This window comes from Vidua chalybeata, chromosome 14 (assembly GCF_026979565.1).
Source record: "Vidua chalybeata isolate OUT-0048 chromosome 14, bVidCha1 merged haplotype, whole genome shotgun sequence".
NCBI lineage: Eukaryota > Metazoa > Chordata > Aves > Passeriformes > Viduidae > Vidua > Vidua chalybeata.
Genome location: NC_071543.1, coordinates 14,311,185 through 14,450,508, shown reverse-complemented (window position 1 = coordinate 14,450,508; position 139,324 = coordinate 14,311,185). Strand labels below are relative to the sequence as shown.

Here is a 139,324-nt window from a genome sequence, read left to right as displayed (position 1 = left end):
CAGGGACAGGACAAGAGGAAATAGCCACAAGTTGCACCAGTGGAGGTTTAGGTGGGATATTAGGAAAAATTTATTCACTGGAAACATAGACATTGAAACAGACACCAAGGGAAGCCGTGAAGTCACCGTCCCTGGCAGTGATCAAAATCATGGGGATGTGGCACTTGGGAATATGGATTAATGATGGCCTTGGCGGTGCTGGGGGTGATGGTTGGACTCAGCGTTCTCTGAGAGCCACTCCAACTTAAATAATTCCATAATTTTATGGACATGAAACCCCAGTGTACACGGAACAGAGGGCAGAGCCTGCTTGGAGGCTCCTCCATCCACAAAGCCATCCGCAGCCTCGGGCACTACCCTGGCCATGGGAATTGGTTCAGGTGTTCTTATTCCTGGGATTTTCCTCAATCTCTGTCCCAAAGTGAACCAGTTCCTTCGAGGCCATGGGGTGCTGGAGCTGGTCACCCGAGCTCCCTCAGGAGAGTGGGATCCTGCAGGCACAAGGAGACACCAGAGGCTTTGTCCTTCTCCTGCTTATCATCCTAACCTGTGAGGAGAGCAAGCCCCATGGCAAAGGGGCTCTCGTGGAGGGGCTGTCACCTCAGCTAGTGCCATTAGTCACAAAGGCCATGGTGTGTGAGCTGCTCACGCTCCAGCAGCTCAGCCCTGGCTGAGGCACTGAGGGAGGGAAATACCTGGTGCAGAGCCAGGAGAGGTTTTACAGCCGGAACGAACAAATGTTGAACATCACCGGGAGTGATGTAAGGATCTGCAACTCAGGCTGGAGGCTCAGCTCCTCTGAGCCATGGCACAGACACCTGTGACTCCCTCAGGGGCTGCTTCCCTCTGGCTCTTCCACCCCATCCCTTCCTGCTCCTCCAGCATGCCCACGGCCCTGCTGGGAGGAGATGCTGGAATAGCTGAGAGCGCTGTTCCTGCAGGTCTGGGGTTCCTGGCGTGGGTTTCTTTCCCAGGACTGCCTGTGCCTGCTCTGTGCACGCAGGATCAGACCGGCATTTGAGGAATCACTGGATGGTTTGGGTTGGAAGGCACTTTTAAACATCACCTTGCCCATGCCCCTGCCATGGACAGCCACACCTTCCACTGTCCCAGGTTGCTCCAAGTCCTGTCCAACCTGGCCTTGGACACTTCCAGGGATCCAGAGGCAGCCCCAATTTCTCTGAGCAACCTGTGCCACCTCAGGGCCTCCCCACCTCACCACCCTCACAGGGAATAATTTCTTCCCAATATCCCATCTAAATTTCCCTTCTCTCTAGTATAAAGCCATTCCCCCTTGTCCCATCACTCCATGTCTCAGGGGGAGTGGTGCAGACAGGAGATCAGCACTGTCCTGTCCTGTCCAGGAAGAGCTGAGACAGTAAGAGAACCTCTCCAAGCCTTGTGCACCCCATGAGTTATGGGACACTGAGCCCAGCTGTCCTTTCTTTCTTATTTCCTTTCTGTCCCCACAAAGCCCCACTTGTTCCCATCCTTTTTCAGCTTTCTCCCCAGCCTGAGGACTCAGTTTTCTCCCTGCCCCACCACTCCTGGTCCTTTTGTGTACCTGGAGCTGAATGAAACCAGGAGGATGTCCCAGGGAGCCACTGTGCAGGAACACTCTGCCCATCCCCGACCTCAGCTCCCCTGTGCTCCCACAGGGCCGTGACGGGAGCTCATCACTCCCATTCCCATCAGGAGAGGTTCATCCACCACAGAGCCTGTGCCCAGCTCAGCATGACCTGCTGAGATGAGGCTGCACCAGCCCTGTTTGCTGACGGCTCCGTTTCCAGGGCACAGTGCTATTTCCACCCTGGAGTTTCCTCTGCCTGGGAAAACATTATCCGCTCCTCCCACTCCCTGCCAAACCAGCGGCTCACACATGACCCTTCAGGAGAGAACAGCTTTGCTCAGCCCTCCTCTGGCTTCTCTCCCTCTACTGCTGCTGCTGGTGTGCTGAGGGCAATGTAGTATGGATGTTTTACTGCCAGTATTCCAAGCGAAATGTGATTTATGGATGTTTTTCTTACTCCAAGCAGATATGGACAGGTTGGCACTCAAGTCCTGGTTCCTCAGGTGGGAAAGGCAGCTCCGCCAGCCTCTGCCTTGGTGCTCGGGAAGATTCTGTGATTACCTGTGAGGCAGATCCTTGGTGGGGATAACTAGGAAGGAAGTCACCATCAGCACAAGGTGTTTTCTCACTGCCCAGCCAAAGCTTGGCCTGGCCTTGGCAGAGGGCTTCAATGATGTGTTTTTATGGAATTGTGATTGCACCCCTTGTTTGCAGTGGGGTGACAGTCCTGGCAAGCCCTGCTGCCCCCCAGCTCCCAGGCAGGAGTTGAGGGACATCCCCAGCTGAGGACGGCACTGGGGTTTTGGGAACTCTCCCCAGGGATGTCCCCAGGGTGGGATGTTTTGCTGCAGCCAGAATGCAGCTGAGATTGCTTTGTAGAGAGGGAGAGGCCCTGAGAGCTCCCCAGAGAGTGAGTAAATCAAGGATAATCAGATCTAACGGCCAAAATGTGGGGAAGGAGTGGACATACTGGACATTCTTGGAATGAAGCTTGGAAAGGAGGGGAAGCGCTTGGTGCCCAGTGTCAGACATCAGTAGTGCCCTGCCAGTGCTGCCCGTGGGACTCCCTTGTCCCCTCCTGGCACCAGGCAGTGAGGGGATGGCTGCCTCCAAGTGGGGTTCCAGGGACCCCCTCTCCAGGGGTACCACATGGTTTCATCCCGTCAGCACTGCCCGTCCCGCTCCCATTCACAAATCCCATTCCCGGCTGGCTCCGTGCCCTCCCGACCTCGGTGGCCTCGTGTGGCGCCGCTTGGCCGCGTTTGGAGGCATCCGCGGAATGATGACAGCAGCGTCCAGCCCTGCTGCTATACGGCCCTCCCGGGACAGCCCGGCCCGGCCCGCCAGGCTCCTCGGGAAAGGGCTCCGATTGCTTCAGCTCCCGAACAATGGGTGCTGGCCGGGGCTCTCAGCCAGCCTCCAGGGCATGGGCTGGTTTTCATAGAATCATGGGATCATTGAGGTTGGAAAAGACTTCCAAGGTCATCAAGTCCAACCTTTGACCGATCTCCATCTGGTCAACAAACCCAGAGGACTGAGTGCCACATCCAGTCCTTCCTTAGACACTTCCAGGGATGAGGAATCCACCACCTCTCTGGGCAGCTCCTTCCAATGCCTGACCGCCCTTTCCATGGAGAAATTCCTGCTGCTGTCCAACCTGAGCCTCCCCTGGCACAGCTTGAGGCTGTTTCCTCTCATCCTGTCCCTATTCCCTGGAAGCAGAGCCCAACCCCTCCAGCTGCTCCCTCCTGTCAAGGAGTTGTGGAGAAGGTCCCCTCTGAGCCTCCTTTTCTCCAGGCTGAGCACTCCCAGCCACTCCAGGTTCTCCAGACCCTTCCCTCTGTTTGGTGCCTGACCACCCTCTAGGGGAAGGACCTTTTCCTAATATCCAACCTAACCCTCCCTGACACAGCTCCAGCCATTCCCTGGTTACCAGAGAGAAGAGCTCACTCCTTGTCCCTCACACTCAGCTGCCATCAGGCTGTGGATCTAAGGGGTCTGGAGAGTGTTGGCAGAGGTGGCACAGTGGCAGAGGTGGCACAGCAAGCTATGACAGCTGTGAGCCAGGGGCACAGCTCCCCTGGCCGGGCTGGCTGCAGCCCCATGCTGCTCCCAGCTGTGAGCGCTCGGAGCAAGGGAGGGGAGCAGCAAGAGGGTTTTACAGCCCACAAGAGCAGATGTTGCTAATTGAGCCTTTGAGTTCCATGCCAAGCCATGGCATGGAGGCTCTGCCCGGCTTTCAGAACCACTGCCAGGTCCCTGGCTTTGAAGATGGTGGGGGTGGGAGAGGGGGTTGGTGAGGGGGGTCATGAGTGGATATTGGATTGGGCACAGAGCCCAAGGCCAGGCTGATAGACCCCAGTCTGCACCAGCAACTGCTGGGAAGCTCATCCTGTTGGAACAAAGGAACCCTGGAGTGATGATCCTCAAAGCTGCTCCTCAGCCAGGGCTGGGCCAGGACAGATTAATGACTCAGAGTAGAGGGGAAGGCAGCACCCAGAGACACAGGTGGCTCCTCAGTTCCCTGTTATTTGGTGGTTGGAGATGAAGAAACCCTTGTGAGCAATGCCAGGTGCTGGAGCTGCCTGAGTAGGAGAGAGGAGCCGACACCTGGCTCGATCAGAGCCTCCATGGAGACCTGGCACAGGGTGCCCAGAGAAAGTGTGGCTGCCCCGGGGTCCCTGGAAGTGTCCAAGGCCAGGTTGGACGGCGCTGGGAACAAGCTGGTCTGGCGGCAGGTGTCGCTGCCCAGGGCAGGGGCGGGTGGGGCGGTGTTTGGGGTCCCTGTCCCCGATCGCTCGGGCTGTGCCCCGCCGAGGGTCCCGGTCCCGCTCGGGGTCGCGCCCGGCGCGGCTCCCGCCGCCCGTGCCTGGCGCTCTGCTGCCCTCGCGCGGCCACCGCCGGCACCGCAGCACCGGGACAGCGCGGGAACAGCGCGGGGATAGAGCCGGGACAGCGCGGGGATAGAGCCGGGACAGCGCGAGGATAGAGCCGGGACAGCGCGGGGATAGAGCCGGGACAACGCGGGGATAGAGCCGGGACAGCGCGAGGATAGAGCCGGGACAGCGCGGGGATAGAGCTGGGACAACGCGGGGACAGCGGGGGGACAGCGCGGGGATAGAGCCGGGACAACGCGGGGACAGAGCTGGGACAGCGCGGGGATAGAGCCGGGACAACGCGGGGACAGAGCCGGGACAGCGCGGGGATAGAGCCGGGACAGAGCCGGGACAGCGCGGGGATAGAGCCGGGACAGCGCGGGGACAGAGCTGGGACAGCGCGGGAACAGAGCTGGGGCAACGCGGGGACAGAGCGGGGATAGAGCCAGGACAGAGCCGGGACAGAGCGGGAACAGCGCGGGGATAGAGCCGGGACAACGCGGGGATAGAGCCGGGACAGCGCGGGGACAGAGTCGGCACAGAGCCGGGACAGCGCGGGAACAGCACGGGGATAGAGCCGGGACAGTGCCGGGACAGAGCCGGAACAGCGCGGGAACAGCACCGGGACAACGCGGGGATAGAGCGGGGACAGAGCAGGGATAGCGCGGGGACAGTGCGGGGACAGTGCCAGGACAGCGCCGGGACAGCGCGACCCGGTGTCCCCAAAGGACCTCAAAAGAGCCCCAAAGCACCCAGCCCATGGAGGGAAGAGGGGCTGCCACCCACCCCCGTGGCTTAAGGACAGGTGTCCCTCTGTGTAGCGCTGGCAGAAGTCAGGGAGCCTCTGTCTCTGTGCCCACAGCCCCGGCGGGGACAGGGCAGGGGTCACCTCGATGGGCTGTGGGAGGCAGGGCCAGAGCTGGGCACACTGACAGCGAGGTGAGGAAGGAGCTGAGGCTGAGCTTGAATAGAGCCACGGGCAGGTGTGTGGGGAGCCCAGGTGAGGCTGCTCAGGCTGTGACAGCCCCGAGTGCTCAGGGACCTGCACTCCATCCCTCTTCCCTCTTCCCCTCCTTTCCCCGTGCCTGTGGTGGCTCCCCTGTGTTGAAATGGGATGGGAGTCCAAAGAGGCGTGGGAGGATTGAGGGCAAGTAGAGACCAGGAAAAACTGGGGGCTGAAAAAGAAGGGGAGTCCTCCCACCTCCTTCCACCAAAGAGAGGTGGGAGGACGTTAAAAATGTAGTAGGAAATGGAGACTGAGAGGTTGATGAAGAGTGGAGGCTGCTGAAAAACAGGAGACTTAGAAGGAGCAGGAGCCTAAGGAATGGAGACTTAATAAAAACTGTGGCCTAAAAGGGGTGGAAGGCCAAGGGGGATTGGGACGTTGTGAGAAAAATGAGGGACAAAGGGATGGTGAATAAATAGCGGAGCCCCTAAAAATGCGGAGGTTGGAAGGGAGTGGGAGGTGGGGCTTGGTGGTGCTCCCTGCCTGCTCCGCCTGCTTTTCCCTGCCTTCCCCAGCCCTTCCCTGCCCTTCCCAGCCCCACGGCTCCATGTCATGGAGCCGGGCATGCACTAGAGGACAGCCGAGCTCCATGCGAGCGGCCCGGGAGGAGCCCCCGCAGCCCCTGCCCTGCCCGCCGGCACCTCCAGCCCCGGATGCCCGTCCATGGTCACCCCCCAGCTCCGAGCATCCACATCCCGGCTCATCCCCGCAGCTCGGAGCATAGCCCGGAGCATTCCCCAACCCGGAGCATCCCCACAGCCTGGAGCATCCCTGCCGGTCCTGAGTCCCCTGGCAATCCCGAATATCCCTGCCAGCCTCAAGCACTCTTCCAGCCCCGAGCACACCTGCAGTCCAGAGAGCCTCTGGCAGCCCCGGGAGTCCCTGGCAGCATCCCTGCAGTCCCCAACACCTCTGGCAACATCCCTGCATCCTTGGAAACATCCCTGCAGCCCCGGGCATCCCTGACAGCATTCCTGCAAACTGCCTGGATCATCCCCCGGCCTGGAGCACAGCCCAACCTCACTCAGGACTCTCAGGCCTCCTGGACCCGGAGACTGAAAGGTTTTGGGCTGCCAAAGGTGAAACTGGGGGGTATTTGGTACTTCTGCTTGTCCACGGGATTTATAGATTCTTGTACTTTATTTAAATCCAGAACAGGGAGCAGCTGCCTGTGCAGGAGCTGTTGTGGTTCACAGTAAATCTGGGAAATGTTCCCTTTTTCCCCAGGTTCAGGTCAGATGGGGTGGGGGCCCTGCACACTGTGGGGCTGCAGCAGGCCCTGCTGCTGGCACTAAAATTCAGGAGGAATGAAGGGATGCAGGACATCCCAGCTGTGGCAGTGTGACAGACACACAGCCCTCACTGGGGGTCCCCTCCAGCCCTCCTCCCATCCCCGCAGAGGGGGCTCCCAGCTGGGAGCTGGCTCTGCCTCCCAGATCCCATCTAGAGCCAGAAAGTGTTTCCTGATGTGTAACCTCCACTTCACCCCGTGCTCCACGTGGATGGGGGCAGCCGTGGCCTCACAGCCTGTCCTGTCCCCACACACACACACACGGTGTCCCCGCGGTGTCCCTGCTGCTCCAGCTGGGTGGGGGATGGTCCCTTCCCTCACTCCCATCCCCTCAGGGGGTTCTCATTCCAAAGGATCATCTCACCCACCCCAGAGAGAGCAGAGGCTGCGCTGGCAGGACTGGCACCACCTTGGGATGGCTCCTTGGGGTGGGCAATCCCTTTTCTCATGGCCTGCTCTGGGCTGGCAGTGCCACCTCAGCTCCCACACCCTTCATGCAACACCAGAGCCAAGCTGTCACCCCCCTGGATGTCCAGGATTCCTGTGGGATCAATCCCATGGGCATTTGGCTGCCTGGACAGCGTGTCCTGGGCACGGGGACCAGCGGGGGCCAGGGTGTGCGGCCACTGCTCAGGGCAGAGGAGCAGCTGTGTTTATTTTCCATCTGCTGCAGAGAACAACAGGGGGAATTTTTTTTTTTTTGGTTATTCGTTTTATTTTTTCGAGGCTTTGTGTGTTCTTCACCAGCCAGAATCCATCATGTAAACATCCTGCTGTGTCTTTAGGAGGGGGGAGGTGTCCGGCCTCCCACTCTGCAGGGCTGTCCCTCTTGCCCACCCCCCAACATCATAGGGGGCACAGGAGAGTGCCAACATCCCTCCAGCTCAGCATGGTTCCTGTGACCTGGCTGGGCACCCCAAGGATCCTCAGGAGTCCAAAGGAATGCCAGAGACTGCTGCCAGTGCCAGCCCCGAGTACAGCATCCAACAAATACCTGCCAAAAATGGCTCATTCTGTCCCCTCAGAGAGAGACGAGGTGGTGCCTGCTGGGGGAGGAGAGAAGGGCATGTCCTGGGGTCAGGGGGTTGGGATACCCCAGGAAAGCTCCCAACCTGCATCCCATGGGCAGTGGAATCTCAGCCAGAGAGTGCACAGGAGGCAGAGAGGATGGGAGGCTGAAAGGAGGAGGCAGGAGAAACACTAGGATTTGGGACCACAATGAACCTGAGGACTTGCTCCGAGCATCCCACAAGGCTTTCCTGTCCCCTGCTCCAGGCAGGAGCACAGGCATCTCCTGCTGGGGTGTGTGGAGTGTCCCAGGCAGTGTCCGGAGTGCTGTGGTTGGAATCCCAACGAGCAGGGACTCCCTGACCCCTTCATCCCCCTCTGCAGCCATGGCCCCACATCCCCTGCCTGCCCAGCTCCTGTCACCCCAGGTGTGACTCCTGGGGGACACGGGCGACACAGGGACGTGGAGCAGGAGGCACCGTGCTGGTGGCGGAGGGCTCTGGAAGAATGTGGTCAATCAGTCCATTAAGATTCCCAGTCCCTGGTGCTGTGTGGGAGCAGGAGGGGAGGGACAGCCCTCGCACACGCTGCTGCTGCCAAGGCTTCATCAGCAGGTTTGCTCCGAGTCGTGGCCAGCCTGATTAATCCAGGCTGCCTCTGCTGGGCTGCTGATTCCTGAGCCTGCCAGAGAGCACATTTGGGACTATTATGCACAGAAAATTGTGCAGGTTCTGGCTGAATTACCGGTGTCCAGGGAAACGGAGCATTCCCTCGGTGGCACCGATGCTAATGGTGCTGCAGCAGGGCCGGTGCCTCTCTGTGGGTGTCAGACACACGCAGGGGACAAACCCCGAGGCTCCAAGGGACATCAGTCCTGCTCTGAACTCTGAACGGGAGAGGGAAGACCAGCTGCTGGCTCAGAGCATCATCATCTCTTGTGGCGGGGAGAGGAAGCATCTGCCTTTGGAGGAATCAGCACCCTCAGGCTGAGGGGCAGCTCCGTGGCTGGGGGCTGGAGTGAGGGCTGTGGGGACATCCAGCCTTGGGTGGGGACATCCAGCCTCCAATAGGGCCATCCAGCCTCCCTTGGGACCAGAATCACAGCCCCAGCACCCAGGAGAATTTGGTGACTGCAGCTTGGCTTTGTTTACCCTGCAACTCTGGCTGTGGCTGGAGTTTGTTAAGGGGTCAGGGGGTTTGGGTTGTTTTCCTGTACTTTACAATTTCCTATGTGGGACTTTATGAGACGAGAGGGCGCCTCCAGCCACAGAGACACTTTGGTTTGGGTTAGAAATGGAAGGAAGGGAAGGAATAAATACACCCAGGCATCACCTCCCCCTCCCTGCCGCCTCTCTCTCCCTCGCTATCTCTCCTCAGTCCCTCACCAGCTTCCTCTGGCTTGGGGGAACCTTGTTTAAAGCAAACACAATATATTTTTAATGAGGCCTGTTAATTAGCCCTGGCCCCAGCCCGCTGCACATGGCTTCCTTGGAGCTGGGCTGGGGCTCTCCGGAGCTGCCGGCGGCTCTTGCAGAGAACCACGGAATTGCTGAGGCTGGAAAAGCCCTCTGAGATCACTGAGTGCCACTGTCCCCCATGACTAACCATGTCCCCAGGTACCACATCCACACGGCTTTTAAACCCCTCCGGGGATGGGGATTCCACTGGACAGCCCTTCCCATGAAGAAATGTTCCCTAATATCCAAGCTAAAGCTCTCCTGGGGCATCATCTCCCGTTTCCTCTTGTCCTGTCCCTTGTTCCTTGGGAGCAGAGCCAGACCTGCTTCTTCTGCCCCATGTGCAGGCTGAGGGCAGGTCCCCATCGTGCCAAGGTGACATTCCCCCTTGTCACAGCAGGTTCCTGCTGGCATCCTGCTCCAGGCAGGGGCAGCTGCTGCCCCAGGACCTGCCCCTGGCACTTATTTTTGCACAAACACGGGGGCTGCTGCATTGATAAGGTGCCAGCAGTGCCTTTCCCTGCTCTCCCAGGCCCTGAGGGCAAACATTCCTGGCATATTTGTCATGTTCAGCTCAATACAGCATCCTTCAGAAAAGAAAAAAAAAAAAAAATCAAATAAAAGAAAATCCGGTTTTTCCACTGCTCCCTTCAGTGTTCTTTTACACTTTTTCCTTGTTCCAGCCCTGAAGAACCATCTGGATGGGGAGGCCTGGAGAGCTGCAGCCCTCACCCAACTCGAGGAGGGCTGGGGGGAGCTCACCTGGTAGTGGGGACACTGGAGGAGCCCCCACTGTGTCCCTGACACCCACAGGGACCTGGGGAGAAGGGAGCTGGAGGTGCAGAGGTGCAGGTGCCCATGAGGCTGCTGGGTGGCAGGGACAGGGGGAGGGTGGCACGGGATGGCCTCAAATGAGACCTCAAAAGCAGGGAAGGGGTTTCTCATTGTGTATTTTTATTAAGTTGAACAGAGCTCAAGGATTCCCTGGCACCCTGGAGTCCAGGGGCTCCATCCACTGTGGTGGCACCGGACCTGTCACCCCATGGCTGGCCCAGCAGCACCACCTCACCTCATCCCATTCCTCTCCCTCCTCACCAACCACCCTCCTTTGTGCCCTTTGTTCTTCCACCAAAGCTCTCAACCCACCCTCCTGCAGCTTTATAAATACTTGTTTTGAGGCGAGCAGGTGACTTCCACCCCAAAACTCGGTCGGGAATGGCCCTTCCTGGCCGTGCCACTCCCGGTGCCGCCCATGCCGGGGCTTGCCGGGAGCTGCTCCCGTTCAAAGGCCACCTGGCTCCGGGGGCGAGCAGCTTCAGAGAGCTCTCCCAGCTTGGGAAAGAGCCTCCCAGGCTCTTCTTTCCCAGCTGGTTTTGCCTCCTGAGCCCCGTGGATGAGGCTGTGCTGCTGGCACGCTGCTCCCCAGCCATGATCCTGCCACCTCTGCCAGGAACACAGCCCCAGGGGTGGGATGGGATAGGATGGGATGGGATGGGATGGGATGGATGGGATGGGATGGGATGGGGGCCATGGCTGCCCCCAGGATGCAGGTTTGGGGGAGTCCAAGGAGCTGGGGGAATGGGGAAGCAGCAGGAAGGGGTTTGTGCAAATCCCTGCTCCTGTGGGCAGCTGCCCATCCTGCCCTGCCGGGACCCAGCAATGCTCAGCACTCCCATCCCCAAATCCACCCCCAGGAAAGTGATGTTTTTGGAGGAGAATGAAAGGAAAGCCAGGGAACGCTTGCTGTGCTAATTCTGTCAGGGAGCCAAGGAATATGAAGCACCCCTTTGTTTTTTGGAGCAATTATCCTCCATGATTTGGCTTTTCGTATCTCCATGTGTGAGAAATGAGGAATTATATCCCCCTTATCCATGGGGGGATCACTTCCTCCTCTCCTCACTGCCCTGTTCTTCCACCTTCTCCTCTCCCCCATTCCTAGGCTGTGCCACACTGGGTGCCCATTCCAGCTCCCCCTGCCCTGCTCAAAGAGTCCGAAAGATGCATCCAAAAAAAACCAGAGAATCCCAGAATCACCGGGGTTGGAAAAGCTCCAAGACTGAGTCCAGCCTGTGACCGATCCCAGCCCAGAGCACCGAGTGCCATGTCCAGTTGTGCCTTGGGCACTGCCAGGGATGGGAACTCCAAACCTCCCTGGGCAGCCCCTTCCAAGGCCTGACCCCTTCCATGAAAAAATTGGTCCTGATAATGAATTCTGGTCATGGATGTTTGCCACAACAGAGCGCTGTGGCTGTTTCCCCAAGCCATCACCTGCAGCACGCCAACATCCCCCTCATCCCAGTTCCCACCCAAACAGACCCATGGCTCCCACTCCTGGATCCAGCACTGAAGCAGCTGCTGTACCACTCCAGGGAGTCTCTGATGCTCTGGAACTCCAGGATCTTCCATGGCCACAGCCCCACCCTGAGCTGTGTGATAGGGAGGCAGGAGCTTTGTGCTCCCTGTGCTGGCCTAGATCCCACCATGCAGATTTCCAAGCTCCAGGGATGGGACTGGGGCTGGCAAATGCTCTGCAGTGGCCCCAGAGCCTCCCCCTGCTCCAGCCGCCCCCACGCTTGGCTCTCCATCACAGCAGCTCCTTCCATATCCCATTCCCGAGCCAAAGGCTCCCTGAGACCCCCCTTATCTCTCCTCAGGGCTGCCAGGTTTTACAAGGGGCTTTACTTTAAAGCACAGAGCAAATCTGAGGAGTGTAAAAGCAGAGCCTGGAATGCTGCAGGGCCAGTGGATGCTGCAGGGCCGGCCCTGCCTGGGGACACAGCTCTGGGGTCTCCTCCGTGATGCTGCCAGCCTCAAACGTGACACTGGGAACAGCTGCCAGAGAAAACATTCCTGGGTTTGCTGGATGAAGGATTTGAGCAAAGTTCCTGCCTTTCCTCTCCTCTAAAGGGAGCTTATGGAAAAGATGGAGAGTGGTTTTTTACATGGACACTCAGTGACAAGAAAAGGGGAAATTTTAAATTAAAATATGGGAGATTTAAGTTGGCTATTAGGGGAAATGCTGCCCTGTAAAGGTGGTGAGGCCCTGGCACAGTTTGCCCAGAGAAGCTGTGGCTGCCCCTGGATCCTTGGAAGTGTCCAAGGCCAGGTTGGATGGGGCTTGGAGCAGCCTGGGCCAGTGGAAGGCGTTCCTGCCCGTGGCAGGGGGTGGCACTGGATGAGCTTTAAGGTCTCTTCCAACCCAAACCATTCCACGATTCTGTGATTTATTGGCCCTCCCATCTGTCCTTCTCCCGTGGAAGGGACCTTAGACCTCACATGCGCAGAGGATGTGGCAGGGAGAAAGCTGGAACGCTCTGCGTGTCCCCGTAGGAGCACACGTATGTTCCCTGTAGGGAAACCACAGCAGGATAAACAAGGCTTCAGCTCTGGGGAGCAACTCAGACCCCCCTCTCTCATCCCTCCTGCAGCTGCAGCTGCCTCCGGTTTGCAGAGGGTCCAGGGGGCCAGGAAACCTGGAAACAGCCTGGGCTAAACAGGACGTGAGCAGGAGCATCTGTCCAGCAGTGCTGGGGCATGGACACGGCGCTCCTGGGGGGCCAGGGCAGCGGGCTGGGAGCCAGCCGTGCTGGGAATGGTGGGGAATTGCATCAGGAACATCCTGATCCTGCAATTCCGAGTGGCCCCTGCACAGTGTGACAGCAAGACAGGATGGGAGAGCTGGGGGTGTTCATCTGGAGAAGAGAAGGCTCCAGGCAGAGCTTAGAGCACTTCCAGGGCCTCAAGGGACTCCAGGAGAGCTGCAGAGGGGCTTGGGACAAGGGATGGAGGGACAGGACACATGGAACGGCTTCTCATTGCCAGAGGGCAGGGTTAGGTGGGATACTGGGGAGGAATTCTTTCCTGGGAGGGTGGGGAGACCCTGGCACAGGGTGCCAAAAAGCTGTGGCTGCCCCTGGATCCCTGGAAGTGTCCAAGGCCAGGTTTGATGGAGCTTGGAGCAACCTGGGCTGGTGGAAGGTGCCCCTGCTGATGGAAGGGGTGGAAGGACGCCCTGGTCTGCACAGCCCTTTCCAACCCACAGCAGTCTGTGATTCCATGCTTCCCTGGGCAGAGGCTCCGTGTTCACTCCCCATGCAGCTGGGGTGCTTTGCCTCCCTTTCCTCACAATTGGAAAACAAGGTTTGGAAGCAGCAGCTGCAAAAGTGAGGGTGAAAAACAAGAACCTGTGACTTAAATTTGGGAGTTTTTATCTGTGTGAAGGTTCTTTGTGCAGTCTTGGAGCTGGTGATCCTGATGGGAGCTGCTGTGATTGCAGGAGGATTCAATGGCAGTTCTACAGGAGGTTTAGTCCCAGCAAAAGAGAGGAAGAACAAAACCACCTGGAGGAAGCAGTGGAACCCATTTCCTATTGGAATGGCTGGGAAGAGCAGGAATCTCTGCCCAAAGCAACGCTGGGCTCATGCAAAGTCTGGCCAAAAATTAGCCTGATTGTTTAATGAGCTTCCCACAGGACGAGGACCTGAGCAGAGGAATTCCAACCCATGGAAGAGGACACAGCAGCACTGGTGGGTGCGGGGGGTGCGGGTGCTCCCCAACACCTCACATCCCCACCAAACAATGGATTTTCTTATCAGAAGCACCTGGCAGAGACCCAACTGCTCCAGCTCCAATAAAGGAGCTGTCAGCTCCATGGGATGGGGGTCTCCTGGCACAGGAAGGCGAGGGACAAGCCAGCCCCTCTGCTCCTGGCCGTTTCTCGGGAACATCTCTGCCTGGAAGCTTTAATGACAAAGCCAAATGTGTGTGAGGAGGTGTAAGCCAAGGAGCCCGTGCCAGGTCCTGCTACCTACTTAATACCTGGGGCCTGTGCCGTGCTGACGATTCCCACCTGGATAATGAATATTTTTAGCACTCTGCTAGAGTGCTTTTAGTGCCCGGAGAGGCCGTTCCTGGCCGGCTCCAAAGGCGGTGCTGGGGCTGCTGATGTTATTCCAAGGATGTCTTCCCCTATACAGATCCCGAAGGACTTGCAGAATATCCTGATCTCTTTCTCTTTTATGATGATTTTTTTCAATTTTCTCTGATGTAAGCGGAAATAAATCCTCTGCTTTGGAAACAGGGAAAACTGCCGGGCTCTTCCCTGCTCCAGCACCGGGCACGGAGCTGGGACAAAGGGCAGATCTGTCCCTCCTCACCCCCCCTGGAGCCTGGGGCTGAAGGAAAGGTCCGTGCTGGGAGCAGAAAGGGAGGTTGGCCCCTACCCTTTGGTGGGAGCGAGGGGCTCCATCTGGAAGCACTAAGGATGGGGGGGAAAGCCGAGTTTCCAGTATTGTGTTTGGCTGGGATCTTGTTGTAGCGACTGCTGTTAATGCAAATCCCGGGGTGATTTGCTCCAGCTCACTTAGCGCGGGCGCGAGGCAGAAAGGCAGGATTTCTCCAGCTGGAGCCAGCAGCCAGGGCAGAAGAGGAGGAGGTGGAGGAGAAAGAGAAGGAGGAGGAGGAAGAGGGCAATGGGATGCCCAGCGCCATGAGTTGCCCTGGGCACTTCAGGGAGGAGCCCACTGGGGTCTCTTCATGACCCCTGGACATCCCTCTGGGGTGTTTTGGGGCTTTTGGGATTATATTCTCGAAATTTTTGGCAGCTGCTGTGGCTGCTGTTTATACCCATGACACCAGGAGATGAATACCCTGATCCCTGAGAAAGAGACCTCAGTGCCTGAGCTCTGGGGGCTTTGTGTCCCACCCAGGGACACCCACTGCCTGCACTCCACTGCTCTGTTCATCCCTCTCAGAAGAGCGTTCTTCCTTGCAGCTTTAAGTAGGAATATGGGATGGTTGGTGATTCCTGAAGGGAAGTGCTCGGGCTTGGCATGGGCAGCTCATCACAAGCACCCGCAGTCACTGGAGGCAGGGTCTGCTTTTCCAAACAGATTCATTCCTCAGCCCTGAAGCATCCCCACCACTGTCTCCTCGGGTTACTCCACTAATCCCAGCAGGAGAGACATTGCTGATAACTGGGAGATACTTTTGGATCCTCCATCCTGTGCTGGAGAACACACGTGGCAGCCCCAGGGTCACTTCTCGCCTTGGGCAGAGCTCTGGAGAGTTTCACCCAGGAATGAGAAAATTCCCTGTGACATGGGGAGTGAGTCCTGACACCTCTCTGTGGCCGGGGGCTGGAGCTGTGGATTGCTGGAGAGGGTGTTCCTGCCCTCCCAGGGATCCGTGTCCTGGCCCTTCCCACACCCAGGGCACGGGCAGGGCAGCAGGTGACAATTTGAGCAAAAACTGATCCCATTCCAGGTTCCTGAAGTCACTGTGCCTTTGCAATGTGCTAATTCCTGGGCCCGCACAATAATTGATTCCAGATCCCAGAGCAGTTTTGTAGGAGGGCGATGGATCTTGGCAGCCCTTCCCACCTCCAGCACAGGGAACCTGCAGCTGCAGTGGGATCGGGGCACAGCCCCTGCTGAGGGAGGGATGGTGGGAAGGGCATCAACTTCCCGGGATGCTGCAGGGCTCAGATCCAAGCTGGAATGGCCGTGGGTGGCCATTCCATGCATCCCACCTCCTGATCCAGCTCATCCTCCCCGGCTGCTGCACGTGTCCCCCACCGCAGGGACATCTGCTCCTGCTCTTCCCTCCCCCCTGCAATCTAGGCCGGAGGTGCAGCTTCAATCTTTCCAAGGGTTCAGGAAGGTCAAAGGCTTTTTCCGATGGTTCTCACCGGGCTGTGCCTTCCCCGGATTGCATCAGGGCAGGAGAGTCCTCGTTATCCTCCACATCCGACCCCACGGTGAGCTCATTCCTTGGCTGGGCTCTTCCCATCCCAGATGGATTTATTCACCCCTCTGCCGGTCCCACAGCACGTGGATCCTGGGGGATTTTTCCTATGGATCTGCCCTCCAGGACACTTCTTGCTGGAACATCCACAGTGTGTGGGTGGGGGGTGAAGCCTCCTCAACCCCCCTGCCCATGCTCCAGAGCAGGGGGGTTCCAACAGCTCCCAAATCCCGGCTCTTCCCGGCCATCCAGGGCAGTGCTTGGAGTCCAGACAGAGCCGCTGCGCCTGGGGAAGGTTGTGCTGGGGCAGAGGCGGCTCTCGCTTGTTTTTCCCTCTAATAAAAAACTAATAAAGGAGAAAATGAAAAAATAATTTTCTGGAATTTGGCTGCGTCTGCCTGATTTCCTCTGTCCGATCCGCAGGGACGCGGATGTGCTGGCATGTGAGACGTGGGATGCTGCGGCATGGATGTCGCAGGGCAGGGATCTGCTTCCCTCTTTCCCTTTTTCCTGTTACCTTTTCCCCTTTCACCTTTTCCTTTTCCTTTTCCTTTTCCTTTTCCTTTTCCTTTCCCTTTTCCTTTTCCTTTCCCTTTCCCTTTCCCTTTCTCTTTTCCCTTCCCCATTTGTCTTCCCCTACTCTTTTCCCTTTCCCTTTCACTTTTCCCCTTTTCCCTTTTTCCTGCTCCTTCCTTTTGCTCTTCTCTTTCCTCTTCCCCTTCCACTTTCACATTTCCCTCCCCCTATTCCCTTCCCCTTCTCCTCTCCCTTTTCCTTTCCTCTTCCCCTTTTCCCCTCCTTCCTGCCACAGGATCCCACATCACACCACGCCTGTTCCACAGGCTCCCATCCCTCCTGCATCCCATCTTTTCCCTGCTTCCCACTCAGTGCCTCCTGCCCTTTCCACCCTCCCCACAGCCACCCTCACCCCTTGGCAGGGCCCAAACCCCTGATCCCCCCTTGTTGTTGTGTTGGGCTCGGAGCATTCCCGGGTGTAAATCCCTGCCCAGGGCCCATCCCGCGTTATTTATGCTCCCGCCGGGACCCCGCGCTCTTTTATCCTCCTCTTTAATCCGAACCAGAGAGGGGTTTGGCTTAACCCAGTCTGCAGCATTCCCACTCCGGCCCCTGCCAGCCCTGCTCCTTGGAAATTCAGATAAGGGGAAGATTTATTCCGGCGAGGGGAGGGTTAAGGGAGAGTCACTTTTGGGGGTTCTTTGAAGATAAATTTAACTTGTTCTTATCTGCTGCACTTAACCAAAAGTTAACACTGGGGGGGCTGTTGAGGGGGGTGGTTTTAATCTTTGGCCTCTTCCATTTTGGGTTCATTCCAGGGACATCCATCTCTCTGGCCAGGTAAAGAATTCCGGTCCCTGCCAGCACTGGGAGAACTGGAGATGCTGTGGATAACTGTGGGATCCTGCCCCCCTTGCAGCACTGACTCATCCCCTCGTTGGGATGGGGATGGCAAGGGAGGGTCCCAGCCCTGTGGGGCTCTAATCCCCCCCAAATCCATAGACAGCCCTGCCCCCATGCCTGGGCTAATGAGCACAGGGCTAATTAGTGCCTCACGTGCTCAGGGCTGGATCTTGGCGCCAGGGGTTATTAAGGCGCTGCCAGCCGGGGTGACACGGAGGGTGTGGGGGGGTCCCAATGCTGGGGGGTTTCACAGACCCTCTCCAGGAGCTGTGCCCTTGCATTGTCCCGATCCATGAGGATCCCTTTGCCAGATGTGTCTCTGCCTGGATCTGAGGGCAGAAGTGCCCCAATCCCTTCAGGCAAGCATCATTTTTGGGGTGACCTGAGCAGCTGCAGGTGACATCCCTGGGGTACCTGTGCTCGTGTCTGGGCAGAGCACATAAATACTTTTTTATTGGGAATTTTTTTTTTGTTGTTGTTTTTTTTTCCCACAGTTTCTTGTGGTAGGAAATTTTGGGCAGAACGTTAAAGGTTTTCCTTGTGTGAGCAAGGAGAGGATGAGGAAAAGAGAGTGTGGAGGAAATCTTTGCCTCCTGCCCACTCTCTATGCAAAGCCAGCCATGGGGTTGCTGTTCCCTGTTCCCACATCCCTTTGCTGAAGCCTGCCTGGCACCCAGGGCCCCCCAAGCCCCAGAGTGCCGGGGCCCCATCCCGGGAATGGTGACGATGCCTGGAGCAGCCACGTGTCACTGCAAAGGCCACTTCCCGTGGCTCACTGGGATGGTTGTCCCTGACCTGTGACCTCCAGGTCAGCAGGTATTAACAGCCCCCCCATTCCCGGGGGGAAACGAGCCCCCAGCCCATCCAGGAATTCACGGCCTTTGTGGAGTCAGAGCATCCCGGGATGGGCACTGCAGCTCCAGATCCCTCTGCTCCAGGCCCCTCCGCACCAAGGGCTGCCTCCTATCACTGATTCCCATCACTAATTTATGTCCCAGGGCTTGGGCTGCCTTAATTCACCAGAGGAGGGAGGGCAGGTCCTGGCAGCAGCCGTATTTCTGCCAGAGGTTATCTGGGAATTCCGCCTGGCTCTGCCGGGGGTTATCTGGGAATCCTGCCTGGCTGTCATGACCCTGCGAAGGACTGAGCTGTGCCCTCCCCTGCCAGGGTCCCACTCATCACCACAGAGCACTCCAGGACTGTCACCTTCCCCCTCAGGGTCACTGGATGTTGACCTGGCACAGATTGTGGGACAGCTTTGGGGCAGGAGTATGTGGGAAAGTAGGGAGGGAAAGAGTTCTGGATGTGGATCCCGGTGGTTCTGCTTCCCAGCTGGGATTTCCTACAGCATCTCATTGCCCCTATAATAGGCACAGGGGCTATTTAAGATGCTCCAACCAGCAGGAAATAGTTAAAAGCAGCCACAAGTGTCCAAAACCTAAATAGAAAGGACAAATGGTGGAGAGAAGAGCTGAGGAAGGGATGAAATCCACGACTTTTCTCAGACTGCACCAGCAGCTCCAGAGGGTGAATCAGTTCCCTTCCACGGAGCAATGATGTTTTCCATGTGCTTTGTGCTCTCTCCATGCACTGGGGAAGTGCACAGGAACCATTTCCTCTCCTTCCCACTGCCCCTGGAAGGTGGATGCCGGTGGAGCAGCAGCGATCCATCAGGCTGAGGACATTATTTGGGTTTCAATCAACTGGAAACGAGGGAGTACCTGCGGAACAGGAGCGGGAGGGGGCTGCATGTGGCTGCTGAAAGGTCGGGGGCCCTGGGGATCTTTTGCCTTCTCCTGATAAATTGAGGCTGTGTGTTCCAATCCCACCCGGTGTCAGCCCCTCTCCACCAGGCAATGGGATGGGGGCACCTTCCTGGATCTCACTGGGGCATCCTCCAGGACTGGTTAAGGGAAAATAAAGGTGTCCCCCTGCTCTAGCTCCTCGTGCCCCCCTCATTAGGCACAGTGTGTCCTTAGGGAGTGAATTCCCAGCAGGCAGGAAAAGCTCCATGTCCCCACATCTGATGTGCTCAGCAGTGACCTCATTTTCCAAATCCTTTGCTGGAGGAGCTGCCCTTCCTGAGCCCCTGGAGATGGGATGTGGTGCCAGCGAGCCCCGTGGGGGGTTGTGGGTCCTGTCCCTGCAGTGCTGAAGGACAGGATCCTCCTGGGAGCCCTTTTCCACTCGCCAGCATCCTGCAGGCATGGCCTGGATGAGCTGGGAGCATCCCAGTGAGCAGGAGTGTCCCAGGCAGGACCGCGGGAGTGGCTTTTGGTGGTGGCAGTGCCAGGGCAAGGAGCAGGCAGGGAACAGGCAGGGAACAGGCAGGGATCAGGCAGGGAACAGGCAGGGAACAGGCAGGGATCAGGCAGGGATCAAGCAGGGATCAGGCAAGGAACAGGCAAGGAACAGGCAGGGATCAGGCAGGGAACAGGCAGGGAACAGGCAAGGAACAGGCAGGGAAGCCATGAGCCACAACATTTTGGGAAAGCCAGAGTCCTTCCTTTGGGGAGGACATGGGAAGCCCAAGCCCTGCCAGAAAGCAGTGGGCACAGCCCTGGAACTTTTCCAGAAGAGAAGGGAAAGGAGAAAGGAGAGGCTGAGGGCAGGAGCCTGCGGAATGGGAGCTGCAAAGTTTTTTTCAGCCCTGAGGAGCCAGACTTGCCTGGAGGCAGGAGAAAGGACAGGAAATAGAGTAGGCTGAGGCAAGGGCAGGGAACAAAGTCCTCCAGCACTTCAGAGGGAGAAGCTCTGCCAGGGAATTTGTGCCTCCACGAGAAAGCCACAGGCAAGAAAAGGGAAGTGAAGGTGGGAAGGACACTGCGGAGGAGAGGGAGGATTTTCTGTGACACTTTCCTTCCGAGCCAATGTCCCTGTGACGGCAATGCCGGGGGTGAGGGGCTGCCACTGCCGAGGAGAATCCCAAAACCACCAGCCCCAAGGAACACCAGCCTCTCCAGGAGCACAGGAGGATGGAGCAGCTCTGCTGCCAGAGCAAAGAGATTGGGCTGGGAAGTGGCCAAGGAAAAACACCATTGTTAAAAATGCCGATTCATCAACTTTGTCAGGAGCAGATCAGCACTATTTGCCTTTTTCACTGCAAAAAAAGAGAGAGAAAACCTCCCCAAATTGTTGAACACGTTTTTTTCTGTTTCTAAAATCCTGAAATTAAACTTAATGACAGGAAAACATATTAAAAATAAATGACCATCGTGACTGAAACAAAAGCTTGGGAAAATTCGGGGGGAGCGCATTTGGGTTGTCCTGAGCTCCTCTCTGCAGATATTTTCCCTTCCCCCACATCATCTTGTAGCTGCTTTTTTTGAGATGTGACATCCCCAATGCCCAGTGTTGCAGCTGGGGATGGATTTGGATGGAGAGGAGCCCATCCAAGAGGGTGATGAGGACAAGATGGGGTGGCAGGAGTCCACAAAGGACCCTGGAATGTTGGGAGGAGTGGATGGAGCTGTGAGCTGGGAATTTTACCTGCACCTCTTGACTCACTTCAAGCCAACATTGAACCCATTATGTATTCTGCTCCCAGGCTTCCCAGAGAGGGACTGAAAAGTTCTTGAGGTGCAACGAGGTGCTAAAGTTATAATGAATAAGGTTTTAATTAAGCTTGTGGTTCCCAAAAAAAGACCTTGGTGAAAGATGGGAGCAAATCCTGCCGAGGGAATCTCAGCCCTACAAAGAGCGAGGCTGTGTGAGACCTGTAATGGCTCTACCAGAAGGGCTCTCCCTTGGACAGAGAGTGAGAAAAGATGCCTTAATTGCTAATCCAGAGGAATTCAGAGCCATAGGCACAATGTCCCCTCCCCAGTGCTGGGAGGATCTGCAGGGAATTCCTGGAATGATTAATCATGGGACAAACTCATTGTAAACAGAGAGAGGTGAACCCGAAAAGTGGAGGCTCCTCTTAAAAAGGGATTTTAGCAGGGGAGAGGAAGGGGTTGGAGCAGCTCCCAACAGTGGCTGCTCTGGCTGACCATGGTGGCTCCAAAGAAGGGGAGAGGTGGCATTTCCTGGCTGCTGTGGGGAAGTGCTGCTCCTAAGGGAAGTTCCCTACTAGAACTCACCATCCTGGGCGCTGGAGCAGTGAGTTCAGGATTTGGGGAGCTGGTGGATGCTCCATTGGCTGTGCAGGGTGACCACAGGGCTGTGGGACATCCCTGACAGCGGGACGTGAGTCCTTCATCCTTCTGTCCCATGCAAGGGAGGGCACATCCCTGCAGGACCTCAGGGAAGGGATGTGCTGGGGGAATGAGGACAGGGAGAGGGGCAGGAAACTCCAGTGGGAACCTGCTGGGAAATCCTAGAATCGTTCAGGTTGGAAAGGATCTCCAGGACCATCGAGTACAACTGTTAACTCAGCACTGCCAAATCAGCCTCTTCGGGGAGCTGAGGGTGCCTGGAGAGCTGGGGGGCAGAATGGGGACCCCTAAATGCCACGGGCCTGCAGCTGGGAAGTGGCAGGGCTGGAAAGGATGGCAGGAATGGCAGGAATGGCAGGAATAGCAGGAATGGCAGGAATGGCAGGAATGGCAGGACAGGTAGGGCTGGCAGGGCTGGCAGAGCTGGCAGGACAGGCAAGGCTGGCAGGACAGTGGGCAGCATTCTGCCTCCCCCAACCCGCTTGCTCAGCAGCCCCAGGTCATGTTTTCCCATCTCCACAGCACAGCCGGGGGCCCAGGGAAGCTCCCAAAGCCCCGGCCCGTGTCTGGAAGCACTTGCTCAGCCGGAGCCCGGAGTGCGGGGAGGGACGGGCGATGAGTGGAGCCGTTTGTGTGCTGGGGACGCACGATTTAGTGCGGCCGCTCTTCCTGACAGGAGCCGCCCGCCGGGGAGATCCCGGTGTCCCGAAGATTCCTACGGCTGCAAAACCGATCAAAGATTCCTCACACCTCCGGGGGAGGTGGCGAGGTGGCCATGCCCTGGCCCCAGGCACCGTGCAGGGCTCGCGTGGCTCTGGGGTTGTTTTGGTGCACAGCTGGGGGATGTTCCTGTGACTGGATTTTGCTCCTGAGCTGGTGGAAGCAGCTGGTGAAGGTGTGGCCGCCCCTGTCCGGCTGCTCCTGGGCCTCCAGCGTCCTGGCAAAGCCCCGTGGGGTGTTTTAGGAGAGGAGACCTGAGGGAAGGAGGGGTGGGATGCCCTGCATTAACTTAGGGGTGGGATGTCCCGAAGTTGGGATGGATTTGGGGATGGGATGTCCCCACATCGAGGTGGCTTTGGGAGGCTGGCATTTCCACGCATTTTTCTGGATAAGGACAGTTGTGCCAAGCGCTGCCTCGTGCACTGACCCGGGGAGGCCGCGAGTGAGGCTGGGAGGGGCAGCAAAGGTCTTGATCAAAGACGGGTCACTCCTGCGGACACCCCGAGCCCCCAGCGCTCCCTTCCCGCCGGCATCTGCCGGGTAATGGCTTTCAGGTGTCCCACAGGGAATCGGCGGAGGGAGGTTCAAAGGGAGAGGTTCAAAGGGAGAGCGGGGGCTCCTGAGCGAGCCCAGGGGTGCGGCAGGGCCGGGGGGCTGCGGGGGGACAGAGAAAAAGGGGATGTGACACGAGTCCGTCCCCCCTCCTTGTGGCAGCCAGAGGCTGATGTTGAAACCTCCTTTTTGCCACGGAAGAGCTTGAATGGAGAAAAATTGAAACACGAACATTTTGGAGGTTTTGTTTTCTCCAGTTTCACTGCAAATACAATGTCCTATTCCCTGCCCTCCCAATTTTAATGAAAGGCTTTGAAAACACGATTTCCCCCATCTTTTTTATGTGTAGGGGAAGTGTTGGTTTTCTGACCAGTCTCACTCCCTGCTTTCCCTCCTCCCGTTTTTCCTGAGTCATGGTGCCACCACCTTATCACGGCTGAGCCTGTTCCCCACGCCCCAGGGCTGTGACACTGTCCCGAGGTGGCAGAACCCACAGCGCGAGTGAGAAAAAGGGGGACATGAAAGTAGTTTTATCTCCCGGGATGGATGTTAACACGCTTCACCCCACCCAAGGATGCTGTGGAGAAGGAAAGAGCCCAGGAAAGGGGGATCCAGAGCTGCCGGGGGAGGATGGGGTTAACCAGCAGGGATTTGGGGTGCTGCTGGATGGCGCTGGTCCCACTTGCCTGGCGGAGACTTCGACATCCAGGGGCGATGGGGCTGCTTTGGCAGCGAACACCTGCGGGGCTGGGCCAGGGAAAACAAAGGTGAGGTGTGAGATGGAGGGCGAGGGGTTCGCCGGGTCGGCCGGCTCCTTATCTCCCGCACTGTTTACTCCAAGATTAACCCGAGCCTGCAAGATGCGAAAGTCCAAGGAAAACCAAGGCTGGGTTGGGATGAGCGGGGGCCTCTCCCCCTTCCCCCGGCGGGATGGCCGCACACTCCAGGAGGGCTGGAGTTTAAAGTCCAGGCGATTGCAGGGTGATTTACGACTCATTATTCTCTGGTGCAAGAGCTGGTTAATGAGCAATCAGGGGCTGGGCAGGCGCGGGGGAAGGGGGGAATTGCGGGGCATTCCCCTGGGGAAGGGGCTTCTCTCCCAGCTCACCCCGGGAGGGGAGCAGCGAACCGCGCTGGGAAGGCAGGGGAACACCATTCCCAGCCCCCTCAGCTCAGAGACAGGGCAAAGAATTCCTGGATCTTTTCATGTTTTGCACACTCCCTGCCACCACGTTTAGCTGTTTCCCCATTACTTTCCAATCATGCCAGTTATCAGGAGCCCATTTATCTGATAATCTGGGACTTGGAATTATTCCATGTTTTCGTAGTACGTGATAACACTTCCCATCCTGCTGACTCCATCAATTTGTCTGGAAGCACTCGTCTCCCAAACCGGGCCAGAACCAGCTGGATTATGGTAAAACCTGGAGGAGAGGGAGGCAGCTCCGCTTCACTCCTTGCTCACAGCCAGCCGCCATTCCCGCCCGGCGAGGGGATCTCACTCTCAGCGGGGTCTTGGAAGAGTTAGGATGGAACAAGAGGATTCCCTGCACCCCGTGCCCTCGAGGCTTTGCCTGCCCTTCCCCACAGAGTGCGGCACAAACATCAGCAGATAAAAAAACACCATAACTGAACCCCAGGGCAGGGAGGGAAGGGAATTGGAAGATGAGCCAGACCGGCAATGCCTTGGGAAGGCGCCGCAGGGAACGGCTGTGCCTGGAGCATCCCAAATCCCTGCCAAATCCGGGGCAGGAGCGGGGCAAGGCAGCCCCTGGCTGACCCCAGCCCTCCTGCAGGATCCTGGGTCCCGCCTGACTGGAAGGGTCTGGAGCTCCCGTGCGCATTCCCAAAGCTTTGATTCCTGGCTGGAGCAGTCCCGCGGGCCAGCCTGTCCCAGCAGGGCAGGGGACAGCCGGTCTGTGGCTCCGGGGACAGGGACCGCCATCAATCACTGCCCCGGGAGGGCTCGGACAATGTGCTGCCCACGGGTCACCGCCTGCGGCCCAAGGGCACTGCCCGGGGCTCCAGCTTCGCTCTGGGAAGTGGCTCTGGAATAACAGCCCCTGCTCGGCTCCCTGCAGGGAGCGGGCAGCGTGTCCGTGGGGGTGGGACAGCCCCGGGTGTCCCAGCCCGGAGCGGGGGTCGCAGCAGCCGCGGTCATTCGTGCCAGAAGGGATTCCCAGCACTCCGTGTCACGGGAGCCACAGAGCAGCCAGGGGGAGATTCCCTGCCTGGGGTGCCTGCAGGGATGCTGAAGGTGTGGGATGCTCTCCTGTCAGGAGTTTTCCCCTGTTCATGTGGGATGTCAGGCAGAGCTGGCGGGCCACGAGCTGCTTTTGGAGATGCCGAGCAAGTGTTCCCGTCTTTCCCTTAGATCCATGACTCCATTAAAGCAGTTTTCAGCTCAAAGGTCAGCACAAAACCTCGGCTACACTCTGTGTCTGGGCTGCAGCGTCCCCAGCCCTGCAGCCGGGACCAAAGAGTCTGTCCCAGCCACCAGGGTGACATGACAGTGGTGACACCAGAGCTGCTGCCACCACAGGCAGCAAGTGGCTGGTCCAGGGAGAGGGGAGAGCCCAAATCCCGTGATCCAAGAGTGCTGGGAGAGACAGCCAGCTCCTCCCTCCAAATCCCTCCTGTTTTGTCTGCGCTGCAGCTGTGGGAAACGAGCAGAAAGTTGCGGAGCAGGGACAGAGGGCCCAAATCTAATTTAAGTCGATGCATTAGGCCAGGGATTATTTGGCTCAGGGACTGTTGGCTGCGAACAGGATCCCGGGGAAGCGCTTGGGTTGGGATGTCGGGAAGAGCTACCACTCCCCAGGCCTGGGTCGGATACACTGTAATTAATATCAGCGAGGAATTAGGAGGGATTTGGAGGCAGAATGGCCTGAGACTAAGTCGAACAGCAACGTGATCTCAGCTTTGTTAGAAATCCCCTTCCTAAAGGACCGGTGCTTCCTCACAGCAGCAGGGCTGGGAGGCCGCCAGGAACTCTCCCCCCCATCCCTGGTCACCCAGGCAGCACTGGGACCATGCACAGTCCTGGGATCCCCCCTCATCCTGCACCCACAGCCCGAGGCACTGCCCACAGTGTCAGGAAGGGCTCAGAGTCCTCACATGGTGCTTCAGGAGCTTTTCTTAGTGGCCTTTCTTAAGCCCCCTCTGACGAGAGAAGAAGAATCCTCTCTTCCTCCCCAGGGATCAGATATCAGGGAGTTAAGCAAGAAACAGGATCCAAATCCTCCAGTTCCTCTCTAAGCTGCCTCTTACACAATTGGGTGCCTCCAGGACGGTCCCTCTGCCTGACCCTGTCCCTCTGTCACCCCTCACCCCTGACCCTGTGCCAGGTGACAGCTGGAGCATGGGAGGGTGGCTCTTCCGTGGGATCAGAGAGCCTGTGCTTCTTTTGGGAACTTCTGGGCTATTTTGCCATCCAGGACATTGCAGAGAGCCCAGACTGCAGATCCAGAGGCAGGAGTGGAGTAGGAAGAGGAGGAGGAGGAAGGTGGCACTGGGGCTGCTTTACCCAGAGAAATCCTCATGTTTGACCCACCCACCCTTTTGGGATCACTGTGACCCCGTTGGCCGCAGAATTACAGCAGAGCAGGAGGAGAGGCCCTTCCTGCTCCCCCAGCCCTTGGCCCTGCTGGTGCTCCAGGGGCATCACACCCCAAATTCCTGCAAGATGGAGCTGCAGGACCAAGTTCCAGCATTGATTTCCACTTGCACGTGCCCAGGTGCTCTCCCCACTCCCCAGCAGCCCCAGCTCTCCCTGCCCTGGATTCTCCCAGTTCTTCCTCTCCACACGCCGCTGCCCAGCTTGGCCCAGGCTCTCCTTCCCTGTGCCAAAGTCAACAGGGCCACAGCCACGGCCCGGTGGTGACAGTCCCCAGCAGCCAGCCCATGGACAGGTAGGAAATAAATAATGTCAGGAGATAAACAGAGCAAACACGGCCTGGGCTGCTGCATTTCAGACAATATTTGCAGACCAGGTGTGTCCACCCCACCCTCCTGAGTCACCCTGAGCAGGGTGTGGCTGGGGGGGGCGGTGCCCTGGGGGCTCCCCGGAGCTCTGCTGGGGGTGCAGCCCCTGCTTTCCCCAGCTCTTCTCCTCTGTGCCCATAAAGGGGCACCCGGAGCACCCCCGGGACCGTTCAGGGGAGCGATGCCCCCTCAGCAGACCCCCCTGGTCCTTTCCATGGATCACCCACACCAGGGTGGATGTTAGGAAAATTGGGGGCCTCACAGCACCCTGAGGATTCCCCGGGAGATCATGGAATCACAGAATGGTCTGGGTTGGAAGGAACCTTAAAGATGATCTTGTTCCAAACCCCTGCCATGGGCAGGGACACGTTCCACTAACCCAGGTTGCTCCAAGCCCCATCCAACCTGGCCTTGGACATTTCCTGATGCTCCTTCTGGAGCCCCCAATGCAAGGTGATGTTTGATTCAAAGGAACTTTGAGTTCTTTGAACCAGGAACTGAGTTTCCAGAACATCCAAGAGGCTGAGGAGCATCTTCAGCTGACCCTGGTGAACCCACAGCCAGCAGCAGGAGCAGCAGGAGCTGCCAGCGTGTCCAGGAGTTATCCCGGAGCAATCTGGCTTTATCCTGCCTTGCTCCCAGCTTTGCCTTTTCCTTCTCTCCTCACATCTGGCCACATGTGGCTGTGTCACTGCCACACCCTGAGCTTGCAGACCGTGTGTTCCCTGCTGACTGGCGGTGATGGATGAGGGAAGGGCGGGAAGTGTGGATCACTGTCGGAACCCAAGGTGTCCCTCAGGCACTCTTGGATGTTCTGGGTCCAGGTCAGAAGCATCTGAGACCCTGGCAGGCAGCCAGAAACCCCTGTGGTTTTGAATTTGACCCATGGAACAATTTACCAACCTTGCAGGAAGAACAAGAAATCACAAAAGTTTAGATATTATAATGGAAGTAGTCACAAAGTGAAAGGAAGGATTTTTGAGTGCTGTACAGGGGGGTTTAGGCCTTGTACAGAGGGGCCCGAGTTTTGTACATGGGGGTCAGAGGTTCTAAGATGGAGGGATTTGGGCGTGCCCTGTCCTCCTTCTTTCTCCTTCCTAACCCCCATGTTCTTGGTGATGCTGGCACTCACAGATTGGTTTAGAGTAGAAAGCCACTGTTCAGTATAGGTGATTGGCATTGGGGAAAAACTATAAACATTTAATACGTAATGTGTGATATAAAAGATGGCACCAGCCCCTTGGGCGGGAGAGATGGAGAGAGAAGAGGGAGAAGGAGTCAGGGAGAATGCCAGGGAGTCTGTGTGCCTTGAGATAACGTGCAATAAACTGCCTTGAGACCGGACGACTGCAGACTGCTGAGTCTTTCTTTGAAGGCCCGGGTTGGAGGAGAGACTTTACCACCTCCCGGGGTCACCCCAATCTGGGGGTGAGCCCTGTCACATCACATCCCAAACCCAGCCCTTGGTGTGGCAGTGACGGATCCCCGGATCCAACGGGGAGCTTGGAATGGGCTGTTCACTCTGGCACAGTCTCCAGGGATGCGCAGAGAGATCCCAGGAGATCCCAAGCTGCCCCACAGTCCTGCTGGGCTGGTGAGGGACGGCTCCTCTCTTCCAGGAGAGGTTTGGATGTGGCAGAGATGCTTCTCCTGCTCCTTCCCAGCTCTGCCATGGCACAATTCCCACAGAGCTGGTGGGGCTGCCCTGACATCCACGGAGTGACTCTGCCCCACCACAGCCACATCCCGGGATGCTGCTCCTCCACTCTCCATCGTGGTGGCTCCAGGGTGTGGCACAGCAAAGGGAGACTTCCCTTCCTCCATCCTGGTTTGGGCTGCCTGGAGAGGTCGGTATTTCATGGACGCACTGTAAAGATCAGAGCACTTGGGAAAACTCACAAAACAGGGCTGAATTCCTAAAAAAAAAAATCATTTGGGAAATTCCTTGAAGCATCATGAAGTGCAAAGGAAAAAAGTCCTGCAAAGCACAATGAATTTTTTTTTAAATCACCAGGAAAATTCCTAGAATTCCTCATTTGAGGAATTTCTAGAAAAGGGCAGAAGAATCTGAGGAAAGTCCTTGGCTGAGGTTCCCTGGATGGAGAAGTTTCTCAAAAGTATTTGGAGAATTTCATATCGATATCCTAGACTGAAGAATTTCTTGAGAGCCCTTGTGGGAGTCTTGGAATTCATTGGGATGCTCCTAGACAGGTTGCCGATAAGGAAATGCCAGAAAACTTCCGGAAGAGAGAAAACTCATGGGGAAAATGGAAGATTCTGGGGAAGTTTCTAGGTGGAGGAAAGTCAGGGAAGCTCTAGGGCATTCCTTGAGATATTTCAGATTGGAGAAGTCTTATGAAGCCCTTGAACATTCCTGGAAATGTTCTAGATACGAGTCACAGGAAATTCCTAGGAAGCCTTGGCGTTGCAAGAAAGGCTGAAGGATTTAAGAGGAACGTGCCCTCCCCAAATTCACAGGACAAAACCCTACAGGAACTGTTGTGCTGTGGATCCCAAGAAAGCTCCAGGAATTTCCCAGGAGGTTCCAGGTGAAGGACTCAAACATGGTGCCCACCCTGATCCTCTTTACTTTCCGTCCTGGGTCCAGCAGGATTTGCCTGGAGCTGATCCTGTTTTTCTCACGGATGCAGAGCTGACCCTGCAGATCTGATCTCAGGGTGGGGAGAAGTCTCCACTGGTGACAATTCCCACAGCTCCATGAAGACACTTGGCGGGAAAAGCATCAAATCCATTATCCAAGGATTGCATTGCCAATTTTCTCATTCCAAACCTCTATAACTTTAAGTTGTTTGTCTCTTTATCCTCTTTTTCCTGGTTTATTTTAACTCCCTCCACACAGGTGTTATCCCAAACCCTGGATCAATGTGATGCTTTCCCCACCATCTCCTCATTCTCTGGTATGGATCCGTCAGAGCTGAGAGACAACAGATGAAGGAAAAAAAGGACATCTCCCCTTTTGTTCTCTTTCCTTGCTCCAAGAGTTCTTAATATTCCACTTGCCTTTTTTTGACTCTTGCTAATCATTGAAAGGAGGCCTTCAAAGGGGCTCGGCAGCGTCTCCGAGATCTCGTTAAATCCCAATAATTGCTGATACGGAGCCGCTGCGCGTGTCCGGATGGGGGAAAAGCTTTTCATGTTCATTACTCTGCAATTATGAGCAGGGAAGTTCATCTGCCATTTTATTGCTCTGTTCCATACGATCATTCCATTCCCCTGCAATTCCTCAGTGCCAGGAGTAATTTGGAGCTGCTCCAAAGTGCTTGGCTGTGCTCTTCCCTCTCCTGGATCATTTTGGGGGGGCACCAGAGGAGGTTTCTGGCCAAACTCCTGTGGGACCTTGTTGAAAGTCCTCTCTCCCGCACAAACAGGCTGTTCCCCAAATCCTGCCATCCTTAACCAGGGATTAACATTCCCATTTATCCCTGGGCTGCTCTTGCCTCACCAGCCTTGGCTGAGTGACCTTGCAGAGACCTTTTAGAAACCCCAAATATTGCAACTTCTTTGCTCCGAGCCTTGTCTAAGAGCTCAATTACTCTAATTAAGGTCATGTTACGGCATGGCCAGTGTGGACACACCGGCCCCAGGACTGCCAGGGCTCCGTGCTCATCCCACTTTTCTCCTGGAGCACCTGAAGCTGGAGACTTGGCAGGTCTCTATCCCAAGCAGTGACCTGGAAATTCACAGACATCTTCAGCTGCTGGGGCAGGAGGGATGATCCTTAGAATCATAGAAGTCCTCTGGGACTGTGCGGTCCAGCCATGCCCCAGCACTGCCAAGGCCACCACTGACCATGTCCCCAAGTGCCACATCCACGTGGCTTTTAAATCCCTCCAGGGATGGGGACTCCACCCCTGTGCCAGGGCTGGACAACCCCTCCCATGAGGAATTTTCCCTGATATCCAACTAAACCTCCCCTGGCAGAGCTTGAGGCCATTCCCTCTCCTCCTTTCCCTTATTCCCTGGGAGCAGAGCCTGACCTCCCCGGCTGCCCCCTCCTGTCAGGGAGTTGTGCAGAGCCCCCTGAGCCTCCTTTTCTGAAAACTGAGCTCCTTCAGCCACTTCTGGTGCTCCAGCCCCTTCCCCAGCTCCATTCCCTTCCCTGGACATCCTCCAGCCCCTCAAGGCAGCAGCGCAAGAGCAGCAGAAGGTAGAGAGGGATTTGGGAACAGCTCTTTGGACTTGACAGAAGCTCTTGAGGTGCTGCTGATGGCCCTGGCTCCTTCGGTCAACACCTGCCAAGGTCGGACAACTGGAAGGAAGAGGGCGGCCAAAGGGCCTCTTTTGATCCAGTTTTTCCCCCTTCTTGAGTGAGGAGTTTGATGGGAATTGGTTTAAAGTAAACAGAGGAGTCCTTGGGGCAGGGCTGGCAGGATCTGCTGGGGTTGGCGCTGCCCCGGACAGGGAGGATGAGGCGTGGGATAATTCCCAGCATCCATAGGATGTTAGTTTTCAGACTTCATCAATAAGACTCTTCTCCTGTGGCTCCCCAAAATGTTTATGGAAGAGATACAGGAAGGGAGGAAGATCAAACCTGCTCTGGCGAAGCCCTGCTGGCTTTATCTGTGGTTTATGAGGTGACCAGACCTTGGCGGCTCTGTTTTAACTTGTTTTGATCTGGCCGTGCTTTATGACGATTATTCTGAAATGTTTTGACAGGCACGAGCCTCACCCGTCTGGGCTGCTCTGCTGGGATCCCGGGGCAGCGCTCCCACAGCCCGGCTTTTCCATAAAAACCCAAAAATTCACAGGGGGAGATGATGCCCGTCCCGAGGGTGTGGCACCCGTGTCCACCTGGGAAGACTTGACTTGCTCATGGTCCTTCCCTCTGCTTGCAGCCTTGGTGGGGTTTGCTGGTAGCTCCTTTCTGAACTTTGGGAATGGTTTTCCAACAGATGTTTGGGCTCTCATGTTGCATTTTTGGTTTTTTCCCTCAAAACTCTCTCTCGTTTGCACACATTTCGTACTTTTGGTTAAAAAATTCCCAGCTGCAAACCACATTTCTTGGAGGATCATTCCTTTGTGTTTCCAGTGAAAATGGGAACATTTCAATAAATCATTCTTGTGTTCTTTTTAAGTTTTTTTATGTTCAATACTTGGAGCTGCTGGCTGGATTTGAGGACAAGTCAGATGTGCCCGTCTGGAGGGTGGTGGGGTGAGCTGAGCCGGGCTCCCAAGGCCAAGGGAGATGTGGGAAGATGCCGCTGGTTCCCAGGGATCAGCAGGATTACATCAGAGACAGCACCTTCCACACCTCCTGTTTGCAGTCCTTCCAGCCAGGTCTCCATCTCAGAGTCCTCAGGAGCTGGAGCCTGGAAATAATCTTGGAATCAAGGGAAATAATCATGGAATCTCAGCATGGTCTGGCTTGGAAGTCACCTTAAATTCCATCTTGTCCCACCCACTGCTGTGGAACAGCCCAGGTTGCTCCAAGCCCTGTCCAGCTTGGCCTTGGACACTTCCAGGGATCCAGGGGCAGCCACAGCTTCTCTGGGCAACCTTCAGTCCCTGGAAGGGGCTCTGGGGTCACCCTGGAGCCTTCTCCTCTCCAGGTGAGCACCTCCAGCTCTCCCAGAGGGGCTCCGGCCCTGGGAGCAGCTCAGTGGCCTCCTCTGGACTCTCTGCAGCAGCTCCAGGTCCTTCCTGTGCTGGGAGCCCAGGGCTGGAGGCAGCTCTGCAGGTGGGGCCTCACCTGGGCAGGGCAGAATTCCCTCCTCCCTACTTCCCACACCGGGGATCAGCCCAGGCCTCGGGGGGTTCTGGGGTCCCCGGGGTCTGAGCAGGCTCCAGCCTCGAGCTGGTCCTGCTGGGTGTGCCCAGCCCTGGTGCTGGAAGCTTGGCATTGGCTTATCCCTATCCAGGATCCCGATTCCTACTGGGAATTAGGGATGTGCTGCCCTCAGAGCCGTCTCTCCTCTGTTCTCACCTCCGATGGACTAAACCCGCCCCTCTTTGCCACTCGCCCCTCGGGCCAGGTGCGAGGGATTAGAAGATGAGGGTAAAATTGCCTCCTGCTAATTTATGCGGATTCCCTCCCCTCTTCCTGCGTGCTGCTGCCCACCCTCGGCAGTGCCCTGTTCCCTGAGCATCCCATGGCGCGGGGTTTGGGATGCCCTTTCCGCCCAATCCACCCGGGATGCTGGGGCGGAGGCAGCGGGGAGGCAGCACATCCCTGCACCAGCCCGGGTGGAAGGAGGACGGGCAGGCAGCGAGCCGTGGCCGCGTTTGCATCTCCGTGGGTGTTTTCTTCATTAAAATGCTGTGGGAAGAGGTTACCTCGCCTGCCTCCGTGTTTGTTGCTCCTGAGCTGCAGGGCAAGAGCCCTTTGTCAGGGTGAATGGGAAGGAGTTTTGGCAGGAAGGGCTTTCCGTGGGCTGCCGAGGGCGTGTGGGCACCGGCCGTGGCTGTGGCAGGGCACTTTTGGACAGTGTGGGTTTGATTTGGGCCGCCCCGATGGCAAAGCTCGATGTCCCTTTCCATGGCCAAAGCCCTCTCTCTTGTCTGTCACCTGCATTTCTGCTTGCATCTCTTGGAGGACCCCTCCATCCCCTTTATCTCCTGTGGGTGGTTACTGCCAGGAATTATCATCTGCCTCAGAATTGCTTTGATCTGCTGCTCCCGGAAAAGGAAAACACGCGTTTTCTCTCTTTATTTTATTTTAAGCATCGTTTATCAGCGTAGCAACACCTTTAGGTGAAGGGGCGTGTGGGCAGGGCCCCCAAACCATCCACCCTCTGAGGAAAAGGCTTGGGAGCTCCTGGAAGGATGGGATGGCTCGGGATGGGGGCGGAAGGGACTCCCTGTGCCCCCCAGGGCGGGAGGTTTCACACAGCCGGGCATCCATCGGGTTCCCGATGCTCTCCGTGCCTCCAGGTAGAGCTTACCGGCGCTGGACGTGCCTTGGAGGCAGCGCTGAAATGGATGCTGCTCACTGAGCTCCTTAATTGCTTTTAGTTGTAGACTTATTAAAGAACAAGATTTAAATAACATCAGGGGAAGGAAGGAAAAAACACCTCAATAAAACCAAGTTGAAGGAGGGAGCGGAGAAGCTTCCCGTGGTGCCGAGCGGGAGCCACCCGGGAGGAGTCATCAGCAAAGGCTTCCAGGTTTCCTATTTTTCTTCCAAATCTGCTTTGAGTTTAAGCAAATCCCCGAAGATTGCCCATGAATAGTCATGCGGGAGCTGCCCTTGCCTGTGCTCCAGCCGCTATCCCAAAAAACCAGATTCCTGGCAAAAAGGAGATGAGAAAAAGCACCAGGTTTTCCTTGAATATTCCTTATTATTCGGGCAAGGCTTGTAGACACTTGCGCTGAGATCTGATAGGAAAAGATTTGCCCAATTATGGAATGGAAACGGTGCCGGGGGTCGCAGCCAAGGGGGAGGGAGCGGCTCCCGAGGCTCCGCCGGCCCAGCCCGGGCACGACGCCCCTGCCAGGCAGGGAGGGCTGCCCCTGCCCCTCCTGGCACAGCCCCGCGCGTGTGGGTGTCGAACTCTGAGCGAAAAAATAATCCCGAGCACCTGGGGGAAATCCAGCAGAGAAAAGGAGCCAAAACACTGCGGGGAAAGCTTCTCTTGATCAGCCCTTGGTGTGCTCAGGGGTTGGGGAATGGGAGATGAACCCCAGGTTTGCCCTGAGTGACGGAGGCAGATCACAGGATTCATCCCAAGAAAACACCCAGGGAAGGGAGTTAGGAGAGGGACTCGTGGTGTCTCCTTGAGCTAATTGGGATCATGGCAGGAGGTGGGATGAGGGTGCTCAGGAACCCAGCAACAGCCGGTGGCTCTTGGCATGTCTGGGAATTCTCGGTGGGATGAAGGATTCACTCAGGGCTTGGAATTCACCCCAAAATTGCCTCATCTTTGCTTGGTAGGAAAGACCTTTCCCCCAACGAGTTTTCCAGAAGTTACTCTGGACGTGGATGTCGGGATTTCAAATATCAAAGGAACAAAAAGCCGCGGGTCACGCGTTTCTTTCCACTGTACCCGGCAATGCCACCAGCCGTCCCCTTTGCCTGGAATTCAGTTTTTTTCAGTGAAAATGCAGGAGGAAAATGACAAAAAAAAAAAAAAAAAATGGGAGAAGAATGAGATGGTGAATGAGAAGGAAATGGGAGAACAGGATGCTGGCAGGGCAGAGCTCCTGCACCTCTGGAACCCAAATGCTCTGGGTTTGGGGTCTCTTTCCTCTGTGCTGAACCCAAAACTGCCTGGTCTGATCCCAGAAATTATTTTACCCATGTCTGAATCTGGGGGGAAAAAAGGAGAGCAGGGATGTCTCTTGGCTCTCCGAAATGTCCCTGGCCCCCACAGAGGGGTCCCTTGGATGACCAGGGTGTCCCTGTGGAGCCGGGAACGGCAGCCGGAGCCGGGAATGGCTGCGGGAGCAGGCGGGGAAGGGGCTCGGCCGCACGGGGCCGGCCCCTGCCGTAGCTGCAGCTCGTTAAAGTCTGGCTGGAGGCGAGAGAGATCCCTCGATAAAGATGTGAAGCGAAATCGAGGGTAAGTACAGTAATCTCTCAACTTCCCACCGGGGTGTGAGCGCCCAGGTTGTAAATAGGCTGGAATCAAAGACTCATAAACCATGCAAATTGCTCCGTGTGTGTTTGTCTGTCTCCTTCCCATGTCTTTGCCCCTCACCTCCTTCCTCTGAGTCTCTATCTCTCTATCTCTCCTCTTTCCATGAGCTCTGCTCTGCTCCCGACGAGCCTGTTCGGGCGAGGGAGGGACGCTTTAAAAGGCATTTTTGTGGTTCTGGGCAGCAAGTCAAAAAAAAATCTGCTTTTTTTTCCCCCCCTGCCACCCTGCCCCCCCTCCCCACTCCAGACTCAGGGACACGTCACCCCAAACCTCCACAGCCATCAAAATAAACATTAATTAAGATATTTCCAGTGATCTTCACTGTCACAAATTACCAGCCCCACAAAAGGAGCACTGCAACTGCTCAGGATGTTCAGTTTATCCCTTTTTGTGATTGCTGAGAGATAAAAGTGAATTTCTCCACTTTCCTCTTCTGCCTTTCAGCCCATCCTGCTCTGCACAGGGAGCCTTCAGCGGCACCACGGGGCTGAAAACATCCCCAAAACCTGCAGTGGGGCATGGAGTGATGTCCCAGTGGGAATCACAGAGCCATGATCCGCCTAAATGGGAGGATTACAGAGCCTTGTGCTCTGTGGGAAGATGGGATCCCCTCCTGGGTCCTGTGGGGTCGGGATGGGGTGTGGGAACGTGAGGATGCAGGGATGCGGTGGTGTTGGGATGCTGGGATTAGGGGAGCAGGATGGGAGGGGATGCTGGGGTGTAGGGTGAGAGGATGCAGGGGATTACAGGATCCGGGGAGGCAGAGAGGCAGGGCCACAGGCTGCAGGGGCACGGGGATGACGGGAAATACGAGTGCAGGGGTGCAGGCGTGCAGGTGTGGGGATGCAGGGGATTAGAGTGGAGACAGGATGCAGGGATACAGGGACAGAGAGATGCAGGGATTTAGGATACAGGGATGCAGGGGCACAGAGATGCAGGGATTTAGGATACAGGGATGCAGGGACACAGGGATGCAGGGATTTAGGATACAGAGATGCAGGGACAGAGAGATGCAGGGATTTAGGATACAGGGATGCAGGGACACAGAGATGCAGGGATTTAGGATACAGGGATGCAGGGACACAGGGACACAGGATTGCAGGGGCTACAAGAGTTTAGGGGTGTGTGGGTGCAGGACTGAGGATGCAGGGATGCAGAAATTCAGCCATGCAAAGCCACGTGGATTCAGGGCCACAGGTGTACAGGAGTGCAGGGCTATAGGATTGCAGGAGGAGTGCAGGGCACAGGGGTGCAGCAGTGAGGTGTCCAGGGAGGCTGGATCTCCCCGTCTCGGCTCCCGCAGCTGCCCGGGAAGCAGCGTGGGCTGCCGGAGCAGGCCGGCTGCCAGGAGCCGGAGCTGGCAGGGCAGGGTGGGGAAGCAGGAAAGGGAGCCCCGCTCCTCCTCCCCTCGGGGAGAGCTGTGGCTCTCGGCGGGAGGCTTGTGAGTACACACAGACTCTCTGGAGCCTCCCATGTAAATCCTGGCAGGACGCAGCCAGCTCTGAGCTCATTCACGTGAGATCACCGGCTGGTTCGGGGCACGAGGGTGGGGACGTGCCGGGAGCCCCGCGGGACCCGGCCCCGGGGGCCGCCCGCCGCTCGGAGCTGGGAGAAGAGCTCAGCCCATCCAACCCCTCTCCCTCCAGGTCCCTCTTAGAGCAGCACGGTGTGGCCACAGACAGCGTTCCCCGACCTCTGCAGACAGCTGGCAGGAACCTGCTGTCACACCGGGGTACTGGCTCTGGTCCTGGCCATGGCACGTGGGACACTGGGGAATGGCAGGTGTGACACTGGGGATGAATCCTGGCGCTGGGGATGGAAAGTCTGGCACTGGGTATCAGGTGTGACCCTCGGAATGGGAGATGGGACACTGGAGGAGGCAGGTGTGACACTGGGGATGGCAGGTCTGACCCTAAGGACGGCAGGTCTGGCACTGGGGAACAGGTCTGACATTTGGGATGGGAGCTGTGACCCTGGGAATGGCAGGTCTGACCCTGAGGACGGTGAGTTTGACCCTGGGGATGGAAGTTGTGACACTGAGGATGGAAATTGCAACACTGGAAGTGGATGGTCTCATCGTAGGGATGGTAGGTCTGGCCCTGGGGATGGCAGGTGTGGCACTGGGAGTGGAAGATCCGTCCTTGGGAATAGCGGGTCTGGCGCTGGGGACAGCAGATCTGATCCTGGGGACAGCAACACTTGGATTTTCCGCCCCGGCCGAGGAGCAGAGGCCACGGCAGGTGATGGAACAGCCCTGGGAGCGGCGATGCCTCGGGCACATCCATCGGCAGCCGCGTGTCCCGGCACAGCCTCGGGCTCCCGGCACTCCCCCTGGGGTAGGACAGAGCCCCAGGTCACCTCCTGCTCCTCTTCCACCCTCCACCGCTTTTCCTTTGGTGTTCAAACCCTGCGGGAGCTTTGTCTGCAGTTGCGACTTCCCCCGGCCGCTGCCGCTCCAAAGAAAACAGGTCCATGTGTTTGAAAATCTCAGCTTACACAGCATTCCTCCAGCTTCTGCTCCTTTTTGGGGCTTCTCCTTCTTTCTCTGGCTCGCTGACCTGAAAATGCACTTTGTGCTTTCCCTGGGAGAGGTGGATGAGGAGAGCTCCGGCATAGCTGCATATTAAACCCCACGGATTGTCCCGAGGTGCCGCCACCGCTCTGCCGCTCCAACAACTTTTTAATCACTCGCCCCAGATAGACCCGATTAGATTTATTTTTTTTCCCCCGCGAACAAAACCATGGCGTTTCCTGTGCTCCTTTCTGGCTGTTTAGGCCCCTTTCATGTCTCCCTGCCTGTGGAAGGACGGCCGGCCCCGCACACCGGGATAGCGGCGGGAATTTCAGCGGGAATTCCAGCGACAAGCTGCTTATCTTCGCTGCCAGGTCATTAACGAGCTGCTGGTGCCTTTTGCAGGTCATTAAGAGAGATGTTAAGGAATGACCTCGGCAGTGTCCCCTTGGATATTCCTGCCTCCTCCAGCAAGCTCTGCACCAATGGATATATCGCTACCTCATATATATAGATATATATATATAAATTAAATATATATATATAACATATAAACGTATATAAAATAGAAATTTTTAATAAATTAAAATACAAACATTAATTTATCACGTGTAAATATATACAATCCATGTATACCCACATAAAAATATATACTAATACATATATAACCACATATCTATCTACAGAATTACATGGGTATATATATATATATATATATATATATATATATATATATAAATTAATATATATCGATAGATGTTTCTTTGCCCACCATACTCGTCTTGTAATTCCCCACTGTGCCATTCGGGGTTGCTCCTTCTCCAGCCAATTTGAGGCATTTTCCTGATATTTTCAACAATAATGGTCAAAGAGCTAAAGGCAGCTCCCTGGCACGTCTCACCCTTCGCCTTTGTTCTTGCAAGAATGAGCTGATTCACTTCTGGTGGGGTTTTTTAGGATGCATTGCTTGGTTTTCTGGGAATATCTGGATGTTCAGGATCCCCCTGTTGCCCTCTCTCCATGTTTAGGGTGGCACCAGCTGCCTGCCAGGGATTTTCCTTGAGGTTTTTGTTGTCCCTTCCCTCTCCCTTTGTCAGCCCTCAGCCGCGCTCTGCTCTTTCCCAGGGCACAGCCAAAGTCATGGATTTGCCGGAGATGGGGGATGATGTGTCCTGTCCCAGAGAGCAAAGGGAAGGCAGAGCCAGGAGGGAATTCAGCCTCTCTCACCCATTTCTGTGGCCTCATTCATTGAAGCCAATATTCCTCCCTTCCCAGAGGTCTGGAGGAAAGGGAGCTGCTCCAGTGAGGATGTTTAGGATTAAACCTCTACTCCAGTTCCATTAAAGCTCGTGATTAAAGTGCTGGACTCCAGACAATGCTTCCCTGACTTCCCAGCGCCGACAGCTGCTCCCCCAGCTCCCACTTTCCATCTCCAGCCCAACCCCTTTTCAGCCACCTTTGAATTTTTCCTTTTCTTGCAGGGTTTTATTATTTTTCTTTAATTTTTTTTTAAACCCCAAATCCATGAGTGGCCACTTCTGCAAGCGATAAAAATCTTATTCCCTGCCTTTGGATTTTTTTTTTTCCAGGCAATTGTGGCTTGCAACACCTTAATTATCGCGGCTCTGAAAACCGGTTAAAGATTTTAATACTTCCTTCCCCAGCCTATTATGCAGCGACTTCTCAGCCCCATAAAATGTTCCTCTGGAGCCCCATGGCCTCGTGCTGCTGCATTTCCCTGTTCTATCCTTTCCCCATGGATTAAACACTCCCAGCTCCCCCTTTCCCTCTCCCCTTGGGGCAGGTGGGAAGAGCCCGGATTTCCAGGTGGAAAATGGGGCTTTTTTAAAATTGAAATCCCATGACACAGCCAGCAAAAATGTTGCATCATTTTAATCAGGCAGCACATCTGCAGAAGGTGCAAGATTCCCGGAGCCTGAGCGCGGGAATGATGGGATAAATCAAGGGAAAGGCGAACCCTTGACATCACCTTCATTGCTGGTTTTGATGCTCTGATTTCTCTGCTTCCCTGGCACCCATCCTGCCTGGCTGTTATTCCATGGGTACAAGGCTTTTTGGATGTCTGAAAAAAAAATACAAGTTTTTTTTTTTTTTTTTTTTTTTTTTTTTTTTTTTTTTTTTTTTTTTTTAATAGAGATTTGGGTTAATCACGAATTTTGGTCCCATCTCTGCAGGGCTCCTTGGAAAAACACTTTCCAGGGAGAGGGGCTGTGCCTCTGCCAGGGTGTTGGGGATACACGTGCCAGCCCGGTGGGATCCCATCCCTTTCATCCTAGAAAACACTTAGGGGGAATATCTCCCTGGTCCCACGGTGCCTGTGGGATGAGAGGAGTTTATTCCCCACCGATGCTTTATTTAGGTGAGTTTTAAATAACTCCAGCGCTTTCCTGGGGGAACCATCCCCCGGATTTCTGCACTAAGCACTTTTTCCTGGTGTTCAGCCGAATTTCTCTTTTTCTCTTCTTTTCTTTTCTTTCTTTTTTTTTTTTTTTAACCTCTGTTTTATCCCATTTCTCTCTCTTTTTATTTTTTTTTTCCCCAGCTCGGAAATTTCTCAGGTAATTTAAATGTGAAGTGGCTGTGGAATGCATTGGGCTGCAGCTCATCACTTGATGAGGGGCTGATTGGGCTCGGAGAGACTCTGCCAGCAGCGAGGGAGGTGGGAGAGCCGGGAATTTTGGGGATGACGCCGGGTGTCACCAGTCCAGTCCTTTTCGAATGGAGCAGGTAGGGGAAAATCACCCGGACCATCCCCAAAAATGTTTTAATGCGGTTTCTAGGTGAAGAGAGAGGAGAGGGAAGCCAAGAGTCCAGAATCCACACGGTATGGGAAGGGCACAGCAGGAATTGCAGGAAGGGGGAATGGACTGGGGACGGGGCAGCTCCTGGGCCCCAAAAAGGTGAGGAATTTGGGAATTCAACAATGTCTTTTCTTGTTCCTCACCATTTGCAGGTGAGGGAACACCAGAGTCCTGTGGGTGGCTCTTGGATCCCTCATGGAATGGGAGCCTGGAGCAGCACCCCAGGATGGAGCTGTGTGGGAGCTGAGTCCCCCAAAACTTGTAACATCCACATAGGAGTGTCCATGCCAGCCCTGGGAAAAGGGAAGGGAGGTGGAAATCCCAGGAACTCCTTATGGAAGCACAAGGATCATGCCCTGGGATTTTGGGCATGGATGGGGTGTGTGGTCCCCTGGATCTGCTCAGAGCCCCCTGGCTCTGGATCCCTTCCTTCTCCCACCTGGAGCCCAGCCCAGATCCCGGTGTCATGGGTGCACCTGAGGCAGGGAACCATTTCCCATTGAATTTATTGGGTTTTTTTTTATCCCTGAACCATCCAAGGAATCGCCCTGGTCGGTCACCACTGATTCCTTCCCATGGCTGGGTGGGAGAACCAGGTGCTCCACTTCCCTGGGCAGGTGTTTCCTGCTGGGACAACACCAGGAGGGCTGGGAAGGAGTTTTCCCATTCTCCCACCTCTCCAAGTGTCCCACTGCCCTGGCTGAGACCTGTTCCCGTTCCATGGGGCCTCTCCCACCTTACCAGTGTTTGGTTTGGTGTCGCTGACGCATTCCGGGGTGGGCAGAGGCCACAATCCGGGTTTTTCCTGGATTTTTTGCCAGGTGTGGCCGTGCTGTGGAGCTCTCCATAAATTGGTGACCTTTGGAAGCTCGTGCCTGGCTCGCCTGTGCCGGCCTCACCCGCTCCTTCCCCTCATCCCGAGGATCCACATCCCCCACAGCACCAAACGTCCCCGCTGGGGCGAGGCCACGGGCTCTGATGCCAGAGTGTTCCCAAAGTGATCCCGAAGGGATCCTGTGCCCTCCTGGCCGGGCAGGGCGGGGTTGGGCACAGGGGAGCCGTGGGGACATCGTCCTCCTCCTTTCCAAAGGATTCCCGGGCTCCCGAGCCCCACCTGAGCCTGAGCCGGGAGAGCGGCATCGCCATGGCAACGGGGCCTGATGTCATCGGCTGGGATGGAGGGGCAGGAGAGCGGGAACGGGCAGGGAACAGGCAGGGAACGGGCAGGGAATGGGCAGGGAACGGGCAGGGAACGGGCAGGGAATGGGCAGGGAACGGGCAGGGAACGGGCAGGGAGAGAGGGAACGGGCAGGGAACGGGCAGGGAACGGGCAGGGAATGGGCAGGGAATGGGCAGGGAACGGGCAGGGAATGGGCAGGGAATGGGCAGGGAGAGAGGGAATGGGCAGGGAACGGGCAGGGAATGGGCAGGGAACGGGCAGGGAATGGGCAGGGAATGGGCAGGGAATGGGCAGGGAATGGGCAGGGAATGGGCAGGGAACGGGCAGGGAATGGGCAGGGAACGGGCAGGGAGAGAGGGAATGGGCAGGGAACGGGCAGGGAATGGGCAGGGAATGGGCAGGGAATGGGCAGGGAATGGGCAGGGAACAGGCAGGGAATGGGCAGGGAATGTATAGGGAACGGGCAGGGATCCAAGGCCCCTCTCCAGGACCCAGCTGAGCACTCGAACATATTAAAAAATCACATTTTGGGATGGTTTTTCTCCTCGTCCCTCAGGTGTTTCCCTCTCCTTTGGATCAGGACGGCTCCAGGAGCCCAAATCCCGCTGCTCCCTGTGCCCAGGGAGCCCCACACCCCACGTGCCACCCCCAGCCTGGGGTTTCCATGGAACAGACAGAAAAATCACATTTAAAACCTTGGATTTTGAATCAATTTTATTAATATGGAGCCAATTTGACCCTGATTGAATAATTTTTTAATTATTTTCTCAATAGAAATGGAACTGACTCTGCCATTTTTTAGAATTTTCGAGCTTTAATTTGAATTATTTGAATAAAAACTGAAGGGACTCGGCGGGGTTTTTGGTTTATTTTTGTACTCTAAAGTGACTTTTTTGTTTGTTTTTCAATTTTCTCAACACAAATGAAGGTGACGCCAAAATTTGTTGGTTTATTTTTGTAACAGAAAGGAACTGACTTGAGGGTTTTTTAAAAAATGTCCTTAATAAAAAGTGAGCAGACTCGGGAGGGGGTTTTATTTTATTTTGTTTTTATTTTATTAATAGAAATTAAACCAACTCCAAAGGGGTTTATTATTGTTCCTGTAATAGAAAGTGAAGTGACTCCAAAGATTTTCTTCATAGGAAGCAAATTAATTCTGGATTTTGGCTCCTCCCTCCTCATAGCCCCCCGAAAAAGAAAAAAAATCAAAAATTACAAAAACTCCAAAAAGTCCAGAACACATAAAAAATATTGCCACAGAAATAAAAAACCCACTTTAAATAAAATTTTTAAAAGAACCTCAAAATCCCTCAACAATAGAAGAAATTGTTAAAAAGTTAAAAAAAAAAAAAAGGAAGAAAAGCTCCAAATAATTCTGGAAATGAAAAAAAAAATTAAAAAAAGTTAAAAAAAAGTTCCAAAGACTTAAAAAATCAAGAAAACTTGGAAAAAAAATTAAATCTAAAAAAACTCTGAAAAACCATCCCAAATCTAAACAAAACCCTAAAAAACACCAAAGAAAAAAATAAAATTAATAAATCAAGAAGATTTTAGAAGCTTTAAAAAATGCAAAAACCTCAAAAAATAGAAAACCTTGAAACCTTGGAAGAATTAAAAAGAAAATAAAGAATGGCAAAACCATCAAATTACTAAAAAAAAAAAAATAAGAAAACTGAAAAACGACATTAAAAAAGTTTAAAGAATCAAAAATTGGGGGAAAAAATTTAAAACCCTCTGAAAAGGTAAAAAAATCCCTCCAAATCTTAAAAAGAACTGGTAAAAGAAAAAATATTTTACAATGCTTAAAAAAGTTCAAAAGTTTCAAAAAAGTCTTTAAATAGTCAAAAAAAAGTCAGCAATGACTTTAAAATCCCTCAAAAAAAAATAAAATAATTGAGAAATCTTTTAAAAAATAGAAAAAAAGTTTAAAAAACTTAAAAACGCTCAAAAAAAAATCCCAAAAATGTAAAATATTTTAAAAAACCCTCGAAAAAAGCCCTAAAATATTGAAAGATCTTTAAAAATCCCTTCGAAAGAAGTAAAAATATTTAAAAATCTTTCCGAGACCCTCCAAAACGTCAAAGAAGTGAAATTAAAAAAAAAAAAAAAAAAAAAGGGAAAAAACGACCATAACCTTTGAAAAACCCTCGAAAAAATAAAATAAAAAATAGAAAAATTTGGGGTTTTTTTTAATAAAAAATGAAAATACCCTCCAATCCTCTGGAAAAACCGTCCCAGCCCGGGGAATCCCCTGGAGACCCCTCCCAATCCCGGGATTTATTTGGAATATTTCGGTTCCGCCGCCGCTCCGGGCGGAGCCGGCGCCGTCCGCTGGGGGGCGCTGTAGGATCGCGGCTGAAAGGGAGGGCGAGGCCAAGCGCGGCGCGCACGGGGGGGGCTCACGGGGCTCGGCGGGGATGGGGACGGGCCGGTGCGGCGCCCAGAGCGGCGCTCCGCCAGCTCGTCCCCAGCGCTGTCGCCTCTTCACCTTCCCCCCGGTGACCCGGCAGCAACGGCCGGCAACGGGGGGGGGCAGAAAAAAAACCGAAAATCCTCCGCGCTCCCCTTAAGAACCCACAATGGGCGTGCCCTCCCGCAAGGCCCCCCCCTCTCCGCTCAGCCATTGGCCGCCCGTGCGGGCTGTCCGCGCCGCTGCCTGCGCGGAGGGGTAGAGCGGCTGCCGCGGCGGGCGGCGCCTCAGTCGGTGCGGGGCGGGCGGAGGCGGCGGGTGGGGAGCGGAGCGGGAGGAGGCGGCGGCGGAGCGTGATGGGCGCCTGACGCCCGGCCCGTCCCGCCGCCGAGGGACGATGGCGCGGCCCCGCGGCGGGCGGTGGCTGCTGGGTGTCCTGCTGGCCCTGTGCCGCCTCGCCGCGCCGCTCGCCAAGAGCCTGGAGCCGGTGTCGTGGAGCTCCGCGAACCCCAAGTACGTGCGGCGAGAGAAGGGGGGGGGTCGGGAGGGACGCGCCTCGCACCCCCCGCGGGGAAAAAGGCACCGAAACCGCGTTCTAAACGCGAATTTAGCGGAAACAGCGAGGTTTTTAAGGTAAAATCGCGCCTGGAGGCTGCGGGCGGCGGACGGAGCGACCCCCGGCTGAGGACGGACCCGCGGCGCCGCGCTGCTTTTCGTACCAAAAAAAAAAAAACAACCCCTTTCCTTTTTTTCCCCCCCGTTTTTAATTATGCTTTTACTTCTCGCAGCTTTTCCTCTCTTGAAATCCGTTTTTATTTTTGAAAACCACGTTTTGTTTCTTGAATTTTAATTTTTTTTTTTTCATTTTTCACGCCTCGGTTTTTTTTTTTTTTTTTTTTTTTTTTTCTTCCCGGATCGCCGCTTCCTTGCAGCGTTTGGATTTATTACCTTTTTTTTTAATTTTTTATTTTTGGGTTTTCTCATCCGAAATCAGCCGCGGAGGAAGGCGAGGGGATTCGTTCCGCCCCCACCTCGGACTGGGTCCGAACAAAGCGGGCGGTGGGGCTGCTCCGCCTGTACAGCCACCTAAATTCTATAAATTTATATATTTTTATATAAATCTGTGGATATGGACACGGCTGCCGTACAGGAACAATATGAAGGGCGAGGAGGAGGCGGAGGAATGGGGGGTGTTTGGTCGCCCCTACGCCGGGGCTGGTGGTCAGGATGGGTCGGTGGCCCTTGCTCAGCTTTATCTTGTAGATCATAGAACGTTTATTTATCTTACTTCTTTCTCCCTTAAAAAAATTCTTGCTTTTAGCCTGCTTTTTTTTTTTTTTTTTTTTTTTTTTTCCCACCGCACTTCTCAAGGGAAAAAATAACCCAAAAATAATCCAAAGAGTTTTTTGAGGGTTGGAAAGCACCGAAACAATTTGGACAACCTTCCTGCCTGGACACGTATTCCAAGCAAATGTTAATTTCCTTGGTTTCTTGGTGGGGATAAAGGAACTTTGCAGGCACACTTTGCCTGTCCCCGGCTCTGGAAGCGCCGGGACGGCGGCTCCGTCACTTCGTTCTCCTCGGTGTGTTTTTCCTTTCCTTTCTTTGGGAGTTGTGTCAGTTGGCTGGGAGCAGAGAGAACCTTTTCCCTCAGGAGTTGCCTCACTGAATTCGTGAGCTTGGTGAGGGGCAGGCAAATTGGTTCCAGAAAATAGAGTTTTTATTTGGGAAAAGGCAGCGAAGGTGGAGGCGGCTCCGGCTTGGTGGTGGAGGGTGCCGTGTCACCCCTCTTCCCTTCCTTATCCTGCCTTTTCCTCAAGCTGCTGAGGACTGGGAAGCTGGGAGGAGGCCGTGGCCATTGGCTGGCACAGGGGTGACGCTCCAGAACTTCCCACTGAGCCCTGGAGTGGTGGCCTTGGAGATGTCCCTCCCTGGGGTGTCCAGGGAGAGCTTGAGGGGTTCCTTGGTTTTCCCGAATTGGGAGCTTGGTGGTTTTCTGCTCCCGGTTTTTGGAGCTCAGCGGTTTCTGCCTTTGGTTCACGCCTAGTTCAGAGCTCAGAGGTTGTCTGGATTCGGTTTTCCCCCAGTTTGGATCTCGGTGGTTGCCCACTCTCAGTTCCCCCTGAATTCAGGGATTGGGGTTGTCCACCCTTGGTTTCCCCCAAATCAGAGATCTGAGTTTGTCTGCTTCCAGTTTTCTCCCAGTTTGGAGCTCACTGGTTACCCGCTCTGTTCTCCTCAAATTCAGATCTTGGTGTTTGTCTGCCCTGTTTTCCTCCTGTTTGGAGCTTGGTGCTTTTCCTTCCCCCAGTTTGGAGCCTGGTGCTTTGCCACCCTCAGTTCTACCCCGGTTTGGAGCTCAGTGGTTGTCCACTCTCCATTCTCTGGGAATTTGGAGTTTGGGGGTTGTCTGCTCTTGCTTGTCCGTGGATTTGGAGCTCAGAGGTTGTCTGTCCTGGACCCAGCTTTCTGGGAATGTGCCATCCCATGTGGGGCTGCTCCTGTGGGTGCTTCCCCATCCCTGTATCCCCACAGGGACAGGGGAGAGTGGAAAGCGCCCGAAACGTCGGCGTTTCCAGCCAGAAGTGGCTCTGCCGGGACATGTGTGGGCAAAACCCATGGAAGTGTTTTTGCCTCGGTGGAGACTTTCGGGGCCCGGCCGTGATCCCGTTCAGATCCCTCCAGTCTGTGCCCCTGCGGAGCAACCCCGGATCCTCGTGTCCGGGATCTGTCTTTGGGATCCGTCGCTTTCTTTCCCAGCTCCGAGCTCTGCCGGCTGCGTGGCATCGGGCAGAGCCTCCTCACGGCCGCTCCCAGCAAGCCCAGTTGAGGAAACCAGTCAGGGGATTGGTGTGCTGGGCAAAGTCCGGCTCCAGCTGCAGGAAGACTCTTGCTGTTGGTTGGATTGGGATTATCTTCCAGATAGATCCATAAAAACCCTTCGCCACTCTACTTGGGCTTCCAAGCCCCTTCCTGGGGCAAGGCTGGGGCTGTGCCAGCCCCCATCCCATTCTGCTGAGCTTTAACTCTTGTTTTTAGAGTAAAGAGAGCTAAAGCCTTTAAAAATAACACAGCTAAATGGAATTTTCCAACAGATCCGAGGAGTAAGCGTGGTGCTCCGGGCCCGGCCAGCCTCAGTGCGATTGCTGTAAATAAGGAAAATATTTTCCTGCCCTTTCTGGGCAGCTGGGAGCTGTGGGCTCCAGCTCCACCAGCGAGTCTGGGGCTCCTGGTGTTATCAGAGGGATGCTGATAACACATCTGATAGATGGAATGATTTCCTAATCGAGTTAAGTCAGGCTTAAGCTGTGTGCTGTGTTGGGAAGCCCAGCTCGGCTCCTGGGTGTGTGTCCCAAAGCCAGTGGTGAAATCATCACCCCATTCCCACTGTGAGGATACTGGGTCTTGAAAGGGAAAAAAATAGGCCTAGAAACGGTTTTGTTGGAAAAAGTGATAATTGTCTCAAACCTGTGCTTGGGATGAGCTCACCCTCTGAGTGAGCTTTCCCTGGGATGCCTGCAGAGCCCTTTGGAAGGGGGCTTGGAGAGGCAACATGGCTTTAATTTATTCCATCGTGTCCAGGGGGGGGCTTTGGGGAAAGTGCTTCTGGGATTTACTTGTCCCCTTTGCTGCGCAGGCCGGGGGCGGTGGGAGCGTGCTCTCCTTGGACAGCCGGGAATTGCCAGAGGAATTCTGGCTAAATCCTTTCTCAACTCCCTCGGCTGTAATTTGGGAGAAATATTGACCCTGGTGGGCTCCTGTACCGACCGTTAAAGGGAAACATTCCTAATAAAATATGGTTTGGAAAATTCATTTCAGGCTGGAATTCGCCTCCCCAGAAAGTATTTTAATAAGAAGGTGGGGGAAATGGGACACATCATCCACGCGGCTCCGGAGAATGCCTCCTTTTGCCTCTGCTTTTCCCTCTTCCCCTTCCAGAAAGTTTTGCTCAGTTCCAAACTTGTTAAAAACCAAATAAATGCATTTATTTAAGAAAAAAAAAAGGTGAGGGAAAGAGGGGAAAAAAAAAACCAGACAAAAGTCTAATCCTTCGTGGTATTTTTATTCTGCCTTTAATGACATGATGGTGTCCCATGGAATTCTGTCAGCGCTGGGGTTGAAGCCTGGCAGATCTTTGCCTCTTTTAATGCCGTTTTACGAGGGACAAAGTGCTTGCGGGAAGGCTGTTTCCGAGGGGAAGGGCTGGCCTGGAGCTCTGGAGCAGGGGGCTCGCACTTGTTGGAGCAGATGGAATGGAATTACGGGAGCCGTGGGCGCAGGAGGCGCTTCGCGATGTCAGGATTTAGGCAATAGGGAAAACTCGCTGCTTATTTTTAATTAAAAGTCGTTTCTGACTTGTGGAGACTCCCCCTTCCTGAGGCTGAGAGGTGGAGAATGGCTTTAAACTAAAAAGATGGGAAGTTTAGGTTGGATATTGGGAAGAAATTCTTGGCTGTGAGGGTGGGGAGGTCCTGCCACAGTTTGCCCAGAGAAGCTGTGCCTGCCCCATCCCTGAAAGTGTCCAAGGCCAGGTTGGACAAGGCTTGGAGCAACCTGGGCTAGTGGAAGGTGTCCCTGCCCGTGGCAGGGGATGGGGCTGCATGGGCTTTAAGGTCCCCTCCCAACCTAAACCATTCCAGGATATATGATTCTGTGTTCCCATCAAGAATCCTGTGGCCCCTGTGTGCACCTTGGCCTTTCCAGGGCTTTGCTTCATCTCCGAAGGCTGGTTTGGGCAAAGCAAGCCTGGGCAGCCTGCTTTCCAGCTGGAGTTTCCTTTGGAAGAGGGGGGACCCTTTGCTGGGTGCCAGGCCTTTGGGAGCCCTCCCAGCTCCTGCTCCCCACAAGGCAGAACCCTCCCCGTGCCCAGCCCACGTTTCGGCAGAGGCGTTCTCCCTCTGCCTGTGCCAGGGGGAAAGGAGCACCCAGGGCTCCTTGCGGGTCGTTTGGGAATGATTTCATTAACTTAAATTAAAAAAAAAGGGAAGGCAGGGCTGCGGCTCTTGCAGTAGCCGGGTAAATACCGCTGGATTCCATAAAATGGATTTAACTGCTTCCTTTAAAAGAAAAAAAGAGCCGTGATGGGGTGGCTGATTGATTGTAAAAGGAGCCGGAGCTTTCTCTGGAGCAAAACAGCTGCTGCAGCTCCTTGGATGTGCCTGGCAGTGAGGCTGGATGGGGCTTCCATGCCAGTTCTGACCGGGAAGGGCTGGCAGGGGCTGCTTTCCTCCACTGCACCTGAGCTCCTGTGTCGCTTCGGGGTTTAAGCTGTTCCCTGGAATCCTTATCCCAAAACAGGCTGTATGTGGCAGGGTGGGATGTGCCTGTGCCCTTGGTGGTGCGGCCAGGTGGGCTGCGGGTCTCTCTGAGCAGCTTCACGAGATGTTTAGGGGGTCCCCCAAACAGCTTCACTGGGGGCTCAGGGGTCCCCCCGAGCCCTGTCCATGTTTTTAGGGATCATGGGAGGTCGCAAAGAGCTGGAGTGCACGAGTAGTCCCTTGCATGACGTCTTTCAGGAGCTGTTTGGATTGTCCCCTGTAAACCTGAGGCTTAGCAGTGGGGATGATCCCTTGTTTCCCTGTAGGATTTGTATGTCCCAGCTTCCCCCCAGCTTTCCCGTAGCTTTGTGCTCACTGTCCCTGTGGCAGTGCACCCTGTCCTTGGCACAGCAGCGGCCACACTGCTGGGAAGCCTGTCTGCCCAAGGAGCACTGGACTCCAGTGGGAAAACATCTTGGAGCGATCAGTAGCACATGCTACTTGGAGTCTGGCAGCTGGAATAGGGTGGGGAGAAACAAAGCTGATTCCGTTCTGTCTCTAATTAATGATTGCTGGGATCAGGGAGCAGGAGCAGGACTCGCTCAGCGCTATCGCGGCGTCACATCTGGGCAGGAATGCGCGGCCTGGGCTGTGGGGCTTTTGTTGTGCAGGGCTGAGGGAGAGCCCAGCTCCTTGCTGCTGTTTTCCAAGGCTTTTCCCCTTCCCATCCTTTGCTCTGGGTCGGCTGGTGTGGCAGAGAATCCTGCTCCGGAGAGCAGGAGGGATGGTGGTGCTGCTTGTGGAGAGGGTTGGTGCAGTCCCGGCATCCTTCAGGAGGGGTTTTCTTGCCCCTTGTGGGTTGTCTCCTGCTTGGTCACCAGCTCATGTCTGTGCCGGAGCTTCGGGGTCCCATCTGTGGTTGAACCCTGCTGATCTGCTCAGGGCAATGCTGGAACCTCCGGATTGCATCTCCAGCTGGGGCATCAGAGCTCAGCTCATGCCGGAGCCTTGGGATCCTGTCTCTGGTTGGAGCAGTGGTGCTGGGCTCATGGAGTCTCAGGATCCCATCCCTGGTTGGAGCCCCAGTGCTCTGCTCACAGCTGAGCCTTGGAGTCCTGGCACTCCTGGCTCCCCCAGCCTGTCCAGACTTGGTCCCAGAGGAGTCGGACAAGCCAGGGCTAAACGTCCTGCTCGGTGAGGCTGGATTTGTGCACAGTGGGGTTTTCCTGGCCCCTGCCCTTCCGTGGAGCAGGTTCTGCTGGAGCTGGAGTGGAGGCTGCGGGTGATCCCCAGAGTGCGGCTCGGGGGCCTCCAGTCCCTCCTCGTTGGAGGATGAGGGGACAGGTTTGGGGGGTTCCTCGTGGTGTTCCAGTGAGCAGTGGCTTCTCTGTGAGCTCTCCCTGCCGGAGCCCCTGGGCGGGATCCGAGCCGGTTCAGGTGCCGGCGTGGCAGTGCCGCCCCGGCCGAGCTGAGCTGAGCAGCTGCACTTCAAAAATGCCAGCTATTTATAACCCTGGCTCGCCTGCTCGGGAATAACCTTTTCCTACCCGCAGCCGGCCCTTCCCAGGTGGGCTGCTTGCCCTTTCTGAGGCCATGGGACCAGGCTTTTCCAGGGGGGGCTGTGTGAGGGTAGAGCCAGGGATTTGGTTGGTGTCCAGCCATGAGCTCCCCTTGGAGTTTTTCAAAGGCTCTATCCCTCTGTGGTGCTGTGCCTGCACAGATCCACGTGTGCCGCGTCTGCTGGGGCTGGGCTGTGGTGAGAAGCCTGCAGTCACCTGGTTTAACATGGATTGGCTCTTGCTGGTTCCAGTGTGGAGGTGGCAGGCTGGGATACTTGGGAGACAGCACACAAGCTGTCCCAGCTCCTTCTGTCCCAGCACCTTCAGGCCGGAGTTTAGGAAGTTCAAAGCCCTGGGGTGGGTGCCCTCCCTAGTTGGGGGTCCTGGCTGGTGTTGGTGGCACCCAGGCTTGCGTCACTGCTGGAGATGGGACAGGAACATCCCACTTTGCAGCAATCCCTTTCGTTGCCCCTGGCATCCTACCAGGATGAGCCCAGCCCTGTGTACCAGCTGCCCTGCCTGGCTTTTGCCATCCCACCTCTTCCAAGTAGATACTTTGGGAAAAGCAAAGTGCCTTTTCATGGCTTATGAGCTATAAACCCCCTTACACCCATTCCAGAGTGTGTCCATGTTTTCCTTCTCATTAGGCTGGGCAGCGTCTGCGGTTGCTCACGCAGGGCTGAGGCTTGGCGCCGTCTCCTCTTTGCCACCGATTTTTCCCTTTTAATGGGTTTCTGAAACGTGGGAGCACGGCCTGGTGTGCGGGTTGGCAGGCAGGGCTGGCAGCCTCGGGATGTGGAGGGACGCAGGGATGTGCTGGTGCCGGGCTCCGCGCTCTTTGTCTGGGCTTGCTGTAGTATCGCAGCCAAACGCGAGAGGGAGGGACGCAGCCCCCTACTCCCATTGGGATTTCGGGGGGCAAAGTCTCAGTGGGGTTTGGAAGAGGAATGGGCACAAAGGCGCCCCCCATTAAGGCAGGGTGGCCGGTGTTCCTGTGCGGGGGGTCGGGCGGCTCCCGATGTCGGCAGGGATGCCGTCGTGCCCTGCCTGCGGCCGGCCGGGAGCATATGGAAAGGATCTGGGTGTAATATCCCGGGCTGCTCCGCGGCTTTGCTGAAGAGGCCACTTCAGCAGGGGACGCGGCGTGGTTAGTCCTCCCAGCTGACACATCCCAGGCCTTCCTCCGACTTGAAAGAGCTTGAGTTCGCCTTTGAATCTGAGGATTTATAGCCCTTTTAGGCCTCTCCAATAAAAGCACTGCTCCCTCCTCAGACAGAGCCCACCGTCTCCCTCCTCCGGGCTCATTATCCCGGGGATTTGTGTTGCTTGCACTCGCTCTGTTGTTCGCTACTGCCGCTTTCTTCAGATGTGTGGCCGAGAACTTCAGAGCAGAAAAGCCGAGCTGGAGTGGCTGCGGGGCCCGGCCTCGCTCCAGGTTGGAGCAACTATGGATCCACATCCAGTGGTGTTCCCAGAGAGATCCCTTATCTGCTGATGATCCCCTGCAGTTGGGGAGCAGCAGTTCCTCTTTGTTCCCTGTGTTCCTCAAGGATTGTGAGGAAACCAGGATGAGCTCCCGTTGCATGGAGAGCTTCAAGCAAGTGTCTGTTCTATGTGTCCATCCCATCTTCCTCATCCTGGCACATATGGACACTGGAGCACCCTCAGCTCCACAGATTTCTGCTTTCTAGAGGCCCCTCAAGCCTCAGACTGTTTAAAGGGAGGCTTAGGAAAGAGGCCAGAGAAACGACATAATAATTATTGTATTACAAATTGTTTCCTTTAATGGGCCCTGTCGGATCGCTCAGTCTGCTAAACACATTGTGCCCTCCCCCAGCCCCTTCCCACAGCTCCAGCCTCCCCTTGAAACCCTGGCCTGCCAGAAAATTCCTCCTGGTGAGGAGCCACCTGGTGAGGGGTGGTGGGATGAAGGATGAGGCTGCGTGTGCATCCACCTGCTCCCTCAATTCTCCACTTGCGAGGGGAGATGGGCTGGCTCCATTTTCGAGTGAGGATCCTCTCCTTGCAGGTCTCTGCCTATTCCCCATGCTCCGGAGTTTTGTACTGCTCTGAATGTTGCATATTCCAAGGGCTTTTGTCTGGTGGCAACCCAGCTGATTCTTGGGGCTCATGGACATTGACTCATAAACCTCTTGCTGTGCAAGGGCTCCCTCCCTCCTGTTCTTTCCTGGCGTTCCGGTGTGTGCTGGCAGAGGCTCCCAGGCAGCTTTTTGGCAGCTCCCAGCCCCGAGGGCTGCGGGGTGTAAGCAGAGGAGCCACCAGCGGCTCTGTGAATTTTTTCGTTGTCCCCCAAAGAATGAACGTGTTGGAATTGGGCAGCAGGTTACGTTTCTTCAAGGCCAGGCAGCAAATATGTTTTAAATTTGGCAGCCGACAGCGGAGAACGGGTGGGAGAAATTTTCCAGGTATTGCATTACACTTTCCCCTGAAAGGGCTCTGCTTTGGGGCTGGGGATTAAAGGGAGGAGAGGAGGGGGACCCCCTCCCTTTCACGTACTCACAGCCCCACTCTGAGGGTGCTGGGACTGGGATGCCCTCCCTGGGTGCTGCCTATCTGGGTGATGCCCGCCCCGGGTGATGCCCATCCCGGCTGAGTCAGGCCCTGCTCGGGGCAGAGCTGCGCTGCGGGGGATGATCAGGATTAATTTTTGGGCTGCCTCCCTCTGGGTGCGATGGGAAATTTCCAGCGTGCTCTGGGCACCGCCCCGGCCTGCCAGGCTCTGCCTGGCCCCCCTCCCCTCCTCTCCTCTCCTCTCCTCTCCTGTCCTCCTGTGATGTCTTTAATAAGCCCTTTATGCAAGAGCAGACCTGGGATCCACTCCCAGCATGGACCTGGGGCTTGGCCAATTAGTCAATTATTTCAAAAGAAGAAATTAAAAAAAAAAAAAAAAAAAAAGATGAAGTGTTATTTTTGTAAGGGAAGGTCTGGCCCATGGCTCAGCCAGCAGCCCCTCTCCTGTGGGAAGAGCTGGGGTGGGGGAAGATGGGGAATCTCTGCACAGCCCCTCCTTCAGTGACCACAGCCTGCAGTTGCTGAATTCCCTGTGTCTCTCTCGTGTCCCCCCATGTCACCAGGCCAGGGAGCTGCCCCTCACACCAAGCAAGGGAGGGGGTCTTGTCAGCTGCCTGTGCCCCCTGCTCCAGGCTGTCCCTCCCAGCCTGTCCCTTGTCCCTAGGCAGTCAGGTGGGTGGTCCATAAGTGTCCATCCCTGCCGGAGCTGGCACTGGTGCATCCCATTGTTCCCAGCTTCCTTCGCAGCATGTGAGGAGGAGGAGGAGGAGAAGGAGATGCTTCCCCAGGAGGTGGGAAAGGCTGTCCCAGTGCCACTGGGGATGCACAGCCCCCTTCCCTCTCACTGAGCCAAGGAGGCCTGGCTGGATTGGGGTTTCAGGAAGGCGCTTGGAGGTGTGAAGGGCTGGAGGCAGCTGGAATTTCCCCTTCAGCTGTGTTTGGGTTTAAGATTTGTATTATTCTTCTTTCATGGAAATTTTGTGAGGCCGAGATCTGGCTGTGCATCCCAGCTGGTTTGTGTCCCCTTTTTCCTGCAACCCCCTTTCCCTGTGCCCCCCTTCCCCTGCCCCCCATTAGCAGTGCCTGGGCTCAACTAATTACTGAAATAATTGAAGTAGCAACATCCTGGCAAAGCAGTGGAGGGAGAGGAAAGGGGAGAGGAGGGTCTCTTATGCTTTCTGGACCACCCCCGTTCTCCCACTGCTCTGTCCTTTGGAGCTTCGTGCCTACTGCTCATTTAATGGCAGTAGAAGAGCTTTTTCCTATTTTCCTTCTTTTTGTTTCACTTCCCTGAACTATGGAAGACTTGCTGGGAGTAGGGGAGGGAGGAAAGCCTGCTTGTGTTGCCTTGGCTTGGCGTTCCCTACCTGCAGTGAGTGGTTCTGGGATGCAGGGATTGGTGGGGGGTGTCCTACAGGAGTCCATTCCCAGGAGCAGCTCCCAATCCCGGTGAGGTTTAATGCTCCATTCTGCTTTTGATCTCTGCTCTGACTTGGTGAGCGCTGGGTGCTGTTCCCTAATTACCCCCTTCATGTGGGGCTGTGCTGGGTATTTGTGCTCACCCAGTCTCTCCAGAAGAAAAACCCACCCTGCGAGGGTGTGTGCGGGGCGGGGGAGCCCACGTGCTTTCCCAGACCACGGAGGAATCCTCCGGGCTCTCCATATAGCCCTGGGTGCTCCCACCCACGGCAGGCAGTTTCATGCTCCCTGCCTGGTTTCATAACATCCAAGAGAGGCACGAAAGTCTTCGTGAGCCACCTCCCTCTGCTGCATGTGGAGTTTGTGGGCTCGGGAAGGTGGGTGGGGGTGCTCCTGTTTGAGGTGCTGGGGATTTTCTGGATCTGCCAGCCAGCTGAAACACTCCTGGTGCCCATCGGTCAGCCTTTCTTGGCTTGGTTTTCCTTTTGGGATGCAAGCTACATGTTGTCCCTGAGCATGGTGTGGGATGAGGAGAATGCCAGGGAGAATGCAGGGACTACCTAGCCTGGGGAGGGGGTGTTCACGGTGGTGGGGAAGGTTGTGGGATCCTCCTGGCTCCTGCTCTCCTAGACAAGGCCTGTTGCTCCTTGTTTTTCCTCTTTGAGGATGGAGGCACGTGGGTTGAGGATGGAAACACATGGTTTGAGGCTGGAGGCGTGTTGGTTTAGGATGGAGCACGTGGTTTGAGGATGGAATTGCACGGGGTGCGTTGGAGGCATGGGGACCATCCCACAGAGCTCCCAGGAGTTCATCCATGCCTGTAAAACAGTTGGAGGTTTTTGGGGCATCAAACTCAGAAGTATAGTGTTGAAAGTGCTGCAGCATGATACCAGGGCACAGGCAAGACAAATTGTTGTATTCCTTATCTGAGTGGGCTTCCTCCTTAAGGTGCCTGTCCCTGCTGTGCCCAGTTCTCCTGTGACCTGGCAGGAGGAGCCTTGCCCACCCTGCTCTCCATCAGGAAAGTCTCCACTGCCTCATTGGGATGAGGGGTAAAATCCCTTTCCTGGTTTATGACTGAGAGATTGCTGATACTGGGAATGGTTCCTTACAAAAGGAGTGGGTGACAGATACAAGAGTGCTGGGATAATTGCTTCCAGATGCTGCCTCCCCTTGTCTCCGGGGCTGTGTGTGTTCCAGCGTCCTGCCAGCTCCAGTGAGCGAAACCAGGGAGTCATCCCAGAAAACAGGGCTGGCTGGAGCAGTGTCAGCTCGGAATGCAACGACTCCTGATGTCACCCGAGCTTCTGGTGGCCAGTGTGATTCTGTGTGGCTGTGGAGGGCAGGTTGGCATGCAGGGACTCTCCCAGCTCTGCCAGCCCCTGAGCTGGGGCTTCAGGAGGAGTGCCGAGTGCTGAGGGACTGGGATGCACACTGGAATTGGCAGCACCGGCTGCATTGTGCACGACAGGCGGCTCTACCGGATCCTGCCTCCCCTTGTGCCATAAACACGGCATTTTTGGCATCTGGGCTTTCTTGCAGAGAGCCTGGCTGCTGCAGCAGCAGCATTAATGATTATTTATTGGCTCTTAATGCCAAATAATGTCAACATCTGGCTGACGCAGCACACGCATCCCTCATTCCATGAGGCATCTACAAGTGCTCGGCATTGGGTTGGCGTTGGATTGGCGTTGGGCTTGTGCGCTTTAGGAATTAGAAGGTAGCAAATGGTGGGGTTGTTTGGATACTCCCCTGAAGGGACAGATTCTTGAAGGGCTTCGCTGCTGACCTTCTCCTTAATTACTGCTCTGCGGCGCCATCAAGACCAGCTCAAAGGGAGCAGTGAAGCGTCGGCACCGGCGCTCGGCCCAGGGCCCCGCGAGGGGAATGCTGCTCCCTCCTGCCGGAATGGTGCCTCTCTCCATGAGATTCCCTGTGCCTGGCAGCTCAGAGCTCCACTCATAACACCTGTGTTAAGGTTACCATTCTGACCTTCGTATACACCAGCAGTTGATGCAGGATTTTTCCCAAGTAAAATCCAGCTGATTATGAAGGTACCAGGGAGGAAAAGGGAGGAAAATGGCATTGCTGCATGTTCTTGCTGATGGACACAGGCGTTACCTCCTTGCAGCTTTCCCTGCTTTCAGCCCCAGACAGAGCTTGGAAGGAAAGAGAAAGGAAAATGTGAATGGAGGAAAATTTACTTCTCCTCTGATTCCTGTGTGGCTTCTGAAGGTGAGAGTTGAGTCACTTTGCCTGGAACCAGCTCAGCAATTCCACCTCGTCCCCAGAGAGTGTCTGAAGTCACGCAGGGAGAAATAATGCTGGGGGTTAAAAATAGACGCTGACAATAGGACGGGAGGACTGGAAAAGCTCTGTGTCAGGCAAGGTGGACAGAGCCTGGTGAACAACATTGGGATTGTGCACTGCTAGAGTTGGGCTTTACTGGGTTAAACTTAAACCTCATTTGCACTTGGAACCTGGAGCAGATTTCAGTCTTGGGCTTGCGTGTCCATCCGGCAGGCTGGGGAAAGCACTTCTGCTTTTAAGGGGCTTGGAAAAGTGAGGGAAGGATGTGGCACTGCTGGGACCAGGGTTGGGGAAGGAAACAGCTCAGTAAATCCAAATTGCTGGAGGAGGACAGGTAGGACAGGGCTGGGTCAGAACTGAGTCTGGCACTGGCACCTGTGGAAGTGTTCAGCTCCCCTGGCATTTTAAAGTCTCATCTGCAGAGTGAAGCACTTGTGCTCGATTCACTTTGTTGCCAGTTGGGATGCGCAGTGATGACCAAGCCCAGAGCACTGTGTCAGGGTTTCCCAGTGCCACCAGTGTCCTCGGTGCTGGAAGCAGGGTGTGCAGTGCTGCTTGGCCGGGGACAGCGGAGCAGGATGGTGCCCTTGCCCGAGGCTTTTGTTGAAGTTCACTGAAACCGTGAACCGGAGCCTGAGCAGAGCCCCAGGCGACAGCAGAGGCAGGGGCAGCGAGTCCCTGTCCCTGCGGAGGGGACACGGCCAGCGCCGTCCCCCGGGGCGGCCGCCAAGCAGCAGGCAGGAGGAGATGGGGTCACAGCTCCCGCTGGAGCGGGACCAGGAGCGATTCCGGCTTCTCTCTTAGTTTCCAGCTCTTTTCTTTCTCTCCTGTTCCTTTCCCGCTGGCAGCGTGCTCGGCCCGCTCCTGGTGCTGCGAGGACAATGGGGCTGTGAGGTGGGGCGGGAGGGGGACGGAGATGAAAGGGGAAAAGTAAAATCGAAGCATGTCTGGAAGGGCATTTTGATGTAAATGGGACTTTTTGATAGACTTTGAGAGACACCGGCAGAAAGGGCACTGGCCTCCTTCTGCGCGCTGAGCTCCGGCCTCAGCTCTTTCATTTCCTCAGGAAAAGGGCATTTTTTCACCTCCTGTTGAGTGCAGCCACAGTTCCTCCTGATGCTCTCCGTCCCCATCGCTGCCCGTGTCCTGGTATGGAGCCCTATGTGCGTGTCTTAACTGAACTCCAACAACCGGAGCTCCTGTTCAGATGGTGAAAGCAGTGGCTGAAGCTCAGGAAAGGGAGATGGCTGCTTGCAGCCCATGGGCGGCCGGGAGGGCCCGGCTCCATCCCACCTTCCTCCCCCCGGGCAGCTCCCTGAAACCTTCCCCCTCCCCGGGGAGGGCGCGTGTTTGATCTGCTCCCGTGCTTTTGATCCCAGCCTTTGTCCTTGGCACCGTCTCGCAGCTCTCGCGTGTCGGTGGAGATGTGGCCTCACCGTGAGTCATCCTCCTTCCTTTCTGCTCCTGTTTTATTTTTCCCTTTTCCTTCTCCTAAGAGAGCACTTAGTAAAAGGAAGCAGCGCATTCATCCAGGAAACGGGAGCACAACAAACGCCTGCCGTTTATCCTTTCAAAGGCGTCTCCCTTGAGCTGTTGCTGCTGCTGAGACAGGCTGAGGAGAGAGGCAGCTGCTGGTGGGGGGGCCGGGGATGCTCCCCAGCGTCCCTGGTCCTGCCTGGCCACGGGGAGCCCTCGGAGGGTCACCTTCCCATGTGCTGGCAGCTCCTGGCCCTGCCAAGGTGGGAAGAGGAGAAACGAGGACAGAGCTGCTCCCTGGAGAGAAGTCTGACAGGTCGGGGGGCTGGGAGGGGGGGCCAGGAAGGTCGGCTGGAGCTGGCATCCGTGTTCCCGTGCCAGTGCTGGGGAGCCCAGGAGGAGCCCTGTCACTTCTCATCTCGGGGTTATCGCCTGAGCCTGGGCTGGGCTTGTGTCCTCCCCGCACCTCCCTGCTGCTGCCTTCACTTGTCTCACACACCGAGCTGTCAGCAGCCCAGAATTTACTGCTGGCATAAACCCATCAAAAAGCCAAACTGTTGGTCGGTAAAAATGGCAAAGCAATTGCAGGGAAACTTGTTTCTTCCTCTGACAACTTCTGAGTCAGTCCTTTAATCTCTAATCTAGGTTTATGGTCATTTTATTGAAATGCTGGGCTCTGTGGAAAACTGACATGTATGACCATCATAAACCAGGAGTTATGGGAGCCCAGAATTGCCTTGATGGTCTAAGTGTCTGCAGGAAGCATTTTTAAAATCCGTAATTGGGATTTATTGGCCATTGTGGCTCAAACTGTCAGGAGAAAATAAAATAATCAGCCTGGGATTTTTTTTTTTCCTCTTCAGCTTTTGAGTCTTTCCACATATTCTTAAATCTTTTGGTGCTTTGCTTCCGTGCTTAATTCCCTTGTAGTGGGGGGATGTGGGTGAGAGGAGGGAACCCAGCCCTGTGGGTGCTGTGGCTCCCATCCTGGCTGTGCAGGCTACCTGTGCCCTCCTTCCTCCGTGTCCTGCACCTTGGCATGGCTGGGATCTCATCAGTGTCCCACGGGATGTGGTGGTCATGGACACGTGGGGGATGTTGATGTGGGGACATGGAGCAACAGGCGAGCCTGGAGGAGGCCTCTTGGCTGGTTCCTCATATGGGGTGGCTGCTTCGATGGATGAGGAGATCCGTGGGTTGGTGAGGTGTTGCTGGAGATGGACGTAGCAGGAAGAGTGTGGTGGGCTGGCACAGGGAGAAGAGACACTCCTGTGCTCTGCCAGAACCTGTGGCAATCAAAGCATCCATTGCCATGGAGTTAAAACATGCCAACACCAGAGCTTGAGGCCAGGGACACATTTTGTACCAGCAGCCCATCTAAGGCAGTGCCATGGAGCGGGGCTGGGCCATGCTGGAACGGGCCGAGCCCCACTTGGTGTTCAGCAAACCTCGGGAAGGACCTTGGTCTTCCATCTTGTGTTCTTTCTTTTTTGGAGATGTGGAACTGACTCACCTTTCGGGGTTTTTCTTCCTTTGCCTTATTGCTGTCCTGGACTCATCCAGGCTATGGATGGCTCTCCCCAGTGCTGCCATTCCCTGGCTTGCTGGTGCAGGATGCGCCCGCCAAAACTCCTGCCCCTTCCCCGTTATCTGCCATTCCCAATTTGCTCTCCATTAACTTGCGACCGCGAGCAACACCCTGCAGTGCCAGGTCCAGAGTTACCCTGGAATAATCTGCTGGGCTTGATAAATATCTCTGCTTCTGTTTTGTTTAACAAATATCTCCTTTAATGGCACAGCTTTTTGTTAAGCTTCCTCGCATTATCATCTCGCTTAATCATGCAGGGTGACTTCTAAAAGTACTTTTTTAAAAAATGCCACTTTTTATCCAGGTTTTAAAATTGAAACTCATTTTTTATCCAGAGGCAGGATATAAATGAGTCTACTAAAATTAGATTAATCCTAATAAGAATGTCAGTTATCATTTCTGAATACATTAATTTTTTTTTTTTTTAAATTTTACATGCCTCTTTAGCTATAATTGCTGGTGTAATTTCTTACACAGACATGGTGTGTCCTCATGGTTGACAGAAATACTTAATGCAATGTCGACACCGCACTAAGTTCCAAATTAGTGCGTCGCAGACACTGCCAATGGTTTGAACTTTCTCCTTAATAAGTTAAAAAAAGAGAAAGGCAAAGAAAAAAACACCTGACATGCAAAGAAAGACTTAAATGGATTGAGGGAGTTGGAGTGAAGTGGGATAGTTGGAAGCTAGAGCCCTATGAAGGGCTTTTCTGGGAGAGGGAAGCACGAAAGGGATGGAGGAGCTGAAGGTCACAGAGGAGATTTGGGGTCCAGCGAGGGGTTTGTGGGTTAAATCCTGCCAGGGGCTGGCAGCTGCAGGGCAGGATGGAGGAGCTGAGGTTTAGGGAGGAGATTTGGAGTCTGGTGAGGGATTTGTGTGGGTGAGTTCTGACAGGGGCTGCAGGGCAGGGTGGGGAGGACCCACAACAGCACCGGTGCTGCTCACTTGGGGTGTTCCCAAGCCAGGATAAAGGACCCCCTCTTCTAGGGGACACCCCAAAACCATCGCTCCAAGGTGGGGGTTGGTCTCTGCTCTCACAGCACTGGTGGGTTTGAGGATTGCTCTGTGTTGGGGATTGGGAACTGGCTCTGCCTTAGCAGGACAGACAGACACCAGCCTTGGAATGAACTCCTGTTGCATTGGTGGCATCAGCCCTCTCAGGCTCCCAGCGTGGTGGCACGGCTGTGACATGGCCCCAGCCCGGTGGCACGCGCTGAGTGGGGCGAGGAGCGCTGCTGGGAACGCTGGAGCTAGCGGGATCTTGGGACAAGGCTCTGGGGGATCGCATCTGGCAGCAAAGCAGGGGGGCAGGATGTGGTTGGGGGAGACTTTGGTCTCCTGCAGCTCTCGCCAGTTTTCTTCCATGAGTGTGGGTGGCAAGGCGGAGGATTTCGTCTCGGGGGGAGGATTGGGAACACTCCCCGTCCGCAGGCAATTGGAAACTGCTGGCGCTGGAGCGGGACAGGCTGGGTGCTCTGCCCTCCTCCTGCTCCTCCCCGGGCCCAAGGGCTGGGTTATTTTTAGGTTTAAACATGAGCTTTGCTTAGTGCCTTGTGAAAGCTCCCTCTGGGAGTGGGAGCCCTGTGTCCTGGCGGAGTCTGGTGACATCTTTGGAGATGGAAAGGAGCACCAGTCCCGAGATCTCTGGCTGAGTTCTGGTTCCTCTCCTCTCCCATTCCCAGCTGGAAGTTGTACGTTGGATTGAAGTTCAGCTGTACATGTAAATCTGGCCTAAAAATAAAAGCAAGTACAAGCCAGATCTCTTTGTCCTGGAGGAGGGATTAAAACCTGACACTCCTGTGCTGTTCTGGCCTCTCTCGTGGCCCCTCCCTCAGCTGCTGCTCTTCCCATAAGCCTTCAGCTGGGTAAACTGGGAGCAGTGGAAGGGCTGCTGAGGGGGAGCACAAGAGTGTCCCAACTCCTTCCAGTGCTGAAACCTTTAGGAGGGTCTTTTTGGTGTAGATATGGAGAAAATTTGGGCTGTTGTTCCAGAACAGGACCTCACAGTAAAAAGGGGCGTGGGCAGCACTGGGAACAGGTTCTGAGGAGAAAGGGGCAGTTTCTGCCCAGCTGGGTGACATCCAGAGCAGGACTGGAGGAGGAGACTGGATCCAGCTTCCCTGCAGAGCTGGCTTTCCAGGCTTTGGTGATGGCTGTTATGTGCAGGAGGACAAGAGGGGAGAGAACAAATGAACTTTTGAGGTCCTGTGACTCATCTTCAGCTTTTTCTCCCAGACCTAACCCAGCCCCATCCACCCCCTTGGAGCCGGGCCAGAGGTCTGGGGCAGCTGAGTGCAGTGAGCCGGTGGTGGGATTGGTGTGGGAGTGAGGAACATGGGGTGACCTGGTTCAGCCTGGAGAAGGAAAGGCTCCAGGGAGACCTTGGAACTCCTTCCAGTGCTTAAAGGGGCTCTAGGACAGCTGGAGAGGGACTTTGGATGAGAGACAGGAGAAGGGAGAATGGCTTCCCACTTGCCACAGGGCAGGGTTAGATGCAATATTGGGAAGAAATTCTTCCCTGTGAGTGTGGTGAGGCCCTGGCACAGGTTGCTCAGAGAAGCTGTGGCTGCCCCAGGATCCCTGGAAGTGTCCAAGGCCAGGTTGGACAGGGCTTGGAGCAGCCTGGGCTAGTGGAAGGTGTCCCTGCCCCTGGCAGGGTTGGAACTGGATGGCCATCAGGGTCCATTCTAGCTGGGGTGGGCAGCTGTGGGCAGATGTGCACATGGCCTGTGTTGGGATGGGAGTTGGGAAGCTCTTAATAACCCCCAGTGCCGGTGGCAGCCGAACAAGTTCCCAGTAATGCTGGGGCTGAGGGCTGGTGATTTGCAGCTGCCTGGGAAGATGGCGCTTCCAGACGGGAGCCAGAGCTGGAATGCCAGAACTCGTTTGGCCACTCCGGGAGCCGGGGGATCAAAGGGGCCCGCTGTGAGTCAGGGCGGCGCGGTGGGGGTGACGCTGCTCCCCTGGGACCAGGGGCTGGCAGGGCTGGCGAAACCCGGGAGACCTGTCAGGGCAGGGCAGGGCATCCCACAGCTGGGATGGGGAACCCTCCGCAGGGTTCGCTCCTCCCTGCCCAGTTCCTAACATTGAGATTAATCCTTCAAACCGCAGCATTGCATCCCTGGGCTGAGCCAGAGCCCCAGGGACCTGGGTGGGTGCTCTGGAGCTGTCTCCCAGCCCTCAATGGGATCTCCAGGGATGGAAACCCAAGCCCTGGGACACAGTGAGGGGCTTCTGGGAGCCAGGGGAAATCCAGGAGACCTTGTGGTTTCTACTGCTCCCCAGGACATATGTGGGCTTTATTTTTCTGGTATTTCTCAGGAAAATGGCGAGGCTGGTGGCTCCTCTCCCTTGCTTTGGAGGTGGCCAGTAAAGTGGGAAGCTGAGGGATTTGGGGAGCCCTCTTGTAGCCCTTGGAATGCAGCAGCAGGAGCACCCAGTTACTGTCCCATGGGGAATTTTGAGACTCCTGGCTGCATACGGTGTTTGTGGGGTGCAGGGTTATTGTGGGGTGTCAAGTCCTGGGGTTCAGGAAGGAAGGGGCTCCTTGTCTCCTAAGGCTGTAACTTCAGCTCTTGGCTCTTAGCTTTCCTTTTTTTTCCAACTGAGCTTGAAAACTGAGAGGTGGGAAGAGGGGGGATCTTGGAAAACACCAGGTTTTGTGTCAGATCTGATGTGCTGAACCCCCCACCCGCCCTTCCCTGTGCCCCTAGCCCTGCTCTGGGGAGGGGGGGGGGTGCAATTTGCCTCCGTTCAGTCCCGACTGGGGTTGATCTGCATGAGAATGAGCGGGGCTTGGCGGGGAGGGCTTGTCTTGGGTTCCTTGGGCATATTCCTGCTGCTTTCCCTTCCAAGTGGGCGCCCGGCCGCCGCCGCAGCCCCTGCCAAAGTAATTCTTTGCTTTGGACCGGGAGACGAAATCTCCTCCGTTTTATTTCTGAGGGGTCAGGCAAGGAGTGGGAACCCCGCTGATCCAACCGTGTTCCCTTTTAACCTGCCTCTCCCTCTCTCCCCCTCCCGGCCCCCTGTCCTCCGGATGAGTGGAGCTGTAGCCAGGGCACAAGTGGCCAAACCGAAGCCGGAAAACACACAGAGCCGAGCGGGAACACGAGCTGTTTCCGATGGATCATTTAATATCTGCAGCGTCCCGGGGCTGGGATTGTGCTGCTCCTGGTGCCGTCAGGGTTTTGTGATGCCTGACGTGTGCTGGGCTCTGTCGTTCTGCCTCCATGTTCTCCCTGTGGGTTTTAGGTGGTGTTTTTTGGCATGGGGGTCACGGTGCAGCCTCCAGCTGCCAACCTCTGTTGGGGTAGGGATTGGGGTGTGGGTAGGAGAAGGTGAGTGCCCACTGCCGCTGCCGCCCAGCCTCATTGTCTCACTTCTCTCTCCATTCCTACGCCAATTAAAGCGCCGTGTTGCCATTCATGGCCCTTATGGTTTTGTTCAGTTGTCTGTCAGCTCTTGTCAAGCCCTGTCCCCTTCCCCTCCCCCGTTTCCAAAAACAAAACCCCTGACAAACCCCCCTTTGAATCCCCTCTTACCTCACTCCCAGCGTGGGGCCCCATTGCCGGGGGATGCCGGCGGCGGGGAGACCGCTCCCCACGCCGCCTTTGTGGGCCGCCGCCGCCCCCCAGCCCTCGGCCTCCCGCTTCTGCCAGCATTAATTAGATAACTCGGCCCCTCTTGATTCCTCCGAGGGGAGATCGGGACGATCCGACTCCAGGGAGAAAATATGGCTTTTCTTCCTCTTTAGTTTTTGGCCAGGCCCTTGGTTCCGTCGCTGCTGGAGGTGCTTATTGTGCTGGGAAATAACGGGTTTGGGGGGGTGGGTGCGTGACGGGGGTGTGCCTGTGGGACTCCGGGTGTTCCTCATTCCCTGTCTGGACCCCAGGCGGGCGTGGGTGGGAGCCCGGGGTCCCCTGAGCCCACGCCAGCGGCTGCGGAGAGTGCTGCAGGTGGCAGCAGCAGCCTGCGCCAGTGCTCTGGCCCTAATTAAATCTACTCCAAAATCCCTCAATTAGCAGCAGGTTTTGTTTCCCCCCCTCGCTAGGTTTGCATTGAGATCTTTCGGGTGCAGCGTCCGGGTGCACGGAGTGTGCGCGGACTTGGGAGGATGGAGCAGCACATGGCTGTTCCCGGCAGGCCTGGCTGCTCTGAGGGCTGGGAGCCTTCCCTCTCCTCCCCCTTCTCTTCTTCCTCCTCCTTGGGGCATGAGGGTGGTCAGCAGCTGTCCCTGGAAGTGATGGACTGGCATCAGGATACATCCTGGCCGAGCCCACAGTGGGACAAAGGAGAACATTCTCCTTTTGTGGGCGCTGCCTTTGGTGGTGGTGATCTGTCGTCCTCCTTGGGGCTGGTGGGGAATCTGGCACTAGGATACTCTCCCTGGCCATGCTGTAATTATGGGGATAGCTCAGGGAGAAAGCCCTTCCTGCAGCCCTGCTGTGCCACAGGAGGGCTGAGTCACTGGGGCCAGGGATGTCACCAGCTGTGGTGGCAGCCGCTGGCTGTGGGTGCTGAGGTGTGGCTGGCATCTCACAGCATCCATGCCAGCTTTCCTGAAGTCTGCTGACCTGTTCTCCCAGCATTGTGATGTCTGGAACCCTCCTCTGCTCTTGGCTGGTGGTAGGAGAAGTGGTCTGGACTGCAGGAGGGAAAGTCAGACCTGTCCACAAGCTGCAGGTTTGCAGTTGAAACCAGGATCCTGCTCCTGACTTCCTGCTTGAGAAACCCAGCAGTGGTGGGTATTTTCCTGAAAAATCAGGCTCTCTGGTGTGTTCCCCTGGGTAATGGCTTGGTCTTCAGAGCTATGGCAGTGACTGCAACATGTGAACAAAGCTCAGGGAGCTACAGTGAGACCTTCCCTGCATCCCACATTCCCTGAATCTCACCTTCCCTGCTTCCAGGGCTGCTCAGGGTAAGCAAGGTGCTCTCTCAGCCTTCAGTGTTTGAGGCTGTCTGGGGAGAGTTACGGTCCAGTGTTGAACATGAGGCTCCTGTTTGCCAAACCTCTGTGTGAAGCACTGGAGTGGCCTCTTGGCCATTGCCAAAGCCATGGAAATCCCCAGAGCCACCGGTTTCCCTGTGGAGAGGTGCTGGGAGCCACGCTGTGGCTGGGGCTGGTGTTCGAGCATGGACAGACCACACTGCCTTGGGCATCACCCCCCTTTCTAGTCAGAGAGGGGCAGTTTGGGTTTGTTTTCCCCTGCATTTGGTGTTTCCATCCCTTCCTCTCAATCCCAACCCTGGCTTGACCGTGACCCGGAGTCAGTCACAGTGTGCAGCTTTCTGGGGCGCCTGTGCCAGGGGGACACTGGCTTGGGCATTTTGTAACTTCACCTCAAAAAATGTCACCCCTGGTGTGGGGTGGGGGGTTACCAGCTTGCGAGGAGCCTCCCAGCTGGCAGGGAAGCAACAAAAGGGTTTTGGGGAGCAGCAGAGTTGGAAAATGGCATCCCAGAGCTGGGGGGGGGGTCGGTGAGCGTTGCCATGGAGACCCGTTTATGCCTCACTGATGCGTCGTGTAAATCCGTTTGGAAACGAGAAGGGCCTTTTGTCTTTGGGAGGGTTGAATGGGCCTCATTAAACCCGAGATGAGGAAAAAAAAGGGCCATAGAGTGTATCTGGGAGGGGGACTGGACTGGACAGCCCCAGGGGGGGCTCAGCAGAGGCTGTTCCCTCTCCCAGGGAGCTGGGGGGGCTGGAAGGTGAAAAATATCTCCTTGAACAGCAGAGACCAAAGGACTGAAGGAGATATGAGCTGCTTTCAGATACCTGGAATTGCTGGCTCTGTGTGGCCACCTCGGCTCCAAAGGATAGAGCAGAAATAGAAGAGGGCTGCTGAAGGGCAAGGAAAATAATTATCCATAGATTAGCAGGGGGAAAAAAGATGGCAGGCTCTTCTAAAGGAGACTAATAATAGAGGAGCACATGAAAGGAGTGGGATCTGAGAGCGTGGGGGTTCGTGTGCTCCTATTTACCCTCTTGTGGCGATGAGCGGTGCGATGGACGAGCGAGAAGGCGACAGATACAGAAGGAGGAACCTTTTCATTCCACTTGTAATTAACTTCCTTCCACGGAGTATCTTTGTTCCCAAGAGCTGAATGGGAGTCAAATAGGAGAAAGGGGCTGTGCCTCTGTGTACTGGCACCACTTTGGGGGAGGGCTGTGGATGTTGGTGGTGTGCTGGGATCAGGTGGGGCTTTGGGATTAGGTGTAATTCCACTGGTTTGATTGTCCTCTGCTCTGGAGAGGTGAAGTGAGGTAGGTGGGGGCTGCACTGTCTCACTGATACCTCCTGGTGTCAGCAGGAGAACCTCTCCCTGTGACAGGGGGTGGCTGATGCTCTCAGCTCAAGCTCCATGAGGACCATGTGGTTGTCCCTGTCTGGTAATGCTGTTTGACTTGTGACGTCCCACTTCACCTAAGTTAGGTTCCAGTTTTTACTACTGACCTCTTAATTCTCTTTCTTGATGAAAATACAGATTTAGGCAAGGGCAGAGGTGGCTGGGTGTCACCAAGGGAGCTTTGGACGAGCTGTGCAGGGGCCCTCCAATGGCAGGAGTGTGATGTGTCTCTGTGACATCGGGGTCTGGAAAACAGCTCTGGGGACACGACTGATTCTTCTGGCAGAAAGTCCCCAGTGCCTGGGCATGGCTGCTATGTCCCAGGAAGGCTTGGATGAGTGAGGCAGAGAGGGCAGGATTGGATTGGTGTGTGGCTGGGCACCAGCAAATCGCAGGTTCAGGAGTGTTTTTCAGGATCCCACACCCAGTTTGAACACGGAGCTTTGGCTTTTTTACTGGATCTGGCCCTTTCCCACCCCTTCCTTGAGGAGATTCCCGGTGGATGGGAGCTGTGATCCGTCTGGAAGGACTCACATGCTCTGTTGGTGTGGAGAGCTGGGCCCATGGGGGCTTCAGCTGCCCAGACACCAGGAAAACCTCCCAGCTCCTGCAGGTCTCGCTCTGCCGGGCACCGTCAGCCTTCCCTGCCAGACATACACGTCCTCCATGTAAGATCCAGTTATTTTTGGATTTCTTTGAAGCAAACAGCATTTAGCATATGTCATCTTATATGTATGTCAGCGTCAGCTTTAGAACATCTTCTCCAAGGAGAAGGTTCTTGGGAAATGTTGTTCTGTTTCTGCCAAGCCTGAAATCAGGTGAGGGGCATCATATGCTGTGGATGTGGGGAAAGGTGATGCTGCCTCAGAGATTTTGTGGTTGATGTGGTGCAAAGAATGCCTGGATCCAGGGGGAGAGCAGTTGGAAAATGTGTCAACCCATTCTTTTAAAAAATTGTATTTTTAAGCCATTTTTTGGTTTTCCCTAATGAAGAGCTGAAGGACTGTTGGATTTTAAGGTTCCAGATGACTTATCTGCAGGATACTTGTGACTGCAGGATTGCTGGGAGTGTGTTGGCTCATCCATGTCTATCCATGTGTGCCCACATGGAGGAGAGGTGCCTGCATGGGAGGAGGGTGTGGAGGAGTGGGGTATCATTCCCAATATGACTCCCAATCTTGCTCTGGCCAAACTTGCTTGGTTTTCTTCCTTAGCTTGTTCTTCCTCCTGTCCCAGCAAACCCTCTCTGGGAGGCCTGCGACACTGGGCCCTGGCTGAGTCCATGGCTCTTCATGGCAGGTCCCACCTGTAGCCCCTGGTCCCTCCCTCAGATCCTGTATTTTGGACCCCCAAGGGGAAGTGAGGGGGGCTCTGCAAGGGATTGAGGGCCCCACCAACAGCCCCCCAGCTCAGGGCACGGGAGAGGCTGCACTTTAATCCCATCTCCCTGCTCCGGCATCCCGGCATCCTGCTGCCAACAGAGCTCCCGTTGTTTACCCAACTCAGAGGAATCGGTTTACAAGGCTCACAAATCCCCTTTTCACCTTTCCCATCAGAAAACACCTCCCGAAACAATGAGGAAATTGGATGCTGCCACCTGATCGCTCCCAAGGAACCTGTGGGGCCGGGAGCTGGGGGCCTGGAGTGGCGCTGGGGATGGGGATGCCTGGCTGGGATGGTCCCCTGGCTCTGCAGGTGGGCAGCCATGGATGCCACCCAAAAATCACCTCAGAGTTTTTAAAGGATGAAGCTGTTAGACCTCTCCACCTGTTCAGCTGGCAAAAAAATACTTGTTTAAAGCTTTAATGGCTGTAGTTAATAATTCCCACCCCCTTGGACACCAGGAAAAATGATACTGGGATGTTACCTGTGAGCTGGTGATGGTGCCAATCACAGGATTCCAGAATGGTTTGGGTCCTTAAGGAGGGGACCTTAAAGCTCATCCAGTTCCACTCCCTGCCATGGATGGGGACACCTTCCACTATGCCAGGTTGCTCCAAGCCCTATCCAGCCTTGCCGTGGACACTTCATGGATGGGGCAGGAGTAAGGCTGGAGCCATTGTCCTCCTCCTCCTCCATGATGGGCAAGGTAGAGGAGAGTGATTCTTAATGCTGAGAGTTGTTTCAGCCTTAAGATTGAGCTAAGTTTTAGTTTTTCTCTTTTTTTTTCCCCTTCCCACCTTAAAACAGGGAAATCAGGCTGTATTTTCTAGAGGAACAGCAGATTCCCCCATCCCTCCCTGAAATTACAGTTAGTGCTCTGAGGGCACAATGAATTTCCCTATTAATTTAAGAGTTGTTCTGTTCCCTCCTCCGGGTTAAGATAAATCTGAAGACATGTCCTTGTGAAGACAAGTCAAGAGTGTAATTCCTTTTTGTCTTCAACCATCCCTTGGAACTAAAATACCTTGTTTCCAGAATTGGCTGAAATCCTGCGTTCAGGCAACATGTGACAATTTTTGGACTTTTTTTCCTCTCATTTTCTTGTGATAAATGTTGCTTTTCACTGTGTATTTTAAAGGAGAATTTCCCAGAGAACCAGCCTCTGGCATAGTGGGAGCTATTGTTGGTCTTCCCTAGGATGATCATCACAAGCTGTCCTTGTGACAAAGCAGAATTTTTGGGGGAAATAAAGGTCTCTGTGTGTGGCAAAAAGCTGGAAGAGCTGTGTGAGGGGTTTGAGATACATGCCTCAGGTTTATCTCCCCTCCTGTGCTGTCCAGGCTGTCATCTGGAAACAGCCCTGCTGTTAGAGAAGAGGAGAAATGGAGGAGAAAAAAATCAGGAAAATTGGAAGACAAAGGTGGGGAACAGCGGTTGGAGGGAGCAGTGCAAAAGCTCCATGCACAGGGAAGTGGCTCTGTCTTGTTCCATGTTTGTGTGGATCTGGAAGATGTTGAGCTAATTCCCAGACAGCATTTGTGTGCTTCTGGAGCTGAGACTGAGCGTTTGTGGAAGGGATTTGCCTCCTTGTTTTATCCTTAAATAAACCTAAGGTAGGCTTTGGTCCTGAAGTTCCTGAGATGAAGAGGTGCCAGCAGGATGTGGTACTGGGAGGTTCTCAGCTCCCTCGGTTGCTTCATGGCCCCTCCCCTGCTTACAAATCCGTTTGGCCTGATCCCAACAGGCTGGTGGCCCAGGGACCGGTTGGTTTGCAGGTGTTGGCCAAGGTTTTGGCCACAGAGGTGTGATAGGTCCTCCTGGTATGGAGATGAGGGTGGATAGGAGCCTTCTCCTCCTGCTCCGGCGGTGCAAGACATCTGCTTGACTTGTTTGTGGCTTCCTGTTTGGCATCTTCTGGGCAGGAGGGAGCTGGCAGGAGCTGGAGGAGGGAGCTTGAGTCACTCCAGAGTCCTGTGCCAGGAAGCCTCTGACTCAGCCCAACCGTGGAGAAAGGAGTGTGGGATCCAGCTGCCTCTCGGGGTGGGAACCCGTGCAAGTGTTCACTTGCGCTGCGTGTCTGCGGCCGGGCGGGGAGGGAGGGACAGGGGCTGCTCCCGCCTCCTGCTCCCGCTCCGGCCTTGCGTCAGGGCCCTGGCCGTGGGTGGGGAAGCCTTTATCGCTCCCAAGCCTTTGGAAGTGCGTGCTGGCCACTGGCCAGGTGACCTACTTGGTAGTGTGAAGCAAAGCATGGCTCACCTGCTGGCAGTGCCGGGATGGAGGCAGGCTCTGCATCCCACCTGCGTCCCTAAAGACCTTCCAGGGGCCAAGTTTCCCACTGTCTCCTGTTCACCTTCTGCCTGAATCATGACTTGTACAAAACTCCCTGCAACCTCATGTGGCCAAGGTGCTGCTGTGCCACTGGTGCTGGGTTTGGCATGATCCCAACTGCCCCGTTGTGCTGTTTTGGGTACTACTGGAGCTGATGTGGTGGAGCTGCAGCCAGGCAGGGAGGATGGACTCGTAACCCCTCTAAATCCAGTTTCTTGATGGGGCTGTGCCCGCCATCCCTGTGCAGTGCTCTGGTTGCCTGGGATGCTCCTCTGACCTGGCAAGCTGCAAGTGAGGTGCAGATGATGTCTGTGTGTCTGCCCTGCTGCTACAGCTGGCACCGAGCTCCAGAGCCCGTGCCAAGGGCACTTAGGGGAGCGTGGGCTTCGGCTCTGCCTGCCTGCTCCAGCCCAGCCTGTGGATCTGCTGGGCTCCTGCAGCCAAAGGCCTGGTGCTGGTTCCAGCTCTGTGGCTTCTTGCTAAGACTTGCATGGAGCCACGGAGCAGGTTGGTCTTGTGTGTTTGATCTTCCTTCCATGAGCCTGCAGCTCCAGCCAGAGCAGCTGGCTGGGGGAGAAGGTATCCCGGCCTCATCCAATCTCCAGGGTGGGCTGGCACAGGGATGGGCTGTGTCCGACAGTGGAAGGGGAAGCATGGCCGTGCAGCCGTGGCAAAGTGCTCACTTTGCGTTTTCCCGTGCCCAGATTACGTGAGAGAGTTGCAGCAGAGATAACTCTGCAGGAAAATCCATTCCCACCTTATCTCCCATCAGGAACGCATTTAGTTGCCTACATCAAAGTAGATGATCTGCTGCTTCCCTCCTTGCTGCCCTAATCCTCTCCTTCACGCTGAAAAAAACCTAATCAGTGCCTTGCCCCACCATAACAAGATCCGAATGTTAATTATCAGCATCTTGCCTTCCTACCCTTCCCAATGCCCTGCCTTCCAGCCCTGAATAGCTTTCCTCCCTCCTTGCTCCTCTCCATCCGGTCCTCCCACGCTCCTGGGCATGCTGTTGAGCCTGGCTCAGTAGAAGTTGTCCTGCAGGATGCTTCCTTCCCTTCCATTTAAGGACAGGAATTCCTCAGGGAGCCAGGGCGTGGACGGGATCCCTCCCTTCACCCCATTGTCAGGACTTCTCCCTATGCCTAATTATTGCCTGTCCCTGCAGGAAGCTCCTTGCCTGGCCGTCGGGCAGAGCCGCGGCGTCTCCCAGCCCTTTGTGGAAAGACTCATTCCCGGTTGGATGCCAGGCTTGGGGACGGGAAGGGTGCCCACCCTAATCATGGCTGGCAAGCAGGACTGACCCAAGCCAGCCCTGATTTTGTCAGCAGGAGCCTGTGCTGGCTCCATGCACAGGCTGGGATGGTGAGGGAAGAGGAGAACTTGGTTTCGGTGTCAAAACCCATCTTACAGAGGGGGAGCAGCAGAGCTGAAGCACAAAAATGGTGTCAGAGTGGGGTGGGCCGGGCTGGTGTGGCCTCTGCTCCAGCACGTGGTAACCTCTTACCCTCCTCTCTTCCAGGTTCATGACTGGGAAGGGGCTGGTCATCTACCCAGAGATTGGGGATAAACTGGACATTATCTGCCCCAAGGCGGAGCCGTCCAAGCCTTACGAGTACTACAAGCTGTACCTGGTGAGGAAGGAGCAGGCGGATGCCTGCAGCACCGTCATGGACCCCAACGTGCTGGTGACATGCAACCGGCCCGAGCAGGAGATCCGCTTCACCATCAAGTTCCAGGAGTTCAGCCCCAACTACATGGGCCTGGAATTCAAGCGGCAGCAGGATTACTTCATCACATGTGAGTCGCCCTCCTCTTCCTTGCTGCCAGCCCTGGCTTGGGAGGGCTCGGGCGCCTGGAGAGTGTCACCAGGCGCTTATGTGTGACTTGGCTGGTGCAGAGAGCTGACACGGATGGAAAATATGTCCTGCTGGATGGGAACAGGGGGAGGAATGTGTCACTGGCCGAGTGGGTCACCAGTCCCTATCTGGCTGCTGTGCTGTGTCCCCTGCCCTGCTCACGCTGGGAGCAGGAGCACATCCCCATCTGGGGTCAGCCCTGGAGCACTGTCATGCCTGGAGCCTATTTTTTGCTGCCATCTTTGCTGGAAGTGTTATGGGGTTTTGCCTTGGGGCTGGGGAGAAAGAGGAATGGTGATGTTTGTCCTTACTCCTGGATGTTGCTTCCAAGAGCAGCCCCAGCACGGGGAAGTGCTGATGGTGTCCAATGTGTGAGATGATCGAAGTGGCTGAAAAATTCTGCACACTGGCTTGTTCTGTTTGTGTCTTGGTGCACCATGGCATTTTCTGGAGGGGGGAGAGAGGAGGCTGGGATTTTCTTGGAGCCTGTGGTCTGTGCGTGCAGGGGATTGCTGCACAGAAATGTATCCCCTTGTGCCTGCTCTGCTGCGGATGGAGGGGGAGCTCAGCCGTGTCTGGACAGTGCTGCCAGCTCTTTCTTTGTCCCCTCCCCTCCTCCTCAGCCTGGCTGTCCCTGCCTGGCTGGGTGCACTGCAAAGGGCACGGTGGCCATGGCTCAGCTCTCCTCGCTGTGTGCCGTGGGCTCTGCGGCGAGCGGCTGGCACAGGGGTCACTGCCCGTGTGGGAGCGAGCTCCCAGCCATGGGAGCCGTGTGTTCCTGGCTGGAAACAGGGTATTTTTAGCCTGGAATCTTTGGGAGGGGGCAGCAAGGCCATGGCAGGCAGCGGAGACAGGGGGTTTGTGCTGTAGCATGGTGCTGTGATGAAGCTGCTGGTCTGGATGTCCCCAGCGAGCCTGGCTGGGGCTGTTGGAATCTTGCTGCAGAATAACTTGGAATAAACCTGATGCAGAGGAAGCAGCCGGGCCCGGCTCTGGCAGATCAGCCTTGAGCCCTCATCACTTCTGTCACGGCAAATTTTGCTGGGTGGTGACAGGGACTCGTGGGGGGCTCCCCGTGTTCCCTGTGTGGCCGTGGAGATGCCAAAGTGGCTCCTGGATGGTCAGCCAGGGAAGCCTCCCTAACAGGAGGGGTGACAACAGGGACGACCTGGCACCACAACCTGCAGAGCCAGCTCAGCTCGGGGCTGGCAGTGACCGTGGGCTCTGCAGGGCTGAGTCACTGTGGCAGGGCCAGGCTCTTCCAGAGCAATGGTCACTGTTGCTGTCCAGACATGGGGATGTCTGTCCTATATCACTTGAGAGGCACCAGCTTTGAAGCCAGTGTGGGCAAGACACCCTGGTTCCAGCCCAGATGCTGCAGATGGGGATGCCAAAACCCCTGGCACAACTGCCATGTAGGCTCCCATCTCCCTTAACACAGCTGCACCAGCCTAGTGGCTCTGGGATGGCAAAGTTTGGCCCTTCTGCCATCCTTCAGCTGATGGAAAGCTTGATTGAATATAAGCTTTGCCTGCAGTGGGCAAAAACTTGGAAGAGAGGCCAAAGTGGCAGGCTTGGGTCAGCCAAGCATCTTGAAGCACTTGGTCAGTGGCTCCTCTGTGTTTGGAGGTCAAGTTCAAGCACTGACATGGTCATCAAGCTAATGAGGGCTGAAATTGGGGTCCTTTGAGCTACAGCCCGTGGGACTGTCAGGCTGCAAAGAGCCCTCAAAGACAAATAGGTTCCCCAAAATGAGCTCAGGAGGTGAACAAAGCACCAAGAAGAAGAAATATGGGATCCCTCTTATGGTAACCAAGTCCATCAGGAAGGTGGAGGCAGAAAGATTTATCAGCCTCTGAATTACCCAAATTTTAAGGAGCTGTTTTGCATTTCACACGAAAACTGAAGTGAAAATCAACCTCCCGGAGCTTTGGGAGGTGCTTTCACAAGCGGCCGCCGGTGCACTGCCGACTCCAAACGCGGCTCCCGCGGGGCCCCTGCAGCTTTGAGCCGATGCCAGCTCCCCTCCAAGGCTGCCAGCACACCTGGGTCACTGCAGGTGACCGGCTCCGGCTCGCTTCGGATCTGACGGGACACGCAGCCGGGATTTTGCAAAGACAGCATAGCCCAGGTTGGGAAATCCCCGGCTCTGCGTCCCGTTGGATGTTGGGCTGAGGCTTTTAAACTCATTTTTTAATATAAAATCCTATTTATCCTCTTGTTCCCAGTTCCAGGCTGTATAGGGATGCAGTGAGCGGGGTGCTTGGAGCATCCCTGTGGGATGCCCCTCCTCTCCTCAGGGGGCCGGCAGTGCCCTCTGCCCCTGCCTTGGACCGTTTCTGACTTTAATTTCTCTTGACTCCTCCAAGCTTTGATGCGAAACCCCTCGGAGCTGGGAGCTGCCAGCTGAACTTTGGCCCCTGGGTGGGCTGAGGATGCTCCTGTGATCTGGCCATACCCTCTGCTGAGCAGCCCCAGGAGTTCTTTCTGCCAAGAAATAAAATAGCCAAAAAAACAAAGTCAAAAGTGTCCTGAGCAGACCACCCACATGTTGTCTTTTTTTTTCCCCCCAATTTTTCTCCCCTCCCTTTCCCCAAGCTTTGCCTGAACACACAAAAGAGTTTTTTTTTTTTTCTCCCTTTTCATTTTTAAGCCGGGGAAGCAATGCTGGAGCTGAGGGGAACAGGGCGTGTGCCACTCATCCCCCACCTTCCCCAGTGGTTGGAAAACCTCCTCACCGGAGCCAGGGGGCTTCCCAGGGCCCTCCTATTCAGGACCCCTCCTTGCCATTGCTTTGGATATGCCAAGCCTTATTTAGGGACACTTTTATCATGGAGGGACACGGCCCCAGCCCTCGGCTTAGCCATGAAAAGGCTTTTGAAAGCTGCTGTTCCCTGTCCCCGTCCTCTCTGGAGCCTCACACCGACCCCCTCTACACCAGTTCCCGGCTTTCCTTAAAAGCATCTTTGCTCCTGGGGGTGGATAAGGAAAGGTGATGCTTATTCCTGAGGCTTTCCGTAATGAACAAGATGCAGCGGCATCTGCCTGCAGGTCCACACTGGAGACAGAGGCTGGGGGGCACGTGGGACTCCAGCAGGACGTGGGCACCATCCCCAGGATGAAGTGCTGAGAGGGTGAAAGAGATGAGAATTTGGGAATTGTGTGTTTTCTATCATGATGTGCTGTGGTTACTTCCATGCCTGGGTCTCCTGGATGTTTCCCTGCTTGCCTTTGGTGTCTTGGTGTGATTCCCTGTCCCCAGTGTCCTGTGCCCTCCCTTGAAAATACTTCCCACTGGAGTAGCCTCCCCCCTGCCTGGTGCCTGCGCTCCTGGGATGTCGTGGGCAGCTCCAGCCCCACCATGGCTTATCCAGCCCTGCAGGTTCAGCTCCCTCCACCTCCCCTCCTAATTCACTCCAGCTCCTAATTGTGTTTGCTGCTCCTCTTTGAACTTGCTCCAGTTTTACTATCTCTGGTAATGAGGTGCCTGGATAGAGATCCATTAATCCCTGTGTCCTGGCAGCAGGGTGACGTGAGGAGGAGCTCCCAGGGTGGCTCCCTGCTATCCCAGAGCTCTGGATCAGAGAATCAAAGAATAGTTTGGGTTAGAAGGAACTGTTAAACATCACCTAGTCCATTCCTGGAAGTGTTCAAGGCCAGGTTGGATAGGGCTTGGAGCAACCTGGTTTAGTGGAACATGTCCCTGGTCATGGTAGGGGATGAACTGGATGGACTCCCATAGTTCCCATCTCCTTCTCTGGTTTTTGGGGCTGGTGGTGGTCCTGGCAGCCCCTTCTATGTTCAGTGGGGTGTGGAGACCACAGGCAAACCTCGCTCAGCCTCGGGGTGCACTCCAGGCAGCTGTTTGCAGATGTGGTAGTGGTGCTGAGGTGTTCTTCCAGGTGTTCTTCCTCAGTGTCCAACCTGTCCCATGGGCCTCTTTAAAGCACAGAGCCCTTGCTTGATGACAATGCTGAAAGAAAAGCAAGCTCCTAGTAGATGTTTCCTCATAAATCTGAGGCATTTGCTGTTTATTGTGAGTCCTTAAGCCCTTCAATCCATTTTTGATGTAATAACGTCCGTAATCCAATCCAACGCTTTTTGGCAGTGGGATGCAGTGAGAGCGGATCTATTACCCTGAGTGTTGTGTTAAAGCCCTTGTCTTGCATTTCTGTTTTTAGATGCAATTAGTCTTAACCTGGCAAGAATTATTTGTTGTAAACCATCACTGCTGCTGCGATGTGGCTTCGTCCCCGGGCCACGCTCTGTCAGCGTTTTTCTGCAGCTCAGCGTGAGGAAGGGGGTCACCTATACCCTGCCAGCTGCCAGGATCATCCTTCCTCCTCGGGAGCTTTTCTGGGACACGTTGCCATACTCGCTTTTCTGGCTGTGCTCCTTCAGCTTCCGTTGGTTTGGGAAGCCTTCAGCCCGTGCCAGTGCATGTGTGCGGAGCCGCTCGTGCTCCTTCCTGCATTCCTTGGGATTTGATAGTTCCCTCCCTGGTTCCTTGGGCTGGGGGCTGTGCCAGGGGGGGCTTTGTCAGCCCGCCAGGTCTTTGCTGATGCCATTTGAATGTGGCCACTTTCATGTGCTCCTCATCCTCCTTCCCACAGCTTGTTTGGTGGAGGGGAGTTGAAAGCCCAAGGGCCGTTTGATGCCATGATGGGAGCTGTGAACTTCTGCTGATAAAACTTCAATTAAGCGGCTTCCTCATTCTTCACCCAAAGGGGCCCAGCTTGCGACACACCCGGGCCAAGCAGAGCCAGCCTGGTGGCATCCATCTGGTTTTGGGGCTTTGCTCCTCCATCCCCATCGCGCTGGGAGCCGCTGGCAGGGGATGGTGATGCCGTGTGGGAGCCGGTGGCTGGACACAAACGGCTCTAACGGTGTCCTGCTCCCGACTTCAAAGCCTGGGCCCTGGCCATGTCAAACCCAAATAATGGCCCTTAGACAACACGCGGTTCCTTGTCTTGCAGGCTTGTCTGAAGAGCGTGACCACAGTAAATGTGATTTTGTTGAGCCCTGTCCCTTAAGCCTCTGCCTCTTTTCTCTTCTCCTCCTCCCTCCTGACCTTTTCGGCTCAGCGCTGTCCCCGGACAGCCCCTGGCAGCTGATCTCATGGCTCAGCCTTTCATGGCCCTAATAGGGATGAAAAGCCCCCTCAGAAAGGGCCGGTGTCCCGGGCCCGGCCGGGAGGTAAATACCCCGTGCTTTGATCTGCTCTGGGGCCGGGGGGCCCTGCCTGCCACAAACCCCCGCCCAGGGGTCCCTGCCTGCCATAACCACCCACCCAGGGGTCCCCGTGCCCGCTCATCTCCCTGGCTGCTGGGCAGCCCAGCTCTGCCTACTGCCCTGGCACAGCAAGGGCTCTGGAGCTGGGCACTGGGTGCTGTCTGCCTGGGAAATTGGGCTGGCTGCATCTCAGGATGCTCTTCCCCAGGAGAAATGATTTGCAAGAGCATCTCTAGCATTGTCACGACCCCTTTAGCATTGTCACGACCCATTAGGAGAAAACAAAACATGTTTAGCTCCTCAGTGCTCCTGAACACTGAGGTGACAGTAGAGATGGTGTGCAGGGGTGATGGCAGTGAAGAGGTGACATTTCCCCCTGCATCACTTGCCTGATCCTGCTCTGCCCCTCTGTTCCTGGGACACTGGGAATCTGTCTGTCCCCCCTAAAAGGGCTCTCTTGGCAGCTGTGGTGGGAGGATCACACCGTAGCAGGTTTTTTGGTGCATCCCATCTTCCCTTTCCTCACCCTGGCTCTTCCAGCCCCTGCTCCTCCTGCCATGTCTGCAGCAAATCCTAGGGCATCTCCTGGAGCTGCAGTTGCATGGATTGTGGTGGACCTGGCTCTTCAGTGGTGGTCACCTCTGAGGACTTCCTCTGGGACTCTGGAGATGATTAAACTTGGCTGCTTTTGGATTAAACATTGAGTAGGAGACTCTTAAGGCAGAAAGAGTTTTCAGCTTGATGAGGAATTGAAACAAATCCTGGCATACTGGTGTGGCTGGGAAGCTGTGCATGGATAAGTGCAGGCAGCTACTTCCTTGGCATATTTTTTTAAATAACCATAACATCAAGACCCTCTCCCTGGGCTTTTCTACTGGGATCTGTATTGCAGTCCACTGCTCCTGTAGTGCTGAGAAGCGGCGTGTTGGTGTTACTGCAGCTCTGAACTGGTGTGGAGGGGTCTGTAATGGTGGGTGCTGGGATGTGGTGGTGGATCCTGGTGATGGTGGGTGCTGTCTGTCAGACCAAGAGCTCACTGGGGGCTCCAGGAAGCACCATCACACTTGGACCCTGAGATGTGCAGGGTGCAGAGTTTGACATTAACGAACTGTGACATGCCATCCTTTTCTGTCCCTAATTTCTAGGGATCTGTGTCTATCCACCCCTCAGCCAGGCCAGCCCAGGTGGTGTGTGGCCCCTTCAGCAGGGAGGATTGGTGTCATCCTCCACTTGAAGTCTCTTTTCCCTGGGACTGATGTTTTTGCTGCTGCTGTGTAATTCCTGAGCTCTTTGATCCCACCTGGCAGTGTGGAGTGGGAGTTACGCACCTCTTGGAGAGGGGGCTGCAGGAGCAGTGGAATCTGGGGGCGGCTGCAGTGGGATCAGCTCTAATTTGGGGGTAGAGAGTCCTCTTCCTCCATCCATTACTCATTAAGGAGGCCAGTCCTTGTCTGGAGAGTCAGGGGTTTATGTGGCATCTATTGGAAATTTCCAAACTCTGTAACTCAGAGTGTTGCTGGAGGCTATTTGGTCCATGCACTTGTGTCTGCCTGGAGCAGACCAGCTCCTGAGGTCCTGCCATGCAATCCCCAGGAGCAGTGGATCCTCTCTTGCTCCAGTTGTTGTGGGGTGCAGCACTGGAAGCCACAGGTGATCCTACTCTGAGCCAGGCTCTGGTGGGTGCATGGTCACGGTGGGAGCAGTGCCTGGGCTGGCTCCTCTTGCAGGCAGGGGATTATTTGCAATTCTAGGCCAGGAGTTTCCCCAATGTCACCTCCCCAGTTCCAGAAGTTCCTGGTGGTTATGCAAAGTTTGCCTGTAATTGCAGTGGGGTTTCCTCCTGGCTGTCCCATAGCACCCAGGGCTGCTGTCCCTCCCCACTGCCTGGCACCTCCTTGGCTCCCTGAGCTCTCCCAGGCACCTGGAGCTTCCAGAAGATTTGCACATTAATCCGTCCCTCTGTCAGCCTCTTTGTCCCTGATCACCTGAAGTCTTCTCTGAGTCCTGGGAGTGCGGATGGAGCCCGAGCTCAGGTGAGCAGCTGGCATCGTCCCTGCAGCTGGGGGATGGCACTGTCTGTCTCCATTCCCTTCCCAAAGGATTTCTCAGTCATCTCCCAGAGGTTTTGCTACCTAACAGGAGAGATTTACACCCTGTTAAAAGGCAGTAAGTGCTTTCCTCCCCTCCTGCTCCCAGCAGGGCCCACAAATGACTCTGGCAGAGCATCAGGTGGGGAATTATGTGGCACTTTCATCCTGACGTGTCTCCGGTTGCTTGGGGCGACCACAGGGACTGCACAAATCACCTTCCTCTCCCAATGACGTGCTCTTTCTTTGGAAGGGATGGACAGACCTGAAGACAAAGGGTTTATTTAGGACTGTGGTCCTCCTGAGCTGCGCAGGAAGCAGGATGGAGACACTGAGAGTTTCCACAGCTCATCCACATCGACAGTGTTGATGATAAAGGGCTTGAGTGAGTCACAAGCTGTGGTCCTGCAGCCAAGATGTGCTTTCCAGCCTGGATGAGGTTCCCTGCAATCCAGCAGTGACTCTTAATTATGACACTAATTGGGGCTGGTTATAATTTTCCACCAGAAAGCTGTTTTAATGGGAAATTAGCTTTTCACTTAAGCATTACTTGGGTTAAAGTGTCTTTTTCCAGTGGATACTTCAGTGTTTGCCCGTTCTCCCTTTGCCCCAGGAAAGAATGGCAGAGAATGGAGCTGTAGGTGGTGAGGATGAGTGTGGTGGGTGGTGTCCTCCCTTCTTCCAGCTGTAACTGTGCTCATCCCTCTGCTCTCTGTAAAGAATGGGGCTAATTTAACCCTTTATTTTGATTTTGGGGGTGCTGACCCTGGCCAGGGAAAGCCAAACCCCATCCCGCACAAACCCCATGTGATGGTTTTCATTCCTATTTCCAGCAGTGCATTTGAACTGGTGATTTTCCCACTGTGTTTGCTGGAGCAGGGAGTTGTGGGGTGGGATGGCCACATTCCCAGTTGCTGCAGCGACAGCCTCCTCACCTGCCTTGTACAGCTGTGGGGAGGGACACAGCAATCCCAGCTGGCTTCATGGCATGGGCCTGGCAGTGCCCTGATGCCAGGGAGGAGAACAGAGGGGGCCCTCCCGCGGTCAGCGGTGCCGGTGGCCCAGCCCCCGTGGCCCTTCTCCCTCCATGCCGGACCGTGTGGCTGGAGCAGCTCTGGAGCAGCTCTGGAGCTGGCAGGAGTGGCTGTGAAACCCAAGCCTTGCACCTCCTGCGCCGTGCGGGGACGGGACAGGGCCGGGCTGGCTCACACAGGCATTTCAGGGGCTGCAGGGCCCCTTCCCGGCGCAGCTGCCTCGGGAAGGCTGGGAGAAGGCTGGAAGAAGGCTGGAAGGCGGCTGCCGGCCCCGCTGGCACTGTGACAGCGTGGGGTGGGCTCCCTCCACACAGCCCCTGCCCCGGCGCTGGCAGCAGCCCCAGCCAGTGTGCCGGAGCTCAGGAAAGGGGTTGGGGAATGTGCATGGGGTGCGGGGCTCGTGTCCCCACAGTGGGGCTGGTTAGGAAGTGACACTGATATTAATATTAATAGTACCAATAACGGGATGCCCTGAGCCAGAGCTGCATGGCCCTGATGCCTGGGAGGAGCAGCAGGAGGAGGAGGAGCAGGGGCTGTAACCAAGCCGTGCTCCCCAGGGAGCTGGTGTGCAGTGGAGCAGGTGGGTGCCTCTGCTCTGTGACCTGGAAGTGGCTCCTTGTCCCCTGGGGTGCCAGCCCTGGTTGGGATGGGGGGGAAGGAACTCAGTGCCCATGGTGGGTTTGGCTCCAGTGCAGCACCTCTGTGTTGGTACCAAGGGGGTGTAAAAAAGATCTGGAGAGGGGGAGTGGCAGGAGCTGGGATTTTATTTGATGTGCAGTCTGCTTGTGGATTCCTGCAGGGATCTCTGGCAGTGTCCGAGCGCATCAGAGATGTGGGAGGCACGTCTCCAGATGACCTGTAGGGGCTTCACCTGTGCCAGGAGGGGCTTTCAGCCCAGGGGTGTCCAGGCTGGGCTGAGGCTGCTCTGCAAGCTGCCCCTTGCCCCTGTGGTTCTGGCAGGATCGAGGTCAGGATGTGGGGCACTGGTGGGATGCTGCCACCTCTCCTGAAGCGATGGAAACACGAACCTTGTGCAGGTCTGGGGGCCAGGGGGGTGGTGGGGTCGGCGGCCGGGCTGTGGCCACGCCGTGCCTGACTGGGGCTGGAGCAGGGCTGAGCTGCACAGATGGAAGAGTGATTAAGAGCAATAAAAGGAAAGAGACTTGGATTCGCTACAGTCTCAGCACATTAATTGTGCTTTGGGGCCCAAATCATAACGCAGCCCTGCTAGAGGGAATCCAGCAGAGAAACCAAACATCTTGCTCTGGCCAAGGCTGACCATTTAAGAGACCCTTGCCTTCATCTCTTGCCAGGTATTACTTCCAGCGTCTCCCATCTGCCAAAACCCGAGTTCTCCTTTGAAATATTTTTAGGGGAGGGAGAAAAGCTCTGGTGACACCGAGTGCTGGCGCTGGGGAGGCAGCGGGGACAGCACATGGCATTGCTGGCTTGGAGACGGGACCATGGGATTGTTGGGGATCTCAGCCATCTGTCCCAGCTCCGTAGTGTGTGTCACTGGGCTGGATGGGCATGTGGGATTCCAGGAGTGGAGGTCCTGCCTGGCTTCCATGGTGGCTGAGCATCTCCTCTAAATTGACAAGCAATTACATGGTTAATGGTATCACTGTTAAATCCTCATCACTCAGCAGCCCGGGGCTTAATGCTCCATTAGGGCAGAGGCATCTCGTGGCTCTGTGGGCTGGGAGCAGCCTTTGGAAGTCAGCCTTTGGAAATCACTGGCCAGAGGTTATTTTTGCTCTCCCAGTCCTATAGCCAACCTGCAAATCCATCCAAAATGGAATAAGGCAGGAAAATGCTTCTGTGTTGCTGGGTCTGGCTGGATTGAGCCTTGCTGGTGTGGATTGTGAAGGTGAAATGTTGTTTGAGACCTGCCATTTCCTATTCCATGGGTATTCCCAGCTCCCTGCCTGGCTTCCTCTGTTGTGTCACAGCTCTGCCTCCTGCTGCTGCCCTGCAGCTGCCTCTCTGCAGCTCTCCTGCAGCCGTGCCTGTGGATTTAACATTTTCGTCTGTGGGTTACTGACTCTGGATTCCATCGGCAGCTGAGGATTGGTGGTGTCACCACAGCTCACCCTAACTGTGGCAGTGAGTGGCACAGGCACCTGAGGAATCCATCAAGTGCCACCCAGATCCCAGTCTGGATCCACTGGAGCTGGGCTGAGCTGAGCCTGGAGCATTCTGCTGGAGCTTCTTCCACTGGGAAAGCAGGATACAAAGCAGGAGGAGCAGCTCTTCATCACTGAGCTTCGCAGGGAATTGTGCTGGAGGAGCCTTTCCCGATGGATCAGGGACCTGCTGCTCTCACATCACCCTGCCCTACATGTTCACATCAAACTCTCTGGACTCTGCACTATTTGGATGGATTTGGGGATTTAGAATTTTGACTTTTGGAAGCCCAACCAGCGCATCCAGCTTCTCTCTGGCCCGTTGTGGATTTACACGGAATGTGGAAGCTCATGTCCTTGTTTCCAGAGGCCATTCCAAGACCATCACTGTGGGTTTTACAAATGTTTTTCCTTTTTTTTGTTCCCTCAAGCAACTGCTTCATTTTTCCACATGGTTCCGTCTCAAAACTACTTTCTCCCTCATCATTTCCACGGCTAGAACAAGAAGAAACTTTGTGTCCAGCTGTGGGGTGGGAAGAAGGCTGCTAGCTGTGTCCCTTTGTCCATCCCTGTGGCTCCAGCTGCCATTCCTGTGGCTCCAGCTGCTCCCTCTGTCCTCTTTGGACCTTTAATATTTTTTGTTGTATGTGGATGGAATGTTTTCATAGTTATTTGGAGGAACTGCTGCCTTTATGGGGTCTTCTGATTTCCCACACTTGAACCACACTTGCTTGTTACCACATTTTGTTACAATTAGTTAATTATTTATAAATCAGACCTCGTGAGGCCTCACAGGGACTGATTTTTACAGACTGCTGCCTTCTCCCTCGATGGATGAGTCTCTTCGAGATGCAACAACCCATGGCATGGAGCTGGGAAGCTGGGAAACTGTTCAAGGAGCTGCTTCAGGGCTGTGAGCTGGGATGTATCTGCTGATTTCACCCCCAAACCGGCGCCTCTGGCCTGAGAGAACTGGGCTGCCGAGCTTTCTGCTGGAGTTCGCTCCCGATGTGTTTTTATGGGGAGTCTGAGCTCAGGTCCATCCTGTTTGGATTCCAGAGAACTCGTGGAGGCTGTCGGGGGCGTTTCTCCACATTCCCAGGCATTTGCATGGGGCTCGGTGCTGAAAGTGCTGCTGTTGGAAGGGCTGCCAGCAGATCCCAGCTGGATGCACCATCCCAGCTGGATGCACCATCCCAGCTGGATGCACGGCTCCATCCCGGGAGCCGCTGGCAGTGGGGATCCTGCTGCAGGAGAGGTGATAACTCAGCAAATGGCTCAAGGACTTCCTGATTAGGAAAACATTTGCTGGGGATTCAGGCGAGAGCCTGGATTGCACAGAGGTGTTTGGAAGGAGCTGATGGACTTGGAGCCTGCTTCCTGGAGGGATCTGGGGGTGCTTTCTAGTTTATCCCAGTGTGGAGGCTCATGGAGGCACCCAGCCTCCTGCTGTGGGAAGGGGAATGTGGAAACACATTGCTCTGTACTCCAGCCTCTTCCCGTCCCCTCACCAACACCTAGCAGGATCCAATGGATTCGTCCCAGATTTCTGTCAGTCACCTGCCCTCCCAAACCTGCTTTTTTGTGGGATGGAGGCAGGAATTGGGCTGCACAGGGAACTTGAAACCCCAGGACTGAGCTTCTGCCTTGAGGTTCCGGGAGGTGTTGACTGCGCTATGCTGGCCAAGTCCTGCCTTGTGTCTGGAAAATTATCCCTGGACTCCATGATTCTCCATCATATTGCCTTCCCCAAGCTGTTGCTGAGTTCCTCCCAGGTTTTCCTGCTTCCCTGGGTGAATTGATCCCTGTGTTTAGATTTGGTGGAGCACTTGGATGCTTTGTGTTTGCCGTGATGAGGGAGGTGATGGGGTGGGAGCCATCTTGGTCCCTGGGCAGGTCCTGCTCCATGCCAGGCACAGTGGACACATCCAGGGCCCTGGTGAGGTCAGAAACCAATTTTTGAGTCTGTTTATCAGAATCTGCCATTTAATGCTTAATCCTGAAATCCTTGTGTTTGGGTTTATTCTCTCTTGTGTCCCCCCTGCCCTGAGCCCTGCAGAGGGCTGGAGGATGGGGGACCTTCCCTGTGCTCCCATGGGATTCAAGGGCTGAAAACTCGGTGGCGGCTCCAGCGAAAAGTTAATGTGAATTTAAGTGACTTCTGCCCTGCAATTAGAGCCCCTGGAGTCCACTGGGGCTCTGAGTTTACATTCTTCACCGAGGCACAGGGTGTAATTAGAGATGTATAATTTAAACTGTGCATATGCAAGTGTTCCCATTCTGCACCAGGAGCAAAGGAAATTATCCAGGAATTAAAGGGGGAGGAGGGTGCAGGCGTGGAGAATGGCTCACTTGTGTGGATGTGGCAGTGAGAGGAAGCTGCAGGGATCATGTCCTCACTGCCGCAGGCAGACTTGGAAGGGGCAGGAGCTGGGAATTCGGAGGGCTCCAGATTGGGGTGTGAAGATGTGGGAGGGTCAGGAGTGAATCCCTGGGGTAGGAGGTGCCAGGGGATAGCTGGGACCTGCTTGGCAGTGCCAGGGGACAGTGAGGACCTGCACAGTAATGCCAGGGAACAGCAGAGAGCTGCCCAGCAGTGCCCTTCCAGCTCCTAGGAACCTGTCTAACATTCCCGCTCTTTTCTTGCAGCCACTTCCAACGGCACGCTGGATGGCCTGGAGAACCGGGAAGGAGGGGTCTGCCAGACACGCTCCATGAAGATTGTCATGAAAGTGGGGCAGGGTGAGTCCTCCTGTTCCCTGGGGTCTCCTGCTGCCCCTGAACCAGGGTCCCTGTGCCTCTGGGGGATGTGGGAGTTCAAGATTTCAGGGAAACTGAGGCCAGGCCAGCTGCTCCTGGGAGCACTCTTGGGTTAGTTCAGCAGAATTTCATTTTTAGGATCTTTCTTCCTGTGTTTTTTCTCTTGCCAACATGGCGCATGTGCAAAGCACTGGGATTGAAAGGGAGTGATTGTTCCCAGTTACCTCGTGGGCTGTGTCCCAGTGGGAAGTGACCTGGGCACAGGACCCATGAGCCCTGCAAGTGTCTCAGAGGGGCTGGCACAGGCAGTGCCTCTGTGACTTCCTGGGCATCCAAGGGGGGATTGTAGCTGGCCAGGCATCAGGGATTGGGCTTGGTGGCTCTCAGCTCTGGAGGCCACCAGGCTGTGGGGACTCCGGTGGCAGTGGGACATCAGGGATATCACTAACAGACTCTTCTCCTGGAGCTCCTGCTCCCCACCACCTCCATCCTGAGCTGCTTCCCAGAGCCAGCGATGCCCTGGACTCATTTTGGCCCCACTCGGATACACAGCTCCCGATTCTGCTTCTCATTATTGTGTTTGCACGTTGGGGCCAATATTTATAATAAACAGGCAAAGCCGTGCTGCAGCCTTGGCCTCCTGCCTGCCCTTCCCTTCCTTTCCTCCTGCTGCCCGAGCAAGAAACCTGTCTCAGCCCACGCACAGGAGCTCTGAAAACAGCAAACCAGGGAATTAGGGTGGGGTCCTGCTTCCCACAAGCCCTGGAGCAGCTCAGCCTTGCTCTGTTGCTCTCGGCATCTCCCAGTGCTCCTGTGCCCCGTGGGAGTGGCAGACAACTGGGGGCACTTCTTAAGGGGGGAACAAGCTGCTGCCTTCCAGGTTGGACCAAGGCTTCTCATCCATCCCTCCTCTCCCCTTTCCCAGATCCCAACGCGGTGATCCCAGAGCAGCTGACGACGAGTCGGCCGAGCAAGGAGTCGGATGACACCGTGAAAGTCGTCACGCAGAGCCCGCGCAGCAAGGTCCCGGCGGTGGAGGAGCCCGGCAAGCCAGGTGGGTATTTCAGGGATTCCCCAGGAGAGGGATGGAACTCTTCCTCCCATGGGGCCAATGAAGCCCCTCCAAGTTAAGCTTGTTGCATGGATCACAGGGATAACACACTCTCTGGATCTGGGATCTGGATGGGTTTGCTTGAAGTGTTGTGCTCATCTCTGCTGTCCTGCTGCTGTCCCAAGCCCAGGCTGCAGAGCAGCTCAGGTTTGTTTCCCCAGCTCCTGGCAGAGCTTGGCAGGGAAGTGCTGTTTCAGCACTCTTCCTCCTCCTCCTCCTCCTCCCATGTGTTCCTCACAGTATATCTGAGAGGGCTTGGAGGAGGTGAGGTCCTTGGGTGTGAGAGCCCTTTGAAGGTAGTTTCATGAGTTTCTGACCCCTCTGAGAGCAAAGTGGAATCAGATGAAGCTGGGAAGTCTTTCTTTTCTTCCTGCCTGGATCAGCCTCTGAGAGCTGCCCCTGCGGGCGCTGCAGCTGCCCCGGCCCAGGGGTCAGTAATTGGAGATTGGGGGGCTCTGGGTGTCAGAGCCCACATTCACCAGGACATCCTGGTCTGTTATGGGGAGTGAAAGCTCCCCAGGTCTGGAATGGTGTCACCTGGGCATGATCAACACTCTGCTCCATAGGCTGGGAAATGGGAAGGGGGGCAGTGGTGCAGGATGGGGAACAGGGTGTGTGGTGCCCTCTCTGTGGATGCCTGGACTCCTGCCTGCCCTGCCCAGTCCTTCCCAGGGATGTGTGGGTCTGACTGGGGAGGGAAGGTGGGGAGCAAGTGCCGTCCCCTTGCAGGTGAGGGGCTCCCCTCCTTGGGAGCACGGCAGGAGAATGTTGTTCTGAGTTTGGGGGGCAGAGAGGGGCTCCAATGAGCAACTCATCCCCCTGCTCCACAGGTGTGATCCATGCATGGACAGAGCACAAATCTGCTGCCTCTCTGACCCCTGTCTCCCCTTGTCTTGCAGGCTCCGTCAACCAGGACGGCCAGGAGACCCAAGGTCCCAGCGATGGCTTCCTGAGCTCCAAGGTGGCCGTGTTTGCGGCCATCGGCGCCGGCTGCGTCATCTTCATCCTCATCATCATCTTCCTCGTTGTGCTCCTGATCAAGATCCGCAAGCGGCACCGGAAGCACACGCAGCAGCGAGCCGCAGCCTTGTCCCTTAGCACCTTGGCCAGCCCCAAATGCAGCGGGAACGCGGGCTCAGAGCCCAGCGACATCATCATCCCCTTACGGACTACAGAGAACAACTACTGCCCGCACTACGAGAAGGTGAGCGGGGACTACGGGCACCCCGTCTACATCGTGCAGGAGATGCCCCCGCAGAGCCCAGCCAACATTTACTACAAGGTGTGAGGAGCAGCCTGGGAACGGCCGATGCAGCAGCGCGGGAGCGCCGGGCGCGGGGCTGGCGCCGCAGGGAGGAAGCGAAACGCCCCCCCCGGCACGGCGCGGGCAGCGCCGGGAGCGGCGCCGGGGAGCGGAGGGCTCAACGCTCACGTGCTGATTCTCCCCTTTGTATTTAGTTTTGTAGTTCTCAGCTTTTGTAATCCCGAGACTCTGAGGGTGAGCCTTCAGCCTCCTCCTCTTCTTCTCCAGACTGTGGCCGGCCGTGGGGGGCGGGCGCCGTGCCTTTCTGTGCTCGGGACACTGCTGGCAAACCCGGAGACTCCACCTCCCCTTCCTGGTTTGGGATTTCCCCGCGTCACCCCTCCGGCCCTGTGGGAAGTGCCCGCCAGTGCCGCAGGGTCCCGGAGCCTGGAGCGACGCCGGGGCCTCGGTCCCAGGAGCAGCGAGCGCACAGGGGGATGAGGAGGAGGAGGAGGATGCTTTGCCATGGTGCCAAGATGCAGACAACTGTGCAGGGAGGAAGCTGGCAAACCCGATTTACTACTACTACTATTATTATTATTATAATAATTATTTTAATTTTTTTGTAACATTTTTATTTTTGTGAATTCCGGGCGGGACTCCGGCCCGCCACCTCTGGGCACACGCTATCACCTCCTTCCAGCACATCATCCTGCCGGCCACGGGGCAGATCCCGCTCCCCCCACTGCCCCTGGAAACTTTTGTGTTCGTAGCTGTTGACTCTTGTTTTAGTCTCTTTATAAAAAGAAAGAAAGAAAAAAAATTTCTATCTCCACCCTGTCTCAAGCGTTCAGTGCGCGAGGGGTTGGACACTGCTCATGCCCCACGTGGAGCAGCCGTGGCCTGGCAGCTCTTCCCAAACCCCTCTGGAGCATCCCACTGTGGAAAAAAGCCTTTGGCTTTCTATCAGGCTGGGGCTGAGCCTGCTGGAAGCAAAGTAGGGGGTGGCAGGGGGAAGCTGCAGCCCCCTCCCAAGCTGGGCATACTGCAGGTGGTTGTCCTTGGAAAGGAAAACTGGAAAACAAAGGTTCCTGACTTGCAGCTTGTGCCAGGGGTGTCAGGAGGAGGCTGGTGCTCGGGATTGGAAGCCCCCAAGAGGCTGGAGCACCAGGCATGGCTTGGCTGGGAGCTGAGCCAAAGGCTTTTCCACCCTCCTGTTTTACCTGAAGAATCCAGTGCCCTTCGGCAGGACCTGCTTTGGGGACCAGCCCCCGCTGTGCCTGTTCCCTGCCCTGCTCCTGGCACAGGAGCATTCCCTGTCCTGCCACCCCCCGGGGTCCCACAGCCCGGGCTCCCCTGCCCTTGCCTTGTCCATCTCCTGCCCAAAACTGGAAGGGGCTGAGTCTGTCTGGTGGGATCATTCCCAGCTTCCTCTTCCCGGGAGGAGCCGCCAGCACTGCGGCTGATGCCAGTGAGCCCAGCAGGGCTGGCGGTGCCCTGTCACTGCCTGTCCTCGGGCTGTCCCCCCCTTCCTCACTTTCTTTTCCTTCCAGCAGTAGCTGCTTTTGCTCAGGGAGCAGGAGTGGGGCCGGCGGGGTTGTTCCCACCTGCGCTGTTCCCGCCTGTCCCCAGGGCCCCGAATCCCGCGTTAGGAAGTGCCCAAAGAGCGAGGGAGCTGCTCTGCTAAAGTGCCTTGACATGGAGCGGGCGGGGGTAGGGGCAGAGCAGGGACAGGGGCCCGTGGCCTGGGAGGATCTGGTGACTTGGGGGGATCCGGTGGCCCCAGGGGGATCCGGTGGCCCGGCTGCTGTGCTGGGGTTTGACCCTGAGCGGGATGGGAGCATCCTGTGGTGTCACATTGTTGGGTTTAGGGCAGGAATTTGGGCTGGAGTGGAGCGGGGTGTCCCAGCTCCGCTTCTGCCCGTGGCATCCTGAGGTGGTTCTGCTTCCAGGGCCCCAAACCGGCCGCTTCCCTCGGGAGAGATGCACCCCAGTGGGTGCTCCCCCCTGTTCCCCATCCCAGCACTGCTTCCCCCATGTAGCACCTTCCATCCCTTTCTCCTCTGTGGGATCCACTGCCCATCCTGGCCTGGGAGCCGCCCCCACCAGGACCCCATTCCCCGATGGGAAAATCCCAGAGAATTGTGTCTTAAAAAAATCCCCTTTCCCTTTTCCCTCTGCCAAACCTTAGCCTGTGTTTCCTGAAGTGGGAAGAGCCCTGGCTGGGTGGTGGTGGCAGTGGTGACGGTGACAGTGGAATCCGTTAGGAATAGTCCGGAGTGGAGGGGGAAGTGAGAGGACAATGTAGTTTTGGTTTGGTTTTGGTGGAGAAGGGACAGAGTGTGGCCACAGGTTGTACCAAAAGTGATCTGACAGTGCCAGTGGCTTCTCATGGTGGCTGTCCCCAGCTGAGGTCTCCATCAGTCTCACTCCTGCTGCTGGGAACAGCTGCAGAATCTTGTAAATATGTGAAGAAAGGGTGAAATCAGAACTCTTGGTTTTTGCTGAGCACCTCGAGCTGCTGGGTCCCGAATCAGAGTGTGTCCCTCGGGTTCTTTTCTTGGAAAGCATTGAAATTTGGTTGATTTTTCCTTTTTTAATTTTTTTTTGTTCCCCCCCCCCATTTTGTTTGTGTAAATACTAGTCTTTTTTGGAAGAAATAATGTAAAGATGTTTTGTATAAACTCCGAATTATTTTCTGGTTGCTTTTTCTTAGAAAAACAAATGAGAACTTAAAAAAAAAAAAGATAAAAAAAAAGAAATTTTAACCACAAGAACGGGTGTAAAACATTGTCATAGAGCTCAGCCCGGAGCCTGTGGGCTGTGCTGGAGTGTGGGAACTGCCGGGATTGGGACTGGGGACCTGCTCTCAATATAATGCAGGATCAGATGGGCTCCAAGCAGAGAGTGAGGCAGGAATCTGGGATTCTATTCCATCCCAGAATCTGTGGCTCATTCCCAGTGAGTCCCAGAGCTCTGAGCCCCGTCCTGGCCACGGGCAGAGACTTGGGAACACATGGTGATCTAAAGGAACATGAAAATTATCTGCTTTTTTATCTTCAACAAAAAAAAAACCCTGACTTGGGGATGCAGAACTCAATGCAACATCCTGAGATCCTGCTCTGCTTTGCTGGGCCTGTGGAGCTGCTCCTGGTGCAGATCCCTTTCCCAACTATCCCATTTTGTGTTTGCCTATTTTGGTTGCCAGCTGCTAGCTCACCATGGCCCTATCTCTTCTTGGTGCCTGGGCTGGGATGGCCTTCCTCAGCCAAGCCCACCTCAATGCAGGGTCCCTGCCCAGGGGTGGTGGCCATGCCTGGAGCCATCTCTGGTGTCACGTGGCCCTTGTTGTGGGCAGCTGGAAGGCATCAGGGAGCCCCCAGTTCTCCCAGTTGCTCCCAGGAGCTGGGCTGTGAACCTGCATTATATTGACAGGGTTTCTGGGAGGTTCCAGAGGTGCTGGAGCAGGGATGGACATCCCTCTCTCCATCCCGGCAGCGCCGCGCCCCCGCACGTCCTTACCGCGCTCCCACATTTCAGAGCTGTGCCACCTCCACATCCCACAGCGTCACATCCGCACCGTCCCTGTCCCGAGGGGCCTGGCCCTGCCATCAACCAGCCGGGGCTGCCGCTGCCCCACCCCTGTGCCACCGCCGGAGCAGCCGCGCTGACACATTTTCCATGTCCACCCTCCACTGCCGTTAGCCGAGGGGTGGATGCGGAGCTGGAGCCCGGATGTGATCCTGGTGCGGGGCACGCGGGATGGGGCTTGGGCTGAGCGGGAACGGTTGGGCACCGTGCGGGGAACCGGGCACGGAGGGAACCAGGCCTCTCTGTGCTGGCACCTCCTCGGCTGCAGGGCACATCCTGGCTCCAGCCTTGGCATCCCCATGCTGGTTGATCCTCCTCGGCTCCCGGTGGGGCTCCGGCGGTGCCGGGATCCCCTCGGCCGCGCTCCCGGCGCCGCAGATTTTCTTTCTTCGTGTCATGTTCCTGGTTTTGATTCCTTTCGCCTTCTCCCAGCTCTCCCGCCCAGTAGCATATCATCGGCATCGGTAACAGCTCTGTGGCAGCTGAACTCCATGGAGCCGTGATGGAACCTGATATATTGTTAAATAAAAGGGTTTTTTTCCTATGGAATCCTGGCTGTCTCCCGTGTGCTTTATTCCTGCCCTAGGTTTGAAACTGCAGCCTGAGCTGAAGAGATCTGGAAAGATTGGCTGGGACAGATCCTCACCAGCTGGTTCTGGAAGGACCTGGTGGCTTTGGTTTAGTCAGGAAAATTTTGGATATTTTTGTTCAATATTTACAGCATGGACTCGGGATTAGATGAACTCAGGGTTGGATATGGATGGATATGGTTGGGTACTCCATGGATATGGTTGGACCTGGTGATTTTAAAGGTCTTTTCCAATCCAAATGATTTTGTGTTCCATTGCTCTGTCCCTGCAGCTGGAGGCTCCTGGGGGCCACTGGATTCCCCTCAGGCTTGAGGGGCTACTCCTGTGCTCCGGAGCAGGCAGAGCCTATTGGGAGCTGCTGGTGCGTGGCACAGGACAGGGATGTCCCATTGCTGGCAGGAGTGAGCCTGCTCCAGACGGGCACAGGGAAACACAAGAAGGGAGTGAGGTCAGCTCCTCCTCACTCTGGAGTTGCTTTAGGAGAGGATGGAGTTATGAAAGTTCCTGCCTGGTGCAAACCACACTGCTCCAGTCCAGGCTGTCCTGTCAGGAATTGTGGGTGCAGGATTCTGGGGTGACCACAGGGGTATGGGAGGGAATGGGTCTGGTTTATGGGATCTTAGAGTGGGGCTAAACCAAGAGAGGCCGGGGAAAACTCATCCAGCCTGGAGGGGTGAGGTGAGCCATGGAGATGGAACACAGTGGGATAGTTCAGAGCTGCTTGGGCTCTAGCAGAACCTCTGGGACCATGCCAAGAGCCTGCTGGAGTGAGCAGGGAATGCCGGGATGGGGGTCGGGGTGGGGGGGCCCTGGGGTGCACCAGCTGGTCTCAAATGTGGTTTGCTGGTTTGAAAATCCTCCCTCTCCGCGTGCTTTGATCCCAGTGGGAATGAAATAAGGCTTTTAATTCTAAACAGCTTCGCTGGGCCCTGATGCCTGCAGGGAGGACTGGAAGTGCCAAACGTGCTGGGACCTGCCAGCAGAGGGAAAAGTGCTTTAACAGGTTCCTGGAACCCACCCCTGGCTGGGAGCGGGAGCACGGGAGGGTCCCCCCGGCTCCGGGGCTGCTCTGGGTGGGACCAGCACGGACTAGGGGGTGCAGAGCCTGCGAACCCCCCCCGGGTCACTCCTGGTGTTCCATGTGCTCCATCCCTCCATAGGACAGGGATGTGCTGGAGCTGCTTCTCCCCCTGATCCCACCCCAGTGCGAGATCCTGCAGAAGTCCCCGTGCTGGGAAAGGTTTGGTTGGGAGCACCCTTGTCCCTGTGGTGGGAGGGGACATCAAACTCTGCTGCCAGTGCCCACAGGGACATGGGAGCTGAGGCCATGTGGCTCCACCCCGCTCCCAGGGGCCGGCTGGCAGTGAGGGATCAGCAGGATCCTACCCAGGAGCCTCTGGATCTGGAAAGTTCATTAAATCTGCAGAGCTGCCGATGGTTTTGGATGTCCATCAGGACTGGAGGAGTTATTTTAATTATTTCACATAAAGGAGCTTTTTGTCGAGTTTATTAACTCGCCCTTGGCCAGATCCCACTCAGGAGGGGCGGCTGCCAGGCCGGCAGAGCTGGAGCGTTTGCGGGGATTGGGATGCTGGGGGTAACCATGTCCCTGGTGCAGGAGTGTTTGGGGGATCAGGATGCCAGGGTCACTCCGGGTGCAGGAGCAGTGCCACTGTGTGCCATGCCCAGGGTGGAACCCCCATGGAAGGGGAGCCCATATGGGAAGCACCTTTATGACCTGGTTAAGGGATGGGAAGCTCAAAGCCCCTTGGAGGAAGGTGAGCAAGGAATGATGGATCTGCAGCACTTCCAGCTCCAGTTTGAGAACAGGCTCAGCTGGAGATGGGACATCGGGGCTGCTGTGGGGCTCAGGATGAGCTCTGGAGAGGGGGAGCACAAGGCAGGGACACCCCCAGGATTCCCAGAACATTGGCTCCATGTGCTGGGGCTGTGCTGGTGGCGCTGGTGCTGACAGGGTGCTCTCCCTATTCCATTCCTCCTCTCCCTCCTAATCCCAGCACTGCCAAGGCATTGCCATCCCTGGAGCTTCCCACTCTGCTCAAGGCCCTGAGCAGCAGTTGCTGCTGCCCATTCATGGATAAGCTGGCCCTGGGAGGCAGCAGGGATGGAGCTGAAGCACCAGTGCCTCCAGCCTCTGCTCTTCCCAGCCTTGGCTGGATTCCCTGGATCTCAGCGGGGCTGAGGGTGAACAGGACAACGTATCCCAGGTTTCCTTTCCAATATCACACCCCATTCTCCCGTTGCTGCAGCCCATTCCTGGCCTCATCCACCCTTCCCAGCACACTCAGCCTCCTTCTCTGGCATTTCCACTCCAAGGGGAGCATCTGAACCCCCCAGCCTGGAAGGGGCTGGATAACAGCAATTCCTGTTCATAAACCTTGGCTGGTCCAGCTGCGGCTGCCAGGATTGGGTTTATCCTTGTTTTCCCTACAGTGTATCCAAATAACTAACAGGTTTTCCTGGTTGAGGCGCTGGGCTTTTCCCACAGCCAGGCTTTCTGCCGCATCCACTGGCTTGCCTGCACCTGGTTTCCAGGGAGAAGAGCCTGGAAGATCCATTAGGCTGTCGTGGAATGCAACGAGTCCCGCGGGCTCCGTAATAAGAGCAATAACGGGAATGCACTGGGGGGCTGTTTGTCACAGGGATGGGATGGGATGGGACAGGGATGGGGACAGGCAGGGGATGGGAATGTGGACCGTGGTCTCTGTGTTAGGTGCTGAATGGGATGGGAGGAGGAAAAGGATGAGGAAGAGGAGGAAAAGAGCACAGCTGGTGCTGGCAAGGCAGCGGGTCGGGCTCCAGCACTCTCCCTGTGTTCCTGTGCCACTGCCAGCCCCATCCCTGTGCCAGGGCAGCCATCTGTGCCCGAGGCGGAGCAGATCCGGGTGGAGTGGGCCCGGCGCCGCTCGCACAAAGGCCCCGCAGTTGGACCCAGCAGAGCTCAAGTGCTCGGAGAAAAGCATCACGCGCTGCCAAGGTTTTTCCTCCGCAGGCAGGCCCGGAGCCAGCAGGGATGGTTGCAGCCTTTTTCCCCTGGCAGCGCTTCCAGCATCCTGAAAAGGCTCTTCCCTGGTCATATCCCAGCCAGCCGGGATGTGCAGGGGCTGCCGTGAATGACCTCCCTGGCTTTGCCAGCAACCCGCTGGGATAACCGTGAGGAAAGGGCTGGGCTGGAGGGGTCACAGGGCTGGAAAAGGCAAAGGAGCATGCTAGGAAGCCATGGGGGGATGAGAAGGAAAGTTTGTCCCAGTGAAACAGGGAGCTTCAGGATAAATCCTGTAGGTTTTGGTTCGTTAAGAAGGAATGAACACGGCTCTACAGCAAACATCAGTTAATTATGTGCAAGGTTTTAATGTTCCTGAAACACAACCCTTGGAGAGGGTCCCCCAGCTGCTGGAAGGGGGTCTGAAGGAAACACAGAGCTTTTCCTTTTGTTTTGCATGGAGGATGAGAGAAAAATGGGAAATATCAGTGCTGTGGCCACCCTGAGAGCTGCTGCTGAGCCAACCCAGCATCCCATTAGTGTTGGGTTGTTCTGCCTCTCTGCAATCCCTGGAGTCTGACAGGGGCTTTTTCCTGCTTTTCAGCAATCCTGGGATCCCAACAGGGCTTGTTTTGCCTCTCACTAATCCCAGGACCCTGTGAGGGGTTCTCCCTCCTCTGAGCCAGCCCAGGGTCTGCCTGGGAGGCTGCCCCATTTCAATGGTCACTGTTCCCCAGGACACAGGGAATAAGGACACCATGACTGCAGGGTGGACGTGTCCAGGGGGAGGTGTGATCCAGACTCCCATAGCTTCACCCTGCCCCATGGAGGGATGTGGCTGAGCCTTTGTCGCTCCCGTGTCCAAGGCCAGCACCCAGAGCTCAGGGATGGGATTTGGGCAGAGCCAGGGCAGGCTGGGCTGCTGCTCCCACCCTGCAGCTCCTGTTCCCATCCCAGCGATCGCCTCCAGCCTTGGACCTGCCCTGGCTGGGAAGGGCCGAGCGAGGCTTCGGTTTCAGCCGAGCTCCCCCCTAATTCCTGCAGCCTGGTGTAATCCTCCCCAGCGAGCCCAGCGCCAGGTTCCTGCTGGAAATTGGCTCTGGCCGTGGCTCTGGGGTCTTTGTAGTGAAGCTGAGCCAGAAGGAAAAGCGAGCTGGAGACTCCAAAGGGCTGGGGGGGCGGGACTCCACTCTCCTCCACTTGGGGTCTGGGGGAGCTCAGGTGGGGATGTGGCCCAGCTGGTGTCTGGAGCGGGGTGGAAAAAGCCCTGAATCCTGCTGAGAACTGGGGTGGGATCATCCCTGCAGCAGGGGATGGGGTGCTGTGGGGTGCCAGTCCTGCCCAGCAGCAGGCAAAGGGCATCCCAGGGTGCCCAGGGGTACCCAGCTGGAGATGGGCCTCTCCTGGTGCAGACGGAGGTGGGAGGGATACAGGGAATCTCTGGGGAGATGAACCAGTGCGTGACCCTGCAGCCAGGAGCACAGAGGTAGCTGCCTGTGGGGTTACTTCCCTTTGCATCAATGAAGGAGCTTTCCCACTGCTCCACCCCCAGCAGGGAAAGCTGCCCTTGGAAAAATGGGGTGGAGGGCTCCCATGGCTGCTGTCCCTGTGGGACCCCCTGGTGTCCCCCAAACTGGCTGTGCCAATGCCCAGCTCGCTCCAGTGCCAGGGCTGCAGGAACTTGGAAGGATGGCAGCTCCCATCCTGCATCCATCACTTTGTCCTGGCTGGAAACGAGAGAGCAGCTCGTGAGGAGGATGCAGGATGAACTGTGGCTTCCCACTGCTTGGTGTAAAGTGGGATTGGCCATTAATTATGGACTTTACAGAGCCAGGCTGGGGGGACCTACAGGGGCTGGGTCACAGAGAGGTTTGAGGGGACCACGCAACCAGGGAAAAGAAAAGGTTTCCCAGGGGATGGATGGGAAGGGCTGAGCTTCATCCCAGCGGGAGAAGGCAGCTCTGAGCAGGCAGAGGTGGGTTCTGCTGGGGTGTCCATCCCTGTGCCAGAGCCTGACACCTCTCCTCGCCCTCCCTGGGCTTCCAACAATAATCCCGGTGCCGGCTGGGCTTTGCTGCTCTTGGACGCGGGAGTGGGGCCGGAGCGCTCGGCTCGTAAGGCGATATCCCGATATCCCGGCAGCCGGAGCAGCCGAACAAAGGCGCAGTGTCTGCGCCCCCCCGGGTCACCCGGAAACCCGTCCCAGCCTGGGGGGAAAGTGTTAAGGAAGGCTGAGCCTCCAAACATCCCGCGATCCTTCTCAAAACCAACAGAGGGGTAATTAGCTCCTAATAAACGGGAAAGATGAGCCTGGGTGTCCTCCGGGGGTGTGGGATGGGCGGTGAAGGGGCAGTGAGGTCAAGGGGGGTCATCCTGAATCCCAGGAAATCCCAGGCTGTGAGCACCTCTCCCACAGCTCAGGCAGAGGCATTGAAGCCTGGGGATGGGGATTTTATTCCATATCTTATCATAGGATCACAGAATCATTAAGGTGGGAACATCCCGCTGAGATCGTGGAGTCCAACTGTTCTCCCAGAACTGCTGCATCCCCAGGTGACACTTGTTATTTGAACATTTCCAGGGATGGTGATTCCATCGCTTCCCTGAGCAACCTGTTCCAGGGCCTGACCACCCTTTCAGTGAAGAAAATCCCGCAGCGTTTCCTGGAGTCAGTTTTGCACCTTCCCTGTGATCCCGGCTGCTGGAGGTGGATTTCCAGACACAGAACCCCTGTGCATGTGAGGGGGATGCAGGAGTTCCCAGCAGGAATGCCATTTGGATGTTGGAACCCCCTCATTCAGCTGGGGATGGGCAGGGGGCTTGGCAGGAGCCAAAAAAAGGCTCTCCAGGAGGAGCAGTGGGTCTCGGGTGTGCCCTGCCTGGGCATTCTCCATGTGATCCTCCATGGGATGCTCCATGGAATGATCCATGGGATGATCCATGAGATGCTCCATGAGATGCTCCATGGGATGCTCCATGGGATGCTCCATGAGATGCTCCATGAGATGATCCATGGGATGCTCCATGGGATGCTCCATGGAATGATCCATGGGATGATCCATGAGATGATCCATGGGATGCTCCATGGGATGCTCCATGGAATGATCCATGGGATGATCCATGAGATGCTCCATGGGATGCTCCATGGGATGCTCTGACCCTGCTGCATCCCGCGCTCCCTCCGCTCTTCCCCGCGGCACCGCTGGCTGCGGGAGAGAGGTGGGGAGGGACGGGCGGGCGAATCCCGCCCTGAATGCGAGAGAAAGGCCCTTTCAGGGAGTGCAGCCAAGCACGGAGCGCGGCCGCAGCCGGGGGAGGCCCCGCGGCCCCGGCAGGACGGGCGGGGAGGACGGAGCGGGAGCACGGCGGGATCTGCTGAGCCCCTTTGGATCATCCTGGCCCGGCACTGGGGCTGCTCCCGCTGCGGGTGGGGTTTTCCAGCTGGGATGGGCACCTTGGCAGTGGAGCCCCTCCTGTCCCCAGCATTAGGGGATGCTGGCACAGCAAAATGCTCCTCAGCCGCGTGGGATTCATCCCGCCAGGAGCAGGAGCAGAAGCAGGCAGCTGGGAATGCTCTCAGCTCACCCCGGAGCTGGGGGGGCCTGGGGAGCTTGGCTCTCACCCTCCATCTGCAAAATGGGGAAACCATTCCTTCCCCTGCAGCAGGTTTTTAAAGGAATGGTTTTGCCCTAGAAGTCCCATAATTAACATTTCCCACTTCACAGTGTCCTCTGGCCAGGCCAGTCCTGCCCAGTGTCCCATGCCCAGCTCCTCAATTCCAGCACCAAACCTGGAACTGGCTCTGCCGTGGTGGCTTTGTTTCTACCAGAGTGGGGTGAAACGTGTCCAATTAATGCTGTGCTCAACAAAAATATGCAGTTTTGGACTGGCCTGGACTATTCATTCGTTCTGGGTTCGTGGCCAAAAGAATGGATTTTTAAAAATATAAAAATGTCTCACTTCAACATTTTTTAAATCAAATATTTTGGCTTTGCCTTTGGAGTCAGAACTGGGAGATCAGGTGAAGCCATAGGGAGCACTTCTAAAAACATTTTTTCCGACCTAACTCTGCCTTCCCAAACAAACTTGGCCTTTTCTCTGGCTGTATTTAACGTGGGATTGTTTGTTTATTCTCGTGCAGACCACGGCGTTTGCTTTTGTGGTGTTTCTTGTTTGTTCTGGGATCCTTGAAATGATTTGGGTTTTGTTATTATTTGCTGGCTGAAGGAAACCCCAAATCCGTTATTTCCACACCTCTTGGTGCAGTGGGTTTTTCTCCAGCACTTTCCTGTTATCCACCAACAGGAAGAGGGATTTGGGGCATCGCTCCCCATGGATGGACCCTTGTGGGGTGGTTGGTTGTTTTTGGGGTGTGTGCTTTAGGGTTTTTTAGGTGTTTTGGGGTGTGTGTGTGTGTGTGTGCCCAGGCTGGGGGGATGTGTCCTGCTCCACCACCCACTCCTCAGGGCGCTCTGGAAGATCTCCGAGGTCTTTTCCAAGCTAAGCAATTCCAGGATTCTGTGTCGATACTGGGCTGGGCGGCGGGTGATCCTCCATGGGGAGCAAACGGGGGGTTCCCATGTGAGCTGAGGCTCATCCCCTGCTCCCCTTCCCCCCGTGTGTCCCTGCCCACGCTGTGCCTGGCTCGGGCACCGCCAGCCCTGCCTGATGTGTCCTGGCAGCCGCTGCCTCCGGCTCCGTGTGCCGGTGACGAGATGTGTCCTGACGGCCCGGCCACATTGCACAATGGGCTGTGCTGGGGAGGGGCCGGGGGCTGCGGGGACCGGGACCCCCCCACGGACACCCCCATGCCTCGTCCTGCCCGGCTGCTCCGCTTCCTGCTCCGCTCCGTGGGGTTTTCCGTGGGGGTGCTGTGCCGGTCACTGCGGATGCTCTGCCGGTCACTGGCCTTATGGGCCGGGAGCAGCAAGCAGTGGCTGAGGGAGAGGATGGTGGGGGAGGAAGTCTTGCTTGTCCAAGGCCTCCTTTTCCCTGCTTCTCACCACTTCCCAGATCCTGGCCCGGCTGGAGAGGCAGCTCCCCGGCATCCCTGTGCCGGCTGCGTCCCCCGGGACCGGCTGGGCTGGTGTGACAGGCGTGAACGGAGCGGTGGTGACACAGCTACGTGTCCTCATTCTTCATTGTGGCCTCTGTGTGCAACTTTTAATTGCTTTTGTGCCGTGGGTGGCAAGTCCGGCAGCCCAGGATCCGCGGCGCCAGCAGAGCCGGCTCTTCCTCGCTATTGTCAGTGCTCCTGGAATGCTGGAGCCCTGGCACAGCTCCAGTCTGGAGAGACCCCCAAGCCAGGCAGGGATCACCCCCCAGACTGGGATAGAGACACCTCCAAGCCATTCAGGAAATGGTTCAGGGAAGCATTTGTAGCTGTTTCCATCCTCCCTGTCCCCACATCCTCCCGCCCCAGGCTGGCGGCAGGCGCGGAGCGGGAGGCAGGGAGCCGGAATGGTGAGGGGGGTGCTCATGGCCAGCTGAAGATCCTCAATGCCTGGTTGGACTTGGCATGAAATATTCATTGGAGGCAGCCCCATCCCGCTGGCCACGGGACAAGCCATCAGCTGGCAGGGGGTGGGAAGGGGCTGTGTCCCCCACGGTGGGGACAGGGGGATGGCACCGGGCATGGAGAGCCCCCACAGCCCTCCTCCTCCACGGCCTCCAAATGCTCGGGCCTGGTGGGAGGCTGCGGGTTCCTTCCGGGAAGAGCAGAAGGGTCCTGCAGATCTCAGCATCCTCCTTGGCTGGTGGCTCGGCCACCTGGAAGACGACGGGAATCAGCCTGGTTTGGAGCGGGTTGGATCCTGTCTGCCCACCTGGGATGTCTTGCACGTGCACAGGGGTTGGGGGAGGGGGCCGGGCCCTCTTGGCACTGGCAAGGGGGATTTGGGGAGTAATCGTGTCCCAGGACAGGGTCACCCCACCTCTGCTGACATCTCTGGATGAGGTGAGGAGCAGGATGCTCCCACATGGACACCTCGTGCTGTGGTCCCCATCTGTGCCATGGGGTCTCATCCGTCTGTCAGTGGGTTCAGCTCCCAGCTGGAGCATCAAGGACCCACCACTCCTGTGGGTTCTGAGCCCCGGGAAGATCCAGCTGGGAGCTTTCATGGCAAATCTCAGAGCTCACCGGGGCTGCAGCGTGTGGTGAGGAGGGTGAGAGACCTGGAGCAGCCCTGGGAAATGTGGCAGCTCCTGCACCTCCCGCAGCTCTGTGCTCACTGTAATCAGTGTTACTGGGAATCTCAGCCTCTCCTCTGATCCCTGCAGCTCCATGGAGCCAGTCTGGAATCTGGGAGCCGCAGCTGATGGCATCCAACAGGCACTTCTTTCTACGGCTGAGGCAAAGAGTTGTTTATTATTATTATTATTATTATTATTATTATTATTATTATTATTGATCTGGGGCTGAGGCACCCCACTGTCCTCTGCCTCCCCTAACTCTCCTCTCCCTTTGGGGCTCCCTGGGATTCTGCTCATGCTGGGAGGAGCTGTGACATTCTTGGTGTGCGGCCATTGAGCCCCAACAGCCCCCTGTGGGGGGAGGTGCCAATGCCATCACAGGGAGCACAGGGAACACGCTCCCCCTCAGCTTTTGCAAGCTGCAAAGGTGTCACAGTCCTTCCCTGGGGACAAAAATTCTGGTGGGAATAATGGACGTGGGAGAGCCACGTGCTGCTCTGTTGTCACCCTCTGAGCCTGCCCTCCTGCTGGTGCTGGGCCCCTGCTCCCAGGATGGATGGTGCCAGAGCAGGATTCAGGCATGGATCCCTGCTGGTACCCTCAGGGCAGGATGGACACAGGGAAAACTCAGGAGGGGCTGCACAGAGCCGGGAGAGAGGGATCATGTGGCTGTGGGAAAGGCAGCCCTGGTCTCGCAGTGATTTTGGGGGCAGGAAAAGGGGTTCTGTCCCAGATTCTCTGGGGTTTGGCTGCTGCTGGCCCTGGGTGATGGCAGCACCAAAGCTGGAGCCCATTTGAGCTGGAAATCATTACCAGTGCCAGGCATCCTGTGAGGAGGGACCAACATTCCTCATCCCATCCTGCAATTCTGGGCAGCAGCTTTGCCTGGGGCACTGGGCAATGCCAGGGCATGGAATTGTAGAATCCTGGAATAGTTTGGATTGGAAGGAACCTTAAAGCTCATCCCATTCCACCCCCTGCCATGGCAGCGACCCCTCCCACTATCCCAGGTTGCTCCAAGCCCCATCCAGGTGAGCAGGAGGTGGGAAGCCAGCAGTGTTCCGGCTCTCTCTTGAGCTGCAGCACCAGCTCAGTCCTCAAAGCCAGGTCACAGCATCCTTGTTGATCCCTGCACCTCCCCACCCTCCTCCTGATCCTCTCAGGCCATGGATGTTGGAAGGTCACCGTGGCTGTACCCGCCCTGCGCCTTCTCCCGGGGCTTGGGGCTGCAGCGGTGCCTCTCGCATCCAGCTGGGATTTGGGCTCCTGGCCAGGCACAGGAGCCTCGGCGGGGCTGTGATTTACCACCGCCATCATCTCAGTGCCACGGGCAGGGCTGCCCTCAGCCCTTCCCACAGCTGCTTTAATGACCTACTTTTAATCCAGGGCCTGTGATGAATTAGGGGCAGCAAAGCCTGGGCGAGGTTTTGTTTGGCCTTTCTGGGGTGGGTTTCTTCCCCTGTTTGGGCAGTGCAAGTGGGAGCCCCTTCACTCTCAGGGACTCTTTCAACTCCGCTCCTTGAAAGACTCCCCCAGAACTGCTTCTCTCTTTAGTGCTGTGATTAAGCTCCTCTCCCCACCCCTGTATCAAATCCAGCTGCAGAGCTGAAGAGATTCTTGGCAGGAGACTCAAGACAGAAACAATACTTCAAGTGGAAAAGGGGGGCCGGGGGCCAGAGCTCTTCCCAAAGCCCTGGAGAGCTCTGGGGCTTCATTAAGGGGATTTTTGCAGCCTGTGGTCAGAAAATCCTTCAACTTTGTAGCTATAAAAAGTAAATTTCCATCATCTGTTTTGCCCAAGCAAATGAAGGTGAGCTTTCTGTGCTGGCGCCTTGGCTGGATCCAACCGGGGGTCACCTGAGGGAAAAGATCTTGGAGATCCTCGAGTCCAACCATTCCCCAGTGCTGCCAAGGCCACCACTTGTGGTGTCCCCAAGTGCCACACCCCCAGATCTCTTAAACCCCCCATTGCCCTGGGCAGTCTGTGGCAGGCCTTGACAACACTTTCCACGACAGAATTTTCCCAATATCCAACTAAACCTCCCCAGCACAGCTTAAGGCTGTTTCCCCTCATCCCATGGCTTGTTCCTTGGGAAGCAGTGGCTTGGGTGGCCCTAGGTGCCCACGGATAGGTGACACTCTCTGCACATCCCAGCATGGAAAAACCTTGGGTAGCTTGGGAAGATGGTGCCACAGGAGCCTTGCAGACTTTGGGAAGTCAATAAAAATTGGGTGGGGGGCAGGAAGGGGTTATTAAAAGTTGTTTGTAGACTTGGCAAGGAGATAATGGGGTTGATCCCTGCCAGAGGCTGCCCATCATAGAATCCCAGAATGGTCTGGGTTTGAAGGGACCTTAAAACTCATCTCATTCCACCCCTGCCATGGGACACCTTCCACTGGACCAAGCCCTGTCCATCCTGGCCGGGGAGCAGCGAGGTCTCCATGGAGCTCAGTGGGATGTGCCACCCCAAAGGGCCTGGGATCAAAAGGCAGCTGGACTTCGTCCCGCAGGAAAAAGAGCCTGGGAGGTTTAAAACTACAGTGCCAGGAATATCGACCAGCCTAGGGGGGCACATCCCTCGCCAGGGGTTCCTGCCCTCATGCCAAGCCTCTCTCTGCCTGTGGAAGGGCTTCCCATGGCACTGGAGGGACAGGGAGCCAGGGAGGGAATATCCAGGGCATCGGCAGCCGGTTTGGGAGGTGAGGCCGCCCCGGGCAAGAGGCAAGAGCAGACCCAGAGCAGGAATGAATGTGAGAAAAGCAGACTTTGCTCTGGGTGGGGAATCACCGAGGGATTAAAGGTTTAATAAGATCAGAGGGACAAAGCAATAATTAGCCTAAATTATGCTGTAATTTAGGAAATTAAAAACAAAGCCTCTCATGTCAGAGGAATAACTCTGCCGGCAAAGTGGGGGAAGAGGTGAGGAGCAAAGGGGGACGTGACAACTTGGGGCAAGGAAATCGGAGGAGCGGCCGCAGCTTGGCCCAGGAGGGGCGATGGAACAAGGGAGGGACGGAAGGAGGGATGGAAGGAGGGGAGCCTGCAGGGTGGGGGGCTCAGCCCTGGCCCCCCAGGGTGTGCTGGGTGTGCAGGCTGGGACAGGCACCCGGCTGCAGCTCTGCTTTCCCTTCCCTGCCTTCCCCTCCCTGCCTGCAGGAGCGGGAGTGGGGCTGGAGCTCAGCCCCGGGCACTGGTGGGGAGTCCCCACTTCATCAGCCGGGCCTGGAGTGTCCCCACTGTGTCCCCTGGGCTTTGAGAGGCTGCTGGCTGACAAAGCCCCTCCTGGCCTGGAAAAACCCAGCCATCCCTGGGATGGGAGCTGGGGAAGTGGCTCCAGGCTGGGAGCAGCGTTTTCACTGGTGCTCAGGAATTCGCCTGGAGAGACAATCAGCTCAGCCCCCAAGCCTTAGCTCATTACAATAACATCAAGATTAAATGGGATATAGGAACAGCTGTCCTAAAGCTCCTTAAAGGATCTGAACAGATGTAACAAAAATAGATTTACATTTAATATATTAAGTTTTTCCTCCCTTAACATTTAGATCATTTGGTTTTTTTAATAGTGTTTTATCTCTGCCTGGGCCTTCCCCAGCCCTCTGTTAGCTCCAATCCCTTGTTCTGCAGCAGAGGCAGGAGGAAAAGCCCCATTCCAGGGAACGGGGATGCTGAACTGGCCGTTTTGGGTACATTCACATGTGGATCAGCTGCCCAGCTGCAAATGAGATAAATGTGCAGAGCAGAACTAGGGCAGTGAATGCTCAGAGCAACTTCGGACCTGACCCTGCTGAGCCTGGGCTGCTGCAGGCACCTGCCTGTGGCTCAGGGAGCTGATTCCAGGCTCTGTGTCACCGGATCTGCCTGGTGACAGGGGATGCAGGGACAGAGGTTTGCTCAGCTCCGCAAAATGGAAGAGATGGAGTGACTCCCTGGAAATTTGGAGGAGAAAAAGACAAATAGGGAGGGAAGGCATTTAACTCCAGTGGTTGTATCAGCGCAAGATCAAATGGTTCTAAATTGGTGAAAAATTAATTTAGGGCGGGAATTAGGGAAAGGTTTTGATCAGGTGATGGGTGGAGGTTTGAAGCAGCCCCTGGGGAAAGGTCTGAAAAGGCAGGGTCTGAAAAGGAGCTCAAAAAAAGAAAAGGAATCACGGAATGGTTTGGGTTGAAAAAGGACTTTAAATGTATGAATGTAATTTCATTTCAGTCCTCCTCCTCATGGGCAGGGACACCTTCCACTGTCCCAGGTTGCTCCAAGCCCCATCCAACATGGCCTTGGACATTTCCAAGGATGGGGCAGCCACAGCTTCTCTGGGCAGCCTGTGGTCTCACCACCCTCACCATAAAAAAAAAAAAAAAAAAAAAAAAAATCTTTCCTTATATCCAATCTAAATCTTCCCTTTTTATTTTTAAACCACCTCCCCTGGGCCTGTCACAATAGTCCCTGACCAAATCACTGTCCCCACCTTTCCTACAGGTCTCCTTCAAGGACTGGAATTTTATGGAGGCATTTGTGTTGCTGGACATGAAAACACCAAACACAGGGAAATTTACCAGGAATTTGAGTCAGCCTGAAGGACCTGGAGGGAGGTGATTCATTTTTGTATGAATTATGGTGGGTTTTTATTCCTTCACCCCTGGTATCTGTGAACAGAGCTCTGACCTTCCAGGTCTGGGAGCCAGGGTTTGCTGTCTGCATGGGACAGCAGGGAATGTCACACACAGGGAATGTCACCCGCAGGAATGTCAGCACATCCCTCAGCCACGGGGCGTGGAGCACCCATGTGCCAGCTGCGGATCCTGGTTCTCCTTTCCCTCTCCCAGAGATGCTCCCTGGCCCTCCCTACTCCTTCACCACCACCTGTCCCCTTCACTGCTCCTTTCCTTCCTTTGTCTCTTCCTTCCCCTCGCTCCCAACCCCTTTTCCTCTCCCGCTGTTTCCCTTCCCCCCGGAGGAGGTAATTTTGCTCCCGTGCCCTGCGCATCCATCACCGGCACAGCCGCGCTCCCGGCCCCTTCCCTGGGAGCCGGCTCTTGCTGGAGGATCTGCCGGTAAATTGCTTGGATGGCAAACGAGCACCTGGGCTCATTACAGCCGAGTCGGGGACATGGTAATTACCTGCCTGCGAGGGAGAGCGGCACCGCCGGCCCCGGGAATGCTCACCGGGATGGATACAGGCTCAGGGACTGGGAAAGGGGAGAACTGAGGCAGACCCTGCCCCCCACCCTGAACCCCCGCCGTCCCCCATGGTGGGAGTGTTGGGATTTTCGGCGGCTCCAGTGCAGGGAAGGGTTTTCCAGCTGGGGTGGGCTGTCACAACCTTCCCCTGGTTCTTCCCTTGTGCCTCCTGAGCTTTGCTCAGGCCCTGGAGAGGAGGATGGTCGGGACACGCTGCCTGTCCAAGGGCACTGCCGGACATGGGATTTGTCCTTCCCGTCCCGCGGCCGGGGGGAACAGGAGGAGGTTATGGTCTCCTTCTCGAATGACAGCTTTTCTGCTGAGCAGTTTGTTCTCTCCTTGAGGGCGGCTGCTGAAGGGCTGCCAGGCTGGGTGGTGGCCACTCTGCTGCGCCTCTCTGAAGGATTTCAGGAGCATCCTCTGTGCTGGAGCCAAGGCTCGGCTCCCCCGGCTGGGGAAAGCAGCAGCCCAAGGCTCTGCCGGGCCGGCGCGGGGCCAGCTCCCCCCAGGACAGGTTTTTAGCCCAATTTCCAGCCCCTGTGCCACAGACACCATCTGCCAGGGCCAGCCCGGCGTGTCTCACAGTCCCCCTCAGCCCCAGGCCCCCGGCCCCTCCCAGCCCCGTCTCTCGGCGGTGGCTGGGGCTCGGTTTTCCAGCGCTGCTGGGCACACGCCGCACCCCCAGAGTGTCCATCTGTCCTCCAGTAATAACTTGGAGTCTGCTGCCTAATTTTAACCGAATCTGACAGCTCTTTCGAGCACGTCATTCCAGAAAGTCTCCAGCGAGACAGATGCATGGTAGCAAGGCAGCTTCCGATGGGAAGCTCCAATGCTCGGGAAACGTCAGGAGGGATTTGAGGCTGAAACCGCTTTTTCCAGGCAGGGGAAGGGGATGGACCCCTTGTGCCTCACGGGCGGGCTGCGTCAGGGCCCCCCACGGGGCAGGACCTTAAACGGGGTCTTTGGACAAGGACGAAGTGTCTCAGCTTTCCCGCAGCCCCTGCAGCCCCCTCCTCGCTGTCCCAGCCCCCCTCCCGTCTGTCAGCTCCTTTCCCCGGCCCGGGCGTTCTTCAGCACCAGCCTATTCCTCGGTGATGAAACGGCCACTCAGCCGCTGCCGGCGAGAGACAGTGACCTTGTGTGTCCCCTCTCGGTCTCCTGGAACAGCAGCTGAAAGATGGGGACAAGGTCAGTGACTCCTGCCGGCAGGTTTATTGCCGAGGAGGGGCGGGAGCTCGGCTCCAGGTTCAGCTGCTAGAGACTCTCCCGAGGTTCCAGCAGCACACACAGAGCCAGTCCCGGCTCGGGGGTGCTCCGGGATGAGGGGGAGCAGTGTTCCACTGCAAGGGCACGGGGCTGATTCGGGACGGAGGGCTGGATATGTCTTTATTCCCTCCATCCCCCCGTGTTGGTTTTTCTCCGTGGTCGCGGCCGCTGTGCCGCGGTGCTGGCGGGGAGCGTCCCCGGCCCCGTGCGGGGTGACTCGGTCCGTGCAGCAAAGTCAGGGACCACCCCGGGGCTCCGTCCCCTTCCCTCTCCCTCATCCTTCACCTCCTGTAGCGTCAGGATGAGCTCAGCCCTCCCTCGCCCGCGGGCGCGGTGTCGGCAGCGGTGGCCGGGGTGGAAAATCTCCCCGGCTCCTCAGGTGGGAACTGGGTCAGCCGGAGCGATGGGAGCGATGGGAGTGATGGGAGCCGGGCCGGCACTCGCGGCACCGGGCCGGTGATTCAGAGGGTGCCGGCTGCTCCCTCTGAGCCAGGGCTGATTCAGCAGGGCCGGGGAGCTCTGCTGCTGCAGGCCCGGCCTTTGGGCCACCCCCTTTTCACTGGAAATGTAAAGGATGGGGTATTTTTATAGTTTAAAGGATTGCTTTTATGTTAGAGAGGGAGTGAGAATCCCAGAGCAGCAGCCACACATCCAGCACAGCCCTGGGAGCGCTGGGCAGCTCCGGTGCTGTGTCTGCTGAGCTCGGAGCATCACCCACCTCCCTGGGAAAACTGGAATTCTGGGAGGCCTTGGGCAGAGCAAAGGTCTGCTCCTGGCAGTGCCAGCCTCTGGCGTGTACCCCGAGGTGCCACCACACACTCTGAGGTGTCACCGTGCACCCTGAGATGTCACTGTGCACCCCTGGGAGCCACAGCGTGACCTCCGGATGTCGCAGTGCAGGAATGTCCCCCATGGCACCTCCCTTCCCCGGCCACTCTGTCACCCACAGATCCAGACATCGCCGTGACAGGGCCTTGGGGACAAATACCCTGTTTGCAACAAAATCCTGCTTCAAAGAGTTCCCAGCACCCCCGTGATATAAAAAGAACTCGCCTGTCTGTAACAGTATTAAATCCATCACCGGGAGATTAAATTCTAAAGGGATTTTGGCTTTCAATATAAACAGCAGATTCTTAAGTGCCTCTTCATTTTCTGCGTTTAGGAAAGACACAGAAAGGCCTAAAATCCTCCCAAATCCCTTGGCATGGCTGAGCCCAGAGCGGTGCTGGCGCTCCCGGGAGCTGGTTCGTGACTCCCCGCGCTGACCGGGCTGCGATTCCTGACCAACCACCCCGGGAACCGGGGAGCTGGAAGATCCTCAGCTCCCTCGGGGCAGTGACACGGCAGAAATACCAGGAGAACTCCGGGAGCTGCCTGTCTGGAGCTGGGGAGACGGGGAAGGAGTGGGGGACCCGCTGCGGAGGGGGAGCGGGGGCAGCAGAGCGGGCACAGAGCATCCCGCAGGATGAGGGGGGTGCGGGGCAGCTGCGCCCCGGGCAAGGTGCGAGGTGCCGCGTTCCTCCCGAGATCCGGCTGGAAGTTTCCCGAGCACATCCCAGACAAGGCCGGAATGACGAAGCCCTGACGAGACACCAGCCCCGGGACAAATTCCTGCCCAGGCTCTTTGTCTTTGTCTGGGTGTGGCTCCGGGCCGGAAGGGAGGGCACGGGGTGTGCCCCCGCTGTCTGGGGGTGCCTCCCGTGCCCCGCTTTCATCTCCCCCACCCCCAGCGCCGCTCTCGGGGCTGCTGGTTGGGGGTGATGGGCTCGACACTTCCCTGCAGGAGCTGGGCTCCCAGACATTCCCCCCGGGCAAGGTGAGCCCGGCTGGTTCCCATCCCCTGAGTCACTCCAGGCTCACGCGGCACTGGCAGCAGCGAGGGCAGAGCTGGCAGTGCCACCTCATCCCACATCGCCTGCTCCTAACACCAGGGAAGCATCTGGAACACGCCAGTGGAAGAGGTTTCACCCCTGGCCACTGCCTTGTTCATCTTCTGACTTCTCAGAAGAGTGCCATGAATTTGTTTCATTTTGTTTTCTTTTGCTAATTTTATTTACAAAGATTTTTTTTTTTTTTTTTTGTAAAACTGAAAACTGACACTAAAACTGCAGCAATTGTCCATGGTCCCATTCCACCTTGGCTGGCCAAGATTCTCGTTGTTGTTGTCTTGGATGCTCCGGTGGTCCCCCAGCAGCAGAAATCAGTGTGGAGGCTTGGGGTGTTCATGTGAATTTTTTGGAGGTGGATGATTTTTTCAGGGATTCTCCCTCATCTTTTCCTGCCACAGCCACCACTGTTGCCCCAGTGCCTCGTTCCATACTGGAACCAACCTTGGCTCTGGCTCACAGGCAGCAAGAGGTTAACGGAAACGCTGCTTTGAAGGTGATTTCTCCTTTATTAAAAAATCCCCAACCAAAGCAATGTAATTCCGTAGGAAAATAACCCAGCTCGGGAACGAGGAATCACCTGAAGGCTCACGCTGGCTCTGAAACCCTTTTCTCCTCAGCTCCAGTATCTCCCTGTGCACATTTGCCATAAAAGCAGCCACAAAGAGCTGTTGGGTCATGTAAAATCCTGCCCCAGTGGCCGCAGCCCACAGCGGCCGTGCCCTGAGCCGCGTTATCCCAGCCGGCTCCGCTTCCCGGGCACGGCTCAGCCGGGGCTGCCTCTCAGCCCAGAGAGGCCAGAGGGATGGGGAGGGGGCTGGGGGGGCTGAACCCGCCCAGTGGACAAGGGAGATCTGTCCATGGAGATGCTGCTTCTCATGGAGAGACGGAGCTTGGTGCAGCTGGATTTGTGCTGGGGTTGGATCCCTGGCCATCCGCTGGTGGGAATGGAGAGCCCTGTCCACCTCTCCAACAGCAAGTGGAGGCAAACATGACCTGTAAGGCACAGGATTTATGTTCTGGAAGTGTTCCAGGACAGGTTGGATGGGGTTTGGAGCAACCTGGTCCAGTGGGAGATGTCCCTGTCCGTGGCAGGGGGTGGCACTGGGTGGGCTTTTAGGTCCCTTCCGACCAAACCTCTCCTGTGATTCATTCTAGGATTTTGTGATTCATTTTATGATTCCATGGTTCTCTATAAGCAAACCCTTCTGAAATCTTCCTTACAAAGTCTAAAATATCAACAGACTTATTTACCCTCCAACTCCTCCTCCGTACCAAACACTAAAATATGAATTCTGTTCCTCCCTGTTACAAAACATGACACAAAGTGGGAATTTGTTCTCCCAATCTCCACCACTATTAAAAAATAAATGCATGAATTTGCATCTCTCTTTCCTCACACACCTCAGCAATAAACCAGGATATCTCTCAATATCATCTTTCCCATCTCCAATATCCGTGGGGTCACAGCAGGGCCACTTCTACAAAATGAAAACCTCTCTAAGACCAAACAGTTCAATCCCCCCCAGGATGCTCCAGCTTCCAGGTAAACCCTGGCTCTGGTCCCTCCCTGTGGCATTGGAGGCTGGAACAGCAATTTCAAAGCTGGAAGCAGCAAACCCAGCGCTGGGATGTGCTGGGAGCTGTTTGCAATCAACCCCAGCACTGGAGTCAATGCACATGAAATGGATTTGGAGCAATTATGGAGAGCAGAGAAATTAGTAAAGAATCAGAGGCTGTTCCTGAACAATTCCCAGGCAGGAAGAAAGAAAAAAAAAAAAAAGAAAAAAGGGCAAAATGCTTGGAATAAGTTGTTTGCTATAAATAGTCTGCCCGGTTTGAGGAGCTGGTGACAAACAGCGGCGGGGGAAGGCGAGGATAATGCAGCACAAACTGTACTTTGTTCATTTATTTGACAAGTGTAGCTAAATTTTAATTATTTATGATTAGACTTCGTAATGCGCTTGCACATGTTCTAAGGAATATTTTCATCTTGGTAATCTGAGCCCTTGCTCCAGCACTGTCCAGGCTCTGAAATCCCTGCAGCTCTGCAGGGAGCCCAGGAACTTCCACGCTCAGGGAATCCATGAGGATCATCCCATCCCGCTGTGTTTGTAACCCAGGTAAAGCCCAGGACGCTGGAAAACCCGGAATTGTGAACCTGACAATACGCCTTTAATCTCTGTCACTTCACATGCCAAATCCCAGAAGTGCTGAATTATTAAGTCTAAAGTTCCAAAATAAACTCGCACTCCGAAGATTATTTCCATATAATTTGAAATTTCCTGCTCTAATAACTCCTGCGCTGGGTCTGTCTCCTGCCCTAATCCTGTTTGGAGAGGCTGAGCCCAGCCCTGGGCTGGGCTGAGCCCCTGGGGTGGGCTCACCTTCCCCTTCCCTCCCCAGATAAACCCCCAGCCCCCCAACTGCTGACGGCTTAATTATTGCCTGGGATAATTAGCACGAGGAACCAGCTCGAGTCCTCTCCAAAGTCATTTCACTGAGGAAATCAATCTGATCCCTCCCAAAGGGCTCCGCTGCCAAACTTAATTCCAAGTAATTGAACGGAAAACCCCTTTAATGTTTCAAAGGGGGAAATGTGAGGAGGTGGTGACCGGGCCCTGGCACCCTGTGGGTGCCCACCGGGATCGGGCATTCCCTCACAGGGATCCCGGGATCAGGCAGCCCCTCGCAGGAATTCTGGGATCGGGCATTCCCTCACAGGGATCCCGGGATCAGGCAGCCCCTCGCAGGAATTCTGGGATCGGGCATTCCCTCACAGGGATCCCGGGATCAGGCAGCCCCTCGCAGGAATTCTGGGATCGGGCATTCCCTCACAGGGATCCCGGGATCAGGCAGCTCCTCGCAGGAATTCTGGGATCGGGCATTCCCTCACAGGGATCCTGGGGTCAGGCAGCTCCTCACAGCAGCCCCAACTCCCTGGGGCTCTGTGGGTGCTTGAATCACCCTCTTTCCCTGCTCCAGTAACCCAAATCCCACTCGAGGATGCTCCAAAGGCTGTGGAATGTTCATGGGGCTGGAATTCCCCAGGCAGGGAGCAGCAGGAAGTGAGTGCCATGGGCTGTGGGTGGGCACAGGGAAGGATTGGACCCAACCAAAGCTATTTTTGCCATGAAAAGGAAAACTACGCCTTTGCTCCCTGGATTATGGATCTGTGTGTTTTTCCCCCTGCAGTAACTGGAGAATAGAAATAAAATACTGAATTATTAACTCTAATTACCCCCAGAATTACTTCAATAACAGTGCAATTTCACAGACGGCTGCTGCGAGGACAATATGCAGGGATAAAAGGAGAAGAGAATCCACTTCCACCACAGGAATGTTTGCAATTTATTATTTTCACATTAACCCTTCTTTCTTTTTTTTCAGTTCCCTCATCTTTTACTTCGCGGTGGTCAAATTTCAAACGCTCCAAAGCATCCTCCCGATGTGTGGCTTTGTTTCAGGAGTATCCCGAGCCCTCCAAGCTGCAGAGCTGGGCTGGAGCTTGCACAGGGATGAAGCCACGGGGGTGGAGAGGCAGGGATGGAGCAGCAGGGATGGAGTAGCAAGGGTGGAATCCCAGGGATGGCTGGCAAGGATAAAGCTGCAGGGACACAGAGGCAGGGATGGACTGGCAGGAATGAAGCCCCAGGGATGGAGCAGCAGCAGTGGAGCAGGAGTTGGAGTGGCAGGGATGGAGCTGCAGGGATGCTCCTGCCCTAAATCCTTCCCTGCCCTGCTGCCCATCCCAGCAGGTGGATACGGGAGCTCCCAGCTGTGGGGGATCTGCAGCCTCGGCAGGGCTGGGGACACACTCAGAGCAGTTTTCAGCCCTCCAGCTTTCCTGGGTTTTGTTCCAAATCCAGACCTGGTCCCACTGAATCCTAGATGAGAGCCTGTGTTGAGGCCAGGCTTTCAGTCCCCTCCTCCATCTCTGCAGGTGTAGCTGACTTGATTTTCATTCCCTTCCTGAATTTGCACAGGCTCTGGGGAAAAAACTTGGGGAGTTTGGGAAAATGAGACTTGAGACACAGCGATGTTCCCTGGTGCTCGTGGTCCTGATCCAACAGGGACAGGAAGAGCCTCTCTCCTCACTGGGATGGGGGATCCCTGGCACTCCCTTGCTGGTGCCTTTCCCCACACAGCTCTATTTGGGGTGTCCAACACCGTTTTCCATGGGACTCGAAGCAGGTGCTCCTGCTCCCAGCCTGGCTCTCTGTTGGGTACCAGGACACGAGCAGCACTTGGCATGGCCGGGACGCTCGGGCACCGTTCCCAGGCAGGTTAATCCCGAGCAATCTGTGCTGTGCTTGGCTGCTCCGGACCTGAGCCCTGCCTCGGGGCCGTGTCCTGAAGCTTTTCACAAGCACTAAATCAAAGGGGGCTCCTGGAAGGGGGAAGGGGACGAGAGGGAAAAAATGCACTTTCCATTGGAATGCACCCAGCCGGGTGACTCAAAGCAGGAGCAGCCGGTGGCAAGCAGGCAGCTGGCAAGGGGCTGGCAGGGCTGGCATGGCCTGGGCCTGACCTGCCAACAGCCTCTCAGGGCTGGATTCAGGGAAAAAAGGAATCCAGACCAAAAACACGATGACTTGGAGAGCAGCTCCATGCTCTTTGCTCTGGACTGGGAATGCAGCATTTCCATGGGGCTGTGCAGTGTGACCCAGTGACAAGGGACACAGCTGGCAGGGGGATGCCAAGATGGGGAGGTGCAGGGAGATGTGGGAGGGTCACAGGGTGAGTGATGGCACTGCAGAGAGGCAAATCAGCCTTGGCAGGGATGTGGGGAGGGATGGGATCCAGGGACCCATCCACGGGGGAGCAGGATGGAAGAAGTCACAGAATCCAGAAGGGTTTGGGTTGGGATGGACCCTAAAGCTCATCTTGTTCCACCTTTGCCATGGGCAGGGACACCTTCCCCTATCCCAGGCTGCTCCAAACCCCGTCCAGCCTGGCCTTGGACACTTCCTGGGATCCAGGGCCAGCCACAGCTTCTCTGGGCAACCCAACTCATCCACAAGCACATCCGAACCCTTTTCTGGGAAGAAGCCTGGATCCACCTCCATGCCCATCCTGAGCTGCTGGAGACTGTTCCAGTGTCCTGGTGCAGTGTCCCCACGGATGGGATAACGCTGGCAGTGCCACCTAGAGCAGCTCTTTGTGCCCCACGGCCACGTGCCCTTGGTCACCCCGTGTCCTCCCCCTGGGGTCACCTCCCAGCTCGGCACTGGGCACCCTCCCTGGGGCTGCCCTCTCTGCTCCTGTGTTACCTCTCCAGCTCCCATCCTGACTCCCGGCAGGTCCCACGGCTCCTGGATGCTGAACGAGCCACGGGGACCAGGACAGATCCCGCCCACAGGCAGGTTCCGACATCTCCGATCCCTGATTCCATCCTCTTTGTGCTGCCGGTCCCAGTGAGGAGCGGGAAGAGAGCGGCAGGTTCCCCTCTCCACAGCCCTGCCCTTCCCAGGCTGTTCATCCCTCTTGCCAGCAAGCACTCCAGTGGAGAACATCCAGCTTTTCCCCGGGAGCAGACACTCGGGCAGGGATCAGCTCTTTGAGGAGCTGGCTTGGAGACAGGAAGGGAAATCCCCGGACTCTGGCAGGCTGCTGCAGGAGCGTTGGGAGCTCTGCACTCCGGGGCTTTTGGGGAGTTTTGCTCTTCTTTCCACGGTTTTGCCTTCATCTGCTGCTCCCGAGGACACAGCTGGCTCCAGGAATCTTCTGCATGGAGACCAAGGGAGCAGGTCTCCCTCTCGGCCCGTGTTCCTGCTTTCCAAATGGAATTCACTTTAAATGAGTACATTGATGATTGGCCAGCACCGAAACCTACCCCACTGCCTTTCCTGGCGCTTCTTTCCCAAAAGCTGGCTCAGCCCCTTGTGCAGCACCCTCCCCAGAGTCAGTCCCAAGGTAGTTCCCATCCCCAAGGTCTTTCCAAGGCTGCTCCAGCCACGCTGTTACCTCTTGGAATGCCGTGAGCCGCCTTCCCGCGGTCCCTGCCGGCCTCACTCCATCATCCTTTTGCCACCAGGAAATCATTGTGCCTGATAATGCATTAAAGCAATTGTTATTTCAGTGATCGTGCTCATATTTCCCTCTTTGTTTTCCTGCCAGGCTTGAGGGGAAACCTCAGCAGATAAATCAGAGCTGGGAGCAGGTGTGGGAGCAGCTTTTGCCGCGCTGCTGGGATCACATGGATGCTTTGAAGCACGGACCACTGGCTCCAGCAGCACCTGCACGGACCCCTGGAGGGATGGCACTCCTGGTGCTCCACAGCCACCTCTGTCACCCTGGAGCTGCTCTCCTGTCCCTTTTTCCCACCACTGTGACCCCCCTGTGTGGGGCAGTGGACGGGGCTGAGCTCCCACTGTGGTCCTGGGATGGCTGGGAGCAGCAGGATCTGCCCCAGGATGCTGCAGGATGCTGCTCTCCAGGGAAAAAGCAGCTGCTCTGGGGGACAGGAGCTCTGCAGCCTGGGAACCAGCAGGGCAGAGGGGGGCACAGAGTGCCCAGACGTGCTCCCTGAGCTTCCCCACGGCCGAGAGCTCTCCCGAGGCTGGAGCACTCAATGGGAGCTTTCAATCCTTCCTTCCCTGTCGCTCCTCGCCGTGCCCCGCGGCCAGGCCAGAACCCCCTCTTTGTCCCCTTTTCAAAAATAAATCATTTTGGGATGAATTCCATGCCAGTGAACAATGCCAGCCCGGCCATGGCAGGGATGTAAGGGTCCATTATTCCATGGGGATGAGGAGCAGCCGCAGGCAAAGCAGCTCCCAGGATGCTGAGCACCCTGCCCTGCTGCACTGTGGAAGGGATGTCCCCTCCCTGAGAGCTGCTGTCACCTCCCCTGCACTGCTGGAGGGACCCCAGACTGCACCCCGTGGGCTGGGAGCCCCCCAGCTCCTTCCAGCCAGAGCCTGGCATTGCTTACTGGGAAGGACTGGGATACCCTGGAGGAAGGACTGAGACTGCAGGGTGGAGGGGGAAAGGGGCCCATTCCCAAAACACGGATAGCTTTGATAATTAGCCAGGACTGGGAAGGGGAATGATGAAAGGTGGGAAGGATTTGTTTAAGCGCGGGGTGTTTTATTGCTTTCCTCACTCAAAGTCGCTCTTTAAAGTGGTTGGAAGATTTTTGCTCTTGTTTTGCCTCAGATGTTGAACTGTAATTACAGCCAACGCACCAAAATACCTGGAATGTGAATAAACCAAGGAAAAGCTGCTCCCAGGGATTCATTCTGCCCCGAGCTCTCCCCACCTTGCTGCTGCACAGGGGGTCCTGGTGGGACCCAGCTCAGCCTGGGGGTGCCAGCACATCCTGGTGATGCCCATGGGCAAAGCCAAGGCTGGGCAGATCCTGGCATGAAAGTTAGGGAAGACCTGGGGGGAGATTTGCCACCCTTTCCCAGCCTAGAATTGCTGAGATCCTTCCCCATCCTCTTCCTCATGGCTGTGCCTGCAGGCAGCAGCAAGACTGAACACAAATGGTGTTTTCTGGAAGCTGGAGCTCCTCTTCCCAGCCCCTCCATCCCCTCCAGCTACTGGAATCCAGGGATGGGGGACACAGCCCTGTGGCACAGGACACCCCTAACCCAGCACATGCAGCCCCTGCCTCCACACACCTCCTTCCCAGCCACAATTCTGGAAGGGATCATTCCAGCCCTGTGTGCTAATTGTGCCGGAGTTCCTTTCCCAGGAGGAAATCCCAGCAGTGCCCGTGGTTTGTGCCCCTTCCCCTCGAGGTCCATGAGGATGGGGTTGAGTTCTCCAGGTCAGGGAGCCAGGGCAGGGATGCTGCTCACCTGGGGCTGGCTGCTCCCTCCAGGAGTGCCTGGAGCTGGCAGGGGACCAGCAGGGATGGGGGGACTGTCATCATGTGGCCAGGGGCTGCTTGGCTCAGCCTGTCCCAGCTGGGATCTGGAGGGATGAGGATCTGGGGAATCTGGGGGGTCTGAGGTGTGGGAAGGGGCAGGATGGGGTGGTGGGGGAGTCTCAGCTCCACTGGGGAGAGTGAGATGCCCTGTCTTGGCCTGGCAGGGGAGAAACAAGGAGAGGAGGAGAGGCTGGATGCTGTCACACGTCCCTGCAGCCCTGACCCAGGAATTCTCCTGTGTTTGATTATTTTTATGGATTTATTATTCATAGTCCTCCATAAGTGCTCAGGTTTTATGGGCAAACAAAGCCTGCAGGCGATGCCCTGAGGCACAACATTCCCATCAACAGCTCTGACAGCTCCCAGGCCTTCCCAGACTGCCCCACTCAGCCCCTTCCCACCCGGGGAAGGGAATGGGAACATTCCCTTCATTCACTGACAAGGAATGGGGACCCCAGCAGCCAGGGGACCCCAGCTTAGCTCCAAACCAGGGCCATGCTGTAGAAGGCTGGGTAGGAAAGAGCCCAATTAAGATAAAATCACAGGAAAATTATTATTAATTAGCAAGTAATTCGTTATCTCTGTGCCATCTGGAAGGCTGAATCTGCCTGTGTGGCACAGGATTATCTGCTGGGTGTCCCCCACCATGCAGCTGCTCTGTGTCACTGGTGGAGACCCTTGCTGGAGCCCAGATCTCCTCTGGAATCTCTGCTCCAGGCACTTCTCTCTCTTTGTGTCTCAGGAGGAGGCACAGAGGCATCTGATGCTGCATTATCCCATTTTTTTTCTGGGTTATTCTGCCAGGCTGTGAAGGGAGAGCTCTCTCATGGGCCCATCCCTGGTGCAAGGGGACCTGAGATATTGAAGAGCTCAGAGCTGGAGAATCCAGAATGGTTTGGGCTGGAAGGGACCTTAAAACTCATCTTGTTGCACCCCTGCCATGGGCAGGGACACCTCCCACTATCCCAGGTTGCTCCAAGTGCCATCCAACCTGGCCTTAGACACTTCCAGGGATCCAGGGGCAGCCATGAGCATCTTCTGCTGGAAGCTGTAAGAGCTGACACTCAGCCTCTTCCCCAAAGAAAGGCTCATCTGTGCTGTTGTGTTTTAAATTTTCAGCCTCAAGCTTCAGTCTGGGGCAGGGGACCCCAAATCCAGGAGCCCCTTTCTCTGCTGCCAGGATTTGGGGGGCTCAGCCCCTCGCCAGGGAGGTGCCATGTCCAGGAGCAGCCGTGCTGTGCCATGGATTTGAATGTTCTCATTCCGACACGGCTCATTCTCCGTCCTCCTGACGCTCCAGAAGTGTCACCAGGCCTGTGACTGCCAACCCTCTCCTTTCTGTGCCCTCTCCTGCCTCCCTCAGCCTCACAGGAGTGCCAGGAGAGGCTGGAGGTTTCCACACACAGCACTGCCACTCCTGAGAGCACCCAGGGAGCGGGAGGGGACCCACAGCCCCACAGGGGCTCGATCCCCTCTCAGGACTTCTCTGGAGAGGATTTGTCTGGCAAACAGCACCAGGACAAAACCTGAAAGTTTCCCTAAAAGGAATCAAAGGCTTGGAAGACAGAACGAAGACAAACACTGTCCAGAGGGTCTGGGTGTTCCAGGGCTGGTGCAGCCCATAGCCCACGCCGTGGGGCTGGAGCTGTGTCCCATAAGCAAAGCACAGACACTGAGTGGGGCTGGTGGGACAGGATGGGATCCCGTGGCCAGGCAGGGCTGTGCTCTGCCTGCCTGGCTCCATTGTTCAGTCTTGGCTGCCGGGAGCATCATTTGACCCTTTCCCACCCTTGGGAGATGCCGGGGAGGTTTTGCTGGGGGTGGCTCCTCCTCCGTGGCTGTGTGACCCACGGGGCCAGGACGCGGAGCTGCCAGAGCTCTGCATTTCGGCAGCTCCGGGGCTCTGCTCCTCCTGCCCCGTTCCAAGGCCTCCTGCAATAAAGGCAATCCTGAACTGGAGCCAAGGACTTGTCTTTGGCTCTCCCTGTGGTAACAACTTGGAGGACTTGAGGCCTTCACAAGACCTTCTGAAAGCTTTGCTGATGAGCCCCTCCCCATGCCACACATTTCATCACAGACCCGGGGAGAAACCACACAAGTCCACGGAGAGGCATTTCTGCTGCTCCAGAGACAGCAAAAATGCTCCCATGCAAATGTGTCTGGGCTTTGCTTCCATTTTGGAGCCCAAAGCAGCTCTGTGCCTCCCATTTTCTGGTTGCCAGAGCTGTCCTGGGCCGGACTGGAAAACTGAAGCTGTGGATTGTCTTTTTTCTGGGAAGAAAACAGGAGGCAGCAGCTGACTTGGGAGTTGGAGGGAATCAAAGCCCTACCCAAAGGGAAGGGGGGAGCTGGGCCTCTTTCCGTCAGTCTCTGAATTACCTCTGGGTCCCTGAGGACATCCCCAAAGAGGACACAGGATTTTTCCACTGCCGTGGGATTTTTCCTATCTCCCCACAGCAAAGCACACACTGGCTGATGGCAACTCTGTGTCCTTGGTGTCACCTCAGTGGTGCAATGACCATTCCTTGGGCAGGCAGAGCCTCCTGTGTCCTCCTGCTCGTGGGCACTGTCAGATCCACATCAGCCTTCCCAAGCTCCCCATGTGCATCCATGGCATCCCCCCCTGCTCCTCTCCACCTGCTGTGATTCCCCACTCCAGGTTGTTCCAAGCCTCATCCACCCTGGCGTGGGTGGAGATCAGTCTGGGAGATGAAGCTGTGGGACTGTGGAGACACACACACATGGACAACCTCTGCTGGGTTCCAGAGGGAGGATGAGGCAGCCATTCCCCATCTCTCCCTGACTTCTGGGCTGGGGAAGGCCCTTGCTGCCCATCTGTGGGAATCCAGAGAGGAGCAGCTGAAGGAAGATCCCAGAAAAGAGGAGGAGAAGGTGCAGCTCCAGGCATTGGGAGATGCTGGTGTCAACCTCCCTCACCCTCATCCCTGCCTTCATCCACAACACATCAGCCACTTCCTGCTCTGCCTTTAATTCCTGCCATTTGTAGCATCTGAGTCGTGCCAAAGTGGTCTCGAGACCCAATTCCTTTTTATTACTCCTTTTGAAAGAGAGGAACTCCTCCATGAATACTGGATATGCGGAGAGATGGACTGATGACACCAGAATTTCCCCAGCTAGCGAGGTTTGCAAATCCCAGGTGGAATCCTGCCCCACCCCTTCTCCAACTGCTCCAGAATGGCTGAATTTCTGCGCCCATGTTGATTTTCTTCTTTTTTTTTTTTTTTTTGGCTCGATGAGGTTTTGCCCTCTGCAAACAGAGCAGGGAAGAGCCAAGAGCAGGTGGCTGAATCCATCAAATAAATGGGAAACTTCCTAGGAGCACCAGTGAGCCTGGGCCAGAGCCAGGATCTTCTGTTGATATTTTAATGACGATAAGTGCAATTAAGGAGGAGAAAGAGGAGCATTAAATTAAAAAAAAAAAAAAAAAAAAAAAACAAAACCAAAACCAAACACAACAGAGCTTGAAGATTCTGAGCTGGTGGGTTCATGACCCTCTCTTGGTTTTCCATAGGTGAGGGGAAGGTGAGGGGAACCTCTACCCTCAGAGCTCCTGTCCCATCCCTCTGTCCCTCTGCTGCCTGTCCTGGTGAGGATTGAATAATCCTGGCCTTGGTTCTCACCCACACTGAGCACAGAGCTGCAGCACCAGACAACCCCAAGTCCTCCAACATCTCACGCTTTTGCAGAGGGATATTCAACACGTGCTCTCTCTCTGCTGTTCCTGTCAGGCTGAGCCTCATCCCAGCTGCTGATGGGACATCCAGTGACTGGTCATCCCACCCCAGGAATGTCCAGTGGTCTGCTGGAAGAAGCATTTTGCCATGAGGAAGGATTTTACTGTGAGGGTGGGGAGGCTCTGGCACAGGCTGCCCAAAGAAGCTGTGGCTGCTCCCGGATCCCTGGAAGTGTCCGAGGCCAGGTTGGACGGGGCTTGGAGCAACCTGGAGGAGTAGGAGGTGTCCCTGCCCATGGCAGAGGTGGAATGAGATGACTCCATGTGATGTTGACCATGCAGTGCCAAGACTGTGGTGGTATCAATGGCCAAACTCATCAGGCTCCCGGAGGAGCTGGAAGAACCAAGGACACTTATTTTGCAGCTGGAGCAGTGTTATCATCATACAGGGGGATCACTGGTGGTCCCAAATCACTGTGGGATTTACAGCTTGACATTTGCTGGATCCGACCAGGAGCAGGCAGCTTCCCAGTGTGGGAGCACTGCCCTTGGACACGGTGCCTCTGTGTCTGCCGGTGCCGTATCTCCTGGATCTGCTCCTGAGCCTTTCCAAGGGCAAGGACAGGACAAGGGTGTTTTGCTGGGCCCAGACTAATTGCCAGGTTTCCCTCATGCTGGCCTGTGCCGTGCTGAGCCACTCCTTCCCATCAGCTCCAGCGTTCCTAACGAAGTCCCGCGGGCTTCCCACCTTCCCTTGCCCCTTCTGGAACAGTCACTGCTCCTGAAGAATTTAAAGCTCCTTTTGTTCAGGACTAAAAGAGGCTGAAAATAATCATTAAAAATGAAATCAAATTAATTGAAAAGGGAACCATTCCAAGCTGGCTTCCTTCTAGCCCTGACAGATTTTCCATCTGGGTTTGCTTCACCTTGGGCTGGGTATGAACCTGCATCTCCCAGAGCTGCCTGGGAGAGGTTTCTTTGTGTAGGGATGTCTTGGGGGATGGTGCTTGTCCCCAGCATGCACACTTCCCATGGCTGCTGGCCATGGGGACACGGCAGAGCAGAAGTGACCTGCTGTGCTATCCCAGGAATACCAGTTGTATGTTACCAGCTGACTTTTTCCCTCTTCACCAAAAATCAACTATTGCAAAACCAGCACATCAGTGCTCTGGTCCTGGCTTGTCCTGCCCTTCCCAATGTGGGCATCTCTGCCATGGGGCTTCAGCATTGGGCTCCATCTCTGAGGCTTTCCATGCAAAACCCAGGATGAGAAATGCCCAGCCTGTCCTGGGTTATTTTCTGCCCCTTTCAGAAAAATTCTAACCTATCCATGGATTTCCAGGCCAGAAGGGACCGCTGTGACCAGCCAGGCTGAACCCCTGCATTCCACAGCCTTGGCAGAGACCCCATTGCTCGTGCTCAAACCGAAACACATTTTTGAGAAAGATCTTCAATCTCCGTGAAAAGCCTTTGAGTGATGGAGATCCCACTCTGTCCCCAGGGATTCGTTCCAACGCTTAATTGCTCTGACGGCTCAAAATGTGCTTCTTATTTCTAATCTGGATTTGTCTTGTTTCAGCTTCCAAGGAGGGATGTTGTAATGCCTTTTCCTGGTAGATTAAAGAGCCGGCTGCTATCAGAAATCTCTTCTCCGTGCATATGCTCGTGGCCCGTGAGCAAAGCACCTCTTGGTCTCCCTCAATAAACCAAACAGCCGGAGCTTCTTCGCTCTGTCACTGTAATGCACATTTTCCACTGCCTTGACTCACTCCCAGCTCGTTCCTGAACCCGTTCCAAGTTCTCCTGCTCCGGTTGGAAGTGCAGATGAGAGCACTGAAGGCAGCATCCTCCTCGTGCCATGTGGCCTGGTAGGGGTGGTTCTCCCTCTTCCTTTGTGGCTCAGCCAAGGATGACGCTCCCCTCCCTGGATTTGTGCTGCTCCGGCTGCGGGGTCACAGCACCTCAGCACTGCCAGCTCCGGGTGTCATGGGAGCGGGACACGGCCGATTGTCCGTGGATGCACTTCCCGGGTCTGCAGGACTTGGCTGTTTCAGGTCCGATGAACCAGAGATGTTCCAGACAGGCTGAGCTGTACCCCTGTCTCTGCTGGAGGCTTGGAGAGCTGCCCGGGAGGGGAAAAGCAAAGGGAACCCAACCACCCATGTCCACCCACAGAACTCCCTCTGAATCCTGGCCTTTTCACCCAGTTTCCCAAGTTCAGTGCTGACACAAGGTAGAATTTATAAAGCCCAAGCAGAGCTCGGCAGGGTCTGGTTGGAGTGGCTGTGGGAAAAGGGAGGGGGAGAGGAAGGGCTGGAATTTGTCCAGTTCGTCGTTAAAAGTCAGCGTGGTGGGATTCACCCGCTGGCTCATTAGCTCTGGGACTCTTGGAGCTGTTGGAGCTGTGGGAGCAGCTCCCTGCGAGATTAATCATCTGTGACCCATCCAGGCTGGGCTTTGGCCTCCTTTCCAAAGCCTGTGCTGTTCCTGTTCTCTACCCACCGCCGGCCAGAGGTCGGTATCCTTCTTCCCCACGAACAATGGAGCCGGGGCTGCAGCAGCCAGAGCAGCTGCTGATGGTTGCCAGCTGTGTTGCCTTAACATCTTCCCATTATCTCCGGCCTGCTGGCTAACCCCATCCTGGGGGAAGCTTCAGCCTGGCTTTGGCAGAGGAAGGAGTCTCCCTCCCAGCATGGAAATTTGGCCGGGGGATGACTCGCTCTGCCCTAAACATCTGCTGCTGGCTTGGCAAGAGCAGGGCTGCAGCTGGCACGGCCGTGGGGTGGTCAGGAACACCCACAGGAACATCCACAGGAGCATCCAGAGGAACACACACGGGAACACACACAGGAACACGCACAGGAGCACACACAGCCTCCCCACGCCATGCCCTGACATTCCTGGGGCTGGGACACCAGGCAGAGCCTGGGATGTGGGGCAGAAGAACTGAGCATACATGGAGGGGCCTTCACCAAGGGGAAGGTGAAGGGGTGTCCCAGGTGGGACATCATCCTGTCTTGAAGGATCCAAGGATTCCTCTCAGCCCTTTGGCAAACTCTACTCTGTGAGGATTGGACACTCTGGATGAAAGTGCCAGAGCCTGGATCAGTGAAGGGAGGAATTAAGCCCCCGAGGTGGTCCTGACCAGTGAGGCACAGCGTGGGGTGGGACATGGAGCAGCCGGACCAGCAGGGCTGGATAAACCGGCAGCGCCTTTGGCTACAGACCTGCCCATGAGGTGCTGCAGGAGCAGGGTGGGAGCAGGAGCAGGGAAGTGGGACTCTGTGGGGATGGGATTGGTGCACTTTGGGTATGTAGGGAGCCATCCTAGAATGGTTCGGGTTGGAAGGGACCTTTCAAGACCACCTAGACTAACCCTCCTGTAGGGATCTTCCACTAGTCCAGGGTGCTCTGTTTTCCCTGTTCAATCTGACCTTGGATGGTTCCAGGGATAGGGCATCTCCCACCTCTCTTTGCAGCCTGTGCTGGTGTTTTACCTCCTGGCAATGCACAGAGGGGTTTAATCCTCTGAAAATGTGGATGCTGATGGAGCTGCAACACTCCCAGGTTCCAGAGACTGTCTCACATGAATGCCATGTGCTCTTGTTATTACGGAGCTGGATGGGATGTGGGAGCTGCTGTCTCCTGCCTGTGCTCCCTGCTCCTGCTGAGGGAGAAAACCTGAGCCCATGGATCCAGCCCTGTGTCTGGATGTGGCACTTTTCCTGAGTCCCTACATGGCTTTCCAAATCCACGGCTGTGGAGCAGCAGGAGAGAGCCGGGGGGAGGCCGTGTGGAGGGGCCCTGCCAAAGCTGGAGCACGAGAGGGAAAATGAGAGTCCCGAATAATTTGAGAACCTGACCGTCTCTCGCTGTTCAGGTTTTGTGAACATCCTTAACGGAAACACATGTGGAACGAGCTCTCTGCGGATCTACCCGAGAAGGCTTTTCCGTTTTTGCTGCGTTTGCAAACTGCAGACAACTCCTTCTCTCCACCTCAGTGAACTACTGAGCAGGGACCCTGGACTTGCTCCTCCATTTTCATCCAGAGCCTCTGCCAGCGTCATAAACCCAGTAAAACATTATGGCACTTTGCACCCACTGGGAAACCAAATGTATTTTAATGTAGATTTAATAGATTTCAGGTCTTTCTGTTATTAAATTTGCTTTTCATTCACCCCCTCCCCCTCTCTTTGGTGCCTGAGACTCAATGGGAAATTTGAAGTGTATTAAAGCAGCATCTCGCAGAAACAAATCCAGATGGCCTGGTACAAATCAGGGGGAAAAAAATCACATCAGAATCCATTAGAATCCCAACCCAAATGCAAGGCACATTCCGACAGGCAGAGCCCTCCCCGTTCCTCAGCTCCTCACTCCATGACAGCCAGGAAACATGTGCTTTCTTCCCCGGCTTCTTGGGAAGGGGATGGACCTGACAGCCTGGAAGCTGCTGGCCAGAATCCCCCGTGGAGAGCGCTGGTGAAAATAGGCACTGGAAAGGTTGAGGTCAGCTGGGGTGTTCTGGTTTTCCCTCGCTTTAACTGGGAGCTGAATGTGACCCTCAAGCTCTGTCTCCCTCAGAGGAGGGGATGGTGCAAACCTCCTGTCCCCACAGGGTGATGTTCCAGGGGCTCTTCTTCCTTCAGGACCAACCTGCCCCTCCAGCCAGCACCAGCAGACTCTATTCCCACTGGTTTTCCAGTGCCAGAGGATGCTGCTTTTGGGATTGCAGAAACAACTCAGTGGAAATGGGACCCTGAGGGGTGTCAAGGGCTTTGGTTCCTCTCCAAAGTAACTCCTAGTAACCCAGCACAGGATCATGGAATGGTTTGGGTGGGAAGAGGTCTCTAAAGGTCATCCATGGGCAGGGACACCTTCCACTCTCCCAGGTTGCTCCAAGCCCTGTCCAACCTTGTACACTTCCAAGGATGGGGCACCCACAGCTTCTCTGGGCAGCCTGTTGGAGATGGAAATGGACAGGAATCATCTTCCTGCCTGGGGAGTCTGCTGCCAGCAGAAGATGTTGGATAGGTCGCCCTGTCCACTCCCTACCAGCACACACATGCCACAAGCAAGGCTCCTCTGTGGAGCACACAGGGTGGTCGGGATCGCAGGGAGAGGCTTTGCCAGGTAAACAACCACCATTCCCCATTTTCCACACTTTATTAGTGCTTCCAACCATTCCGGTGAGGAAGGACAGCCCGAATTGCCAAGTGAGAATGGATTGCTTCCCTTTCTGCTGGAGCGAGCACTGGTGGGACGCAGAGGCAGCAGGGAGCTGAGGCGAGGGCCGGAGCAGGCAGGATTATTTACTTCATCTGCACTGACATTTGTGGAGTGCTCCTCAGTGGAATTCCCCTCCAGTCTCCATGCCCGCTCCTCTGGCTCCAATCCCCACATGGCCCTGCTCTGTTTGCCTTCAAATATTCAAGCAAACAGAATGAGTTACAAGGAGGAATGGCCATGGAAACAGTGAATTTTAAGGCCTCTTGTAAAATATTCATAGAAAGCAAATTTTGAATTAATACAAAATGTGTGTGCTGAAGCCCTGGTGCTCAGAGTCATCTACTCAGGGAAGGGAAATAATCCCAGCTGACCTATAGGGCCAATAAAGCAGCTTGACTTTGGAATTCTCGCAGTAAACTGCCTGTGAACAAGACACAGGCCAAGAATTATGTGCAGAAATTATTCATTAAGGGCCTAATCCAAAACCCAGCTAAGTCAGTGGAAAGATCCCCCTAAGTTAGGCCCCAAATAATTCTGGATAATGAATACATTGGAGAAAACAGTGATCCTTTCCCAGATAACTCAATGAGCAGAAAAAAAAGGAGCACAACTTCCCGGAGCACAGGCAGAGGCTGTAAATAATGACCTGAGTGGATCTTTCCTGCTCCACATCTGCTCCTCCCCGGCCACCGGAGACGTGGTGGGAGCTGGAGGATGCACAACACCCCTTCCTCCATGGCTGCAGCTCCCGCAGGGGTAGGGATCAACACGAGACACCTCCCATGGAGACAATGCCAACCTGGCCCCACGCATCCCCTTCCATCCACAGGGCTCCTGGGAATGGCAGGTCATGGATACAGAAATGGATAAGGGCAAATCCTCTGTGCTCGCCGCTCCCTGCGCCGCTCGGCTCATCCCTTCCCGAGGAAATCAGGCTGAAGAGATGGTTATGAGTTGTGGCTTCTCCGAGGATCTAATTGCAAAGTACCCTGGGAGAGGCGGGAGGCAGGGAAATATATTATTACTGCTATTGTTGTTATTATTATTATTACTGCTCCTATTAGAACACAGCAGTAATTCCATCAACAGATCCCGGGGACACCGTAAAACACAGGAGCAAGGATTGAAGTTGCCCGGGGGCCTCAGAGCTGGAACGACCCAATTAATAGCTGTATATTTTTATGGCCACATTTAACACTATACATTAATCCCACAAATCTTGCCATATTATTAAATGCTGCTTTTTATCCTGCTTTGGGTTTGTTTGTGTTTAGGATGATGCCGGTGGCAGGGAAGTCAGATTTGTCCCTGAAAATTGGGCCCAATCTCCAGAGTGGTGGAGGGGAATAAGACAGGGAGTGTAGACAGCCAGACTGTGAGGGCTGGATGGTGGAGGGAATAATTCCCTTGTCCTACTGGGATGGATTTGGGACACTGAGCAGGCAGTGACAGGGAACCAGAGACTTGGGAATGGTGGCACTGGCAGGGGAAATGGCTTAAAAAAACTCAGGAGAACCAGCAGCACGTTGTATTTGTCAGCTATCTGGATAAAACATATCTGCATCCAATATCAATGTAATGGGAAGCCAGTGTCAGGGAGGGTGACCCCCAGTCCATCTGGATGCAATTCCAGCTTCACATCTGAAAATCAAATACATATTTTTGAAGCCTATCAGACAGAAAAGGCTCCTTTTTCCGCCTCTCCCTCGGCGTGTGCCTGGCTCTGATGTGTGGGGACGTTAATGGGGTTATTGTGGCAGGGTGTGACACAGGGGACCCACTCCCCTTCCCTTGTCTGGGTCAGCCCCGTGGAGAGGGCTGGAGTCCCTTATGGGTTCACAACCAGGGCAAGGCACCCCTCCGGCTCTTCTTGGGACCCAGCACGGGGAAAGGTTTCCTTTCCTTCACTTGAGGTCATGGCTGTGCAGCAAGAGTGGAAATTCACCTTCAGAGACTCCCTTGTGCTCTGTGTAGCTCGGAAAATTTGGAGGAAGAAATCTGTTCCAGGGCTGGCAGGTCCTCCCCGGCTCCTCTTCCAGCTTTGATGGGATTTCATGCATTTGAACGCTCACAGAAACACGGCTTTGGAGCGGGGGAGAGCCGGGAGGAGCCAGGCGAGTGCTACCAGCAGCAGGGAATGTTGCAGCCGGGAAGGGCTGAGCCGGTGCGTGTGAGCATCCATGGAAAAGCCGCGCTCCGCCAACCCGGGCACGGCGCAGGCCCCACGTGCCTGATGGCAGGCGGCCAAGGCAAACGCCATGGTACATGAACTACAAGTAAACACAGCTTGAGTTTCACATGTCAAATATGCTCAACAAACTGCTGGCGGATAATCTACAGGCCAAGGAACCAGACAGAAAACGTAGATGATGAATCAGTTGCAATGATGAATAAATTAGGGGCTGGAGCAGTTTGCCCATAGGCGGCTCGGAGAGGCCGACCAGGAAAAACGCGGCACGCACACAGCTTGCCCAGAGCTCGCTTTTCCTCCGAGCCAAAGCTCTCCCTGGTGGCCTCGAGGGCTGGTCAGGCTCTGTGCAGCCTCTTCAGGGCTTTGCATGGGTGAAAGAAAGCAGTTTGTGCTCAGGAGGAGCCGCTGCAGCCTGCGCAGAGCACCCTGGGTGGCTGCCACCAGGGCAGCATCGCTGTGGCCATGAGCAGCCTCCTCCTCATCCCTTTTTTTGGCTGGTCTCCTTTTACCTGCTTCCAGCTCGGGGTGATGGGTTGGTGTGGCTGTGGGCTGGCTCACAGTGATGGAGGGTGGTGGTCAAGGGACCAGTGGGGAAGGAGGCAGAGGTTGCACCAGGGGATCTCCCACTTGATGGTCTCCCTCACACCATTCTCTCACCCTGTTCTCACCCAACGCTCTCCCAATGCTCTCCCACCCAACTCTCTCCCACCCAACTCTCTCCCACCCAACTCTCTTCCACTCAACTCTCTCCCATCTGCCATTCTCCCACCTGCTCTTCTCCCACCCAGCTCTCACTGGTGACTCCCACCCAACTCTCACCCAACTCTCCCACACTGGGGTGAAGTTTCCAGCCCCTGCTGATTCAATCGGCCAGAGCTGCCCATGGCAGCTGGAAAGCAACGTTCCCATCTCCCAAACCCAAACAGGAAGATTCATTAACCGTAAAAATATACAGAGCCCCAGCCCTTCAAAAGCTTGCAATTTATTTTCCTCAAGGCAGCCAAACTTTATATAATGGGAGATGAATGCTGGGATCAGGGAGCAGGCGAGGAAGAAGGGGCTGGGAGCGAGCGCGGGGATGACGGTGGGGTTGGAGGAGGAAGGGGAGGAGGAAGGTGGCTCTTAATGAAAAGGACAGGCTTGGGGGGAGCTGGGAAGAAGAGGATTGTCCAGAGGATGGAGAAGGTGGGGGCAATGTGAATGATTGATGAGCAGGCGAGCGGAGCAATCAACGTGCCACTTTATCCCAACAACAACCCCGGAGCCGTTGGTATTTATCCAGGCCCCAGCCTGATTATTATTGTAAGAGAGATTTCTCTAATCAAAACTCCAAAATCACACGCAGGCTTTGCTGATTAATATTCCATGATAACAGCAGCGGGGCACATCTGGCAAAGGAGTTGCAATTTCTGCACTGCTGCTGTCCATTTGGTGGAGGAATAAAATCCACATCCTCAGTGCTGCCGGGGCACTCTGGATTCCCATTGTAGGGCACAGCTGGCACCACGCTGGATCTAAGTAATGCCTAACTGGCACAATCCAGGGCCTTGGGAAGAGGTGCCATGGCTGAAGCTCTGCCCGTGTGACCATTCCCACTTTGGGAAGCTCCAGTTGAGCTGTTTGCCGGCTGTGCCGCTCCGCTTTTCCTGGTGAGAAGCAAATGATGTTAATGTGATTTTTTTTGGAAGCCAGGATGGAAACAGTCTCACCTCCTATTATAAAACCCAACAAATACGTGCAAGGCAGCAGGGCAAGGAAATTCCATCTGGGATGTCAGTGCTGGGAGCTCCGCTCTCTGACTCTGCTGTACAGACAGGGATGCACAGGCTGGAAACAACATTTGCCTGGCATTACACGGCGTTTTTGGAATGATTACTCTTTCCCAGTGGAGATGGTGGGGCTGGGTCAGCTTCTGCTCCCGCACAGTTGTGGAGCAGAAATGTCTGGGATCCTCCTCCTCACTCCAACTGGTGGGAAGTCAGCTCTCATTTGGGTGGGATGCGTTCCAAGGGATCATAGCCTTGACTTGGACAGGATGTGTTCCATGGGATGATAGCCTTGATTTGGGCAGGATGTGATCCATGGGATGATAGCCTTGATTTGGGCAGGATACGCTCCACTGAGAGGGATTGATAACCATCTCCTATCTATCAGCAAGTGGGAGGTACATCCATTTTTCCCAGGGATACTTTAGGAATGTCAGGCTGGAAGTGGTGATTCCTTTCTTATATTGCTGGGAGGGTGCTTCTTATACCCCTAAGATAGGGGTTCTTGATTTTCCAAATGGAGGCATAAACCGGCTCCTTTACTTCCAGAGCAGTTTGGAGCATGGTGGCATGAACAGAACTGGAAATGCCTTGTGGGGAGAATATCCTCATGGGAATCTGGTGTAATGGGAATCTCAGGAAATTTCTAGCTCAGCTGGAAAGCTGAAATGGGCTTGGGAGAAACTTTGGATAAAAACTTGTGCATTTGGATGCTTTAACCAAATGTCTGAAGACTCCCTTGGTACCGGGGGCTGTTGCTTACCAGCTGGAATGGTGACCCTGGATGCAGAATTGTGGAATGCCAGGATGGTTTGGGTTGGAAGGGACCTTAAAGATCCTATTGTTTCATCCCCTGCCATGAGCAGGGACACCTTCCACCATCCCAGTTAGCTCCAAGTCCCATCCAACATGGCCTTGGAAACTTCCAGGGATGGGGAAGCCACAGCTCCTCTGGGCACCCTGTGCCAGGGCCTGCCCACCCTCACAGCAGGGAATTTTTCCTAATAAGAAGGAATTGCCTGTGGGAGACTCTCCTGCTCTTCCCTGCATTTCCAGTCAGTGCTGACCTCAGGAGCCTGAGCTCAGGGATGCTGGGGACATCCCATTTTCCCTCTCTGCTGTCCCTGTTCCCAAAAGCTGCAGCTGGGGCAGCTCAGAGCAGAGCAGCTCTGAGTGTGGGATATGGTGGGGCTGGGGGGGATGGGATGGGTCTGTCCTGTTCCTGGTTTCCATGTAGCTCCAAGTTTGGTTCCTCTCCAAGCTGAGGTACCTGGAGCTGGGTTGTAGCCAGCACGCAGGTTCTGCATTATCGGGGATTTATGAGCCATGATTTATGGGCCAGTGGCTGGGCTGCTGTTCCATACCCTCACTGAGGAGGCCAATTTTATGCCTAAACTCTATTCTTGGATCGCTGTACCTCCAGAAACAGTGGTTAAAGGAAAAGTCCTTCCCAGTCACCCACTGTTCCCGGGGCTGGGGAGCGGAACGGGGGCTGGTTTGGTGCCATTTCACGAGCTTCAGTGCCAGGAGGGACCTCCTGGGAGGGCTGGTTAGGTTATCCAGGCAGAAAACCTGATCCCAAGACCCCTCCTTCCCAAAAAAAAGATCCTGCTGGCCGCAGCAGGGATGCCACACGGCTGGCCGGAGGTGGCAATGGCTGTGGAGGGTGGCTCGTCCCCAGTCCCATCTCCTGCCGCTCCCCGGCAGCTGCCCCCGAGCCGAAAGCAAATCCCTGCCGGCAGCGTGGGGGGAAAGGGCCAAGGAGCGCTCCGTTCCCTGATGGACACGGACCATCTGTCCCCTCCGTCCTTGACATTCCAGCAGAGCCGTTCCGCCGCTCTCCGCCTGTGACCCGCTGGAAATTTCGCCTGTCCTGCCGGCCATCAGGAAACGCGCCACGGCCTGGGGACACAGCTGCTGCCGGTGTCAGGGGGAGCCTGCGCTGGGGGACGCGGCCACCCCACACCTGTCTGCACTCGCCGGGTGACGCGGGGCCGCTTTCATCCCGCGGCCGGGGTCGTGCCCAGGCTCCGCTCCGCGGCGCCCGGGGTCAGGGCTGGAGGGGCATTGCCACCTGGCTCCCATTAGGAGGGCTCCGCGCTCCGGAAGAGGGCTATGTCATTCTCTCACTCCTGCCAATTATCCCGCTAGGTCTCTATTAGCCTGCCCAAAACAAGCCCTCCCCATCCCGAGCTCTGACAGCCCGGCAGACGCGGCCGTGCCGAGGCTCTTTCCCGGCTGCCTCCAGGTTGTGGCGGTGAAAAAAAAGGCTGCTCCCGCCTTCCCTTTCCTCTTTTCGGGGCAATCGGGCTCATTTTCATTCTTTTCTCCTGTTTTTTTCTCTCTTCCCTGCTTGGCTGGGCCGAGATGGGGCTGGGTAAGGTACAGCCAGAACCATGAGTTTGGTGTCCAGGTCCCTCCAAAATGAAGGTACAAGGGTGGTTGTGAGCACAAGAAGCCATAACCCCCACTGCACACAGCGCCCTGGCTCAAGGGGAGCGATGCCCATCCGGAGATGCCACCTCCAAGCCTCCCATTATGGGATTTGGAGCAGAAAAGCAGCTCCCGGGGGTTGTGAGGGTTTTTTTTCCAGCTGCTCCTGGACTGCTCCACCACCAGCTCTCTGCTCCTGGGGAACAAATCAAGTAGCAAACCACTGAGGTTTGCTGCATGGCTGCCCTCCCCACGGCTCCCCAGGTAAGTGTTGCTGTAATAGGATTTGCTCCACATCCCTGGAAACCCCCCGGAGGAGGATGTGGGGTTTTCAGCACGTTAACTCCTTCATGCACCACAGAGGGTGAAACCCCAGCATGGCCACATCAAGCCCCGGGCTCTGCTGAGAGCCTTGGCCAGGGCGCTGCAGCTGTGGGAAGCAGCTGGTGAGTTTTGGGAGATGGAGGGAGGGAGAGAAAGGTCATGGGGAAAACCATCCCGTGGGAACACGGCAGTTGTGGGAAGCAGAGCCTGTACATGGGGAACACCATCAGCTTCTCCCCCAGGGCAAGGGACACCAGGCTCTGCCCCCAGGCCAGCCAGGCTCAGCAAAACCTCTTGATCTTTGCTGCTTTTCCCTGCTCTCATCCCATTGTTTAACAGCAGAAAATGGCAGATCAGATCCCTTTGGCCAGAGGGCTGAATCTGGCCCCTCTCCCACAGAGGGGTTTCAGGGTGTCTGTGTGTGGTTTGGCTGGAGGGTTCCCAGCACAGAGGGGACCAAGAATTCCAGGCTGGGAGCACCCATGGGAGTGCAACCACCTTGTGTGGGGACCATGGAAGTCCAGGGAAGCAGAGACCTGACCTGCTGGCAGGTATGGAGGTGGGAAGGTGCTGTGAGAGCAGATTTGGGTGCCCAGAGCTCCTCAGCCCACAGCAGGATGGCTCCATCCCAACCTCCCCGGCGTCCCCTCCCACAGCATCCCTGCTTTGGCCTTGGGAAAGGGCTTGTGTTTATCCCAAACAGCCGTGACTTGTCTTCACGCCAAGCTAGAGGTTATTTGAGGCTGCTGTCTCGTTCATCAGATCCTCATGTTTCATTAAAAGAAATTAAGAAATCCTCCAATTCAGAATAGCAACAGCCTGGAGTAGGAGAAACCCCTCCGTGCCTGCAGCTGTGATTCCCAGTGTGGAGCACCCTGGGCAAGGCTGAAGCCCAGCTCTTGGCCAGGGCCCTCCTGAGCTCAGCTTGGCCACAGGGCTGCTGAGCCACAGGGGGATTTCACCTCTGCCAGCTGTGTCCCCGTGAGAGCTGTGACACGGCCGTGGTCACCCATCTCCCTGTCTGGCATGGTCATCCTGCCCAGGGTCTTGTGCAGGGGATGGGAGACCCCCAGGACTTGGCCAGGAGCTGTTGGGGGTCCCACCCGTGCAGCCCATGGAGGGGAAGCTGTGAGGCTCTGGAGTGGCCCCACCCCAGGGGTGTGGGGCCGTGGGACCCTGGGGCTGCTGGGCCCCCAGACTGGAGTGACTGGAAATGGGGAAGATCCACAGCACAGAGACTGAGACTATAAAGGGAGCTGAGGAAGCTCATAAGGAGGTGTAAATTGGAACAATATGGGCTGTGTCGTGTCCTGATTTGGCTTCGGGGAATTAAGAGCTAATCTTTTCCCTGAGACTGGGATTGCTGGAGTTGTGCATGCGGCACACGAGGGAATTTGGGATCGCTGAGCAAAGCCGATGCAGGAGATGCAGGGCTGAGGTTTGGGATGATGAGTTTTACATTTGGTCTTTCTGTGGTTATTGAGGGGCACGTTTAAAGTAAAAGCCTCCTCCTGCAGATCTGCTTTGTTAATAAAGAATCCCTGTGTGCACTCAGACGAGAGAAATAGGGACCAAACTGGTGCCAGTGGGCTGGGAATGGGTGACAGTGTATTGTAAACTGGAGGCATTTAGGAGAGCTCAAATACCGGAAATCAAAGCAATTCCACCTGGAAATGGGGGGACTGGGTGTGGATGGAGGCAGCTGGGCTGGGAAAGGAGAGGTGGGTGATGCTGAAGCCTCCAGCCCTTAGCCTAAATTGGGGCTTTGGCTCCTGGCAGAGATTTGCCCCATGCCCTCCACATCTCTCCTGTGCATGAGATGTGAAATGAAAATGAGTCTGTGCAATGCTTAAAGCCAGGTTGGACAGGGCTGGGAGCAATCTGAGATAATGGAAGATGTCCCTGCCCATGGCAGGGGGCGGAACTGGATGGGCTTTAAGTTCCCATCCAAACCATTCTGGGACTGTGATTCTATAAATGTGAGCTCCATCAATGAACACACACAAAGACATTAAGAAACTCCAATTCTCACTGAAAACTTGGCATTGCAATGATATAACACAGCAATACTCCATGGACTCCATCCATGTGAACGCTCTTCAGGAACATTTGGCTTGAGAGGTTTTTTTTTTTCATTTGCTTTTTCTCCAAAACTGCTGTTCCTGCTCTCATGAAGGTTTCGGGGCCTCCTCTGTGCAGCCCCCACGCCGTGCCCTGGCAGGAGGCTCCGGCTGCAGCCCTGTCTGTGCCCCAGCCCCTGCACCCTCCTCCTCCTCTCCCAGCAAGTTCCTTTGCTATCTAGGTCAAAGATTAGCAACAGCAATAAAAAAAAGAGGAGAGAAAGCAAAAGCCAGCAGCGTGCCTTTCATGCGGACATTATTTGCTGCTCGGCACGGAAAACACATCCCCCCTGCACTTCAGGCTCAGCTTTTCCACACCGGGCTGAGCAGGAGCAGGAGGAGGAGGAGGCGGAGGTGGTTGCGTGCCTGTGGAGGGATCAGCAAGTCCAGCCTGGAGGCAGGACAGTCCCAGCCCCAGGAGCACATTCCCACTGTCCCACCCCTTTGGCCAACCTGGCTGATGATGCCCATGGCTCCTCTGGGGAGGGGGACAAGCCTGCCCCACCCCCCCCCCCCCACCCCGGGCAGCCCACAAGTCCCCCTGGGGCATGGAAGAGCTTTCCCTGGAAATAAATCCCTCCCCTGCAAGGCACAGAGTCCCGTGTGCTCCTGCTGCAAGGGATCGGTGTCCTTGGGCTGTGCCGGGTGCTGGGCAGCCCTGGGAGGGTGCTGGGGGTGGCTGACAGCCCCAGGAGGGTGCTGGACAGTCCCAGGAGGGTGCTGGGGGTGGCTGACAGCCCCGGGAGGGTGCTGGGGGTGGCTGACAGCCCTGGGAGGGTGCTGGGCTCAGGTGGTGGCAGCCCAAGGCAGCGTGGCCGTGCCTGCCAGCCCAGATTGTTTCAGCCCAGTGCCCACACAAGTGGGTTTGCTAAAGCTGCAAGTTGATCTTATGGAAGGAAATTGAATTGTCGGCAGGGCTGGGTTTTATCTGGGCTTTGGGCTCCGCTGCCTGGCTCGGCCTATTAAGGTTTGCTCGTCAGATTACAGACACAGCTTGGGGTGAGAGGTCACGTTTAAATCGTGTCTCTTTCCTTTCTCATCAGCGACAGCGGCACTGAGGGGCTGGAGAGGTTTGGGTGAGCTGGGGGTGGGTAGATGAGTCCCTGGACAGCTGCCTGTGGGCACTGCAGGGTGAGCTGGGAGATGCCAGGTGAGAGATCTTGTTCCTAAATGTGATTTTCTCCCAGCCACAAATGTAGGTGACCTACTATTTTTACTCCCAAAAAAAATAGGAAGGGAAAGGCAATGCTAAAAATGACCTCTCTGCTGTAATCACAGGGCTCTGGGAGCTGGAGATTTAAGGGAATTTATAAATAGAGTCAGAAGGTGCCCACTGATACCTAAAGTGAGGTGTGTATGGACACTCCTCAGCACTTTGGGAAGCTGTGGCTGCCAGGACTGGCTGGAATGGGATGGCTGGCGAGTGGCTTGTTAGTGCAGATGGCTGTCCCCTTCCTGTCCCAGCAGTGCCTCTGGGTTAAGGTTCTTTAATGACCTTAATCACCAGTTCATTTACAGCAGTCACTTTCCCCAGCGCTGCCCTCCCCCAGCATGGGAACAACATCTGCTCCCCCACATTGCCCCTGGAAACTGCTCCTATTCCACACCACCAAAAATATCCAGGGCATTAAAGTCGGGATGTTTTATAGGGGAGCTGTCAGGCAGCTCCAATCCAGGCTCTGACCTACTTAAAAGTTGTCCTAATCAGGGGAGGCATTTGTGTGTGTGCTGAGTTCACATCTCCACTTCCATGTGTCACCCTGGCGCTAGGAAATGGAAATGGGAATTATTTACAGAACGGAGGAGTCACATTGTGGGAGAGGAGGAGGCAGGGGAGCAGTGCTGGGTGTCTGTGGAGAAAGGGCGCTGGGAACAGCCCCGTGGGGATGGGAAGCAATGAGGATGAGGAAGGGGGTCTGGATCAACCCTGGTTCCTCTCACTTGTGTTCTGTCACACTGGAAATGTGCGATGCTACGGAGGCTGTGCCCAGAGGCAGAGGAGGAGGAGGAAGAGGAGGAATAGGAGGAAGAGGGGTGCTCACACTGCACAGCAGGGACAGGATCCTTGAGTTCATTTGCCTTTCCTGCTACAGATTTCCCATGGGATGAGCTGGGTGTGGCACCCCAAGGATCACCAGGAGCTCCCAGCCCATCCCAGGACCTGAGTTGGGGGGCCTCACTCAGCTCACTGAGTGTCATCCCATCCCAGATGTGTCCTGCACCCCAGGGAACACCCTGGAGCACAGACCCCAGGTCAATGCCGAGGGATTTGGTGCCCCTCTGCTCTGCTGGGACAGCTCAGCGCTTCCAACGGCCTCAGCTCCTTGGCATGGGCCAGGATCATCTGGATCATCTCCGTGTGGGATCCCCCGTGCCCCCCACTCCCTCTGGTGTGTGCTGGGAGGGATGAGCCACCACTGACACAGCACCCCAAATTCCCACAGCGTGTGCCTGCAGCCCGCAACAAGTCGGGGGATGGAGCATGGATAGGTCACCACGTCCTCCCTGCTCCCGGGAGCACCTCCTGCCCTCGGGGTGCTGATTCAGCCTCCTGGGATCCTGCACCCAGCACAGTCATGGGGTGAAGGGGCAGCTTTTGCCCCAGAATGTGGGAGCAGAACTCCCAATCCGGAGGGGATGCTGGCACTCCCTGGCTCCCACTGGGATTCCGGGCACCCTCCAGGTGGGACAAACACTGGGAGCTACCCCTCATTGCAGGGGGGAAAAGGGGCCTCCTTGGAAGGGCCAGGGATCTGCTGGGGAGGTGTGGGGAATTTAAATGTTCCTGAGGCCAAATCCTATTTCTGTGTCACTGTTCGGCATCATACAGGGAATGGGGGGACCCAGGCAGGGAATGGGGGCACCCAGGCAGGGAAGAGCAGCACCCAGCCCCAGTTCCTGGGAGTCAGGAGCCAGCCAAATCCTTGTCCCTGCCCTGGCCGTGGAAGTGAAACGTCCGGCTGGAACATCCTGTTATCCTTGGCTGTTTTGGAAATTGTCTGTGCTCACCCTTGGTTCCCACTCCC

The 139,324-nt window shown here is 55.8% G+C and overlaps 1 protein-coding gene and 2 long non-coding RNA genes across 5 annotated transcripts; 1 reads left to right on the top strand and 2 right to left on the bottom strand.

The window, feature by feature from the left end:
• Positions 1-39,768: 39,768 nt before the first annotated feature.
• LOC128795398 (uncharacterized) lies at positions 39,769-41,828 on the bottom strand. The gene is made up of 2 exons (XR_008433515.1): positions 41,457-41,828; positions 39,769-39,976 (listed from the first exon to the last, which is right to left on the bottom strand). It is a non-coding gene; the product is annotated as an uncharacterized LOC128795398 (long non-coding RNA).
• A 2,788-nt stretch (positions 41,829-44,616) lies between these two features.
• Positions 44,617-89,324, top strand: EFNB1 (ephrin B1). 3 transcript variants are annotated; one of them, XM_053955681.1, is made up of 5 exons: positions 44,617-44,818; positions 73,031-73,308; positions 86,496-86,588; positions 87,532-87,660; positions 88,617-89,324. In XM_053955681.1, exons 1-5 carry the CDS (start codon positions 44,703-44,705, stop codon positions 89,003-89,005), a joined length of 1,005 nt encoding a protein of 334 aa, XP_053811656.1. In that variant the 5' UTR covers positions 44,617-44,702; the 3' UTR covers positions 89,006-89,324. The 3 variants fall into 3 exon arrangements, with proteins under 3 accessions (XP_053811656.1, XP_053811657.1, XP_053811655.1); XM_053955682.1 differs by lacking the exon at positions 44,617-44,818 and adding an exon at positions 66,011-66,188; XM_053955680.1 differs by lacking the exon at positions 44,617-44,818 and adding an exon at positions 68,104-68,462.
• On the bottom strand, positions 64,583-67,989 carry LOC128795146 (uncharacterized). Its single transcript, XR_008433420.1, has 6 exons — positions 67,902-67,989; positions 67,429-67,547; positions 67,223-67,288; positions 66,022-66,092; positions 64,990-65,681; positions 64,583-64,686 (listed from the first exon to the last, which is right to left on the bottom strand). It is a non-coding gene; the product is annotated as an uncharacterized LOC128795146 (long non-coding RNA).
• Positions 89,325-139,324: the final 50,000 nt, after the last annotated feature.

What these genes read in the sequence shown, in the direction of transcription:
- EFNB1 (XM_053955680.1), top strand. Translation starts at nt 68,329, where the DNA reads ATGCTCTGTTGGTGTGGAGAGCTGGGCCCATGGGGGCTTCAGCTGCCC. An exon ending in CAGACATACACGTCCTCCAT is followed by an intron (nt 68,463 to 73,030) that starts GTAAGATCCAGT and finishes CCTCTCTTCCAG; the next exon opens with GTTCATGACTGGGAAGGGGC. An exon ending in GCAGGATTACTTCATCACAT is followed by an intron (nt 73,309 to 86,495) that starts GTGAGTCGCCCT and finishes CTTTTCTTGCAG; the next exon opens with CCACTTCCAACGGCACGCTG.